Source organism: Ambystoma mexicanum, chromosome 8 (genome assembly GCF_040938575.1).
Source record: "Ambystoma mexicanum isolate Mex_15411 chromosome 8, UKY_AmexF1_1, whole genome shotgun sequence".
Lineage (NCBI taxonomy): Eukaryota > Metazoa > Chordata > Amphibia > Caudata > Ambystomatidae > Ambystoma > Ambystoma mexicanum.
This window is the reverse complement of record NC_090929.1, coordinates 713368359-713512537: the sequence shown is the minus strand read 5'-3', so window position 1 is coordinate 713512537 and position 144179 is coordinate 713368359.

Genomic DNA, 144179 nt, shown 5'->3' with positions numbered 1-144179 from the left:
GTCCTGCACTGCTCAGGGAAGAAGCCAGCAGCGGGGCAAAAAGACGAATAAAATGTGCGCTCCTTAAAACCCAAACTGGTTCTCTTCCCCCTGGCTATCCGATCTACTGCAGCGATGTACAGCAAATTCGACCAGGATGAGGACCGGTGTCTGGTGTTTGGCGAGCTGGTTGTTCCCACCAAGCTCAAGGGAAGAAGATTCCTTGCATATCTCCTCTGTCGTCGAAGTTTCAGGCGATTCGGACCTGCAGCAGGGCTTCAACGGGTGTCCAGTAGTTGCAGCTCCTCGTTGGTTCTCTTGTTCCAGTGGCGACTTTGTCTTCCAGTTCCAGAGACTGGCTTTTTATGCACCAAATCCCCCATTCACACAGCCTGGCTGTCAATCACTCAGCAGGGTGGCTGTCCCGGTAGGACAGCCACCCAGCCAATCAAACAAGAGTGCGACTTGGGTCTCCAAGGAGACCCTGTGCAGGGGGCCTCAAATCCCTTCCTCACATCCTGCCCACCCAGACACTCAGGCGCCTAAGGAGGGCTTCTGTGCAGAAGCCCACCAAAGGACGGCAAGCAAAGGAACCAAACTTGGTTTGGCACGCAGAGTAAAACACTAGAAAGACCTTTACAAAAAGATATGGCGAAATAACTCGACCGGAACCAAGTTAAAATAAACGTGGATTACCGGGTTTGAGTTTGAGGATACCACCATAGCCTCTAATGGTACCGAGGCTATTTTCATAGTCCGCTGTAAAATAAAAATGGTAGATACCACTGCCATCAGCCAGATCTTAGAGAAAGGTGAACATAACAATGTTCCATGAGAATCAGACAAAAGGGGATAGCTATTAACCCATCCAGTACTCTATTGGAAGACAGGGTGTACTGTGTCTGTAAATTTAAAAAGACTAATAAAATCAATGGCAACTTTACATGTTCTGGGAGACAGTAGTAAGTCCCAGAAAGTTGAGTTTAAAGTGGGAAGTCTGAAAAGACAACCCTGTGTCACTGCACCGAAGGTGCTGTGTGATACACAGTAAAAAGGTGATGCCTATCGGTTGGGTGAGACTCCATAGCCCATGAGCAAAACATATACAACACACAACAAAACACATGTAAGAGTGGGAAAAAAGGCTCACACTCTTACCAGGTATAAGAAATTAAACCTTAGAAATCCAGCAACGCTGCTGAGGGACTCAACAAGTAAGGGAAATTAGCCATTCTGGAGAATTCTCCCTAACAAGGGGGGCAGTCCCCACTCCTTTGCAGCCAAATATTTCAGCACCTGTGTGTGATCTAACCAAAAAAAGGCCTGGTCCTCCCAGACCAAACGTATATCTAACCAACAATATCTATTTTTGTTAATGTTTTGTTTGAGGGGGGCTAACTAGCTCACTATTGGTTAGCCCCCGCTAAATAAATGCTTATAACGCCCGTTCTGTAACATATCTAATGTTAAAAATGGTTGATCATGCCGGATCTAACCAAGATTCAACAAATGGCATCCTTTTGTACTATTTTTGATTGAGGGGGGGCTGGCAATGGGTTAGCCCCCCTCTAAATAATTGCTTATAACTCCTGTTCTGTAGCGGATCTAATGTTAAAAATGGTTGATCATGCCGGATCTAACCAAGATTCAACAAATGGCATCCTTTTGTACTATTTTTGATTGAGGGGGGGCTGGCTATGGGTTAGCCCCCCTCTAAATAATTGCTTATAACTCCTGTTCTGTAGCGGATCTAATGTTAAAAATGGTTGATCTTACCGGACCTAACGAATATGTATTGAAATGAATGATTTTGTTCACAAAATGTTGTTGAGGTGGTCAGCGCCCGCTCGTTTGCAGCCAAATATTTAACTTCCTCTGTGTGATCTAACCAAAGAAATGCCTGATGAACCCGGATCTAACGTATATCTAACCAACAATATCTATTTTTGTTAATTTTTTGTTTGAGGGGGGCTAACTAGCTCACTATGGGTTAGCCCCCTCTAAATAATTGCTTATAACTCATGTTCTGTAACATATCTAATGTTGAAAAAGGTTGATCATGCCAGATCTAACCAAGATTCAACAAATGGCATCCTTTTGTACTATTTTTGATTGAGGGCGGGCGACTAGCTTACTATGGATTAGCGCCCCCTCTAAATAAATGCCTATGATTCAGGTTCTGTAGTGGATCTAATGTTGAAAATGGTTGATTGTACCGGATCTAACGAAGATCTAACAAATTACATACATTTTGGTCAATGTTTTGATGGGGGAGGCTAGCTATGGGTTAGTACCCCCTCACCCGCCCCCTACTAAAGAATTTCTTATAACTCCTGTTCTGTAGTAGATCAAACATCAAAAATGGTTGATCAAACCGGATCGAACAGAGATCTAATGAAACAGATCACTTTTTGTAAAAGATCATGAAAAGAGGGGGCTAACCCGGGTGAGGCACAAAGAACTGCAAGATGGAAAAAACAGGAAGCGGGCCTATTTTGGCCTCACACTCTGACTCTGGAACAATAAGACTTGCATGCCCTTCACTGGTAGATGTTATGCTGCGGGAATATGTTAACATTGGCTTCAGTGCGTCACACAGATTTGGTCGGTCCCCCCTGCATACCGGTAGAATGCTGCACTCCATGATTTTAGCATCAGACTGTGCTCCACGATGTGAAACTCCGACTGAGCGAAAGATAATTAAGTGGCATAAATACGTTATTTACAGGGCAAGTGCCACACTTAGACAAAACTGTGAATGCTAGCATGCTAAAGGTCATAGAACCCACTAACCAATATAAGCTCAAACTCTGCATACTTATCTCACTCAAAAAACTCACACAACCATCTCTCGCACAACAAGCCGCACGCACTTCACAACACTGCAACAACACATAAGCCAGAGCAACAGCACACGCGGACTGACACCGATCCAATACCCGCACCAAAGCTCAGCACCCGGTGTACACCGAGTTGAAGCTGCCAACAGAACACCACTCCTCTCACTATCCTACTCCCTCTACACCCTACTAACCAATCCGCCCCCCCCCCTTATCATTTACAGATCCGCCAGAGCGCCTGGGGACCAATTCCGTTGGTGACGGTGCGCGGTACAAATACCTTTAACATTTAAAAAAGTTTGCATTTGTTTCAAGATTGGCTGACCTCTCTTTAGAGCTGTGACGTTCATGTCACTGCAAAATCCGGGTGTTCATAAGCCCTCCCACCCCCCCCCATTGCCCTTAATTTCGTGAGGATGGTCCAATCCGAAAAGTACGCATTTTTTTTTTACAACATTTAAATGTTCTTCCAGTGACCCATCGATGGCTGAATAATTCATTTAAACGGAAAAGTCAAGTTAGACCAGGATCTTCAACTCGGGAGACCATCACTGCAATTTCGAAAGGTTAAGAACTAAGGGTGTTTTGATGTTTACTGCTTACGTCTCTATGGGTGGGATATGTTCCCGTTCCCCTCATACTCAGCTGGGGAGGTCGCTTAAATGCAGGGTTAAAAGTGCACCACCTGACTGCGAGCCCCCGCCTCCCGCTGGCTCTGGGACTCGAGGGCATGCACGTACGCATGTTTACTGCAGCAGATCCGTGGGCTCTCGGGGCAGCTGATCTTCAGCATGGCATTTAACCCTTCCAAAAACAAGAGTATAACTCCCACTAACTACAATCACAGCACGTCTGCCGACGAAACTTCAGCTGGGCCACTGCCAGGCATGTCAGACAAACCCATTCATCTTTGAACACCAGCTGACAGCCCGAAAAAAGTACAAAAAAAAAGCATGTACGGTATTAAGGCATAAGCAAGAGAGGCGGCCATCTTTGTATGAAGCGTTGGGAGATGGCTGTATGTATGTCAGATTGTATAGGAGTTATGAAGCCTTAACGATGTATTTTTAATGAATTTCTTTTTTGACTATCCGTATCAAGCGGATGCAAGAAATTGCTTATTTTTTGTATAGAAGAATATGAAAATTTATTGGCGCACACTAAGAATGTTATTTTGGTTTCATCTTTATAAATTAAATGAACATTCGTACGAACTGCATACCTATATTGAGAATATTGAAGGAATTAGTCCCCTTCCTACTAATCACTGGCTCGCCAAACGTACATTTCAAAGATGGCGGACTCATAATTATGCACGCAGCTGTGCACGCATGTCTTTTTTCATGTTTTTTCAACCTGTTCTGCGCACTGTAGGGGTTGCTTGCATCACCATACGATGGCCATCTGAGACAGTTGCCTAGGCCTCGGTGCCAGGGAAATAAGAGCTCGTGTATGCTTTCACTGCTTCCCAGAATGAACCGATGGTTTAACAAGTCAACACCACGTCTCTACAGCTCGCCCCCACCCTAGGAGAATTTGACCTCTACCCCTTCTCAGAAGACTTGTCACTGTAAAATAAATCTTAATTGTGACATGCGTTCGTTGTTTACATCACAACATTTCAAAGTAGCAACGATGCCCGTTTTAGAATTGAATGAGGAATCAGGCATACGTAACTTTCCAAAGCAATGCTATGTTCCTTAATGTTTAGCAGGCTATTGTCATCTAGTAATTTGCAATAAAACTGATGCAAATATTTGTTATGACATTTCAACAAATCATAACTGTAATAAAGCAAACTTTCCACATAAGGTGCCTCTAAAAGTGTCATAAAATCACATTCATTTCATATTAAAAATCAATTCTAATGCATTGCATTTTAAACCGTCCAACTAGGAAATGACATTAAATAATATATTCAGAGGTAAGCATTGCTCATCACAATAGCCTAGGCGTGGATCCAAATGGAGCTTTCCTGAACAGAAAGGTGAGCGCAAGGATCCCCAAACACACCTCCCTACAAGCACCAGTGATTAACGCTGGAATGGTCCACCAGCAAGAAGTGAAGGACAATACGAAAGAGAGCAAGAGGAGATTGCTTCAAGACAGTCCCTTTGGCATAGGAGACGAGATGTTCATCTACAATTGACATTTTAGACCCCCGCTCTGTCTCTCTCTTTGAAACTAGACCCTGGACTCTTCATGGCAAGAGAAGGCTGCATGATCACTCCAGAAAGAGGAATTAGTGGAGTGACAGCTACTACAGAACTACAGCTGGTTCGGCTAGATTCTTTATGAAAAGACAGACTGTAATATGAATCAGGTGCAGACATTAAGTACAAGGAGCAGAGAAGACGAAGACTACATTGAATTTCTTCAACCAGCACTGAAAGATCAGGCAGTAGCTCTGAAACCCAAAGAAGGTATTTATTTATTTATTTATGTTTATATAGCGTGCAAACAGCCCAAGGGCATCGAGGCGCGGTTACATCGCCCAACGAAGAAGCAGTAACAGTGCAGCTCTCCCCAAACCCTCTGAGGTATGCAAACGAAGTAGTAAAAAGGTACCCTTTTAGAGAAAACAGAAGGCTCCCGGAGAAATGAAAGGACTACTTGATGTCTGAATGGTTATTTAGTGTGATACAAAACTCATTATTGTTTAAGAGGGATGTGATAACGGAGGACTCCCAAGCAGGAGATTTTGGCCGTCACTGTGTAACATGAATCCGGATATAAATAAAGATGGCCTGCCTGCAAGGACGTGGCAGTTATAACCCCAAGCCCAGTGTGTCTGCCTGTTTGTTGGTCTGCACCCCTTTTCCAGATACCATTCCAGGGGCCGCCCTTGAGTCTCATTGCCCTTTGGACCACACTGAATACAACATGGACCAGGAAATTCAACATGCATGCCAATGATTTTTTAAGGCATAGGGGCATATCACTTTTTTCATTTTGTGTTATATTGTACTTATTGAAGAGCAGTGTGTCAATGAAAACATTTTACACGCAAAAACGGCATGTTGTATTGGTTCAACTGCTTCTTCATAAAGCCAACATACTCCTACCCTTTCAGTATGACAGAATAGGATCTCATAAAACAAAAATATTGCAGCTATTTTTAGCCTGTGAAGAGTGGCGTCTGGTGACCTCGAGTCACAGGTGTAAAATCGCTGGAATCCATCATGAATTTAATCTAAAAATAAAATGGCGTCTTGCTAAGGTTGTACAGACCATTTGTTCCTATTTAAATATCATGAAAGCAGAAGTCACTTTACTTAAATAATATTTACGTACAACAGGGACATTCTTGCTCACGTTTATGTCCCACAGAATCAGAACTTTGTAATGGTTTAAAACTACCCTTGCAGTGTTGGCTACTTGTAGTTAATGGCATATATTCTAAGATGGCATTTGTGTTATTCAAGCTCACATCGAAGCTCACTCTCTCATATGGAGGGTGTCACCAGCCATTAATTCTCTTCAATGTCATAATATGCGAAATGCCTCCCACAAATGTCTATGTAATCACTCTAAGCAAGAATGTGTAGAGTAATTACTGGTAATCTTCATTACTGATAGTCCTACTCTTCCTTGTCACAGAACTTACTACATGTGCACACACGTATTTGGGGCTTATGCACACCACTACATGTATGGACAAAAAGCAAAAGCACCAATAGCCTCCCCCAAAAGCACATAAAACACATTCAGTCACCCAGGATTGGAAAACCTTCACTTAGCTTCACAGTCAGAAGGACGCCCATCAGCAACGCCTCCAACGACAACAGTGTAATCACTGCCATTACTCAGCACATGTGCATCTCTGCACAACCAGCAACTGTGACCAGGTCACACTGAACGTATACCAACAAATGGCTGATAATGTGCAGAAGAAAACAGTGTGTGTATAACACACAACATGCTGAATTGCTCACTGGGAGCACAACAATACACAATAACATAGCCAGAAAGGTTGTCAAGGAAAAACTAATAGTCATTGTACATTATAGCATTACGAAACAGACCCCACATAGAAACGGCAGGCAAAAACGTAACCAATAAAAGACGCATCGTGACATATCCACTGACCAGGCGTGGAGTTCAGACGGTGCACCCTCACGTTGTCATGGAGACACAGAGAGGATCTAGACTTGATACTGGCATGAGAGCACCAAAGCACATGTCAACGGCCCTGTCTGAGTGATAATAAACACGAGCATATAGCAAAAATAAAATAAGATACTAAATATATCCACCCATGAATAAATAGATTATGGCCCTCCTTGTGATAAGGAAGTCTAAGAATTGGCCCTGAGAAACTGCAGTCTGTGTCCCAGCCTCTAGAAGGTCCAGGGTGTCTCTACTCCATGTTCACAAAGGAGTTTGAGCAGGTTTAATACAACATGTGAGCGCACAGTACCTCCAACCAGTCATGGATGAAATTTTAGGGGGGAAAAGGATGTTTGTCCCCACCAACTTTCGTGGCACATCATTTTGTTCCCCTCATTTGGCAGGGGCCACTGTGGAGATGTCGCGAGATCTCGGGAGCGCGGTCCGTCCGAGCGCTGCTCCTGACAAGGAGACTTCTGAATACCAGTCCGCAAAGGGCTATGGAGCCTGGCTTCCAGGAGCGTAAATCCAATGCCATAGGGGCCTCACGGGTGCCCTGGAAGCCTACTGCATGCCATCCATGTGCACACCCTGCCTCCAGTGAAGTAACTGGGAGGCCCTTGACAGCAACTGTGAGCACTGCTCCTGCCCTATACATGGATAACAAATATCCACCTGTTGTATTCTTTCAATAAATACAGTTAGAACCTCTCCAGGCGTCCTGTCGTCCTTCAAGGCCACCACAGCCACTTTCCTTTAGATGTCATGCCCCCCAACATTTTCAGCAAAGTTACTCCGCTGCAACCAGTTGCTCCTGCGCTGTTCCTATGGCAGTGAACCAGAGTCTCAACGACAGGTTTACAACACACAAGGGGGTCATTTTGTACTAAATGCTAATTGCAAGGAGAGAACAAACAATGTTAGCATTTACGTGCTGTCGGGGCCTCCCCATGAAATGTTCTTCATTTGCAAAACAAAGTTTAAAATCAAGGTGCAGTAACAGGGGATATAGCCTTTAACTATCGTTTTTGAATGCCATTTTGTGAAAAGTGTTAACGTTGCCTGCCATTTATTCACTGCATTCAGCATTTACTATGGATCCTTGATTCTATGACAAGACTGGAGGCGAGCATTATGCTTCAACTTCTTTAATTTACCACTCTTCAGCAGTTTCAACAAAACTCAAAAACCATAACAAAACACTGAAAACTTGTCTGAAACAGACTTTTCTTCCTTTGAACTACAATCCCCATAGTCTCTGTAGTCCATCTCACTCCATGCTCAGCTATGACCACATCCTGTCCCTGAGCTCCTCCTCTTCTTTTACTGCTCTTCAAGCAGATAAGTACTATTCTGGTTATCTCCCTATTTTGATATAAAAGTTAGGGTTTTAATTAGTATAATATGAGATTAAGGCTGTAAAAGCTATGCCTATTGAGGATGTATTAAGAATGCAGTGAGGAATAGGACGTTTAATATGCAGCTCGATTATATGTTAGACAGATGATAATACAGCGCGGCGGTGCGTAGAGTTTTTTCTAGGTTATAGCCCGACCGTGCGGGCTGACTTCGCCTCGACTCGCAGGCCCCGTGCCGTATGCCCGGCACATCAGGGGTGGCAGCGAGCGAAGGCGAGCATATAGCGGGTCGCAGGACCGTGTTTAAGCTGAGTTCGGAGCCCCCCCCGCGGGAATTACAGCGGCGGAGATCCGACCGCGACGGGCGACCCCCTCCCTTGGGAGGGAGGAGCCAGCCGCGTATAAGCCGCACACCCCCTCCTTTGCGGAGGCGGAGCCGAGGCGCGCTCGCTTCCGTGGCGACCCCCTCCCTTGGGAAGGAGGAGCCAGCCGCGTATAAGCCTCGCACCCCCTCCTTTGCGGAGGCGGAGCCGAGGCGCGCTCGCTTCCGTGTTATCGCATTAAGTACGAGCGACACGGAGCAGTGCGGTCAAAGGAGCCGGGCCCGGCGGTGAATTTTATATTGTCAAGCAAATAAAATGAACGGCCCATTCAGAGGGCGCGATACTGCAGGAAAGCATTCCTAACACACACACACGATAAGATCGCGTTCGTATCTTATTTGCACGATCGTGCGAGAGCCCTTAGGAGGCTCAGGAGGACGTGTGAGAGCACGTAATAAGTTCCCCTGACAAGGGGATTAGGAGAAGAAAGCCACCACAGGCAACTTGACTATCTACCCTCCGTCCAGCACAGCCACAAAAAAAAAAAAAAAAAAAAAAAAAAAAAAAAAAAAAAAAGGAATTATATATTTTGCTGATTAAAGAAAGGGTCACAAGAATAAGACCCAGAGCACATAGAGTGAAAGGGCGTGCAGTGACACCCTTGCAGGTACAACAGGCACACAGCACCCACGCATAATGTCAGAATTAGAGAGCAGACCGCAGATCTGACTGCCAGCTTCAAGCAGGTGCTAGGAAATTCACTCATAGATGCAGTGGCACAAGGGGTGTATCCCCTGCAGGGTAGGCTGGAGCCCCTCGAAGCAATTTTGCACCAGCCCATAGACAGTGTCGGACGGATGGGATGCACGCCCACGGAACCCTCAGAGGAGGGGTCATTGGGGAGTACTAAGGCCCGTAAGAGGAAAGCCCCTCTTGACCCCCAGGGCCCTTCGGATGGGGCAAAAGAAAAGGCCCCGGAGGTCGTCGATGCCTTGGCAAAGCTTCATGAAGCTTATTTGCGGCGTCAGACGGTGCCAGACCTCACGACCCCCACTCCAGGGGACGAAGAATATGGAGAAGAGGACCCAGGCTCAGGAGAAGAGCTGGAAGAAGGTTTAATCCCCTCGCAAGAGGAGGAGGAGGAGGTAGTGATCAGACCTAGCGGAGCGGAGAGAATCCGCAAATAAAAGCACCTCGAAGAGGTGGAGGAGGACATGTTTGACCTGAGTAGCATTCGGAATTCGAGGTCCTCGGACTGGCAGCCCTCGCCTAGAGAGACACAATATATGACCAGGAGGCTGCGAAAGGCACGGGACAAAGAGGTCCGCCAAAGGCTCCGAGCAGAGTGGCCGAGACCAGATCTACCGGGGAAGGTGGCAGAGACGCCAGAATTGGACCCCAAAGGCTGATGTCCGTCTCAAAGACGACCAAGTCCCCCGGAAAGGTATCGATAGGTCTTGGAGGAGAGGTCAGGAGAAGGTTCTAGACCGGGCAGGACCCCTCGCTAAGATAAGGGACCTGGCTGAGAGGGCCAAGGACACTGAGGAGGAAGTAGACCCCGACGCCCTAGCGGGCTGAGCGCAGAGAGCAGTATGCTTCCAGGGGAACGCCAACTGCGCTTTGTAGGCACCTACGCGTCTCTGGAGAAGGCGCAAGCCCCTATAAGGAAGATTTTCCCCAATAGGAGTTTTTTGGGAGGGGCCGGTCGCCACAAGGTCGGTCGACTAGTCGTAAATAAGGAGGAAGAAGGCCCCAGAATACCAGGGCCCAGGACTGGGGAAATAGACAAAGGTTCACTCAAGGTGAGAGTTGCATATTACCCTCCTGTGGGAGGGAGAACAAGCATGTTCTGGAAAAGTTGGCGCAAGCTTTCCAGCGAGGCCTGGATTTTGCAAGCGCGCAGGCCACACCAGCAGCGTCTAGAGCGCGCAGAGCAGAGCCGGCTAGACCAGGAGTTACATCAATTAGTAATGAAGGGCGCCATAGAGTAATGTGCGAGAGAGCCCGTTTTTTATAAGTAACATGTTTCTGATGCACAGAAAGGGGTGGATTGTATACCGACATTTCAAGATGGAGGGCATACATCAGCTCCGAGAGAGAGATTGGTTGACCAGGTTAGATCGGAACGAGGCGTGCCTGACAATTCCGATAGCGGAGGAGTTCAGAACGTTCCTAGCTTTTCGCTGGAGAAGACAGCTCTGGCAGTTCAAGACTATGCCCTTCGGCCTAGCTTCGGCTCCATGGGCCCTTATCTAAGTATTGAATACAGTCAGCGGCGGCCATCAGAGAGAAAGTATAAGACGGATCAGTTATCTAGACGATCTACCGCTACTAGCCGAGGATCGAGAGACCCTCAAGTACCAGACAGAGTGGGTAATAGACCTGTTATCGTCTCTAGGGTTCCTAGTGAACAAGGTATAGTAGGAAACCGATCCGGCACAGGAGTTAGACCTTCTAGGATTCATTCTGGATACCAGGAAAGCGACCCTGGAACGGCCAGCTCGGAAGATGCGCGACATCAAGAGGGAACTCAGAGGATGTCTGCAGAAGGAGCTAGTATCCCTCCAGTCCCTAGCAAGAATAGTAGAGCTGCTTGCAGCTTCTAGTCAGGCCATCTTTCCAGACTCACTTCATTATCGAGCACTGCAGCGATTAAAGATACGGCATCTGCAGCAGGGTCTGCACTATCATCAGACAGTGCCGTTGGATCACGAATCCATGACAGAGCTGGAAGGGTGGTTACAAAATATGGATGACTGGAATGGGCGTGCCATTTTCGGAGACAGACCGGATCTAGCTATAGAATCCGAGGCCAGCCGGGTAGGCTGAGGCGCAAGGTGCGGAAACCTACAGACGAGGGGGAAATGGAGCGAGGAGGAACTTCGCTTACACATAAACGGTCTAGAGCTCCTTGCAGGGTCCCTTTGCGATAAGGGCATTCACGAAGGAGAAGATGAGATCTTGTGTCCTCCTGAAGAAGGGCAACATATCGGCAGTGCGTTACACAAATAACCTGGGAGGTACCAAATGCAGGATGTTGGCCGAACTAGCGAAGGACTTTTGGCACTTATGTCTACAGTCAGAGACGTCCGTCACGGCGGAATATCTGCCCCGATCAGTGAACGTCATAGCGGACTGGAACTCTCGGTACCTCGCGGACTCCAGCGATGGGAAGCTGGATCCAGCAATCTTTCAGAGGATAATAGAGAGAGGGGGTCCAGTGCACATAGACCTATCCGCGCCCCGGTTGAACAACCAGACAGCAGAGTATTTCAGCTGGAGGCTGGTTCCGGGAGCTCGAGAGACAGACGCGTTCCTTCAAGACTGGAACGGAGGTCAACATTGCGCGTTCCTGCCATTAATGTTGCGGAGCAGAGTTCTAGCGAAGTGTCGGAGGGAGACAGCGGAGTTGCTATTTGTAGCATCATGCTGGAAGTCTCAAGTATGGTTCCTGACCCGCATGGAACTGGTAGTAGATTACCCGAGACTTCTTCCGGAAGGAGAACAACTGCTCACGGACCCAGCTGGGTCGTATCAACCTCTGAGAGTGAGGGGGACTCTCCCGCTCATCACGTGCAGAATATCAGGAGACGCTGGGCGCTGCCAGGCATTTCGGCGCAAGCTGCGCAGCTCATTGCAGATTCCTGGGCTTCGTCCATGAGAAGGACCTACCACGTGGCTTGGGCCAAGTGGATTAGCTGGTGCAAAAAGAGAGGTCTTCATCCCATTGCGGCCCTGTAGTGAGGATTTTGAATTTCTTAGCTCAGCCACTACAAGGTGGTGAAGCGTTTCGTACCATAGGAGTGTACAGGTCAGTCATATCCGCGGGGCATCTCCCTATTGAGGGAACGCCAGCAGGGGAACACCCAGCGGTAGTACGGCTTATTAGAGGAGCCAGATTTAGAGTGCCTCCGGAACCTCGATACAAGACGGCCTGGGATGTCCTAACAGTTCACAATCTAGTGGAGAGTTGGCCCGGGAACGGATATCTATCTATGAAGAGATTATCAGGGAAGTTAGCGATGCGGTTATGGCTAGTTTCTTGTAAACGAGTATCGGACGTAAGGGCCCTGGAGATTGACAGGAAGTCATTTGGCCGGAAGGTGCGACTTTTACAATCGTGGGACGAACTAAGACGGGGACATCTTCATTTCACTACCCATATTTCCCAGCTAGGCCTAAATGGTGTGTAGCAAGCTGCGTAAAAGAATACGAGAGCAGAACAGAGGAGTTCAGAGCAGCGAATACGAAGCAATTGCTGATTGCGCGCAGGAAGCCATTCAAAGGGGTGTACTCAGCTACTATAGCCAGATGAGTTAAGGAAGTGATGCAGGCGGCAGGAATGGATGTAGAGAAGTATGGAGCGCACTCTGTGAGAGGAGTAAGGGCGTCCAAAGTCTATAAGACAGGTGTATCCCTCTGAGATATTATGCTGGCAGCAGACTGGTTGAATGATCGAACTTTTAAAGAATTTTATTTCAAGACGACCGAGAGTTTAGCGGTCACGGTGTTGGGAAGCTTTGAACAAGCATAATGCTCGCCTCCAGTCTTGTCATAGAATAAAGATTACCCCTGCTATCTGCGCAGGGAGTATTAATTCTATTAAAGACTAGGAGGCGAGCATTAAATTCCCACCCAATTCATGTATTGTATAAAATGTGATCGTAAAGGATAATGTTATGATATTATCAGTAATACATGGACACCACCCTGATTTTCTGCTTTTTGTTTATTTATAGGAGAGGAGCAGAAGAACAATTGAAGTAGGAGACTAGCAGAGTTAGTCGCCTGAGTGGAGGAAGTTCGACATTCGTTTGGAATGGTTCAAGTTGTTGACAGTTGCCGGACATGTGTGGAGTTCTAAATGGACTTTCAGAGCGAGTAAAAGAGAGGAGGAGCTCAGGGACAGGATGTGGTCATAGCTGAGCATGGAGTGAGATGGACTACAGAGACTATGGGGATTGTAGTTCAAAGGAAGAAAAGTCTGTTTCAGACAAGTTTTCAGTGTTTTGTTATGGTTTTTGAGTTTTGTTGAAACTGCTGAAGAGTGGTAAATTAAAGAAGTTGAAGCATAATGCTCGCCTCCTAGTCTTTAATAGAATTAATACTCCCTGCGCAGATAGCAGGGGTAATCTTTATTCTTTTAGTAGGAGCTCAAAAAAGCGTGAAAATCTAATGCTGGCGTAAAACCAAGAGGGATTTTAGGGTGGAGGAGGAATGCACAGCAGACATATTCATTCTGGGCCCCTACTCTACCTGTGAATGTTGTCACAATCTCCTGTAGTGTAAAAAAGTAAGGTGTGACTGTCTTATGTCTTGCTTTTACATCGTAACCCCTCAACCAACACAGAGTCATTCGCAGGGCAAAATACCTGTTCGCTCAGGCCAAGGAACTGACCACAGCTCCTGGAACACCTAACCCAACAATCCTTTATGCAATGATGCTGCCCTGCAGATGGTCGACCCACCACACTGCGTTTTGGCCACCTTTCCAGGAAGACTTTTTTTGTTTCCATGAATGTAGAAGAAAGCACTGTGCCCTGGTGAAACGGGAGTCTTTCTACAGTGTCTAGCAATCATGCATGATGCTACCTCACCGTTCATGCCCATGTATACAGACCGCCAACAGACAGCCCAGCTAGTTACACACTCAAATAGGTCCCATGGGCCACAGTGAAGGATCTGCTGCATGTGTTGTGCCCCGCAAGGATCCACATAACTTGAGGAACAATTAAATTAGGCTCACTTCCAATGACACTTAACTGCAACACCTTTTACCAGGCTTCACAGGACCGGGCACTGCTTCACAGAGGAAGCAGGGAGCTTCTCTACCTAACTCGGAAGATGATTTTACAATAAAGCCTGCCCCTGTAGATATTATGTTATTGTGATTCATATTGTGCTCTGTAAAATAGAAGAGACTCCAGGACTCAGCGCCATCAAAGATGTGTGTATGTTTAACTATATCACATATTCACACTTCTTGAACAAAAGCCCATAAACGATAACATGTTTCGGCTCATCTGGGCCTTAATGGCTTGTAATAAATCCATAGGACTGTTGTCCCTGTAGTAATAACTGGGTATAATCCCCAACAGAAAGTCTGATTCCTACGGACTGAAAAATAACACAGACGACACGTGTTATTTTTCAGTCCGTAGGAATCAGACTTTCTATTGGGGATTATACCCAGTTATTACTACAGGGACAACAGTCCTATGGATTTATTACAAGCCATTAAGGCCCAGATTTGAAAAAGGCTCAGCAGAGCCGAAACATGTTATCGTTTATGGGCTTTTGTTCAAGAAGTATGAATATGTGATATAATTAAACATACACACATCTTTGATGGCGCTGAGTCCTGGAGTCTCTTCTATTTTACATTGTTCATGGTGACGGTTAGGCTTTATTACCGTCCGGATCCAGTGACCTGCGACATCCTTAATCTTATCCTATGCTTGAAGACACAGCATTATGGCCAATCCAGTACTAATATTGATGTAAGGGATTGTGAGGTGTCGCCCTACAGAGCAACTTTTTCCAAAGCCATTCTCTTCAGTTTCATATTGTGCTCCCCTGCCATTTTCATGGTCTCCAGGCACTCTGGTGGATCTGGAAAAGAAGGTGGCGGGTGAAGTTAGAAGGGCGAGAGAGGAAAATGCAAGATAGCTTAACTGCTGTGTTGATGCAAGCAGACCGGAAGCTCCTTCAGCTCTGCATCAGAGTCAGTTTCTAGGTGTTCTATGTCAAGCCTTGGGGTGTGGTATGTATGTTTGTAGTAGAGGTGCAGTTTTCTGATGTTCGGTGGGTGTCTGTTGTGAGGGGTGTTCAGTTGGCACGTGTGCGGCTTTGTTGGCATGCTTATTATTTATTGGAATGTAGGATTTCAGTGGATTAGTGCAGGAAGCAGTCAGAGACCTTGATGGTTAGACAAACCCAAAACCACATACAGCAAATCATAAAATGGCATAGCAAACCATGCAAAAAAGGCAGGGACGCCATCACAATGCATTATAAGTCATAGGCACATCTGAAAAAATCCTTACAACCTGGTGTCCTCTCCACGTTCCTATTAGTAGCTTCTTGCAGACAGGCCCCATTTCACTTTCTCACATTTCCACTGTCAGACCATATCTGTCAGTCTCTCTTTCTTTCTTTCGTTCTCCCTCTCTCTCTCTCTCTCTACCTCTCTCTCTATCTCTCTATCTCTCTCTCTCACACACACACTCACTCACTCACTCCCTCTGTCTGTCTCGCTCAAATAGATACATTTTACCCAGTTTGCCACACGGCTCTGGGAATTGGAAGATGTGGCAATAGGACAGTCTGAAGACTACACTTATTGCAATAAGCTAGTTGGTAAGGGTTATGGAAGGCAAGAACCTTCTGTTCAGAGAAACAGCTGCTTGAGCTATGAAGACCCCAGGCACACCTTTCAACTTCAATAGTATTTAGGTTGGCAGGCTGAACGCCATCTACAACCTCTCTGCAACTTGCTCAGGTGCTATGCTCAGTGACCTGAGTTAACGACTGTGGAGTGCCACAAGGATCCTCACTATCTCCACTATATTTCAACATCTATCAGACTCCCGTCACCCCCGCACTTCAAAAAATACAACATTAGATGTTACAACTACGCAGATGACACTCAAATCATCTACAAAATCAAAGACACTGATGCCGACCATTCAACCCTAATCGACTGTCTAAAAGTAGTCTTCAACTGGATGGATGCCAACAACCTGAAAATCAACCCAGGAAAGACAGAAATCATGATGGTATCCAAAGACCAAGAGAACGAAACCACCATCCCATGGCCTACGGAAATGGGAAATGCACCAACACCATCAAAGGTAGTAAAAAATCTGGGAGTCCTAATGGACAACACCCTAACCCTAGAACCACAAATAAATGCAACAGTGAAGAAATGCTTATTCCTCCTCCACACGGCAAGAATAATTCTACCTTTCCTCTCCTTCACGCACAATACACTCACTATCGTCGCCCTAATCATGTCAAAAATCGACTATGCAAACAGCCTCTACCTCGGAATACCAGAATACCTCCTGAAGAAACTGCAACGGATCCAAAATGCAGCAGCAAGACTACTCTTCAAACTATCCAGAAGAGACTACATCACTCCAGCCCTAAAAACACTACACTGGCTCCCAGTAAAACATCGCATCACCTTCAAAACAATGCGCATAACGCACAGGGCAATCAGCAGACAAGGAGCAGAATTCCTACAAAAGAAAATAACAGTCTACAAACCAACAAGACCCCTCCGATCAAGCAACGAAATCCACCTGGAACTCAAACCATACCTTAAGGAAAAACTTGGAGGCACCTCCTTCTACCACTTAGCTGCAAAAACCTGGAACAACATCCCAAAAGAAATAAGAAACACCGAAGATCACCTAAAATTCAGTAAATCACTAAAAACCTGGCTCTTCAACACCACAGAATAAAACTGAAAACCGAAACAGGAAAAAGGATGACTAAACTGGAAAGGACACGGACAACCCCGAACCGACAAGGAAGCTCCCACGGCACCTGGACGGGTGACACTGGATAGACTGGAACACAGGCGACACGCACAGAGACTGAGTCAACTACCCCGGCCAATCCCACCAACACTTTCGCCCGACCCTTAGTTACCGCCAGGTACCACAGTGTTGTGGAATTGTCGAGATATTGACAATCACAACACTACCTGAGATGTTGACATTGTCAGGCGCACTGGCCACAGGAGTATGAAGGGAGGACAGGGGGCCTATGAGAGAGCATGATAGAGGTTGGGGCCAGAGGAGTAAGGAACCTTGTATGCCAGATGGACCCAGATCAGGACAGAGGCGCATCAGGGGAGACTACACAAGCCGAGTGCCTCAATTCAGGATAGAGATGCAAACTAACCAACCCCACTAACAATTTCCCCTTCTGCATACACCTCTCAAACTCCAAACCAAACACAGCCAAAACCTACAGCACAACAAACCGCACAAACTTCACTACATTCCAACAACAAAACAAAAATACACATAGACTCGCACAACAGTACACAACGACTACCGGCTGCAAACACCCCAGGCCCAGCCAACGGACCCACCGGGCTTAGGCCGCCAACAGCACATCATTGCTCTCTTGCACTTTTCCTGCTTCCTCCCACTAACTCAACCTCCCCTCCTCTTTCAGAGCTGCCAGAGCGCCAGGGGACCACTTCGGTGGTGATAGTGCATGGTACAAATGTCCTTTAACATTAACATTAACCTGCTGGGACTTTTGTCTGTCAGGGCAAAGCCGTCTGGGCATAGATCTGCATTTGTCAGGTGTTCGTCAGGCGATTCGGGTAGGAGCCAAGTCCATGGTCATTCCTTCCAGGGGTCTACTCAATTGTCTCCCTCAAGTCTCAAACTTCTCTCACACAGTGCACTCAGCCACGGCCAAAATGGAATCCCGCCCACCTGTTACCCAGACCTAATTTGGCAGCAATTCCATAGATTCTCTCCAGAATCAGAGTGAAGGGCCTCATTAAAATTCTGGAGAATTAACAAGTGGGTACTGTGCCAAATTTGAGTGCCATTACTGCCAGATTACCCCCCAGAACTGGAGGTAAATCCCCCAGATACCAAGCTGGTGCTAGTCCCCATTATGGAGTCAGCGTTGGAGAAAGGGGGCGATGCCCTTCATAACCATATCACGCAAAATGCCTAGCTTATATGCCCAAACGAGTGGGAGGGAGGGAAGTTAACGATGCCTCAGAGATTCATATCACAGAGAAAGCAGGGACATACTACTTCTGAGCACTGTACTTCTGTGGAGATGATAGGTGGGAGACATGAAACACATGAGTAGGGTTATGCAGGGAGCACAGACTGGTTGGGCACTTTCACTTTTGAGGAAGTGCACCATGTGCTATCCAGACAAAGGACCTCATTTGGCAGTAACCCTTAAAAGTGTTGTTAACAGAATTAGCGCCAACAATACCACTTGCCCGGATCACGAGCTGGAACAAATACAGCAACTTTAATATCATCCGACGCTATTACAGCCGGTGCTATTCCAGCCAGTGCAATCACAGCCGGTGCTATTACAGCCAGCCACACAAGGTGCAACCACAGCTGCAACACAAGTCCATGTCCGGCGCTATTAGCGCCGAAAACCAATGCTAATAGCGCCGAAAAAACAGAGCAGTTACCTCCACCTTCCAGCTAGAGGCAAATGGACACAGGAGGCAGTAATCAAGGCACAGGTGCACCCAATGCACTCCAAATGGCTACATGAGGCAAACCCCTACCCTAAACACTATTTCCCACACCATGTTGCCATTAGCCACTGTGAGTGTGTGTAGCCATTCTGTGAAGTGTTGGGGCAGGTGATGGATGTCCTCCTGCATCTTGTGCAACACCTCATCACACTGCCCACCACCCTAGCCCAGGTGAATGCCATGAATGCACAGTTATATGCCATAACAAACATGCCAAATGTGATCAAAGACCTGCAATGCACCCATGTGGTGTTGGTGGCGCCCCTGGCCCACGAAGCAGTGTACAGAAACCGCAAACACTACCACTCTCTCAATGTGCAGGTGATCTGTGACCCCGACCACATCATCAACCACTGCTGTGCCCGCTGCCCAGGTTCCACCCAAGATTCCATGGTGCTATGGAACAGCACACTCCCAGGATACATGGAGAGGCATCATGGACAACATACATGGATTGTGGGTGAATACAACTGGCTGCATGCATGCTCTGCAGAGCCACTGACCAAATGGGGGTGGGTTGTGGATGTGAACACCGGCACAAAGTATTGCATGACAAATGTCTGCAAGAGTTTGACGTGTGCGCCTCCCATATCAGCATCACAGTACAGCCCAGGGAGCATGCACATGTTTCACCCAACATGAGGGATGAGCCCATGTACACACATAGTAGGATTTGTAAACACCAACATGCCTATAGGTACTAGAATTCAACATCAAAAAACAACTAATAAAAAAGTGCCATATAGAACCTTGCAACAGAAACCCTGCCAGTACCACTGACTTGCACCCATGTACACCAACCCCCAATGGCGATCCACTGCACCCATGAGCGTACAGATTGCTGCTAGCCAACCCAGCATGCCCCATGCACCAGAGCAATACACCCACACAGGACTACTACCATGTCGGCATCACATGTCACTGACAGACACAGCACGTAACACCAGCTTGTAGGGGAGAGGGTGCATGTGAATTGAAAACCATGAATTACACAAGTCACACAGTATGCATGGACATGGGACAGACACAGTCCATGGATTTATGCTGCATATACCTCAGGATGATGTCCATTCCATGATACTCCATAGGTCCACACTACCATGTTACACAGTGGCTAATGGCCGTGTCTCTCCCCATGCAGGTGACTCTGGATATCCACAGCTGCCTTGGTTTATGACCCCTATGCGGGATCCCCAAACACTGCAAGAGGCAGCGCACAACCACTCACACAGCGGGACCCGCATATGCATTGAGCGCACCTTTGACCTGCTGAAGGCACGTTCATGCTGCAGTGATCACACTAGGGGGGTGGAGGGTCACTGATGTACGCGCCAGGAAAGTTTGGCCAAATTGTCCTACTGCATACAGCAAAATGTACCGCTACCCCCTCATGTGGACATGCCACCCACAGAGGATGAGGATGCCGATCTTGATGCAGTGCTGTAGTACGAATCACAGAGATGATGTCAGAGATGGCAGAATTGCACACCAGGCCATCATGTACAATTTTTTCTAAGACATGAACATGGCACAATACATTCACATCTGAGCGGGAACCACTATTGTACATAAACACGGCTTTGGCACAATCAACAATATCCCTGCATTGATGCAGTTCAGCACCTTTATTACTACCAACTCCCCAGCACACTATCCCCCCTCCCACCAGCAACTCCCCAGCACACTATCCCCCATCCCCACTCCCACCACCAACTGTCCAACAAACTATCCCCCTCCCTGTCGAACCACCAACTCCCCAGCACACTATTCCCCTCCCCCCTCCCACCACTAACTCCCAGCACACTATCCCCCTCCCACCACCAACTACCCAGCATGGCCAACTAGGGCACAATATGCCACAGTGTTATTTCCGTGGCCTCTTTCCACTCATGCCAGACATTGGTGATCTGGTGCCCGATTGGTGCTGGGACTGGCGCCACGGTGTGCCCTGCTGCGAGCCCTCTGTGGGTGTTGTTGAACTGAAGGGTATTGAACCTGGCCCATGGATGTGCTGCAGTGTGACCTGTGTGCTATGACGTATGTCCTCTGCAAGGGCCGAGACCCCTTCACTCAGCTCCCTGCCTATAAACAGTCAGGTCAGCACTACTGGCTGCTGCCTCTTCCCGGTTTCTTCCCATGGCTCTCACAATCCTGCGGGTGGTCCCTTGCAGACAATGGCGGATTGCCTGGAGGTGCTCCGAATGGGTGTGCCCAATGGCCTCCATTTACCTTTGTCGCCTCTCCATCTCATCCAGCCTCTGGAGGATGGTTTTGCTCGGTGGTGTGTGCTGGATGGGAGTGGGACTGTGCAGTGGCTCTCTGGGAGAAGTCCGGTGTGCCATAAGATGGCATGTCGACATCCTACTCCGGTGTTGTGGCTCGCCAGCAGCGGTGAGGGCTCTCAGGGGTTTATGCCCCTTCTCCGTTCTGTGACACTGGGCTGATGTCTCCCTGGGACTGAACTGTGGCACTGCCAGCAGGTGGGGCATCGGTGTGCAACACTGCAGCTGTGGGAGTGGGTGCAGTCAGCCTGGAGGGGCTCCTGGTGGCCTGTGGCATTGCTGTCGGGCCTGGGGTGGTACTTGCGGGCTTGGCCTTACTGAGCGGTGGTGTTTCATGGAGGTCCATGTGCCTAGCCGTAGCCTGTGTGCGCCTCTGTGGGGTGGTGGTGGCTGTCCTTGAGGGCCTGGAGGCACAACTTCCAGGTGGGTCTGACCCCTCGTCCTCCTCCAATGCCTCTGGTGAAGCGTGAGTGCCTATAGGGGACATAGGAAATTCCATCAGGTATAGGTCATCCATGTGCTTTGGCATGCAAGACACATTTTCCATGGAACAGAGTGGGACCCCACACATTTTGACTGATGGGCATGGTTGGTCTGGGGACATTGCATGTGTGCACAGCATTGTGGGGATGATTTCAGCAATGTGAGTGTGACACATGGCCAGGTGGACTATTGCATATGTGTGGGGATGGCTGGGTGTCCATGCTGGGGCTGATGACGTGTGCCATGCATGCATGTGGTCATTCATGGCCCTTCATCCCCCCCATACTCCCCGGGTGGCACAAACCTTGTGGGTATGGGTGTGGTGGCTTTGTCTATGGCACTGCCATGGCTCTATGGGGTGCTGCTGTGCAGTCAGCAGTGCTGTGCTGTGGGGTACTGTGATTGGCTAGCTGCCCCATGTCAGTGTAGGTGGGCATATACTTCCATGTGGGTCGTCTGCCAAACCAACATGGGGCAGGCCAACTGGGCTGCAATATGTTGGTGTGACTGCGGCACAGTGTTGTGGTTACATACCCCCACATTCCCTCTGGCACAGGGTGCACCAGCAGGGGTGTGGTGTGTATGGCACTTGGATTGGCCACTTGCCACACCTTCACATTGCTGTGACACTCGGGTGCCCTTGTTGCCTTGCCGCATGGCTGCTCTGCAGCGGGGGCTCATGTGACACCCCATCACTTCACCCTGATAGGCTGGCCCAGCTGCTGGGTCTGCTGACATGTGTCCCTGTCCACTTGCGGAGAACCATCTCTTGTTCCGTAAGCACCTCAAGACCTTCCTCTTTGCTTCTGCCTTCACCCCCCCCTCCCCTGCTGATCTGTTTCTCTCTTGGCACCATACACCTGGCCACCCTCTGTCCTCCGGGCCCAGGTACCTGCTCACTCTGCAACCCTCCCGCACTGCCTCTGGGCCACCCCTTGTACTAGGCTGACATTTGTAAATGGACTTGTTCTGGTGGGGAAGTTGACTCACCTCCTGCCTCCTGGCTGCTGGCACCCGCCTCCGCACCTCCGACTCCCTCAATGGCCTCCATGTCCAGGACGGTGCTGCACTTCTCCTCCAAGGCAGTCAGGGCAAGTGGTTCCACAGTCCCACCTCCAGTTGGCCAGGACTGCTGGCGGAGTTGGGACAGAAGCCCTCGCACCCTGAGATCATTTCAGCGCTTCCTGCAGTCCTCACCATCACGGGGAACTCAGGGCACCACTATCACCTTCCGGCTGATGGTGTGCCAGATGGCTGCTCTGCGCTTGCCCGGTGTCTTCCTCTTCCTGATGCCGTACAAATCGTCACTGTGTGCCACAACCTCATCGGTCAGGGCCACCGATTGCATAACTCTCAACCTTTTGTGTCACCCAATTTTGTTTTTGGCGGGTGAGAACCAATTGAACAGAATGGGCATGCTGGAGGTTTGGCGGTGAGTCAACTGTTTACACTAAACCTCATCTTACGGAGACGATTTTCGACCACTTTGCCTCAGGTCCTCTCCCGAGACATTTCAGAAGACTTGCAGGTCCGGATGGCTGCAGGAAGTGGAGATATTTAATGGATTGTGTTTTTCAAATGGCTGCCATGATGCTTCCTGTTCCTGCGATGATGCAATTTCCGCCGGCACTAATAGGGCCAGGGTCGCAGGTGGTAGCGCTATTAGTGCCGTTTTTCTGGTGGTATACCTTATTTCAGTGCAATTTCTGCTGGGCACCAATACCGTTACTGCCAGAGTTGGGGGCGCGTGCACTCCAGGTTGTGATGCAGCACTGATAACATCGCATGACCCAGCGGTAACGCTATATGTGCCCAGCGGTAATTGCACCAATTTACTGCCGGAATCGTGATGAGGACCAAAGCCGTTATAAAGCACCAAGACTGGATGAGGTCCCAAAGAACATCTCTCTAAGCCAGCTGGAAATGTGCACCCCAGTCTTGGTACAATTCTTTAATGCTCTCATTACTAGGAACACTCTGCCTTTGAACTGGTGTACTGGAATCATAGTACTGATATTTAAGAATGCAACCTGGCAGATCCATGTGCTTAACGCCCGGTCCCCTTATTAGACGGCTTGTCAAAACTATTTGCAGGAATCTTCCAAAAAAGTTTTGAGGAATGGGTTTGGGATAATGATGCACTGTCGGACACTCAACTTGCCTTTAGGCTGGGAACTGGCAAGATTTTCCAGGGTCAGAATCTTTATCTGATCCTGGCCAAGTACTTTAAGATTCTGGGTGTCCCTGTCTACGTGGCTTTCATGAATCTTAGCTATGCCTTGGAGCAAGTGTACAGGAACTGCCTCTGGAGAACGTTGAGCGAAATGGGAGTGCCAGGTCCCTTCCTGCGAGCAATTGTGGGTCTTCACAGTAATTCCAGGGTGCGAGTACGTTAGGGCATGGGACGTGAGCTTAGCGAATAAATAAAGGTGGGAAAAAGATTCTGCAGGGGTGCCTTTTGGCTCTTGTGCTATTTAATGTATACACCAACTCACTGTATGAGTTTCTTTTGGTCAACTTAAAGGCTGACGTCCCACGGTGTGATGGCAGGAGACTACCAGTCCTTAGTTACACAGACGATGCATTCTAATGGCAACTACACCAAAATCCTTACAATTGCTGGTTGACGGGTACACAGCATATATGACTGAAAGGGGGCTTAGAGTCAGCTCAAGAAAGTGTCAAATAATGTGAATTTCTGGGAAAATGAAGCCTGCCGCATGGATCTGTCTGTGTGTAAACAATGTGACTACCTCGGTCTAAGATTCAATGACAAATTGACTTGGGAGGATCACTTATTGAAATTAGGCACTAAGATCAGACAGATCTCAGGGGAGATCTTCAGATTTGCTAAAAACATCAGGCATTACTCAACTGAACATATCCTTACTATATACAGAGGCAAAGCAGTGGTGGCGGGGACATACAGCTGTGGAATATGGGGTTACACTCACCCAACTTCACCACAGTTAGCGGAAAATGTATTCTTAAGAAAGCTACTTTCTGTCCCTCAAACTATCTCTGTCTACGCATCACGTCTGGATTCTAGGGTTGACGCACTTAACGGACATGGTCCAAACCAGACCTATTTTATTCTAGTACAGCCTTTGGTCGGACAGGGGGAGAATTTAACAAAGGTTTTGGTCAACAACTTACTGCCATTAAGCTGTTGGAGCAGAACTGACTGGCTTAACTGTGTTAAGCTATTTCTACACAGGTTGGGCCTGGGATCCTGTTTTTCTGACCACGAATTGCAAACCAGGATTATGATATGATATTTTATTTATATCACGCTCGTACACAAGTGTTTCAGAGCGCGACAAGGCAAGGCAGGGGAACAGGGGAGAACAAAACAACATTCTTACTAGGCCCAGTGACATTGAGAATGCGCAACTGCATGGGAAAGGGAAAGGGGAAACATGCATGGAAAGGGGGGAAGTGGACAGGGCAGAGCAGAGGAGAAACAGATCAATAATAAATACATTAAATAAATAAAAAATAAAGGCAATAAACAGTGGTAGTGCAGCCAGCAAGTGGCAAGTGCTGTGTTTAAGGCAGCAGACAGGGTATGTCTGATAAGTGCAGAAGAAATGAAAGGGGATGGGGGAATTTATAAGTACTGATACAGACCCCAGTGCAAGGAGTGGCCCGGAGGCAGTACAGGAGGGTGGCAGAGTGGGACGGTACCTGGGCCTGGAGGACAGAGGGTGGCCAGGTCACGGTGCCAAGAGAGAAACATATCAGCAAGGGAGAGGGGGGCGAAGGCAGAAGCAAAGAGGTAGGTCTTGTGGTGCTTCCGGAACCAGAGATGGATCTCCTCAAGTTTCAGAGTGGCAGGGAGGCTGTTCCAAATGGAGGCCCCAGCCGAAGAAAGAGATCTAACCCCAGATAGTTTCTTTGAAAAGAATCTTGAAGCTCAGGATTTAATAGTTTCTGGCGGGCACAAGGTGATGAGATGCTGGCCAGCACCCAGGTTAGGGCATACCTTCCATTTAGGCCCATGAGGGGACACCCAGGGTATCATTCTTTTGTGACAAACTTATATCACAAGATCTTACTCAATAGAGTGCGGATGCATGTTTTGCCACTGGCTGTGCGCACTAGTAAATAGAAGGATGTGGCCAATTAGTACTCTATGTGTGGTGCTATAGAGAAGCTGGCACATTTCATTCTGTTCAGCCCCATCCTTGCAGACATTAGAATGAACTGGCTGGCAAACATCCTCAGGGAAAAGTGGGCTGAGATACTATAGACCTGCTTTCATCTTCCTACTCTTGTGCTCGGAGGTGAGAACTGCCTATGCCCTGGGGTCTGATCTTAGCAGAGCATGGTTACAAAGAATGAAGACAACCAGTGTTACTGAAGAGCGATCACACTAGGTCCAACATAGGGGGGGTGGGCACGGGGCCTCAGTGGGATGTCCGACTGGTCTTCCAGCGATATCTGATTTATTGTTCCAGATCGAACACTTTAACACGCCATGGAATCTTTAAACTTTCTGCACTTGGTGCGATGCCTGAATAGTCCTCCTAATGCTGCCTGAGGTTTTGGAATGGATCAAATATCTTAATATGCCGAGGAATTTTAAAACCTTTGTACCTTTTATTATTACTTGAAACATGCATAGCGCTGCATCACTGATAAATGTGAAATTTCATGGTGGCGTTTAAATGTTGCTTGATGTACTGCACTAGTTTGACCTTTGATATGCTGTGGAACCGTAAAAAGTGTCTTTGTACTTTTTAAGACTGTTGGGAATTGTATATGTGTAAACCATTTCTGGTGGTGTCCACTGACATGAAGAATTGAATTAAGTACTGCTGGTGGTAATTCCGCTGGTGGTAAATTTTTCATTTTTGGAAGTAAAATGGAGAAAATACTTCTGGTATACCGTCGTTTCATCGACAGTCATTTTTACGACTGCCTTTTTTTTTACGATTACAGAATTACGAAAACGGTCATTGAAATTCTTGGGGGGTGGGAAAGGGCAGATAAGAGGTTTGGGGGTCAGGAATAGTAAAAAATATGTGGGGGAGGAGGGTGTGGGTGTGGAACCCCCCCAAAGAAAATGGTTGATGACCTTTTTCATAATTGTGTACTCGGAAAAAAGGCAGTCGTAAAAATAACTGTCAATGAAAGAACATAGAACCGTTTTTCCTACATTCTTCATTCTAATTAAATCACAGCTCCCTGAACGGAAGTCCAATACATCTTGATGATTATTAGCTCAACAAGTCTTCCTGTAGGGTGAAGATTTTCAGGGGCGCGGGGGGATGGGCGATGAGTCATCTGCAGGCTGGGCTCCCAGTTCCAGTAGCTTGTCACCAAGTCTAATGAGCTAGGTACTCCAAGAACACTTCCAGAGACCCAGTCAGAAAAGGAAAGACACCTTGGGCCGCATTACGAATATAGCAGTGAGGTAAAAAGGGGGAAGTAATGGAATTACCACCACTTTTACTGCACCACAATCGTTAGGGAGATTTTCCAAAAGTTATTCCAAACTCTTTGTTGCTAGATGTAGCAGAGCAGTCTTGCAGTTAGTCCCAACTGGTAACCCCAAAATGATATTACACAGAAATACTGGACAATATATACTCTTTATTACAGTATAGATATATAAACAGTAAAAGGGATTTAGTATAGACGACCTATACCTGGCCTGGCTGCAAACCCCATACATTGTAATGTTAAGGGACAGGGCTAAAAGTGATCCCTATACACCAGTGATTTATTCAAGATCCACATTGCCATTAAGGGAACTAACACAGCATTCCCCACAAACTCTATTACACAGTAAAGCAGTAAACGCACAGGCAAATCCTATACAGAAACAGAGTGCCTAGTGGGATTGAAAACAATACACAATTTAAGAAATGCCCATAAGGTTACCAACAATTAGATAATGACTATGTCTATAATACCAGACCAAACAGGTCTCAATATGCTCCCAGAACTAGGTGGAAACAGAATAATCAAAGGTAGAAACAGTAGACCAATACATTTACATGAACAGGAGTTCAGTACAGTTATTTATTACTTTAAAGTCCCTAATAAATGACAGGTAGTAGCTAAGACGCCAGTATTTGGTGTTAGGCTCCAGGGTGCAAGGAGGACCCACAAAAAACCTCCACGTTCAGATAAGCACCCTTTATAGTAACATTGGGAGGAGTTAAAAAGTTTGTACAAGTATTCCCCACAGGCAATAAAGGGACAAAGTCCGTAGGCAGGCCGCACTTACCGGTTAAATACAGTTAACTACAAGCTCTACCCCACTGGTTCCGCCAAAGGAGCAACTGTTAAGACGGATTTCTGAACTCTGTCCTGGTAGCGCAGAAGTTCAGAAGGCCAACCCAATTACTTGGAACAGGGTAACCTCTGGACGAGCCAGACCAATCAAGGTAGCGATCGCGGCGGTCAAGACTAGGTCTCAAGAGGGGTGAGGGTGACTGAAAGCCCGCAATGAGCACACAAAGCAAGAGCGCTTACAAACTACTCCAAACAGTTGTTATATCAAAAATATATACACATTTATTTTAAGGCCTTTAAAATAATGACCGTAGCGAGAAAATCACAATATCACAATATTAAGCCAACACATACCATATCAACACAATATATATACAAATACGACAGTCGCAAGCGTTATATGCACGAAATGTGTAGTCCACCTGAAAGGGAAGGAAAACAGGCAGTGCGATAATGCTTTAGACTCAGTTCGCCTTCATGAGGCACCTAACTAGATGGAAGTCCGAGCCCTGCGAAGAGTGGAGCCTTGTGCTCAAAGTACCTGCACGCGCTGGTGCCAAAGGGCAAAAGGAGAAGCTCTTCGGAGGAAGTCAGGCAGTTCAGGTTAGTGCACAACAGAAGAAGAACGGGTTCCGCGACTCAAGCGCAGCCTCCACAGTGAGCAGAAGCAGAGCGCGAGTACGGACAAAAGGGTGCTGTTTCTACACAGCGGGGAAAAGCAATGGGCTACTGCAGGAGGGCGACCAGATCCTAGCTATACTACTCACCGGTCCCCGATGCAAGCAGACCCAGGCTTCTCCACGTTAGTTTCAGCAGCTGGCAGGTTCAGAAGAGCCGGGAATGCCTCGTCGTCGTGTAGAGAAAAAAGACGTCCCAATCGAAGAAACCTGCACAGTTTTGTCACCACAGCCGGGCAACGGAGCGGCCGTGTGTATCTGAGCCAAATGTACACTACTCACTTCAGACTTGGGAACGCCAAGTGTACGAAGCGTGTGAGAGTGACAAGGACTCGAAATACTACACAACCTGGCGGCGGTTACAGAGCAAGACTCCCGTGTAAGCTGGTCAGTCAACTGGATGGCCCAGAGACGCTTCCGAAGGCTTACTGGCAGGAGATGGTGTAGATGCCGAGAATAGCTGTTCCCGCTATTCCAAGGGTCGAAGTACCAGTACAGGCCTTCTGGTTCGATCAAAGGTGAAAAGGGTTTCACAAGGCGACAGCAGTGCAGAGGAGAAGTCCTTCAGCGGGTCACCAGCGATTCCTTGGTCCAGCCTCGTGGTTGCAGGATACTTGGCTCCTGTATTCCTTCGTTCGTGAGAACTCAGGAGATCGACATGGTAGTGGTGTTTCCAGCCCCCTCTTATCCACGGTTCCCTTCGCGCCAAAACGGAGGGGAGCCAATGGGAGATCCGCTCATCAACACACACACCATTCATGGACCAATCACGGACCACGGTGGTCCCAGGCATTCACACCACCCTAGACTCTCTGGCACCCAGGATGTGTATTGGGACCAGACATCCCAGCCCACACCCTGGAGGCACACAAAAGATATGTAGAAGCCCGCGAAAGCATCTGTGTTTCGCGGGAAAGTACATGCCCAAATAAGGAAGGCCCCGGGTCGCCCGACCTGGGGAAGGTGAAGGGAGCAAGACGGTCAGTGGACAGGACAAAGGAGCCTCGTGGTCTGGCCATTTTGGGAGCCAGGCCACCATTTCGGGTTCAGCGCGAAAAACGCGCTTAGAACGCCAAAAGGAGCTCAAAATACACAAAACGATCGCTGCCACCATTCCAGTCCCTGAATGACTTGCACCGATCAAATACAATCCTAATCGAGTATCTAGGGCCTGTAGAAGGCTAGAGACCCAAGAGAGCTGTAACTTAGCTTACAGTGCTCTCTTGTGTCATGTTGCACGAAAGCCGCAACATGATAAAAGAAACTACGGGAAACAACGTTCCCCGGTACTGACTGTCTTAAGGGCATGTCAGTTTCCCCGTAAGAAAGGAGCGAAAGCCCAGAGGAGTGCGGCAGAAGGCTGCACTTCTCTGGCAAAGTCAAGAACAAGGTGAAAAACAACAGCAAAAAGTTTAGGGGTTGCCACATGGAAGGAAAATTACCTACAATTACGAAATCTTTCCTAACAGCAACCAACCACAGAAACCACCAGAGGTGACCCGCCTCAAAGAGCCCAAGCTTCATCTTTGAGACTCAACCAGCCAGATAAGACTAGATGCCAGGCAGGATTTGGACCAATGGAAGGCCATGGAAAAACGTGGTAGAGCGTGGACTGTAAAACGCAACTTCTCCCAGACCCCGAGGACCCCTGAAGGTGATTCCTAGGAATAAATATTCAAACCTCAGCACCTGGAGACAAGTTATGATGGATCCAGTCACTGAGGATTAAGCTCAGAAACGCCGGAAGAAACTGGTAAGTACAGGGATTCTTTTGCACAGCTGAGGCATAGATCAGGTACCTAGACATGGGAACTCTTTGTCAGCGAGAACCCAGATAGATGAAAAGAAGAGCCTATGAACCAAAAGGATGACCAACCAAGCAGAAGCAGCAGAACCTATGGAAAAGGTAACAAGGAAATGAAGAACCACACCTGAGGGGCAAGAAGAGGCAGCCAGCCAACAAATAATGGTCCAATTTTGGGGTCGACAGATGAACAATAGAGGCAACCCAAGACAGACCAAGACAGAGCTGGGGCAGAATAGTAGTGCCCCACCATGCATCCAGGCCATGTGAGACTTGTGGCTGTTTTTCCTGGAGGATTGACAGGGATGCACACAGCAATGACACAGAAATGGTCCCAAGCTGGGACAGCCAGCCCAGCCAGCAAGGAGGACTGGGAGCAGTACGATAAAAAAAAAGCCCAGCTAAGGCTTTCAGCAGCATTACAATGAAACCAGGCCAGCAGGGTTCCACCCTACATGTCGAAACCAGGTTCTCAGAGGCATCAGCCTATCTTCACAGCAGTCCTCCAGCGTATTAGCATAATTTACCTAAAAACATTTGACCTAAAAAATGTCATCAATTTCTTTTAACCTTTTATTCGGTCATATTTAATTGAATTTATATATGGGGGTCGGTAGGGGTATAGGTTAGGTTGAGGGGAAGTGGGGCGGGCTTGTGGGGAGTCTCCCCCGTGCATTTTAGACCAAAAAAAGGTCAAATGAATTTGATCAAATGTGATTATGTCAAATGTTTTAGGTCAAATAGATCCAACCCGTTCTCCTGCAATTCAGGTCATAATGTACTGAGGAATTGTGGTTAAAACAGGCAAAGGGATGGCTAAAAATATATTAGTAAAGCCAACATTCAATTACAGCTCTTACCAGCCTTTTCCCCAGCACAATTGTAGAGTGATAGATTCACAGTGGGACCAAAAATGGGTGCTCTAAAAGCAACCTACCTGATAACCATATGGGCTAATGCATACCTGTCAACCTTTTCAAATGAAAAAGTGCAGGTTGTTTGGAAAGACTCCCCTTAGGTGCAATTTTCCCTCCATTTGTGAACCCCCCCCAAACCTTTTGCTTTTGTTTGGCTTACCATACCTGACTTTTTCTCATGGAGCACAGCCTTCATCTGCACTCCTCTGGGCTTTCGCTCATTTGCTATGGGGAAACTGACGCATCCTTCAGACTTTCAGTACTGGGAAACAATGTTTCCCTTACTCTTCAACTATGTTGCCATTTCTTGGTAACTTTGTATCTATGTGGCAAATGCCTTCCAGTACCGCGCATAGGGGTCCTTTTGGTTTATGACCCTAGCCACACTGTAAGGATTTTTTGGTGTTTGTACAAGTGTGTGTTGGGGTTAGTCAGCGCTCATCAGCATTCATACACACGACAGATGCACAGAGCCATGGTTTCTGTCCACCTTCTTTATTCTCCTTCACAACGTAACTGCCTTTCCCTTCCCCTGTCCCTCCCCTTCCGCCCTCTTCCCGCCTTGGTGTGTGTGTGTGTGTATTTTCTTAAAGGGGCTGCGTCCCTTTTAACCACATACAACACCTCCCCTGTGCTTAACATGAAAGCCAGGTTACATCTGTTTGATGAGTCTTGCTGGTCTCCTCACTGTTCGGTGAGGTCTGCCTGGAGATTCCCTGCTTTCACCAATTGCTTCAACTCAGGGTTCTACTTCGTCTCCCTTGCTTGGGTTTTCGATCGCTGTCTCCTGGGTCTCTGGCTCTTCAAGATATAGGGCCTCATTATGACCCAGGCGGTCCGGAAATAACGGTGGCGGTAAACCCGCCGCCACCGTTGTTTCCGGACCACTTGAGTCCGACCCCTGCAGGCGGGAGGTGATGTTCCTGCCAGGTCTGACCTGGCGGGTTTAACACCGCCCGCCTGCAGGCGGACGAGGAAACACCGGCAGCATTACGAGATGCTGCCGGTGTTTCCATGATCCCCATTCCCATCGAGTCCCATAGGACTCAATGGGAATGGGGATTAACACCATTCTGCCTCCGTGATTCCCGGAAAACCGGGGTTGTAATGCCCCGGTAATTCCGGGAATCACGGAGACGGAATGGTAATACGAGTCCGGCAGTAACCAGGCGGTTTTACCGCCGCGGTTACCGCCGGACTCGTAATGAGGCCCATAGTCTTTTAAAGAATGAGGAGTTTCTGGTGATGTCCCCTGGTTCTCCCGTCGCTGTGATCATGGGTCCTTTGATGGCTGTGATGATCCGGGGTTCTGGGCTGTAGCGCGTGTCTGTTTTCTTACGCTGAGTTTGCCGGACTAGGACAGTCTGTCCTACCTCTATTTGGGGTTCTTTTGCTCTCCTCTTTCTGTTGGCCCACTCTTTAGCCTTCCTCTTCTTCTCGGCGTCTCGTTCTCTGATGGCCGTGTCTTCTTCTGGTGTGTAGTCTTCCCACCGGGGAATGCGTGTTCGGGGTTGGTATCTCACCACGAGCTCTGCTGGCGGCTTTCCCGTCGCGTCGTGCTGAGTATTCCTGTAGCTTCTGAGCATACTGCAGATAGCTTGTGTGTGGGGTATCTGCTCCACTACAGCTTTCTGTCTGGTTAATTTGATGGTGGCTATGAACCGCTCTACCATCCCATTGGCTTGGGGCCAGAGCGGTGTGACCCTCTGGTGTTGGAACCCTAGGTGGCCTGCAAACCTAGGAAACTCGCGTCCTTGGAACAGGGATCCATTATCTGTCTTGACAATGTTGGGGATGCCCCACTCACTGAATAGTTCATCTACTATGGGTGCTGTTTCGTTGAATGATGTTGATGGTATTTGTTTGACAAATGGGAATCTTGAGTATTCGTCGATGATTACCAACAGGTATCCACCTTCTTCTAGGGGTCCATAGAAGTCCATCACGACTTTTTACCAGGGCCTTGCTGGAAGTGTGGCTGGTTGGAGGGGGTTCAGGGTTGACCCCTTTGCTGCTAGTTGGCATGGTCTGCAGTGCATCAGCATGTCTTCAACCACTGCGTCCATGTATGGAAACCAGACGTGATCCCTGAGGGATCTTTTTTGTGTTGTCAATCCCCCTGTGGGCCTCATGGGCTAGTATTACTAGGGTCTTCCTTAGGTCTCTCGGAGCTACTAGTCTGTTTCCTCGGAGTAGTATGCCTTGGTCTGTGGCTATCAGTTCTCTGTGTATTTTGGCTAGTCGGTCGAGATCTTTCTTGTCTGCTCTTTTTTGGCTCTCTCTCCATTTGTTGGAGCGGGTGAGGGAAACGGCGGCTGTGATCGTTGGGTCGGCCTTGCTTCTTTCCTCAAATACTGCTGTTGAGATCATCGGTGGCATAGCATTTGAGGACAGATAGGAAAAGTATTCTTTGGCCTCATTGGCCAGAGCGTTGTCTTTGTTTAACATGGGGTGTCTAGACAGGTAGTCCGCTGGATTGGGTTCGCCCCCGGGTTTGTGGATGATCACGTAATCATATTCTTGCAATCTTTTTCCCCAGCGTTCTATTCGGGGCAGCATTTTGGTTTTGGGATTGCCGAATATCGAGAGGAGTGCCTGATGGTCCGTCACAAGGGTGAATTTCCAGCGAATGACAAAGTGGTGATATTTTTCGCAGGCTCATACTGCAGCAAGGCTTTCCTTCTCGGCTTGCGAATAAGCCCTTTCTGTGTGTGATAGTGCGTGGCTGGCATATGCTACCACCGCATGATGAGCCTTGTCTTTGGCGTCAGTCTGGGCGAGGATGGCTCCGAGTCCCACTGGACTAGCATCCACCGTAATGATGGTGTGCCACTCTGGATGAAAGTATGCCAGCTTGCAGTTGTTGGTGAGACTCTCCTTTATGATTGTGAAAGCAGCTTGGCAGGTTGTGTCCCAGACAAAAGGTTGGTCCTTTTTCAGGAGCGTGCGGAGTGGGTCGGTGATCGTGGCATAGTTCGGGAGGTAGCGCGCACAGTATCCTGCCATTCCTAAGAAGGAGCGTAGTTCCGCCGTTGTTGTGGGTGCTTTGAGGTTGGTAATGGCCTTTATCTAGTCTGGGTCAGCTGTTATTCCTTTGTTTGAGAATATGTGCCCGAAGAATCTGAGGCTGGTCTTGTTGATGTCACATTTGAGTTTGTTTAGTGTTAATCCCGCTTCCTGGAGGTTCTTGCAAACGGCTATTAGGGCTTTGTCGTGCTGTTCTTGGTCCTTCCCAAAGATCAGGATATCATCACTGTAGTTTAGCCCATTAGTTTCAGACGATATCAGGCATCTGATTGTCTCTTGAAAGATCTCTGCAGTGGATGATATACCAAAATTTAGTCGCTTGTATCTAAACAGCCCGTCATGCGTCGCAAAGGTGGTGATGGGTCTTGAGTCTGGGTCCAGGACGAGCTGGTGGTAGCCCTGATTGAGGTATAGTTTTGAAAAGTGTCTCGCCTGATTCAACCTGATAAGCATGTCTTCCAGGCTTGGGCCTGGGTGTCTCTCCCTTTGGATGGCGGTGTTTGGGATGCGCATGTCGACGCATATGCGCAGGCGTCCGTTGTCTTTGGGCACTATCACTATAGGGGATACCCATGGCGTTGGTCGTTCTGCCTTCTCTATGATGTCATTGAGGAGGAGGAGCTGGATCTCCTTTGACACTTTTCCTGGAGGTGGAATCCCACTTTACGGGGATGCTGTGGCACTGGTGTGACGTTGGGGTTGATGTGTAGTTTGATGGCCGAGTTTTTGAGCATTCCTACTCCCTCAAATAGTTTGGGGAACTGCTCTTTGAGGTCTCCTTTCGTCAGGGTTCGGCATGTTATTGCCATGATGGTTTCTTGTGTTGAGGGGTGTCCCTTTATTACTTCCAACTGGTCATATTGGAGGTCAATCAGTGCCAGGGCACTGGCCGTTCGGTAGTTGAGGAGGCAGCGATCTATGGAAGGGCTCTTCATGACATGGATCGTGGATGTCACCGTGAGGTCGCGATGTGTCAGGTCACATTGAAATTGCCCCTTGGAGGTCATGGGCAGGGCCCCTCCCCATTGGAAGATGTGTGTTCTGGATTCTCGTAAAGGGTATAGAGGGGCGATGACAAGGTACAGGTCTTCATTCATGACGTTTACCGTTGCTCCAGTGTCCACAACAAATTTGTTCCTGGTGTTCCCCATTTGTATTGTTACTCTGGGGGCTGAGGTGTCTTCAACGTCGACGCTGAGGAGTCGGGCGTATTCCCTATCGTATCCCTCTTGCAGGTATTGAGTTTGTTCGCTTTCCCCTAGCTGATATCTTGGTGGGAAGTTGGTATAGGGGTCCATGTCTTGTTCATGAGGTGGCAGGGGGTCCCTCATGTATGTCGCACCATGTTCCGGTATTTGCATTGAGTCTCGTTGGCGGGTGTCGTACGGTTCATGATCTTTCCTGTCTGTTTCAATCTGCAGCCCTTCTAGTGCCCTCACAGTGTTCGGGCGTTGGTAGGAGTTAATGGGGTGTGTTGCATTTCTCTCGATGGGGCGTTGTTGTTCCATGTGCATCTCCGTTGTGCGGCTGGCTGTTCGTTGGCGAATTGAGTTCCCTTCAGGGAGTTGTTCCTTGCACATCACTTGAAAGTGGTTCTCCATTCCGCATCTTAGGTAGCGCTGGCCGATGGCAGGGCACGGTCCCATGTGTGGGTACTCAAACCCGCAGCGGTAGCATTGACGGTCACTCTGAGTCCGTTGAGCGGAGTATCTGGGAGTTGGTCTGTTTTGCGACATTGGGTATCGGGTGTAAGGGCTTACAGCTGCGATGATGTCACCCTTTTTTAGATTTGCAATAGCTGCGTATACTCTGGCCAAGTCCAATACTTCTTTTAGGGAAAGGGGCTTTTTCAGGAGGTGTTTCCTAAACATCGAAGATATGCACCCTTCTATTATGCGTAGTCTTATCGCTTCGTCATCGTTAAAGTTGGCAAAGTCGCATTTAGTTACCTTTCTTTGAAGGTGGATGACAAATTCTCTTATGGATTCATGAGTGAGTTGACCACATTGATTGAAAGTGTAGCGCTCATAGTCACGATTGGGTGATATGACAAGTTTCTCGTTGATGGCTTGCAGGAGCTTTGAGTAAGTGGTGTGGTCCTGTGGAGGGATCGTTCGTATGATGTTTTTTATTTCTCTCCCAACGACGTTGGCAAAAATGCTTAGTATATTGGGGGGTTCTTGTGTGCCAATGGCACCTACGAAGTCCTCAAATTCTTCTACACACTCTTCCCATCGCTGACCCTGGTCGTGATGTGGGTTCAGTGCGAAATGGTTCAGGCCTTCTCATTAAGCTGGCGTGGGAGGAGGGTGCTCCTGGTAGTGGCGGCTGGGCATTCGCGTCTGCTGCGTCCGGAGCTGACATGATGGCACTGTCTTTGGTGTCACATGGGCACTGGACTTAGTTTTCCTTCAGTGACAGTGGCTAAATGGGGCGAGGTGGTGGGTTTCGTTCTTTGGAGCAAGGGACACTGCTTTCTCCCGTGTGCTTTTGGCGCCTGTGTATGGCGTGGGTGTGGGCACTGTGGAGTCACTTATTTCATGCACTAGGTGCTTGTGTCTCTCACACGTTATTTCCTTCCTGTTGGTTGGTCAGAGTAGGGACAACGGTATTCCACTGCTTGACCGTTATACCTTTGGGTTTTTTTGAGTGGCACTTAATGGGAGGTGCAGGGGTTTAAGCTACTGGGCTCCGAGTTTTGTTGGCGCCGTGGGTCTTAGCCTTTTCTCTTTGTTTATTTTTTTTTTCCAATTTCACTAGTGGGAGATGCAGGTTTTTATGCTGCTGGGCCCCGTGCTTGATGGCGCCGCAGTTATGGCGTGAGAAGCGCGGGGAATACCTAATCCTGTATTTGTTTTCCTTTCCGCCCCCGTCAGAACTCCTTACTTGGTGGCGGGTGCATTCGTAGCGGTCTGTTCTTCTTTCCTTCCCGCAGGCGGGCGGGATGTAGCAGTCGGGCCTGCTGCGCAGTCGGAGTGTTGCAGCAGCGGTCCCCTGCGCACCGATAGAAGCGGCGCTGCAGCTGCCGGTCGCTATTGGGCACACAGGCCCGTGAGGTTGGGCGCTCGAGCCCGCACTGCTCTACGGGCACGCAGGCCCTTTCCACTTGCAGGGCACATGGGCCCACCTGGACAGTTGGGCGCACAGGCTCCCGGAATTCGTTGGGCACGCAGGCCCTTTCCACCTGCAGGGCACACAGGCCCTCCTGGACAGCTGGGCACACGGGCCCTCGAAAGACATTGGGCACGCAGGCCCTTTTCACCTGCAGGGCACACAGGCCTGCCTGGACAGCTGGGCACACGGGCCCTCGAAATACGTTGGGCATGCAGGCCCTTTCCACCTGCAGGGCACACAGGCCCACCTGGTCTGCTGGGCACGCGGGCCCCCGTAATACGTTGGGCACACAGGCCCTCCCTCCTCACTGGGTCTGCGAGGTCGCTCACACTACCAGGCGCACGGGCCTTCCTGATCTGCTGGGCTCACAGGCCCTCCACTGCCGCCGTCACACGAGGGTTTGTGTCTGCTTCATCGCCAGTTGTTGGGGTTAGTCAACGCTCATCAGCATTCATACACATGACAGATGCACAGAACCATGGTTTCTGTCAACCTTCTTTATTCTCCTTCACAACGTAACTGCCTTTCCCTTCCCCTGTCCCTCCCCTTCCGCCCTCTTGCCGCCTTGGTGTGTGTGTATTTTCTTAAAGGGGCTGCGTCCCTTTTAACCACATACAACAGTGTGCCTAGGATGAACGGGTGGCAGGAGTTTACTTTTCAAGTATTTTTACTTCGTTTTTATAGACCATACCGCGTTACTTGTGTTTGGCCCAAGACTGAGGCCAGTGCCGAAAATGGCCGTGCTGTGAAGTCTTTTGTTCTGTCCTTTGACCATTCTGTGTCTTTACCTTCACCCAGGTCGAGAGACCCGGGTATTCCTTATTTGGACAGTTAAGGAAACATCACAGCAGGAATGAAGGGAAATTGGGGGATGCATACAAAAGGCCATCTGTCCAATCCAAAGTTTCCAATGCCAATAAATTCTGAAACATGGAGCAACAATGCTGAAGAAAGAAGTTGCTGAATGAGGTGGAAGGGCCAGCTAAGGCAGACTAAATCACCAACAGATCTGTTAAAAAAAACCTTTGAATATGGGCATAATAATGAGTTACCCAGGCCACAGCGGGTGGTAACAACCTGCAGATCGAGTTAATAGGCCATAGCAAAGCAAAGGCCTTTAACGAGGGCCCCAGGATGTTACAACGCGGTGCAGGCCAGGTTACTCGACTTTATGGCTAATAGCCATAAAGGGGTTCTGATGGCCATTTATTTCTTTGAAAAAACGTGTTGCTACCTGATATGTCAAAGAAATAGTAACCTAACATGGCAGCCATGGAAATGTAAACGCGGCTCCAATCGAAGCCCCTCTTCCATTTCCATGTGGGTCATTGGACTTGAAAGGAGTGGCACCACAGTGCTGCGGTGCCCCTACCACTTCAGGTAAGTGGAAGGGGGGAAGTGAGGTGTTGTAGGATTTGGTGAGGCAGGCGCCAGCAACTCTGAGGTTGCTCGGAACGGGGGCTTATACCATATGGTTCAGCCCATGTTCCAAGCAACCTCATTGGCTGTGGCGCCCGCTAATGAGAGATATAACATAGTAAGATGGAAAGACAGGGCTCAGCAGATGCCCCTAGACATTGCCCACTCCTTACAATGGACTGCTGATAATGATAGCAACATGCTGCCAACAAATATGTGAAGTAGACCAACTTCCCTAACCCTGTTCCTCACTCAGCACTTCACATACACTACTGAAATGGTATGGTCAGTTTTGAAGAGCACCAAAGAGTTATGTATCATTTAAAGAAAAGACCATATACATTTGCTCCTCACTCCAGAATGCTTGTGACCATAGTCATATTTTAAGCTGGTGGTGGTTTCAATGGAAATCTCTTCTTTACAATGAATGAGATTAGCCACCACAGGACCTCCTGAGTGGTGGACCAGGGAACAGGAAACATCATGTTGCAGACCTCGTTTGATAACCCCATAGGCTCTGCAGAGGAGACAGCAGAGGTCGGAATGGTAGCCTTTCTGAGAACACCACAAAAACATAGAATGCCCACAGGCCCATTGGTGGACCAGGCCATCCTGATGTTGGACAAGACTGAGCAGTAGGATACTTCTTTTTAAGCAGTCCTACCGCCTACAGATTTGGCTGACAAATCCTACTGCTTTTTACAGTGGCAGGTAATTTATGTTACTCTAAGGCAATTCATCTGTTTGTGTGGGGGCCGGGTAAGTGATACATTTGAGCGATGGGCTCAGATCAATCCACTGACGTAACAACTACATGACTGCCCTGCACTCTTGCCGGGACAGACCTTAGGTGAACCACCAGTGAAGGCAATTGGAAAAGCGTGCCACCATCACACATCATCTGCCTATCTGACTGAAGAGGGTATCAGTCTCCATGTTGTTCAGTGTTCAACCTGCACTGCAGGAATACATATGTACTGCCTGGGCTACTGCTACAGAGCAGTGGCAAACGTTGCCTACCAGCTCTGTGTGATTATTTCCAGTGCAGTTATGTAATTGAATTTGGTGTTAACTTAACATTCACAATGAAACATTTTAAACCTTTCAGCAACTTTCCGTGTTGTGTTGTTTGATGGGTTGTACATTTTAGAATGACCAATGTTCCCAACAATGTAAGTTTTGTAATTGTCTGTGATGTCATTGTTATATTAAGTATTATTTTTGAAACTTTAAAAATCCTACATCTTTTTGGTCACAGAATGTTGGAAAGTATGCACACTCTTCCCGAACTAGCATGACTGCCACATGAGTGGAGAATCTCGCTCGAATGAAGATCAGATCTCAGGAAGGGGAAGACAAGCTTTCTTCTGGTTGACCAAGAAGCCACATTTTCATATTGAAGATAGTGCTGTGTGTTGTGCTGCCAGTGATTAAGAAGGATTTTGGGTCAACCAAACATTGTGAAAGGGATAAAGAGATGGCTTATGCTGATGTACAATTGCCCAATCAGTGCAAGCGTCTTCCTGAAGATGATGGCTTATGTTCTCAGATCAAAGGAATGACTGATGAACTAGAAGTAGAGATCTCTTACTGAAAATGGAGAGAAACTCCTGATTGGTAATCCTGACAGGTATTTTCCAGTAGGTGTTCAAGAGTTCCATGGATGGCAGGAAGACACGCTTGGAGAGAAGGGGACAACATATTTACACCATCTCTAGCTTGAAGTGAAACAATTGAACAAATCTGTTTACCCATGCAGGTCCAAAATCAAATGCAGCCCCCTGAGGCTTTTGTGAGCGCAAAGATGATTAAGGTACAGCTCAAACCCCTCCGGTCAACTCAAAGTGGAATTACTGTAACTTTTCCAATAATACCTGATACCCTGAGCAGGGATATCTTTGCAAGGCCACAGGTTTATCTCTCTCCCAGTTGGGGGAGGATATGAGATCAATTCTTTCAGGCAACCCAACCTAGGACCTAGAGATGGTGAATGCATTTTGACCAAGTGCTTGCAAAAAAAGGCAAGACAGCCTCTGATTGGCAGTAGTATCTCCTGAGTCATGAAAGTCAGGAACATGAAGTCTTTGGATGGGGGAATCCATCTTTCCAAGTTCTGAAATGAGGGCTTAGATCTGGGTTTCAAACATCCTCTGGATCCTAAAATGGAGACCCTGTTTGATGTAGACATAAGGTGAAAGGTCCTCAGGTGGTGAAAAAGGCTTTCACTTCTCCCGGTTGACAACTTTATGCTTACCTTCCATAAAGACTGTGTGAACCTTTTCCTCAATTTGTTCCCAAACAGCTTTTCTTTTTGCCTTGGGAGGAATATTAAGGGCCAGATTGATTTGAGCTGATTCAGTTTTCATATCATGAGTGATAATTTGTCATCTATTAGAAGTTGTTGCTCCAATTTACAGCACTCTGTCAAAAGCAACATCCGTTCAGATTTTGACTAGTTAATGCACAACCTCTAGGATGGAGGAGCTATCTATGATTTCTTGGATAATTTTGCAGACATCCCGAATCAGCATGGATGCTAGCTACTAAAGGTAGATGTGTCCATGTACGATTTTACGAGAGCTACATCAACTTCCTTACATTCATTGTGTGCGACTGACGCCTCCATGCAGACATAGATGGTCTCTCATTTAGATTGGGCAAGATTCAATAGTACAATGTCCTTTCATCGCAGGATGTTTTTTCGCGGTGTTTTTTTTATCACATATTCTTTAACAAAAAAACCCATTTAATTTTTTAGGGGGGGGGGTTAGAAAATTATATATATGGGGTGTGGTTGTTTGGGAATGCATAAAAAATTTAAGAGAATGGGGGGAGGGTTGGGAGGGAACCCCCCAGAAATAATTGTAAAAATGGTTTATTTCATTTTAAAAATCGCAGTAAAAAACCCTGCAAAAGAAATCCTGCGATGAAATGACATGGAACTGATTCAATCAACTATATGTATGGGCAGGGATCCTTCTCCTGCTGCAGGGGGATACACTTTATCAGTGGTCAAATTGTGCGAAAAGAATTAGTGGGACTATGTTCCATGCTGGCCTGCCACCGCTCCCCACAAACCCCATCACCGCGCCCTCTCGCACGTACAATCCCAACTCCCAAAAGCACACATGCTGTTTAAGGGAATGTTCAGTGCAGTGCACTGAAGCGCAAGTTTCAACTTCTTCCTACACTTTTATTTTAAACCTAAACTATTCCGAAACAGTTTATTTTTAAAATAAAAGTATAGGAACAGTACAACTTTTTCAAAACTTATAGTAGCACGGCTCCCAACCGCTTCAACCACTGTATTTTATACATTAATATAGGCCTGTATATTTTTCCTAGAGTGCACATTCTCTCCTTTCTTTGTTTTTCACCAAGAAATAAGAGGTCATCCAATCCTCGAAGACTGCTGAAATTGTCTTGTTCTTTATTGTGAAGTAGGGTCAGGTTCAGATTTTATAGGAAATTCCATTTTATTAGAAACCTGAGGCAAAACCTTCTCAGTGACTCCTTGTCCAAATGTTTGCCTCATGCTTACACTGTGCATCCTCATTGGAAGTGGATTCAAGCTCCTGGGAGGAAGAGGATGTAGAATTCCCTTTTTCTTGCACTTTTCTTTTCCTCTTGGATCCATAAAGCTCCTTTCACTCTACTTCTGACCTTGTTCTCAAGAAATGAGGTGGAGGAGTGCTTGCTTACATTTCACTCTGGAATGGACCCCAGGTGGAGATGCTTCAGAGACAGCCTCAGAAGAGTGTTTTCTCATACCTCTTCTTCTCTTTGAACATTTCCTTGGAACACTGCTTATGTCGCTGGTGCACTGTATTCCTTCGGCAGTGAAATAAAGTAACAACGCCCATAGCGCTGCCACTGCTTTAAGGTGATCGCACCTGGCATGGAATCATCACCACTGCACATGCGTACATTGTTCAGTGTGTGCTTCTGCCTCGCTCCAGTTCACAAAGTGTAGACTCTGTGAGAACAGCAAGACAGAGGAGCCAGACCACATCACTGTGTGACCCCTGCCTGTAACTCCTGATGGGTTATCTTGTACCATTCACATGGCAGATCTGCTCGACCCCAGGACCTAGAACACTAAGTGAACTACCTCAGATCCTCCCTCGTAGAGTTCCAAAGATATCGTAATGACAGCAGCAGGCAAATCGCATATCTACATACCCCCCTACTTGAGCACAGCAGGTAAAGGAGTGGAGGCCCATCTGCTGATGCTCCCTTAAATGTCCAGTAGATCCTAGCCCAGCACAATCCTATTTATTTATTTATTTGAACATTTATAAAGTGCACGTAACCCAGATGCATCTATGAACTGGAATTTAGGAAATTGGTTACAAAGGTGTGCTTCGTCATATACAAATGCAGTATGTCATGTATTCACATCATATAGAAATACATATCAGGCACGAATTACATAGTATAACGAGGCTCTAATGAGTCAAAATTAACAGTTATGGCGCACCATGAATTTGTATCAGGCATAGCATATGATACTTAGGATTACAGGCTCTGGTACCTTATTGGATTTTCCTAGTTACCTTCTTTATGAGAATTGACATTAGGTTTGGAATAGACTATCTGGGCTGGGGCCAGTGTCTATTGCTGGGAATTTAATCTGAAGAGCCGCGTTTTTAGGCTTTTTCGGAATGACCACAGGAAAGTATCATTTCTCAGTGATAGGGGCAGAGAGTTCCACAGTTTAGCCGCTACCACAAGGAAGCTAGAACCACCTGCTTTCTGTCTCCTGAATCTCAGTGTAACGATGAGGCTAGAATGGGAGGCCTGTGTGTGGGTGGGAGAAAGGATTTTAAATTTGATCCTGTCTTGGACCGGAAGACAGTGAATGTGTCGTCTGGTTGACGATATATGTTCATTTTTAGGTATATTCAAGGCAGATCTAATAGTGTTATTTTGTACTGTTTGGAGTTTTCTGATGTATCTAGTATTGGATCCAGCAAAGAGAGAATTACAGTAATCTATCCTAGAAAGGATCAGTGCTCTTGCCTAGGCAATGCTATTATCTGCCGAAAGGAAGGGTCTACTGGCTATATTAGTTTTGGTTACCAGTCAAATGGTCGAAAACATTTGGTCGACAGACAATTTGGTCGACACCATTTGGTCGAATGCCAAATGGTCGAATTTTTTTATTTATTTTTTTTTACCCATTTTTTGGTTTTTTTTGGGGGGGTCCCCCCCAACCCCCTTTTTTTTTCTTTTTTATTTTTTTTCCCCACACGAAAACCCACAAAACACATATATATAAAAAAAAAAAAAATTCGACCATTTGGCATTCGACCAAATTCAGTCGACCAATTGTCTGTCGACCAAATCACTGTCGACCATTTGACTGGACACCATTAGTTTTGACGTATAGGCAGCAGATGAGACAATGGCATTGACCTGTCGTGTTAAGGTGAGTGAAGAGTCAATGTAGACGCTAAGAGTTTTTATTTTGTTGGCAATGTTGATGGTATTGCCATCAATGTTAAAAGATTTGCATTGTTGTGATAGGTTGTTTAACTTAGATTTGCTCCCAATTAAAATTAACTTGGTCATGTCATCATTAAGGCATAACTCATTTTGGGCCATCCAAGCCTGGATAGCGAGGTAGATTTTGTTAAGATTATTAGAATCAGTGTCATAACATCCTGTGATGTGTACGAGTATTTGGGTGTCCTCCACATAATTTGTATACGTGACACCCATTTTGTATAACTTGTCAAATAGAAGCTTTGTGAAGGCATTATATAAAGTAGGCGACACACAGGAACCTTGCAGTATGCCACATATTGGGAGTGGGGCTGGGGGGGCTGCAGATGAGACGGAAAAGACGCTCATGGTAGGATTGGAAAGAAAGGATTCAATCCATTTGATTGCTTCAGGGGAGAAAAGAACAGCTGTTTCTAGATGGTGGCACAACAGTCTATGGTTAACCAAATCAAAAACTGCGGATAGGTCTAGCAGGAGGAGGATACACAAGTCTCCTCTGTCCTTAAATTGGTCCATTTTGTCTTTTTAAGTCCAAAAAAGCCATTTCCGTTCCATGGCCGGGTTTGAAACCAGATTGTCTCAGGTCTAGGAGATTGCTAGATTCCAGGAATATTTGGATCTGTAAATAGGATACACGTAAAGGATTTTTAGTAAGATTGGTACTGTAGTGATAGGCTGGAAGTTGGTGGCAATGTTAGGGTCCAATGTGTGTTTTTTTTACCAACGATAGTACACACGCTTCTTTTAGGTCATCAGGTACTGAACTGTTGATGAGTGTGGTGATGAAGTGTGCCAACTCGTTGGCACATTCTTTGATAAGGGTGGAGGGACAGGTGACACCTTTACATCTGGATGGTTTTAATCCTTTGATAATTTTGATTGCTTCAAGTGTATACACGGGAGTGAACGCAAATTTAAGGGCAACTTGTGGTTCTATAGTTGGGGTGATGGTTAGAGGGGAGGAGTCAAGGTTGAGTTTTGTTTTCTTAATTTCAATTTTGTTTAGCAAAAGAGTGAATTTTTGCACGAGGGCATTGTGCACATTGGTGCACAATTGCTGATCTTTGATGGAATGGTCTGCAGTGAGGGCTGGTGATTCCAACTCACGGAGAATGGCAAATAATTCTCTGGAGCTTGATTGGCCATTCTGGACTCTCTGGTTGTAGGAGTCACTTAGCTTTAATGATTGCTTCCTTATAGTCATTGGCTAGTACCTGAAAAAGGGCCTTTGTCAAAGGCTGCTAACATGGTTTTATTGTAATGGGTGACTAGTAATAACGGAGCAGCGTCGGGTTAGGTAGTATTTGTTATTGGCGACAAGAAGGGTAGCATGTTGTCACTATTAATGTCTTTTGAACTTCTAGACAGTAGAGTAGATGTGAGAAGGGTATGTTTGATGGGTTTAGTCATTATAGTAGTGGAGAGGATAATGGTGTTATGGGCCGACCAAGGAGAGGACAGCTTGGTGCCTACTATAACTTCCCCAAGGATGGTTTCATTAACAAAAGGGGACAAGCCCTGCAGGCCACATAGAGCTCCTGTCCAGAGGACAGGAAACAAATATAGGAAGTTGCTTTGTAATTGGAGGTGTTTAGTAGTGGGGAGTGTAAAGAAAATAAATAAGTATATTGAAATATTTGTTTAGTTCCTATCTCAGTGACCTAGTGCTGCACAAGTAAGCACTGGGACGAAGAAGAAGGCGACATGAAGGTAATCTTGATCTCCCTTGGTCCCCTTCTCTACAATGGCAGCAATCTCAAATAACAAATAACATCCTGCATTACTCTCCTTATAAAACGCATTGCTGGGGAGATTGTGCGCTGTGTTGTGTTTCTTTTGTATTCCGTTGGGACAGACAGACACACACGCACACCCTGAATGTGTGTGTTCAGCAAAGTTCCCATTGTGGTTGACTTGAAAGGCTGACATGCTATGGTTAGAGTCAAAGTGTGCATACCCGCCAATTTTCCTAGAATTATGTGTGCTAGAAAGGCTTGCATTGGCAGGAACAACAGCACCCTTGCGTTTGCAGAAGTATCATGTGCTAATGAGAATAATTAGGGTGAATAAACCCGCGAGTCACCACAGACTTTATCGTGGAGTTCAAGCTGATTTGAAACCGCCAGAATTATCGGGTTCTGGAACTCACGCTGCAAGTTCACGTGCAGAGTTCATACTACGCGAGAGTTCAATGCTCGCATGGGAAGCCTCAAGCCTCCAGAAAAGGTTCAAAACCTAAATCAGAGCTGAACGTCTGGAAGAAAAGTTTGTTATTCTTTAAACAAAACAACGCTCGACCCATGACTTCATAACCTGCTCCTTTGTAGGCTATTAGAGGAGGTACACTGTTCATGTACATAGTAGGGGCCTTATTAAAAGCATGAGGTATTTTAACTTCGGTTTGGAAATTGCCTGGGGCTATATGGTCTATTTACCTCCTGACTGTAGTCTAGAAGAGACTGGGTAGCTTGCCACCACCAGCCACGAGCTGCTATGTGTGGCTCCCCAGGCCAATTGGTGCCATACCTACCTGAAATTAAATCTGTGTGTCTGGGAATGTGTATAAAGGAGCACTAGGATACATGCAGAAGACATTTAAAGCATGTAATGGACAAATGGTGGAAGTGTGTATCTCATGTGGAAGTCGGATTTGTGGCTTGCTTTGCACTAGTTTCTTGTTCCTCTGAGGCAACTCCTGTTTTCTGGGTAATGTGGCACCAAGCAGCTGCTTTTAGGTCCTGCTCACCAAAATCCTTTTTTTAAATCCATGTAAGCTACCACTTGATTTGAAATACCACCTAATCTCTTTTTCATGCTCATGCCGACAGAAAGAGGGGAGCTGCAGTGCGGTGCTCAGAATCTGAATTAGAGTAAAGCCCCCAGTATATATTCAGATTAGGTAAATCAGCACCAGCCTGGTGTGAGCATCTGAGCATGCACCCCGATGCTTACCCTTGTTAATCAAGGTAACAAGGGGCACTATTTAGGGGCGTTAAAGACACATTGGGCCTCAAACCAAGTTTGGCAATAGCCTTGCCGGTAAAACTTGCAATTTTTCCTGGCACCCGCGAATGGGCAATTAGTGGGTCATTACGGCCCAGCTGGACCCGGTAATTGCTCATTCGCGGCCGCCAGAAAGAATTAATTTAATCCCAATTCCCATTGAGCCTGAAAGTGCTCAGTGGGAATGGGGAGGTCGGATGCACCGGCACCATTGACAATGGTGCCGGTGCATCCGACATGCTCTGCTCGCAGATGCCGTTCCGCCCGCTAGGTCACACCAGGTGGGAGAAAAGGCACCCGCGAGCAGAGCAGTGAGCTCTGGCTCAAGGACATCGTAATAACTGTACTCCCTCTAGTGTTTCAGGACAAAGGGGGGATCATTGTGGCAACATGGCACTGACATCCACGAGGAAGCATGAGGTAGGATTGATTCATGTTGTCAAGGAGTTCCCCCCTTCTCACCTGAGTTTGATCTTTGCTGGATTTCCTGATCGATGCCTTCTTGCGTACTGCTCGAGTCTTGAATAAGGCTGTACGAGTCTCTTCTGACTCCAGCGTGCGTGCGTTCAAGTACCGGGAAGCAAGAGTTCAGGAATCCAGGAAATAACAGGGTGCGCAACTAGCACACGAGTCCAGGAATCAAGAAGGGAAGGGAAGGGGCTAGAATTGGGTTGGAATGGTAGAAGCAAGGGAAAGTACCGCGAGCTATGGATCACACGTCTGATCGCTACTTCGCAATAGCATTGAGACGCGTGGGCCCGCGGGGGCGTGGCATATTTATGGAACGTACTACGTGCGCTGTGAGGGCTGGTGCGAGGCGTGTCACGTGATACGGCCATGTTGGGAGAAACAATGAATGCAAACCCCGCCGTGACAAGGACCAGGAAGTCCAGAAGGGGCGCGTTCTGTGGGTCATGACAGCATGCCTCCTCCGAAAGGCTCTTCCACCAGGTTTGTCCGGGTGTATAAGGTGGAATCTTCTGAGAAGTCGAGGAGTCTTGAGATTAGAAAGTGGTTCCCAGATTCTTTCACTAGGAGGATATCCTTTCCACTCAACCAGGTATTGAAGCTGACCCCGTTTATACCTGGAGTCATATATTTGAGATACTTCATATTCCAATTGGTTGTCGACTAGTAGAAAAGGAGGTCGGTAGGATTTCCGGGAGGATTGGTGGTAGGGTTTTAGTAAGGATGTGTGAAATACTGGGTGAATTTTCTTCCAAGAGTCTAGTAGACTAATTCGGTATGAAACCGGGTTGATTATTTCCTTGATGGGAAATGGATCATAGTACCGAGGGGCCAACTTGTTTGGCCGTAGATGCCGGGGTAGTAATTTCGAGGACAACCAGACTTGATCACCAACTGCATAAGAAGGACCTGGTCTCCTTTTTAAATCTGCATACCTCTTAGTCTGTGTTCTGGCCTTCTCTAAATTTTCTTTGGCCTCTTGGTGTATGTTGATGAGGGTATCAATCCAGGAGTCGACAGTAGGTACTGGTGTTGGATGAGGGAGAACAGAGAGTAGAACTGATGGATGGAACCCTTGGCTACAATAAAAGAGGCTGGTCTTTATTGCTGAATGTTCAGAATTGTTGTAGGCAAATTCAGCCACGGGTATTAGAAGCGACCAGTCATCCTGAACCTTGGTGGGCGAAGCATCGAAGATACTGTTCCAGGGTCTGATTAGCACGTTCTGTGGCCCAGTTGGTCTGGGGATGAAAACCAGATGAGAGGGCGCGTTGGATTCCTAAAATGCGACAGAGATGTTTCCAGAATTGAGAGACGTACTGAGGTCCTCGATCAGATATGATCTTGGAAGGGAGTCCATGTAAACGAAATATGTGTTCCAGGAAGATTCCAGCAAGTTCGGACGAGGATGGTAACTTACACAGAGGTGAACAAATCTATGGTAACCATGATGGTTGTGTACCCTCGGGAAGGTGGTAATTCCACAATGAAGTCTGTTGCAATGAATTCCCATGGCCTTGTTGGCAGCGATGGTTGCATTAGAAGACCCACCGGTCTCTTGTTATCATGTTTGTTTTGACTGCAGACAGCACAAGTTTTGATGTACTGCTGTACGTCGGTCTTCATTCCAGGCCACCAAAACTGTCTTTGTATAAGACGGAGAGTGTTGGTTATACCACGATGTCCGGAGTAAAGGGTATCATGACAGAGGTTTATCATTCTTTGTTGTAATTTCTGTGTAGGGATGACCAGTGCATTGTCCTTGAATAAGTATCCTTCCTTAAGTCTTAGTTTCCATGGATTCTTCCTAGAAATATCCTTCTAGAGGTCAGAGGATTGGGTTTGTACTCAAATTTCTTCCACAAGGTTGACTGCTTGAGCTACAAAGATTGTGTGGGGAAACATCTTAGGATAGGCCTTGTCTTCAGTAGATACATAGTCAGGACGTCGGGATAATGCGTCAGCAATCGTGTTTTGTGATCCGGGAACATGAGTGATTTGGAATTGGTATTGGGCAAAGAATTAGGCCCAACGCGCGACAACTGTTCCTGCACTCCAATGATTGTAGAATTTGAAGATTCTGATGGTCTGTGCGGACCTGAACTGGATATCTAGCACCCAGAAGTAGATGTCGCCATTCAGTGAAGGCCTGGCGGATGGCTAACAGTTCCTTTTCCAGGACGGAATAGTGTGTCTCACTGAATACGTGAGAGGTAGGCAATGGGGTGTTCCAGTTTATCCTCAAGTTCCTGTTTCAAGACCGCTCCTATGGCGTAGTTAGAGGCATCCGTTTCCACTAGAAATGGGCGAGTTATGTCTGGTTGAGTCAGGATGGGGGCTTGCGTGAATTCTGTCTTCAATCGTTGGAATGCCTTGTCTTGCAGTGTAGACCAGATAAAAGGGGTGTCTTTCTTGAAGAGAGAAACAATCGGCTGGATGATCTCGGAAAAGGAAGAAATGAACTTCTGGTAGAAGTTGGCAAGCCCCAGGAAGGATTGAACTTGTTTCACGCAGGTGGGAGCAGGCCATGCCAGTATGGCCTTTACCTTTGAAGGGTCCATACCAATTCCTTCTGGGCTAAGGATGAATCCCAGGTAGTGAACAGAAGTAACGTGAAACAAGCATTTTTCAGGTTTAGCTAAAAGTTTGTGTTCACGGAGTCATTGCAGTACTGCCTTTACATGCTCTTCATGTTTTAGAGGATCCTTGGAAAAGATCAATATGTCATCTAGATAGACAATGACAAAAAGGAATAACATGCCAGAAAACACCCTGTCCATAAATCGTTGAAAAACCGCGGGGGCATTAGCTAGTCCAAAAGGCATGACTAAATATTCATAGTGACCAAAGGGTGTTCTAAAGGCTGTTTTCCATTTGTCTCCTTCCCGGACACGGATCAAATGATAGGCACCCCGGAGATCCAACTTTGTGAAGATTACGGCGCCTCTCACAGCTTCCAGGATATCCGAGATTAGGGGTAGTGGCTACCAATCTTTGAGGGTGCATTGATTTAAGCCACGATAATCGAGGCAAGGTCTGAGTTCCTTAGTGTCCTTCTTGGGAACAAAGAACAATGAAGCACCCGCTGGAGATTTTGAAGGTCTTATGGTGCCGTTTTCAAGGTTGGTATCCAGGTATTCTCTGAGGGCCTTTTTCTCAGGTTTGGAAAGAATGAACATTCTTCCAAAAGGAATCACGGCAGAGGGATCTGTATCTATGGCATAGTCTTCAGGTCTGTGAGGGGGTAAGGCCTGGACTATGCAGTTGAAAATACATCAGCATATCTCTGATAGGCCTCTGGGACTTGTATGATATTAGAAACCATGAGTGGTGTTTTCAAGTCTCTTGGTGGTTCTTTAAGGGGTGTCGAGGAGGAATCCAGGATTAGACAGTGGGACATACAGAATTCAAAGCCTAGAAATAGTGATCCTGCTGTCCAATTGATATACGGATTGTGCTTCTGTAACCAGGGCAGACCCAATACCATGGGCTAATGGGCTGACTTAATGATGTCGAATGTAATCCGCTCTTGGTGATGGTTTATGGAAAGTTGGATCTCTTTTGTCTGCAGGCTTATGGGTCCTGAAGAGAGGGGTCTTCCGTCGATTGCTTCCACCGGCTGCATGGTGCTTCGTGTCTCGTACAGAATATGATGACTAACAGCCCAGTCTTGATCAATGAAAATTCCCATAGCTCCACAGTCCACCAAGGCCAGAATGGGATAGGTCTTACTCTTGGAGGGCGATAGGAAGGCTTGTAGAATCACCAAATTGTTTTGTCCAGGAGAGTTCAAGGATGGAATTGATGTGGAGCAAACGTCTCTCTCCCGAAGCTCTGCTCCATCTAGGATCGGGAGCTGGCATTTCCCGAACGCCGAGGGGGGGCCAGAGGACACTCCCTAACCAGGTGTTTGTCTGAGGCACAATACATGCACAACCCCGTATGAATCCTTCTCATTCTTTCTTGCGGAGATATAGGTCCACGGAAAGCTCCTATCTGCATGGGTTCTGGTTCAGAGATTGAGCCTGGGTTAGTGTCCGCCTTGGTGGTACTCTCAAGGGACGGCTTTGGAGGATTAACTTTGGATTTCTTCCTCTCTGCTTTTCTTTCCTGGATACGAAAATCTATTTGCATGGCAAGGTCCATTAGTGTCTGAATGAGCTTGGGCGAGCCACTCTGGCCAACTCATCCTTAATCTCCTCATTCAGTCCTCTCCTGAAAAGGGTAAAACTCGCCTCTGGGGACCAATCAGCTTCCTTGACTAACTGCTTGAATCGGGTAACATAGGTGAGCATATCCTGGGATCCTTGCTGAAAGTCCAACGGGCGTTCCTGGGCACTGTAGACCTGTTCTGGACGGTGAAACATGTTCTTAAGGGCCTGTATGAAGCCATCATAGTCATCTAGAAGAACGTTGCCAGAATTAACGAGGGGCGTAGCCCAGGTTAAGGCGTTTCCTGTAAAGTGGGAAATTATGAAGCCCACTTTAGCCGTGGGAGTTGAAAAGTAGTAGGGCTTAAAAGTAAAGTGAACCAAACATGAATCCAGGAATCCTTGAAGGATTTTTGGTGAACCATCATATTTGTCCACTATACCACCCAGCAATACACTTTCTTTGGTGACAGAATCACGGGACAGAACTAGTTGTTTGAGAGCAGCGTTTTCTGCCTTCAGATTCTGCACCTCGGTTGATAGCTCTTGCATACCACGCATCAGGTCCTGGACGGCCGCTTTCATGTCCATATCGAGTTCGGTCGTGTGGCGTCTCAAACTGTCAAGGAGTTCCCCCCTTCTCACCTGAGTTCGATCTTTGCTGGATTTCTTGATTGATGCCTTCTTGCGTACTGCTCGAGTCTTGAATAAGGCTGCACGAGTCTCTTCCGACTCCAGCGTGTGTGCGTTCAAGTACCGGGAAGCAAGGGTCCAGGAATCCAGGAAATACCAGGGTAAGCAACTAGCACACAAGTCCAGGAATCAAGAAGGGAAGGAAAGGGGCTAGAATTGGGTTGGAATGGTAGAAGCAAGGGAAAGTACCGCGAGCTACGGATCACACGTCTGATCACTACTTCGCAATAGCATTGAGACGCGCGGGCCTGCGGGGCGTGGCATATTTATGGAACGTACTACGTGCGCCGTGAGGGCTGGTGCAAGGCGTGTCAAGTGATACGGCCATGTTGGGAGAAACAATGAATGCAAACCCTGCCGTGACAAGGACCAGGAAGTCCAGAAGGGGCGCGTTCTGTGGGTCATGACACATGTACATAGTGCATTGCCACAGCTCAGCAATCCCAGTGCTTGGACGTGTCTGGGAGAGCACTGGACAGGATCTCCACCCTAATTTCCTGGGGATAATGTGGACCAGTGGACCTCCGGTTAATTGATGATGACTCTGTGGATGATCCTAGAGAGGGAGCTACTGTCCTAAAGAATTGTTTTTGGGATTCAATGTTTAACTCTGAATCTATTAAAAAGCCAAATTCTACAGACGGGGATCCCTTACATCACGCAGGATTGCAGAAACCCTTCTAAGACATAAAAGCAGAGGCTCTGTCGATTGACCCACAATATCACTATACTTCTCCTGATTTGGAGGTGACATCACAATAGGGGTAGATAGGGACTGACATTTCTGCCCTAACTGCTACTGGTACAATCAATAAAATATTCCACATGGCTGAGGAAGCTAAATTCATCAGGCATCCCCTTGACCCTGAGGAAGTTAATTGATGGCAACTGAGAGGTCTTTGGTTATTTTGGCAGGTAACTATGTCTATCCCTCAAGAATGAAAAAAGGAGTTCTCCTCAAAATCAGCCTCAAATAAGGTAGCCTTGCAGATTCTAAGGCTCCTGATCTTGCAGGGAAGTGCTTTTTCTGTGACAAGTTTGTTAAAGACCTGGAAATTATGTGAATACTTTTCCTTCCTTGACTGCACTCAGTTGTCTCTCTAAGAAAATGTTTCTCTCTTTAGGTTTCTACAACAGCTGTCAGAGATAGAGGCCAAACCACTAGCTGATCTTCCTCTAAAGCAAGCGTCTCAGGATAGCATAGACCTAGAAAGACCCCCCTGCCCCCGGGTATAAGGGTCCACATCCCCTTTATATCTCCTGAGGGACCGAAACATCGGGCCAGAGGCTTAGGGGCAATGGAGGAAGAGCTGAATTTCTCAAGATAAGTTCCCCTCTCATGGTTTCTACATCCTTTCTTCTGGATGTAGAAATTGGTATTGATTACAAAAGTGGTCTTGTATTTTTCAGGATCAGTGAGTACTTCGGGGATTTATACCGGCGTTTATAAAGACCACTGCATAACTAGTAGCCAGGAGAAGGATTTAGATTTCCAATTAAACCAAATTCTGATTATTCAAGAGGTGTAGGAGTTATTTTGAAAAAACACAATAGAGGGAGTCCCTCCTCACCATCCGGGATTTATTAGCTTTATTTTTAGTTTGGGCTATTAGGTGGTGCTTACGCCACCTATAAGCCAAAACTATTGCATTGGAGTACAGATGGGGAGAAATGGCCTATGATGTCACAAAGCTTGGAGGAAGTGTTTGGTTATTTGCCCACCCATTAAATGCCCATGGCCATGCTAATCCCTGTGTCCTTTCCCACTGAGTTCTTGGACCTCCCCACCAAATACACAGTCTCATGGGAACTCTTTAAGATGGCTTTAATCAAGCCTTACCATCAAACATTGTACTTAAAGTTCCTTCCAGTGTTTTTTCAAAGTCGGTTCTGAGAGATAATTACTTCATTGGAGCTGTTAATGAGCTACTGGTGTAATTAAAATGTCTTAATCAGGTCTGCCTTCAGCCACTTGTTTTATATGCACTATGCGTGTCCTTCACTGACATCCTGTTAAAAACAAGCATTGGCAAAGCCACCCATTTTGGCTTGTGTATAAGTATTAGGCATTTGCCAAGAAATGCTATTAGATGCCCAGGTACTCACACCATTTTGCATGTGCTTCCATCAATGGCCAGTTAATACCACCATGGCAGTGGCTGGCAAGTGCCTTTCCCATGGTTACTCAAAAGCCCAAACTGTTGATATTGCCAATGCCTATTTGGTGAGGAAGAACGACAAGATGGTTCCATCCGGTGACCATCCACAGGGAACTGAACAAGGACACCCTCCATAGCCATTTTAAGATAGAGAGAACTGCAATGCTGTGAGACATAGTGAAGCCAGGCGACTGTCAGTGAGGTCAGATCTGAAGGATGCTTACCTTGTGATTCCTATGATTCATATCTTTGAATCCTAAAGGCACTTCCTGCAGTGTGTTTGGAACAAATCACTTACCAGCTCACTTATCAATACATCTAGATGACACAGTCAACATAGCCCAATACAGGTAGGAGGTGCACATACACTTCGAATGGACTGGCCCTCATTACAAGTTTGGCGGTAATTTGGTGTCAATACCACTGAATTGCTGCCAAATGGTAATACTGTTAACACCACTTGGTCCCTTGGGTTTACGACGGGTTTACAAGTGGTGGTAGGTCATGTAAAACACCATATTATGGGGATTTCTGGTGGCATTTCCTCTGGCGGAATTACTGGGTGGTAATTCCACCGATTTTTGGAGGTAAAGTGGAGGATTTCCCTCCAGGAAGTAAATCCTTCAGTTTACTTTAAAAAAAATTGGCATAATTACCACCCTGTAATTCCGCCTGAGGTAGTTAGCGGTGGGGGGAAAAATGGCGGTAATGAAATTACCTCCACTTTTTTCCTGCACCGTCAAACTCGTAATGAGGCCCAATGTCACTTTTTCAGTTTCTGGGGTTCCTGATAAAGTCACTGAAGGGAAATCTGACTGGATCCCGTCGCATGCAGTTTTTGTGGTTTGCGATCAACTGCAAAACGTCGTCCCTCATTCTGCCACAGTTAAAAATGTTTTTGGTCAAGAAGGTATGCATCACAGTGATTTTTCTGGGGCATCTTTCCAGGGTCATGGGCCCCCGTCAGCTTCTATCCAAGCAATATTTCCAGGTCACCTTCATTAAAGATAGGATTGTGGTTGGCTCAAGGTGTGGACACAGCCTGCGCTAGGCTCCTCTGTTGTCCAAGACCAGTAAATTGTTTTGGCGTTGCAAGATCACAGGAGTAGTTGGGGTTTAGCCAGTACCCCACGTTGTTGAGTATATAAAGAAAATTGGCGATACAGATTCGCTTTTATTAGTGATAGTGTTGCATCATTTCTCATATTACATTTGATAAGCGTCATATACACCTAAGGACACATGTGCGCCTTGTTAGTCAGCCGACACGTGTTTCGACCCAAAGGGTCCTTATCAAGGCTATTGTCCATTTTCTTGAGCCCCCTGTGGGGTCCTGGTCCTGATACGAGTGCTGTCTGGTAGACAGGCGTGGCTCCTGTTGGGCCCTATGTGCTCTATATAACCCTCGGTCCGTTCCGGCACCTTCATTAAAGGGCTTTGCAAAGATTACAAATGAAGCCCATTAAAAAATTATGATGATGCTTAAACTTGGTTTTTCTTGCCATAGAAGCAAGAGAAGAGTTACTTCCTTTGTAGAAAAAGGCCGGGAATGGCAGTTCCATTTTCGTTTCTTCCCCAGGTCTACAATTGAAATCGAATGTAAATCTTGTGAGTTGAGGCGCCAGGTGATTAACTGTTTTAACTGGTGTTATATGGTCCCCTTAGGAATCTTTAATGCACGCAAACAATTTAAAGACACATATCGGGTTCAAAGCAATCTGCTGTTTTGCAAAATAATTCTTCCACTGCACAGTTCATCCTCTCATGGATAATTTGACATCTATTGAGTACATCAAACCGATTGGGGACACTCATTCCTGATCCCTCATGTGTCGGGCTAAGAACCTTTGGGCGTTTTGCCTTCTTTTACACCTAAAGATTCGCACACAATAATTGGCAGGTGCTCAGAACTTGGTTGCAGGCTGATGTTCCTATCACTGGATGGACACAAGCAAGTGCACTTTCACATGTCAATTTCATGAGAACTATAAAAGAGGAGGGCCCCTTTCAGAAAGACCTGTCCACCACTATACTATGACGGGTCTTCTCTTCATTGGACAGACACGAGTGACTGGCACTTGTGCAAGTACATTTTCTTGAAACGCACAGGGAGCAAAAACCTCAGCTATCAACTACACAACACTCTGGGAATCATATTCAAACAGCAAGTCAACTCCCTGAAAGCAAATGTACCCCTGCAATAGCCCACCCCAAAATTGCTATCAACTTTCTTATGGAACAAAAAAAACATAACCCCAAGCCAGTTTTGAGTAAAGTTGATTACTCTAGAGCTCTGTTGCCAAGACGCCTAAATAAGCAGATGATGATGCTACAAAATAGAGCAGCAAGAATGGTCGTTGGGCAGAAAAAACACAACCAAATCCCTCTTGCAGTAAAAAACACTTACATGTCTAGCAAGTGTGAAAGAAATCATTGTAAACCCCCTCTGCAGTACTGACAGGAGCCATTGGAGAAGGGGCCCTGTCTACATTCAGGCACTTCTTACCCACTACAAATCCACCAGAATCCTCCGGTCTTCCTCAGCAATAAAATGCAACGACACCAGCTTGAGGAAGGAAGTAGCCACCAAGAGATCACTCACCACTGAAACACTTGTGTATGAGCGCAATATAAATGAAATATCATATCATATCACCCAGGGCGCTATTTATTGGAATGGTACTATTGCAGACCTAAAGCAGCCTAGAACTACCCTGGCGTTAAGAAAGCGGTCAAGATACACTTCCTGGGAGAGCCCTGGGAAGTAAACTAGGGTCTAGAACAGGAGTCTGTAACATTTGGCTCTCCCGATGTTTAGGACTACAACTCCCATCGCCCTTGCTAGCTTAGTGAATGGTGAGGGATCATGGGAGTCGTAGTCCAAAACATCTGGAGATGCAGGTTGCAGACCTCTGGTCTACATTGTACAATGAAAGACAGCACTGCTATGCTGTAGCACTTAAGTGCACCCAGGATAGGCTCCTTGAATGGAATCCTATGACCCTTTTTGTAATTTACTGGTGCTCCTTTCCCATGTCACATTACTGTTGCCCCTTTATTGCAGACCTAAAGCAGCCTAGAACTACCCTGGCGTTAAGAAAGCGGTCAAGATACACTTCCTGGGAGAGCCCTGGGAAGTAAACTAGGGTCTAGAACAGGAGTCTGCAACATTTGGCTCTCCCGATGTTTAGGACTACAACTCCCATCGCCCTTGCTAGCTTAGTGAATGGTGAGGGATCATGGGAGTCGTAGTCCAAAACATCTGGAGATGCAGGTTGCAGACCTCTGGTCTACATTGTACAATGAAAGACAGCACTGCTATGCTGTAGCACTTAAGTGCACCCAGGATAGGCTCCCTGAATGGAATCCTATGACCCTTTTTGTAATTTACTGGTGCTCCTTTCCCATGTCACATTACTGTTGCCCCTTTATGTTTTCTATGTTCTTACATATTTTATTATTTTTTTATTTATTGTGATATAGCCGTGCTAGTGACTTTTCAAATTCAATAGAGAGAAAAAGAATTACAAAAACATTTCACAGTAATATTTATACACATCAAATGTTGAATGCATTAAAATTTGACATACACAACTAACAATAAAATACTAATAAATAAAAAACATGAAAAAAGGACGACCCGATAATAGGCAAGAGATACATTTGTTTCTCAAATTCCTATCTGTTAGAAAACGTGAGGTTTTCAAAGCCTCCACATCCTGTACTGTAAGACGAGTTTCATGTCCAGCAATTAGCCTCTTCCAAAATTAATCTGCACACAACCACGCAGGATTGTCGACAAATCTGCACAAGTTTGCACATCTTATTACATAGGTGTTCCTACAATCTATCAGAATGTGTTTAACTAACTTAACGACGCGTTCGTTACATAAATTACAACTTTTGTTACCTGGACCAGACTTGTCCCTGATGGCCAGAATTTCCCTTGTATTAATTATGTTCAACCGTACCCTTAGGAAAGCCATCCTACTTACTCTATAAGGAAAACGGATCAAATACTTAGGAAGAAAACCACAGTGTTTGTCATATTGAGACCAACATTTTTATATTACTAGGCCTCACATTTGGTCAATTGTTTCGATCCAGTCCAAATGTAATAGTGCCTATTTAACACCTGCCAGATAAGTAATAAGATCTTCAATAGTACAACCACAATGTAGTAATTTCGTGATAGCTAGCTTTTTGATTTGAACTAGAACAGGACATATTCCTTTCATCAGTTCTAGATGTATCTCCTCATCGAGAGATCGCACCTGTGGACACATGATCAATCTATACAAAAACATTATTTTCCAATCCATATAAACTTTCAAAGAATACGTCTTAGTTCATATATCAGACTCACGATCGGTAAATTTGCTGGGAGATTCAAGGCACTCTTCCATATCTTGCCCTCGATCCAAGCACAGTTCACTGCCTGTGAGGATTGAGATGTTTCTAAAACATATGAAATAGAGGTAATGATCTTCAATTTATAATATCTTATTAAGGGAACTATTGAAAACTTACAATAAGAATTTGAGATTACTTTTAGCTGAGCCAGTAGTGACACTGATTTCAAGTCAAGGTCCAGTTCCAGATGTTTTAAAGGGACAAACCTTTAGTAGGTTAATTCCTTTACACGCGGTACCAGGGGACCAGATAGATACCCATTACATTCAGGAACAGTCTTCAAAGGTAATTTAAACACAATTGTTTTCGGTTTATGCAGGTTTACCAAGAGTTCATTCATTTTGGCATATTTATCAAAAGCATCCAACAATCCTTGCAGTCCGACTGGTGAGTTATCGAGTAACACAATGTCATAAGCAAACGCAATCCAATTTATAGATTAGACACCAATCTTAGGACTCACCAGCGAATGAGGCTTCAAGCCTTGGGCCAAATCAGCCAGGAATAAATTTAATATAGTGGGAGCGACAATACAGCCTTGTCTGACTCCCCTTTCAGACCTTATTGCTTTCGTTAAGTCACCCTTATTATTCAATCTCACTTTCAGACTCGAATCATCATGCATACTTACTAGAATATTCAGCAATGATTTCTGCATTCCTCACTGTTCCAGTTTCGTCCACAGGTGGTCTCTATTGATGGTGTCAAAAGCCTCAGACAGATCTAATCATGCCCTATAAAGAGAGGGGCACGTTTTTTTCCAAGACACATTAGACACGACAGACAGTACCAGGCCGTTCAGGGAAGTCGAAAGGCTCTTCCTAAAGCTTGTCTGCAGTTTAAAAAGAATCTGCTCTCTGTCTGCCCAGTAAACCAGCTGTTTTTTAATCTAATACATTGCGTGTTTAGGTTGCCTGCTATTATTATTTCAACTGGATCATATTCAGTTTTAATCTTAGTTAACAGATCTGATAATGATGGCAGGAAACCGAGTAAGCTACAAGAAATAGGGTTCCAATAGACATTTATGAGCACCAAAGACCCGAGGGAACACGGGCCTTTCAATGTGAACCCAACTGCCATTATCCCCTCTGTCTCAAGTGATATAACTTCCAATTTAGCTAATATAGAGGATCTAAGGGCAATTAACAAGCCATCCACCGGACGACCACTTGTTCCCTTAGTAGCCAGTTGTTGTACAATTAGAAAGCCATCAAGATGTAGACGATTGGTTAATCAAGCCTCCTGAAACAGTATTAAGTCATGTCTTCCAAAAAAATCCTGCATGTCCCCTGTAGAGAAAGAAGCAAAGCCCCATGTATTCCAGTCCAACACCCTCAAAATGCCCCCTACGAAAGCTCATATTGACATATCCTGAGCTTCTCAATCACCTGGCTAATTATATCAGGAAGCATAGTCCATATCTGTCATGATGCCTACCCCTGGAGACCCAGACCAAGTCCAGCAACCCCGGAAGCAGGCATCAGGTTACCCCAAGCAAGCCCAACAACCCCCGCTAGGGGCTATTTGGGTGCAGTCCTGGTGCCTATGGTGCCAGGCTCAGATGGAGAGTCAGTCCTGGTGCAATAGGCACCAGGCTCATAGATCAAAACTTAACTGATGCAGACCATGCTGCAAACTTACCTGATGCAGACCATGTTGCAAGAGCTCCAAGCCAAACGAGGCTTGGAAGGGACGATTTTACCTAGGGACTACTATTTTTTTACTCAGGTGGGGCTGGGGAGGAATACTTACCTGGGACTACTTTGGAGGCTATTTAAACCACGCCCGAAGAGCAGCACACGCTTTGCGTTATTCTGCATCCAGCAGCGTAACGCTCACCGTGCCTGCAAGTCTGCATCCAGTCTTCTGCCATGCCCGCCTCGAGTTTGGAGCTCCTAGAAAAAGGGAGCTAAGAAGGAGAAAAGGTTAGAACAAGAGCAATACCGTTGATCCTTACCTGAATTCCCGATCCATCGTGTCTACGAGCTGAAAAAAGAAGTTATTTTATGCGCGTCGCCTCGCCTGCTGCAGCGCTGCGCTGAACTCACCGGCCTTCACAGCATCTTCACATTTCACTGCATCCTCCTGCATGTTACCGCCGCACTCCAGCACCTAAGGAGAAGACAAGAACAGCAAGGTGAGCCAAGGGAATACACAGAGAAATACCCCCATAGACTTACCTGATTTTACCACCGGGGGTATTATTCTTCTTCACGGGTTGGCGCAGCTTCCACTGCATCCTAGCTGAACCCCAGCCCCTAAGGGGAAAGAAAAGGACAGCAAGGTGAAACAAGAAACTAACAAGGGGAACCCTCCTCACCACAAAAGACTTACCTGATTTTACCGCCGGAGGCATTATTCCCCGAGACTTCATACTTTCTCTCAGCGCCTGAATAAGGGAGAAAGCAACAGGTTACATATGGACATTATTTTATCGAACTGTGTTGGATAATACAAATCCTTACCAGAACATTACCGGTTGCCACGAGGAACTCTTCAATAGGGTCAAGCTGCAACCTGCAAGGAATCGGACAAGAGTGAAAGTCAGGCAGTTGAACTCTTACGAACTACATACTTACGGCGTCTTGCCGGGAATATCGTAGTCAATATTGTCCTGGAACTCACCAATTCCTTTGAGCCAATGAAGCAACTGGTTATCTACGCGCCCCTGCGTTCAATGCAGGATGGAGAGCTCATCTTTTCAAATCATCAGGTGAGACTATAAGAGGGAACATCCAAGGTGATCAGTGGGGAGAACAGCGGGGTGGGGGGATTTACGCTCAACTCCACGGGTGGTTAATTCCCTTTCTCCACTTGCAGAAGAATATTCCTACGGGCCAAGCAAACGAAGCTAGGTGGGCCAGTCCAGTCCGTCATCTCGGCCCTACGCGTCACATTGAGGAAGATCGCAGCAGTCCAGTCCAGATCGACGCCTCTGTGGGAGCCAGGTGAGCGTAACAGAACGCAAAGCCTACCCACAAATTCCCACCCGGGCGTCATGGATACCTCAGAGACTGACCAATTGGCCCAATTACTAGGGGAACTGAGGGCTGAAGTGCATTCCTCCCGTCAAGAAACCAATGCTCTTAGGAGAGAACTGATTTTGTCAAAGGAGCGAACTGATGATCTTGCTAGGCAACTATTGCAAAGCCAGGCTGGACAAGCACCCCTACCTGGTTCCGGGGGAAATCCAGCTCCTGTGTTATCGAGTAAACCTGTGCAAATAAACCTACCAGGAAATATTCCATTAGCCCCACCCGAACGCTTTGCTGGAGATCCCAAAAGGTTCGCTGTGTTTATGAACCAATGCCGCTTGCACTTTTTATGCAGACCTGGAGCCTTCCCAAACGATTAAGCCAAGGTAGCCTTTGTATTGTCAAATCTCAGCGGCAGTGCAGTTGATTGGTCAATTTCACTAGTTACTCAGGATGACCCAATTCTTCGGGATTTTCAGGGCTTTCAAACTAGCATGGAAAGACTATTTGCCCGGCACTCCCAAGGACAGGCCCTGGATAACGAACTTTTGTCCCTATGACAGGGTAACCAGGACCTTCTATAATACATCACAACCTTTAATAGGTTAATAGTGGAAACTGGATGGCCTGAGGTAAAACGAATCACGTTATTTCATCGAAGAACTCAATGAGCCTTATGAGCCAAAAGCCTTATCAGCCAAAGCAGCCTGCTATAACACTTCTGTCTTGTGGGATTCCTGTAGATGAAGCACTTACATTGTCAGTAGTTCCTGCTTGATTCACCTCTGGCAGAATTCTATTGAGTGCAGAAAGTTTTGCCTCAGAAACCGTAGGAGGATTTACCCATTTTTTTTTACTGGTTCTTAGCCCTGACATTTTTTAACTTTGTAAAAAATTGGTTCAAGCTTTCCCATATCAGCCTTTTCCTCAGTTTGTGTTCCCGAGGTTGTTTTAATTAACTTTGATAGATTTGTTACAGCACAAGCTCTGCCTAGGGACTTTGTTCACCATCTCTTTTAACATCATTTTGCTGTAGGGTTGAGCCATTTTGATTGTGTCATTAGGGGTAATCAATTGTGTTTGGGAGCTCGTAGAAACTTGACCCAAAGAAATGACTGATGGTGCAGGTTGCAATGACCCCTTCCCAGCTGACAATTTCCTTTTCATGTCGCGCTGTTTTCAATCCACAGAGGACAAAGATATAGCTCGAACGAAGTTTGATTTAACAGAGTTTTTGATGCGTATTGCCTTACGATTGTTCGATTTGTATAGTTGAGGACATGTGGGGCCTCCCTTGCCCTTCCCATTCTTTCTGGTCTTCTTCCTCTGTCTGGCCTTCCGACCCCGCCATTCGGTGCCAGGCAACGCTGAAACATCGTTATTGTCAGTCTGTCTCAACTCAATGTGGGCCATGTCAGATGCATCACTTATTTTGACATCATTCGAGATCTGAGGCAATCTCATAAACTCTTCCAAAACGGATTCCGAAAGAGGAGTGTCATCCATATCCAGGTCATGTTGAGCACTTTGGCCAGCCTCCACTTGTTTCAACTCAGAAATCGGCCTTGATATTGAGGGTTCTTTAACATTTGATCATTCCGTGTATACAAGACCTCAACAATAGATTTTACCTTAAGATTATCCTTTCTGAGATCCCCAGTAGTGATGTATTGCCACATTGAGGCCATCTAATAGTGTTGTATTCATGGCTTTTTGTAAGTCGATCAACGATGATTCTGTGGGTGGAACATCTTTAGATAATTCCAAAAGAATGCCTGAGTGTGTCTGAAGCTCGTTTTTCAACAATTCAAAGACATTCAGTAGAGAGGTTAACACGAAATTCAATGCAGGGAGAGTTGCTACCATAGCGGGTTTGTTGGGAGAACTACAAACATTCTGTGAATGTAAGTTACCAGGAGAAATGTTTGCGGCTGCATTTTATCGGGGGATCATGGTTTATTAGGAGGCATATTGGAGTGATGTTTAGGACTCCTTAAAGGTTCCACTGCTGATCCATGAATTGAGTCATCAAGACAAAGTGCTCCTCTTCCAGCCAACACCTCTCCTTGTACCAACAAACTTGAGTTGGGCACTGGCTCAAAACGATCCACATCACTGAAACTCCAGCATTTCTTAGGCAGAAAACAATAATTTATTTTCTTCTGAATATTCGTTGTGGTAACCGTGTACTCCAAGCCCTTAAACATAGATTATTTATTAAATCATCTGAGGGGTTATGAGGAGTCTGAGGCGAAGGATTGATGGATAAATTCAGGGATAGCTTAATTTCATTGCTTTACAAATTTGATTGTGACTTTCCTCGGATAAGCAGGTATTATTACCTCCCTACAAGTTAGGAAGTTCACTTTCGTTGTCGAGAGTACTCTCCATCTCTGGAGCTCTGAGGTCATCCATAAAGGCACTGCTATGTAAATAATACATTTAGACAAAGGAATAAGAAATACCAAAGACCACCTAAAATTTTGAAAATAACTAAAAACCTGGCTCATCAACACCTCGGGACCAGACGGAAACAACTGAAACAATCAAACAGGAAATACAATGGAACAGGCTGACAGAATCCATTACAGCACAGACAACACCTAGAACTGACTAAGGGAAACTCCAACAAGAACAACAGAGACAATGCTAGGTGGAACCGACCATGAGTGACAACCCTATCAGGACAGAGCAATAGCAAATTAGCCTAACACAAACACCAACCTTACCCACTCAGATAAGGCATTGGGTACGGGTGTAGGGCAAAGTAGATTGATCCGAGAGGAACAGTTTGCACCAACCACAAACTGGGATTTAGGGGCAGGCCAAAAAAAAAAGAAATGAAGATAGAAATGCAGAGACTAACTAACTTAACATAATGACAGAGAGATGAGAGACATCCTTATCATGCTGAAACTAGATCACTGAAAGGAAGACAATCTTGTCTAAATCCCGAAAGATACATAATAGGAGTGTGCATTTCTCGGGACAACAATGCTACTAACCAACCCTACAAAAACCTATAAAAAACCTCACCTCTCTTCAAACACCTCTCAAACCCTAACTAAACACAACCACACCTCTTAAACCGCAGCAACCGGCACACACCTCACAACACCGCAACAACAAACACAGCACACAGACCCTCACACAACAGCACATGATGCACTCGGACCGTATACCACACCTAAAAGCTCAGCGAACAGTGTTAACCGAACTGAAGCTGCCAACAGTAAATCATAGCTCCCTTGCTCCTCTCCAAACGTTGTCCTACTAACATGCCCTAACCCACCCCCCTTTTCTTTCAGATCCACCAGAGCACGAGGGGACCACTCCAGGGGGTGCACTCCAGGGGGTGATAGTGCACGGTACGAATATACTTTAACGGGGCATCTAAGGTCGTTTGAAGGACGCAGCTGAAAAAAGCCTCCTCTCGAGGCTAACACCCCAAGTCTACAACCACTGATAGTTATCACTTTGTCTACAAAGACCTACCAGAGTAGATTAATGGTGGCACAGAACACTGCCAATGACTAAGGATCCCCTCAAGTAGCAAATACACAGAGAGAATAATTTAGATGGAGTATGGTATTAAATGTCCAATTCCCTTGTTCTACTTCAATGATAATTCTACACGTTACTCACCCGGGCTATCAGACCCCTGCCTGCTTTTTTTTACTGCTCAGGGAGTGGGTCCCACTAACCGTCACTGTGAGTCATGATAGAACCGTGGAGTTGAAAGTCCAGTTCTCAGATACAGCAGAATTAGCAGAAAAGCAACAGAAAACACAGTAAATAGCACTCTCGCAGCACTCCGCTGCGCTTCGCTGTAGGTAGTGTTTTTGAACTAGAGGTCTGCCTCGAGGTCCACCTCCTCAATGATAGAGCCAAGAGAAAGATTCACATTGCTGCCAAACAAACACGATACAGCCCCAAGAAACACTCTTGCAGCACTTTGCTGCGATTCACTGTAGGTTGTGTTTTTTAACTCGAGATTCGCCTCGAGGTCCGCCTCCTCAATGATAAAGCAAAGAAAAAAACTCATATTATGTGATGATATTGCCCCCTCATGTCATCCAATTCCTAACCTTTTATGTAATATGTATGTAACTTCCCGCAAAATCACTGGATTCATGAGCAGCGCACCTCTGTAAAAATCACAATAAATAAATACATACTGTGATCACATATATAAGATGCATGGTTGCCTGATGGTGCAATGTGTGAGTAATGTGGAGATTAATCGCAGACTCCTGGCCTGCTTCAGGGTACAATGTTGAGAAGAGAGAGAGAAAAGCATAGTGATTGGAGCTTACAGGGTACACCATGTGGAAAAAGATTATCAAACTGAAAGACTAACATTCCTTTTAAACGTGTATACATGCAAATAAATGTAAGTCTTGGCCATCTAACTTAGCGCTGACAATGTAAGTCTGAGTGACTATAGATCTCTAACAAAGACCGAAGTGGAGGTACATGTTTGTGCATAGTTCATTGTTACAATAAGATTGATAGATTGATTGTTTATTTATTATGCGCTTATACACAAGTATTTCAAAGCGCAACCATGCATGGGAGGGGAAGACATAAGGAAGACAACACAAAAGATCTTACTAGGTGTGGTACATTCAGATTATGCAGTTGCACAGAAAAGGATGGGGGTGGGGGGAGAAATAGGGAGCAAGTGTGCCCTGTCCCGTCAGAACATGGTTTAAGTGCAGAGAGATACCACTTTCATGGGTTGTAACTGAACTGCAGTAGTGCTGCGGCAAGTGCATTGCCCAGAGGCAAGTGCAGGAGACTGGCGCAGAAGGCTTGTCACCTGTGAGTCTCTGAAGGAACACTGGGCAACCAGTCAGCAAAACAAGGCAGAAGTAGAGGAAGAGAGCAAAAAGAGGTGGTTAACAGGGGAGAGGGAGGGAGAAGGAGGACGCAAAGAGGAATGTCTTGAGGAGTTTCCGGAACTTAGGAGATACTCAAGATGGAGAGAGGCAGGGAAGCGATTCCAGAGGGAATCACCTGCAGTGGAACCTTGGGCATTTGCGGGTCACCCAAACATCTGGAGCAGTGACCAGTGAATTCCGCCCAGTACTAACATAGACTAATCAATGCCTTCAAAGGGTCCCGGGGCACATTATAGGTGCTATCCCTTGTCCTAGGCTGGGCCTGGGTGAGCATATTTGGTGATAACTCATACCACCCCAATTTGAGGTGGTTACAGGGCTCCCAAACGTACAACAATTTTCTGAAATTGTATCTGGAAAAGTGTGAAGTACATCAGAACTCTGAGAGGGAGAGTAGACTGCTGCTATCCCACTATGGGACCTATAGCATCCCCCACTGCATCACTGAGGTATGATAGGCCACTCCGCTGGGGAGCAGGGCATGTTAAACATTTTTCTATATGCAACACTCTTGCACTGTAAATAGAAAACTCGATGTTCTGTTCATTAGGGTACTCTGTGGGGAGTAAAGCCATGAGCTGCTCTGGAGAGGGATGGGGGCAGTGGTGATTTGGGGATGGTTTTAGCCTCGTTTGTCCTCTCGTAAAGGAACTGTGGCCATTTGCGGGTCAACCAAACATCGGTAGAAGTTACCAGTAACATAGACTCATCAATGCCTTCAGAAGGGTCTGGGGTCGTCTAAGCCCACGGGTCGGGAAGAGCGAGTCTTGCTTGCTTTGAAAGGCAGTAGATTAGAAAAGTAAAGCATCTTACGAGCAGGGGTTATATAGGAGGTATACAAACACCAATACAAGTACTTAAAACGCCGTAATCCGATCTGAGACACCCCAAATATGCCTGAATGTCGCGTGCATGGTTGCAAATCAGCATAATGTTGATTTTCACATTAAACCTCACTGAAACTGCAACATTTACAACTAATCCAGAAAACGTTAAATTGACCACGATTCTTCCTGAAACGGCTAACTTACAGCGAATGAGTCTGAAATGGATGTACAAATGAGGACGCATTTCTGGACTTCCGGTATAACCCACCAGGCGGATTGTTGCTGAGGGATTACTAATGGGTGGGGTTTACATTGCTCAGAACATATGCTGTTTGTTACACCCACTTTCCTAGTACCCTGTAAAGAACATTGGCTACACTGCTGACAATGAGGATACAGGCATTCTGGGTACTGTTAGAGACGCATGCCCAGAAATTCTCTATGACATGCCGTTGCTCCCCTCACTGTTCCCTCCTGTCCTTCCCAGCCCTCCCTCACCCGCCTCCTCTTACTTTGGTACTGTCGCCCACTACCCCTGCAGCCTTCATCTATGTGAAGTACCCTAAACCGCATACTTGGCCCCACGCTACTACTAAGCCATCAGCACCCCAATGATACAGGTAAAATAGGCGCAGTCTGACAGATATACCTCCTTTGCCTCTTTGCGTTGCCCAGGCCAAGAGCAGGCAATATCTTCAGGGACCGGAGGTGTGAGCTGATAACGGTAGCAACGCAAATAGCTTTAGAACAATGGCTATAAAATAAAATAATGTCCCATCAAGGTCTTATAATGATAATATTCTTGGTTTATAGTTAATATTTCGAATTCAATTATTTGGAATGCAAAAATGTTGAAAAAATTAAGTCGAAAAAATTATTTCAAATGTTTCATTTTTTTTTTTAATGGGGGGGTTCCCCCCCAAACTCCTGTTTTTTTTTTTACACTTTATTTTACTTACCAAAACCCCCAAAAAAGTATTAAATAAAACAATTATACATTAAAAAAAAAAAATTCGACAAAATGTTTTTGACATTTTTGCATTCGAAAAAATGAGTTCGACATACTGACTGGACACCAATATTCTTTTAATCAAACAATAACGGTCAAACAAACTAAGTAGAAAACACTAGGATAAACCCACCCCTGTAAAAGAAACACGTAGAATGCAGACTTTTGTTAAAGGGCACTCTAGGATGCTAATCAGGGGTGTTCAGGCAATCATGTGGGTGTTCAAAGATGTGTTCTTGGAGAAAAAGGTAGAGACTGGGGGCCTAAAAATCACTAAGGTCCCTAAAAGTGGACCAGGAGGATCGGACCTCTTCATGGTACCTTTAACTCTTGTCTTTCAAGCCAGCGCCTAGATGGCTCAAAGTGCGACAAGTGGTTCAAAGGTTTGTAATTTGCGAAAAATCAACCATGGGTCCCATATCAGCTCAAAGTACGTCAAGAGTGGTCAAGCTGGCTCGTAGGCATCTTGACGTGGTAGAACAGGATTACAGCTGCTTCTGGGTGGCCCAATCTAGGGACTTCCAGAGTCCTTCAGTTCTACACTTCGACTCCAGGAAGTTGGCTGTCACCTACAGAAGTTCCTTTACCTCCAGTGAACAGGTCCTGATTCCAGAGCAGCCGACAGGGGGGCCTGGATCCACAGCAGTTCACTGCATTTGTTCCCGGGGGATCGTTAGGGGACAGAGCTCACCACTGCCTTGGATGTCTTCTGTCTTCAACTCTATGGCAGAGGACACGAGCAAATTGTACTCCCAGCAGATCCAGTGAATCCTTCTGCTGGTCCTGATTGTCCGAAGATGAATCAAAGAAGGAGGGGGTGCCCCTTGCTTAAAAAGGGAAAATGTCACAGGGACAGGTCCCAAGGAACCCTGCTGTAAGGGATACAATCCAGGCTGTTTTACCAAGTGCCATCAGAGTGACTTGCCAGCAGGAAATGGGGGACGGTAACCGGTGGAGAGTTCTGACAGAAACAGATAGGGTGGAACACATTTCCCAGCCTACTTCTCCCTTGTGGCTACTCTAGCTCCACCCCTTACCCATGCCTGCTAACTTCAAAGAGAATACAGTGGTCAGAGTTCCTGTGCTCTGAGAGGAAAGACTTGCCCTTCCCACTGGAGGATCAGAAGGCCCACATGGCAGTTGTGGAAACAGTCAGATCAGACACTATGGGGGTCATTACGAGGTTGGAGGTAAGGGAAAAACGATGCCGGTAAAGGATTACTGGCATCGCTTACCGCTCTGGTCCATTACGACCAGCCAATCCGCTATCAGTGGCACAGTTATTTGCGGTGCCTCGAATAGTGGCATTGGCGCGGGCACGCGACCCTACATGCCGGCAATAGCGGCATGGCATAAGCAGGAGCTGAACACAAGTCAGGCGGACATGCAAATAACAGCCTACTGAAGGCCGAAAAGTACCTTACCGGCATGGAGGAAATACCAGCATCGCGAAGCACCCGTAAACGGCCATGTGCAGTGTTCCCAACTGCAACAGGTGCACACAATCATCACAGGTGGAGGCAATGTAGACTGGGCCAGCACAAAAGGAGCACACCCCACCCCTACCCACACCCAGTCACACACCAAAATGATCCCAATACTAGTAGCAATACTGGGGCTGGAGGACATGATTGCAGGAGGAGGAGGGTGAGGCAGGCCCAGCATGCACCACCAGTGCAGGCAGTTGTACCACACAGGCAGCCCCCAATCCCTCGAATCAGAGCCAGTCCATTCAGCCAAAGCCCTAAGCAGATCCACACCCTGTACCGTCTGGACCGGGACACCATCACCACCATTGTGGACATGATACATAACGACATTGTGAGCCTCATAGACATCCGTACCGCCAACCCTCCTCTAATGAAGGTGGTGCCTGTGCTCCACTTCCTGGCCACAGGCACCTGCCAGCACACAGTAGGGCAGATGCATGGCATATCACAACCATTATTCTCACAGACGCTGAACCAAGTGCTCGATGCCCTCCTGAAGCTCACAGGCAACCACATATTCCTTCCATGGACTTCCCAGGAGATCTCCAACACCAAAGTTGGCTTTCATTCACTGGCAGGCTTCCCAGTTTGCATCGTTGCCATCAACTGCACCCATGTTGAATTGGTGGTCCCACATGCCATGGAGGTAGTGTACCGCAACCGTAAGTTATACCACTCCATCAACGTGCAAATGGTATGTGACTCAAACAAGATCATCACACATTGTTGTGCCCGATTTCCCGGATCAACCCATGATTCAATGGTCATGCGGAACTACACGATACCACGCTACATGGAGCGACACGCAGGGCAATGATCCTGGCTACTCGGTGAGTTGCATGTCAAGCTCATGGCAGTGTGATGTGGGGAGATCATTGGGGGGAGAGATGCATACTTCACCTGGCTGAGATGGGAGGAGATACATACTCCACCTGGCTGAGATGGGGGGGAGATGCATACTTCACCTGGCTGAGATTAGCTGAGAGGATGGACCATGCTCATACCCCAAAGCAGGCCAGACTGGACCTGACACCTAAATGCAAGACGTAAGCTGCACTACTATGAAAATGAGGCAGTGCTGCAACCATTCCATAGCCATCAACATGTACACTGCACATAATCCGACCGTAGCCCCTGAAACACAATGCAGCGACATGCAGTTAGTATTGCCAATGCAAATGACCGAATAACATCACCACAATGGACATGTGTCCATTAGTGCGTACAAAGGAGTCACATGAGGCCAAAATACAGAATCTCACTCCTACACCACCACAGAGGTCCAGCATACCAGCATGGCTATATCAGGCGTGGAAAGTCAGATCATTAAGAGTCTGGCTTCAACGGTGACAGGAAAAAAGCATACAATCAACTACACATCACCTAGATCATGGGAATAACCGGTGTGGGCAACCACAGTGCATGAGCACTCATAAGGAATAGGACACCCCTGCGCCCACTAGATGATGCCACGCACACCTGTCGATCATATGAATTCACACATTGCAGTTACTTTGAGTAGCTATATTTGTGCATGGATATGTGGATGCAAACAGGAAATTAATGCATGCTATTGTGTCATTGATACGGGTCACATTTGGTGTAATCACTTACACATAACCATTGTTGTACATATGCAGGTGATGCTGGCTATCCCTTGAAGAGGTGGCTCCTCACCCCTGTTCGGAACCCGCAGAACAGGCACGAAGAGGACTACAATCGTGCACATACACGTACCCGTGTGGTGATCAAGCAGACATTTGGGATTTTGAAGGCACAGTTTCGCTGCCTCAGCAGGTCTGGTGGGGCACTCCTGTACAGCCATGAGAAGGTTGGCAAGATCATCATGGCATGTGTCATGCTACACAATATGTGCATCAGACGGAATGTGCCTCTGCCCCCTGACGTTGAACTGCAACCACCTTATGAGGGGGATGTGGATGGAGGAGATGGGGCTGCACATCAGGGAGGTAGCGATGCACAGGAGGGACGTGCCGTGCGCCAGACTTTGATTAACCAATGTTTCTAACACACATGGATGCAGAATGTGCCATGGAGGCGGGACTCAGGGCACTGGTAGTGTCGGGGACATGGACACTGTACACTGTTCACCAATAAAGCACACGTACACAATAATCAATGTCCGGTCATGTGAATTCTCATATCACAACAGGTGTATTGACCAAATAGAACATTGATTGTGCACAAGCCCTCCACCCTACACACCCCCTTCCCCCTCCCCCCTCAACTGCCCCACACACCCTCTCCCCCTCAACTTCCCCACACACCCTCTCCCCCCTCCCCCTTAACTTCTCCACACATGGTGTGCACTTGCATGCACCATCAGTCTTCAAGAGTTTGGAATGGCAGGCTGCACCTACACCCCTTGTCCACTGCCAGAATCTGGTGGACCCCTGTCTGACCTGCGCAAGTTCCGGAACAGGACCTACGCATAGGGCTGGTCTGTGTGGAGCTGGCATTTGAGGAGGTGCCTGGTTGTTCGACCACCTATGCGGGACGCAGGGCCTCCAAGGCTTCCACCATGCGGGTGAGGACCTGCCACACAGCCGCCAATTTGTTGCATATGTTTGTAGAAGTTGACTCAATGGCAGCTTTGAGGGACGCTGCACATTCCCTGAAATCCTCCCTTGCCTGGCCACTTTCAATGATGTGCTGGGTCACCAGCCCTGTCAGCTCCTCCTGGCGCTGTTGGATTACCGTGATCCCCTCTTGCCTGTCCCGGACACTGGTGGATGTGGAAGCTGCATGCGACATGGTTTGTGCTTCATGCGTTCTCCCCGTGGGGCTGAAGCTCCATGGCCATGACTCCACAGCAGACAGCTCATGGCTGCTGGAATTGTGTATGCTGGGTGGTGAAAGGTGGGGTGACTGCAGGGGGCCTGTAGTGGTAGGTGTTCCCGGTGACGGACTATGTGCTTCATCATCTGACACGGCTGCCGTGCCAACTGCCTATCCAATAGTACTGCTGGCAGTGGATACAGAGCCTTCATCCACTGGCTCCTGTGTGGTGGTGGCTGGTGTGGGTGCTGTGGTGGTGGGCCTATTGCACATTGGTGCTGTAGGTTCGTGGGTTGTGTTGGGCTTGTGAGGTAGTCCTGGTTTCACTCTTCCCCTTGATGTAGAGGGCCTGTGTGCTCCCTCCATGCCCCTGGACTTCTTGACTGGTGTCGCAGGCTGCTCCGTGGGGTCCTGATCATCGCTGTCAGATTGTGTGCCTGTGGGGGACAAAGAGAGGGAGTGCATTAGTGAGGGGTCTGCGTGCATCAGGCATGCATTGGGGTAGCTGCAGTTCTATGGAATGGCAGGTATTTGCCATTGGAGTAGTGACATACGGGTTGCTTGCCTTATGGGTGGGTCCTGCAGGGATGCGTCTGGGCTGACACATGTATGGGTTGCATCATGCATGTGGACGAGATGGTGCTGTGCACTGCCTGTAGGCAGAGTTGCGTACATGTGTCTGGTGGCCACTGCTTTGCATCATTTCACTGTCAGTTTGGGGGGACATCTTCATGGTTTGCATTACAGTGGTTTATTTGGGACACCTACCTGCATCAGCCAATGACGGGGCTCCGCGCTCCATATCCCCCACTCCCTCGATTGCCTCCATTCCGATGCCAGCGAGTCATCTTTATGGTTGAGCCATCTCCGCCACCTATTGCCATTCCCTGGCTGCGGTTTGCTGCGATGATGCAGGTCATCCCAGCGCTTCCGGACATCTTTCACCATGCGTGGGGTGGTGCCAACCGCACTCACTTTATGCGCCACCAGATCTCTTTTTTGCACAACAGTGCAGGTTGACGCATGTCATTTGAAAACACAACATCCCCATTTTCTGCCAAGGTGTCCGCGAGCATGTTGAGCTCTTCTTCGGAGAAGCGCTCTTTGCGCAGGTGCGCAGCTCCTTTTTTCTAATATGCTGCTGGTTTATTTTGGGACAGGTGTGGTGGTGATGTGGATCCTGGGTGCAGAGGATAGCAATGGATTGTGATTTTCAAGATGTCCACCGTGCTCTTTCCCGTTCCTGTGCGGTGACGCTACTTCCGGTTCCGCCATTAGCGGTGACCACTGATACGCTTCCCTCAACGCGCTAAGGGCGATTTTTCGGTCTTTAGCGGCATGGCGGTAAGGTCATTACCGGCATGGCGCAAAGCTTGTGCACCCAAAGTCGCAATGGCCCTTTAATAGCGGACTCTTTGCTACACGGAAACGGTATTTGCTCCATGCCGGTAAGGTCAGTTACTTACCTCCAAACTCGTAATGACCCAGTATGTCAATACTGTCATAGCCGGGCGCTTCTCACAGAGCGGACACTAGTGTGATATCAGATTTCTGTGGATTTCTGATTGTGGGTCCTAGTGGTCACCATGTCACAACTGGGCATTACTTATTCTTATAGTTTTACATACCACTGAGCTACCTAGGTTACACAATTAATATAATTTAGATCAGAGATACAGCAGTTAAAGAGACAACTTTGCCTGTGGAACTTTGGGATCCAGCAGCTGTCAGACATGCACATGGGTTTTTTGAACCTTCCATGTGCCACTGCGGGGCTGCTGCAGAAGGGGCCAGCAGGCTGTCTCAGCAAAGGTACATGTGTGCACTACACCTTTGGCATGGAGCATTTATTAAATGGATTAGCAGACCTCTTTTTCAGAAACCGAATTACCTGCATCATATTATTTAATAAAATCAAAAATACTCAGGCTATTCCACCCTCACCAGATATCATTATGTCAGAGGCATGGTCTCTCGCAGCTTTCCAGCCTATCGCTTCAAGACTCTGGCACCATTACCCTTCGTGCTATCTTACGTTGTGCCACATCACCGTAGCACTTTGGCACAATGTGTCCTGTTTCTATCTCATATATCAAAATCATCTTTCTGTTCAGAATCTCTTCACCACGACAAGTGCTAAAGGCGATAGCATTCTCATGGGCAGGAAATGCCAGGGATTTTGTACCCTCTGCCCCCATAATGGTCCCAGTGAACAGGCACTTTCGAGCAGTTAATCCCCAATGTTGCCTTGCCCCTGAGACCACCCTAGGGATATTTGTATGATTCATTGTCTGTGTCCCAATGTTTGGGGCTCAAGGTGCTTTGTGGACAATTCATCCAGAAAGCACCATGAATGCAAATGCAGAGGGTGACAGTTTTCGTCAAAGCAAGTAGTTTTTCAGGATAAATGGCCTCTAACTTTGTAGCCCTAGATCACATTGGTGGCTAAGCGCACTTTCATCCTCATCAAAATCTTCTGAAACATTTTCCCTTTCCTGGTATTGGAAAGAAATAGGCAGTTATTGTGACTAATATTCTCTCTAGATGTACCACGCAAACAATCTGTACTCAGGGGCCTTGAACATCGAATAACGAGACTGGTGATAGTCCAGAATGCAGTTGTAATATTATTGCTCAGAGTGAGGCTTAAATATGTTGTCGTATTGGCTTCTGGTAGGATTCAGGCCTGCCTTTGAAGTGGTAGGGGTCAGGGGGACTGAGAAGCAAAAGAGGACCTGGAAATAATAAAAGTGCCCCCATATTACACATTTTCAGAAAGCCCAATCCTTTTCCTATGAGAACATTTGGAAATAAAGTAGGTTACCACACACAAGAGGCCCATGGTGCAGTGGCCTGCCAGGAAATCTCCAGAGTTCCCTATAGGCCAGTCCACCCATGCTTTGAAGTGCCCTTTTTTTACTTTCAAAGCCATCCATGGATCAGGACCATTACTGCTAGATAACAAAATAAAGAAGCTTTACCCGACTAGGACCACGTAGGCCTTCTTCTCACACCACCCTTGTAAGGCCACCGTATTGCAAAAGACACATAGGGTGAGGTGCTTTATCGGCGCATTCGCCCAGAATTTGGAGCTCACTGCCCTCTCACACAAGAGACCTTACTGACCTGCCAGCATCAAAAACAACTCTTCACCTAGTAAGGAAGGCCTACATTACATGGAGGAAACTTGTTTTGGAAGGACCGATTCTGTCTTGTGTAGCCACTGGGTTGGTTTCCCTATCTGACCATGTGGTACCATGGTAGCCAAATTGTGAACATACAGAAGGGTTAATATATATATATATATATATGTCTACTAATTCCTAGATCATAGTGTATATGGCATAGAGCAGCTGTTGTTTTGCCTACATAGGGAATAAACTGTTAGATACAAATTTACCGTTTGTCCAATTTATTATTTGAATCATTGCATAGTTTAGAACTGCTTTTGTTGCACTGCCTGGGACGTCTTTCCATGGTAGTGAGCAATGACCTGGATATATGTCTATATTATATTGAGGTCAACATCTGCATGATGCAGCTTGGATCATACACTGCCTTGCAATGATTTAATCGAAGGAATTAAAATATACCTAGGTGCACCGAATCTCTATAGCCACTGCACCCAACACCTAATATACCCATCATAATAAACATGTGATGTTCTTATTTCATTTGTAGATTATTTACTTTAAATATAGGTTTATCCTTTATACAAATCGTCACATATTCAGAGCATTTTGGTTTGGACATTGCCTTATGATATTTAATTTGAGCAATAAATATTATCCTAGCATAGGACATTAAACTGGACACCTCATATTATTATGCTAGGACAATGTTGTGGCTCTTATAAACTCAAGGACGAAGACAACACACCACCTTGATTCTCAAGTTTCTAATCTTTAAAACTATTAAAAACAGGTCAGAACTAGGAAGTGACTTCTGCACAATTTTAAGGATAGACCTAAGTTGTACATCAAGCAGGATATTAGGGCCATAGCTTTCCCAGTCTGCATCTTAGATCTAACTAGCATCCAATACGTCCTGGTAGTGGAAACCAGATAATTAAGATAAATAAGGAACATACTTGTCACATTCCGTCCGTACTAGAATTATGTGTCCATATTGGTGGGATAATGAGCTACAGCCCGCACAGCTTTTCCAGATCACTTTGACACCACAGGTTGCATCAATACACAACATTCACCATTACACCTAGAATGCAAAGTAACACAGAAATGACACCCTACACCTAAGGCATGGTATAAAACTCCTACTTCTTATTCCTATCCATAACGCTCTCCTTCCTCTCGTTTCTAACAATATTGACCTTCTTCCACGTCGCATTCTTCCCCGCTTTCTGACTTTTGGCTTGGCATTCTCAGAACTAGCATTCAGAAATGTATCTGTTGTAGCATAAATCGACACTACAGGTATTATAAGCCGAAATATATGATAAGAATGCCAGAGCATGCACTCGCGCCCATCACGCACCCAAAACGACGGATTCTCTGTCTTATAATACTACAAAACTGCTTTGGAATCCTTATGCGTATTGTGATGAATCCAATGGAGTCATCACAGATTCCCCAGCGATGACCTCCTCCCCTGTGGCCAGGGGATGGCAACCGCTACCTGATCCTGACCCTGGGGGTGGTATTATGAGGGAGCATCACATGGGAGGAGACGACTACCACGGAGATGTCATGACTTCATTGGAGAAGTCACATTGGTTCCCCCTTTCCCATGAGCAAGACCATTTGATACCCATTTTCTTAATGGCCGATTGCCATGTTAGTCAAGTTTCCACCTTCCACCCAAAAACCCACAACTCACACATAACATCTTTTGATCATGAAGTACCTTTTTGTGAAATCCTTAAAGAGAAACACCAAGTAGTTAAAAGCCCAAAGGAAGTTATGGCTTTCAACTCCCATAACCACTCAGGTACTGGGACGAGGAAGAGGACAACTGACTTTATGCAAGATGACAAGAGTGGTTTTCCCACACATGTCATGAGTGGGACATTTAAAAATGAAAACCGTATTTAAGTGCATAGAAGGGGAAGTGCAGCACGTGGCACAGAGAGGAACGCTGTTATCCCGGAGAAGAGAGGTAGATGCCGGGTGCGGCGAGGAAGGCTGTGGAGAAGCCATGAGCAGTGCAGAAGCTCTTGAGGCCAGGCCACTCAACTAAACAGCAGTCGTCACTCCGGGCCGCGAGGGAAAGCTCAGGTGGCCGGGGAGCAGCGCTGGATACAGGAGACGCGTCTTCATACCCTGAACTGGAAGGCAGGGGAGGAGGCCACAATGAAAAGGTGGGTGCACCATCTGAGACCCTGGGAAAGACCGGTGAGTCCACCCAAAGCCACTGGGGACCTCGGGTCATTCCGACAACAGAGCCAACGAGTGATTGAATGGTACCAGAGTGCTAATGCAGAAAATATACAAAGGCAAAGTTTGTTTAAATGCCAGATTCAACACCCAATAAGAAGAATGTTTGATGCAGAAAATACGCAAAGATAACGTTTGTTTGAATACAACCACGGTAAAGGTAAGATGCATTAAGAAGAATGTTTGAATCCTGACAAGACAAAGATTAAAAGTGCTTTTAATCAAGTACAGATGGATGAAATGCCAAAGTAAAGAAGAATATTGAGCAAGTTTATTTCAATAAAGTATCACCACAAATAGATATACCAACCACTACAGGGTATATGCTATTGTGGCAAATTAAGGAACTGTGATATATATCAGAAGTCCCAGCAGGCGAGTATACCAGGCAATTGAAGTTATCTAAAGATTCCTGGCAGGAGAGTACACCAGGTTATCTGAGAATCCTGGCAGGCGAATGCACCAGGCAGCTGAAGATTGTGCACATATTCCTGGCATGGGAGTATACCAGATAATTGTCCAAGATACAACAACATTTACAAAAAGGCTACTACATAACCTTTTGCTTGACCAGAACTGTTTTAGTTAAACAAGAACTTTGTGAGCCCATTAAAGACACCAATGAACTGCTGGCTAAAGAGACATATTGCCATCCTGTTTAAGAATCCAGGGGAACGGGACCATCTCCTGGATCCAAAGATCTTTACCGTGGAGAACATTTTTCATTTGAGTCATTCTGATACTTTTTGTTTTGATTTCTTTTTCTAATATCAAGTTAAAGACATTACCTTGCAACTTTTGTTTTTTGTTGATAAGTGTGAGGGTCAGGATTGGTTGTTTTGGACATAAGGACGGTTTTTCAGTTACTGACATCCTGACAAAGACAGGGAAGTTCCTCTTTAGAAATAGGGCTAGAGAGGTGTTTTTCCACCTATTTTTGTTTAATAAAAATGTCTTGATGTAAGAACATAAAACCCTTGTGTCCGTCTCTCATTTCTGACCCCTCACAGTACATTAACTCAACATATACTGTGACGAATCGCAAAATGTCATCACTTCTCCCCATGGGGGAGCCCTTTCCCCTGAGGCTAGGGAGGTGCAGCCATTTCCCAATAGTCCCCCTAGGGATGGTTAAATGTGGGAGGACCTCATGGGGGAGGGACTCCCTTTCTGGAGACACGGACGATCATCTAGGGTACAGCAATGTCACTCCCCAACATTCCCTAGTGCCCTTCCTCCGTTCTGAGCCATTTAATTCAGAGTAAACCCATGTATTTGTGTTGTACATGGGACTATAGCCAGAACAGAACAACTGAGACAAGGAAGAACACAGGAAAAATGAAGGATAATCAACTCTTAATTACTGCTACAAGGTGGCTCACAGAGCAGAAAAGGACAACACCCACACACCACACCCCCTACCACATCAAGATGATACCAATAGTGGTAGCAGTACATGAAGCAGGAGGCCCTGCTTGCAAGGGCACAACTACAATAACAACACCAACAACACCAGGCCCCACCACAGAGGAGACACAGGAGGAGAGGGAGGGTGAGACAGGCCCAGCATGCAGCAGCAGTGCAGCCACCGTCACCACCCCAGCAGCCCCCATTCCCACGCATCAGGTCTGGTCCCTCAAGCTAACCCCTGAGCAGATCCACACCCTGTACCAGCTTGACGGTGACACCATCACCCCCATAGTTGGCCTGAGAAATGACGAGATAGTGAGCATCATAGAAATGCACAGTGTGCCTGTACCCCACCTCCATGCCACAGGCACCTACCAGCACACAGTGGGGGCCAAGCATGGCATATCACAACCGTTCATTTCACGGACACAGAACCAAGTGCTGGATCACCTCCTCAAGCACACAAGGGACTACAAATCCCTAACATGGACTACCCAGGAGATATGTTAAATGATAAATGTTAAAGGTATTTGTACTGCGCACCGTCACCAACGGAATAGGTCCCCAGGCGCTCTGGCGGATCTGTAAATGATAAGGTGGGGGTGGGTTAGTAAGGTGAAGAGGGAGTAGGATAGTGAGAGGAGTGGTGTTCTGTTGGCAGCTTCAACTCGGTATACACCAGATGCTGAGCTTTGGTGCGGGTATCGGGCCTGTGATAGGCCTCGTGTGCTGTTGGTCCGGCTTATGTGTTGCTGCAGTGTTGTGAAGTGCGTGCGGCTTGTTGTGCGAGAGATGGTTGTGTGAGTTTGAGTGAGATAAGTATGCAGAGTTTGAGCTTATATTGATTAGTGGGTTACCTGACCTTTGGCATGCTAGCATTTGCAGTTCTGTGGCACCAGTCGACCCCCACAACTCTATCCGGATGCGGCGGATTCCTTTTTGGATTCCTTTTCTGTAAAAACGATAACAACAACAATAGAATGGCTATCGCATCTAATTACTGAGAAGGTGCTGCCTTAAAATGAATACTTTTGTAATTCTCCCCTCTCACCTGTTTTTATTGTGTGTGGAGCTCTCCATCCTGGTTTCTACAGGGGCGCGTTTGATATGGAATACAATGGAATCTTGGAATGCTGAGGGCTCAATAGTGGTTTGCCTTGAAAATGCCTATGCTTTTCCAGAAAATGTCTTTGGGTAAAGTATCTTGGGGAAAACGCTGTATTCTTACATATCCTGTAGTTATTCCTAACGTTGGAGAGATCGCTCTTACTAATAATTCACTTTTCATTTGCAGGTTCTGAGAATCTGGAAAAGTTTATGGCTGCGGATGACTACGAAGTTACTTAGGATGAGGAAACGTTAAACAACGTAAGCTCAACAATACGGAATAACTGCAGTCTTCAGGAAGATTGCAGAAACAACTGTGCTGTGAGAAACTTGCAGTGCTTAAGGTACTTATTTTCCTTTTTTGTCCGCAGATTTTCTGAAAGCCGAGGAAAATCTTTTCGGAAGGTGCAGAAGAAACTTCTGACTGAAGATGATGCGGCTTCGGATGAAAACTGCTGTCGGATGATGCTGCGGCTGTGAGAGAAACTTCTGACAGGAGCTGCTGGGGTAATAAACAACCACTGTTGACTGAAGATACTGCTTCGAGGAAAACTACGGTTCAGTAAGTATTTTCTATAAACTACGAGATTCTGTTGTCTTTTTCTGTAAAGTTAATGTATTATATTTCTCTCCTTTGACAGGTTCTGTGAGGAGAAAGTGTCGGAAGCGTTACCCGCTATCAGCGGAGAAGACGCAAAGTGAGCGATTCAGTGGAGGCGGGGCTTAAGTAGCTCCCTCTGCAATATCAATGGAACGCGCTGTAAAATATGAATGGATCTTGTGGCAGCCATGTTTGGAGTATAAGGCCAATGTTAACACTATGAAAGTCTATGGAGACAGATGCTGGGAGTGGTGTAAATGCCATGTATGCCAGGCTAACACCCACTTTTGACCCACTGAGGTAATGTTCCTGGATGCCTGAATGTAAACTGTGCTCATTGGCTGAGATCATGACATTTGGATCCGGCACGTCCTCGCTGCCTGCAACCATCCATACAGCTGCTTTAGGTTTTTTCCCCTCCTTTGGGTTATTCCTGTTTCTGGGCAGTCTCCCCGGTGTCAGCCTGCGGGGACCTTTTGGCACCAGCAGGTTGGCGTCAGAGGAGGCTCGCCCCTTTCTGCACGAGACCCGCACTGCAAAGAATAAAGCCAAGTCACCAGCCCAAAAGAAGCCATCTTCCAAGTCTCCTCAGGTGAGCCCTAGCTCTTTGTCTGAATAGCCTGACACAGACAATCACCCCACCAAACGAGCTCCAGGGCCCTGGCTTCGGAGGTAACCTCCCGCCTTTGGAGCCAATGCTCTGCCAGCCGTCCACCAACTGGTAAATTGGGGAATTGTTAGGAAGAATTCTCATAAATGTGCTAATTCCCTTCACCTTAGAGACCCCCAGCAACTTTGCTGGATTTTGAGGACTTGATTATTTTACCTGGAGAGAGTGTGAGCCTTTTCTTCCCCACTCTCTCATGTATTTTGATGATATGTGTTTTACTCTTGTGTTCTTTGATTATGGAGTTTTAAGATAACTCCATAGGAATCATCTTTTCAGATGTGTTGCACAGCACCCTCAGTGCAGTGACACAGGGAAGCTTTTTAGGCTGTCCCATGGTTTAAATACCTTCTCTGGCATAAACTACTGTTTCCCAGAGAATGTAAAGTTAAATTGACTTTACTAGTCTTTTTAAATTCCTAGACCCATCACACACTATCTTACAATATCCCCCCCATGTCTAGAAACTCATTTAGCAGTCAAATGCCACCCTTTCCGATCGGAAATGGCTGGTGGCAGTTGTTTTACTATGAACTACCATGATTTTTCCCGACCGCGAACACCAGTAGCTAAAAATCGTGGGAGCCATGTTTTTCAAGATGGCACCTAAGCCCCCTTTGTTCAAACAGGGCCCGGTCCTCTTTTTTGGCAATTTCTATTTGGAAAGGTCCTTCTAGAGTTTGTCTCTGTGGGCCAAACTAGGTTTGGTCCTTTTGTTTCTATGCCTGTGGTGTTATTCAGGACTGAAAACCGTCTCTGGCGTATGAGTGTCTGAGGTGGGCAGGAAGTGAGGGAGGTGCCCGAAACTCCCTGTGCTTAGTCTCCTAGGTGACCCAAATGCACTCTGGCGTGATTGGCTGGCTGACTGTCCGCCAAGGACAGCCACCCTGCTGGGTGAGTGGCAGCTAGGCTGGAACGAATGGGAGAAAACTGTTCAAAAAGGTGAGTCTCTTGGCTTGGAAGGCAGAGTCGACCACTGGAACAAAAGAACCGAAGATGAGCTGGAAGAGGACAGCTGCTGCAAATGGTTTGCCCGGTGGAGCCCTGCTGCAGGTCCGAATTGCCAAGTTCATTTCGACAGAGAAGCCCCTTAAGGATGACTTCTTCCCTTGAGTTGGTAGGACCAATCAACTCATAAACCACCTGGATACCATTCTCTGAGCTGGTTAGGATTAACCAGGGAGAAGGACACCAGCTTGTGTACTTGAAGAACAGCAAACGGAATCGATGATTTGCCCGTTTGCTAGCTTTGTGATCCGTCACTGTGCAGTAGTCCTCCGACGTCCTCCCTCTTGTCCCCATGACTGAGGCTCAAGAACAGCGAGATCTGCAGGAACTGCCAGGAACAGAAGTCTTCAGCTGCATCTTTTTCTTAAATATAAGGTACTGTGAAAACCTGACCGAGAGAACTTACCTCTCACCGCAAAAGTTTGTGGAACTTTGGCAACTTGCAGGCCTAGTCAGCTTGTGACCCGACATACAAACCTTTCTTCCGTGAACTACTAAGAACCGTGGCAAAGACTTTTCCGTTTTAAATACCAGGACCGTTTTTACTTATACAAGACACTAGCCCATTCACTTTGGCCTACCTATTGCATTGAATCAACTCCTCTGGTGAACTCAAATTATTTGCACTGTTTTAAAGTAACTGTAATATTCGTTTTATTAACTTATGCCTTTTTGCTCCTAATTCAATGCTATTTTGCTCCTACTTCAAGGGAGCTCAACTGATTAGTAATCAGTATTGTAAATGTTAAAGGTATTTGTACTGCGCACCGTTACCAACAGAGTTGGTCCCCAGGCGCTCTGGCAGATCTGCAAATGGGAAGGGGGGATGGGTTAGTAGGATAAAGCGGGAGTAGGATAGTGAGAGGAGTGGTGTTCTGTTGGCAGCTTCAACTCGGTATACACCGGGTGCTGAGCTTCAGTGCGAGCATCGGATCGATGTCAGTCCTCGTGTGCTGTTGGTGTTGCTTATGTGTTGTTGCGGTGTTGTGAAGTGCGTGCGGGTTGTTGTGCGAGAGATGGTTGTGTGAGATTTTAATGTGAGATAAGTCTGCAGAAATGCTGAGTTTTTTGTTAGTCGGTTGTATGAAGTTTAACAGAGGTTCAGAAATCTGTCAGAGAGTGTCACTCGCCAATCCTCCCAGTCTCATCAGGGTGGGTAAAGGGGTTACACCTGGCAGGGTTTGGTTTGTGTGAGGCGCTCCCTGTGAGGTTCTAATGCGCTCTGTGAGTGTTCTGATTTCTCCTCGCCATTCTATTCTAGCGAGCTCTGTAGCTGTTATAATGCTGATGGATTGATTAATGTGGGTTGGGTATCTATTCTCCTCCTTGGGTGCTGGGGCTGGTGTAGTGGACTCTTCTAACAAAATGTCTATCTAGAGGCATCTGCCGGTTTGGATATGGTACGTCCAGGAGGTGAGTGGATGGGTCATTTAAGGGCTTTCGTCTGTGTCCGAGTATGTGGTCAGTCTCTGGAGACCTCCTTTGTTGCTATTTCCCATGATATCTTATGGTCTGTCGTGTGGTCAGTTCTTTGGGTTCAGCGTTTGTCAATTTTGAGAGTGGCCGAGGTTGGTGTTATTTTCATCGTTGTTTTAATGGCGTGGGTATTCTAGTGCGTCGCTGTTGTGCTTACGCTGTGAAGAGCCATGATTTGAGGAGTTTCCTGAATGCTAGGTGGTTTGTTGTGTTCCGTATATTCTTAGGTAGGTAATTCCAGGTTTTCGGTGCCTGGTGAGAGAAAGAGGATCCTCCGAGTTTTCTTCTGTTATAGGGTTTTGGTTCCAGCCGGATGTCGGTGGTTGATCTCAGTGTTCTTGTCGGTTGATGTAGCCATAGTTTATTGCTTAGGAATTCTGCGCCCTGTTTGTATATTGCTCTGTGCGTGATGCACATGGACTTGAACTTTATTTGCTGTTTTAATGGTAGCCAGTGTAGTATGTTTAGCGCGGGTGTGATGTGTTCTCTTCTCGGTAGCTTGAGGAGGAATCTGGCTGCTGCATTTTGTATGCGTTGTAGTGTTTTTTAGAAGTCGCTCGGGCCCAGGTATAAGCTATTGGCGTGGTCTACCCTGGACAAGATCAGAGCGATGATGGTAAGTGTTTTGTTGGCGGATAGGAACGGTAGGATCCTTTTCGCTGCTCGCAGGAGGAAGAAACATTTCTTGAGTAGAGAGTTTACTTGTGGCTGTAGAGTGAGGTTGTTATCCATCAGTACTCCTAGGTTTTTTACAGTTGATGAGAGTTCTGGTGTGGTGCCGAGCTCTTTTGGCCAGGGGATGTAGTTGATGTCTCCTCCCTCTTTTGAAACAATCATTATCTCTGTTTTGCCTGAGTTGATTTTGAGATGTTGAGGTTCATCCAGTTGAATATATCACGAAGGCAATTCTCTAGTGTAGTGTTTTCTGCTCGGGTGTCTTGTATGTTGAAGATTATTTGAGTATCATTGGCGTAGTTGTAGCATGTGAGGCAGTGTTTTTTGATGAGTCTGATTAATAAGTACATGTAGATGTTGAATAAAAGCAGGGAGAAGGATGGTCCTTGTGGTACTCCGCACGTGGAGTCTCTAGGTATGGATTTTAAAGGTTTCATCCATACGGTTTCGGTTCTGTTTGTTAGGAAGGATTTGATCCATAGTAGGGCGGTGTCTGTTATCCCAAGTCCTTCTAATCTCTTTATGAGGATGTTGTGGTTGACAGTGTCGAAAGCTGCAGACAGATCAAGGAGAATCAGTGCGGTGCTGTTGTTTGAGTCTGCGTTAGTTTTTAGCTCTTCCCATATTGAGAGGAGAGCTGATTCTGTTCCTCTCATTGGTCTGAAACCAACTTGTGCCTGGTCTAGTAGGCAGTGCTCTTCTATGAATTCTTGGGTTACTTTGTAGATGTACGTTTCTAGCAGTTTTGCTATGTAGAGTATGTCGGAGATGGGTCTGTAGTTGGATAAGTCCTCTACGTTTTCACTGTTGTATCTTTGAGTAGCGGCTTGATATAAGCTGATTTGAAGGCCTGTGGTACTTTACCTGTTGAGATTGAGAGGTTGAGGAGATTCCTGTGGTATTCCATGGGGGTTCCTTGTTTGAGAATTGTTTTGTATATGTCCGGGGGGCAAGGGTCTTCAGGAGTGCCTGATTTGTTGCTTTGGTTTACCAGTTTGACGAAAGCCTCAACTGATATTTCTGGGAAGCTTCGTAGCTTGTTTGGATGTTCTTTGTCGGTGGGGTTTGAGCTGTGGTCGCTTGGTCTGTTTTGTATGATGTGTTGGATGGAGGTTATTTTGTTTTTGAAGTGGTCTCCTAGGTCATCGCAAAGTTTAATCGATGGGATTGGCGTGTTGCAGCCCAGTGTTTTTTTTTATTTCGTTTATGATTTTGAAGAGTTCTTTTTGGGCGTTTGGTGCTCTGAAGATTCAGTTGTCGTAATGTTTCCTCTTCGCTTTTTGTATTTCCTTTTTATATGAGCGGATCTGTTGCAGGAATTTCAATTTGTTTGCAATCCATTCAGATTCTAGTTTTTGTTTTTTTCTTTTCATGGCGTTGAGTAGTGGGGTGAACCATTTTGCTGTTTTCTTACGTGATGGGGTGAAGGGCTTTTCTTTGGCGATGTCGTCTAGAGTTGTTGCGATCCAGGTATGGATAGGGCAACTTTTTTGTCTAAGTCTGCTTCGTCCATGGTTGATGCTCGTGATTTGCTGAGTTCTAGAAGCTCGGTTAGGTTGGAGATTTTTATGGTTCTCCAATTTCTTTTCATCATGATCAGTGGTTTTTCTTGTTGCATTTTTGTTGGAGCGGCCGTTGTGATTATGAATGGAATGATGAGGTTGTCACTGATAGCCATAGTATTAAGGATTTGCATTTATCGATGTTTAGGGGCTCTTCCATTTTGATGGCCAGTTGTTCCTTGTGGATGATCGCTACTCCCCCCCCCTCTTTTGGATGTCCTGTTTGCTTGGATGCATTTGAAGTCTTCAGGCAGGCAGTTGTTGAGGGTGATCTTGTAGTTGTCGTCTAGCCATGTTTTGGTTACAAATAGGATATCTATGCCTCTTTCTGATAGGAGGTCGTATATTTCAGTTTAATGTTTGGACATTGACCTTGCATTTATTAAGTTACAGTGGAGTCTCTGGTTGTGATTGGTTTGAGGTTATTTGTTGTTCAAGTTTGTGGTTGTCTGGTCGTGATGTTTCCGCATTGATGTTGGTAGGATGAAGAACGGCTAGGGCTGCTTCTTCATTGAAGCGGTCCAATAGGTTGATAACAGGGCTGATCAGTCGTGGTGTTTCTGCTGTGATGCTGCTCGGATGAAGATCAGCGATGGCTTCTTCATTGAGTCCGATTTTTGGGTGGGAGGTAGTATTGTAGGTTGTCGGGGCTTCGCCGTATTGTGCGAGATGTATTGTAAATCGATGGTGCCCCTCTGTTCTTGTGATGTACGGGGTAATGAGGTTGGAACCCTCCCATTCTCTTGTTGAGTGCTCCCATCTTTTTTCCGGGTGTTTCGGGAAAATCTTTGCATGTCTCGAGGTTTCCGTGGTGAGGTGTCGGTGTTCCGTGGTGTGTTTCGAGGTGTGGTGTGAGGTACAAGGATTTTTCTCTTACAGATTTTGTTTCGGTTATGGCTGCGTTAGGCGTGTTTCCTTCCAATGGGGCTGCTTCTTCTGGGTTCTGTCGGTGTTGTGTGTTCGCGTCTCTTGTTGCACGATCTTGTTCTCTTTCTCGGCGTCCTTTTCTGGGTCGGGCCATTTTTCAGTTTAAGGTGCAGGCGTAGTAGGGTAGTTGGTCCTCTATGCTGTGTTGTGCAGGCGCAGTGATCTTGGTTTTTCCTTCTCTGGATACGCTGGGGTGCTCTCTGGCTCAGCCTGTCATTTCTGTCAGTGGGTTGGGTGTGTTTCCTAAGGGTGCACTGTCGGGGAGGGTTAGGGTGTTAAACGGTCTGTTAAAGCTTGGTAGTGATGGGTTTCCGGGATTAATAGAGTACTGAACTAAGCACAGTTAGATTAGGGGCCCTGTATATTGGAGAAAGGCTTATGCTTAGGGATGCGACTGTCATGATTCCTGGGCCCCCTCGGATTCAGAGAAGCACCTGGACCGAGAAACTGGCTATGTGGCGCAGGCATAGGCTTTTGTAGGCCTTTGGCCCCTTCCAAGATGGCCCCCTGGCTGAACCCAACAGTGGTATTCAACATGGCCCCTAGAGGGCTACCATGTTGATTTCCATGATGGTCTAGTGGTTCTGGGAGGGCCCAGGGCTATATAAACCCCGCCCTGGGCCACACCCAGTGCTTAGCGTTTTCTTCGGCTGCCAGCTTGACGCTTGCCTGTCACAGTCCTGCTTTATTCTGCACGACGATTAAGATTCCGGATTTCTATCAGCACTACGTGTCAAGGCATCTCTCAGAACAGCTGAGTCTTCACTACGCGAGTCAAATCCTTACCTGAATCCAGATCGCGGGACTCTTCTGACTTCTTTTGCAACTCGCCTGCTGTTTTCATCTACACGATGGAGTTCTGCATCCCGCTCCGCAGCGCTTGCTGTATTCCACCTGTGCGACGGAGTTCTGCATCCCTCTCACCTGAAAAGAAACAAAGACAAAAAGACATACGGTAAGTGGCGGTCGTGTCATTAACCCACCCGACACCCTCGTGACACTTACCCGAACCAGTGGCAGCGCCGTCTTCATCTACGCCTCTCTTTCCCATCGGGGTGCAGAACTAAGCAGCGCTGAGGCAAGGAACAAGAACTTTACTTGGAACTAAGAACAATAATGCTACAGGCGGTGAATAAGGGGGTCGCAGCAGGTCTGGGCGCCCATTTCACCAGTGGAGCAACTGTAATTGCCACGCCCCAGTGAAGGAACTGGAGGGGAGAGTACCGGGGAGCTACAGAGCTCAGTGATAGTAACTGAGCTGGACTGTTACCAGCCCTGTGAGGAAACCGGGCTGCAAAGAAACTAAGACACTTGGTGCAATACGCCTCGGAGGCACAATATAAAGGTAATCATTGATCCTGATTCCTGTACCTCCAGATCACTCCTGCCCCTCTGACCGCTGGGTGAGTTCACCTGCAGCGAGCAGAGCAGAGGGAGCGTTTTGGGCATCAACTGAAGGCATTCACAGACCGGACCAGAGTTTTCTGACAGACCGGACCAGGCACTCCTGCAGGGCCCCAGAGGTAAGCGTTACAGAACGCTAAGCCCACTTTCCTGCTCTGCCCGAGTGCCATGGCTTCAGAGATTGACCAGTTGGCCCTCCTACTGGGTAAACTGAGAGCCGAGGTGCATGCTGCATGCTCAGACAAATGCTATCCGGAAGGAGTTGGTAGTGAACCGTGACAGAACCGAAGAACTGGCAAGTACTCAAGCAGGACAAACCCCATTGCCAGGTGCACCGGATGGGGCAGCTGCAACAACCCCTCAGATACAGGTAACCACTCCTGTTACCATCCCTTTGGCCCCGCCACAAAGATTCATGGGTGACCCACAGAAGTACGGAGTCTTCATGTCTCAGTGTCGGCTCCATTTCTTATGACGACCAAGTGCGTTCCCGATGGACCAAACCAAAGTCGCCTTTATCCTATCCTACCTTGGGGGGCATGCCGCTAGTTGGTCGGTTCCGATGGTTGATCGAGATGACCCTATTCTGCATAACCTTGTACAGTTCCAGCAAGAGATGGAGAAGCTCTTCTCCTGTCGTACCCGGGGACATGCCTTGGATGCTGAATTGTTAGGTCTTTCGACAGGGTTCTCAGGATTCTTCTGGCGTATATTACCACGTTTAATCGCCTGGTGGCTGAGACCAACTGGCCAGAAGACAAGAGGACCACTCTGTTCTATCAAAATGAGTTGAAGGATGTTCTTGCACAGGTCGTGAATCCACCCGATCGTTGTGCTGAGTATATAGACCTGGTAGTCCAGCTTGACCACCGCCTGCAGGAGAGGAGATCCGACCGAGCCCGTTTTGACAATCGGCCTTCATACGTCCATCCCCGGGAGCCTCCTCGGGTCGCTGACAACGCACCAGAACCAATGCAGTTGGGGAGTATTCGGGGGCCACTGACCAAGGAGGAAAGGGAACGATGCAGGAAGCAACAACTATGTCTGTATTGTGGCAAAGCGGGACATTTCTTAAAAGACTGCCCGAATAAGGTAGCACGAAGGCCTTTGGGAGCTATGGAGAATACAGCAGCAGCCAAAGCAGAGTCGCAGGAGCTGTCGGAAAACTACCAAGCTCGGCAAGAGTAGAGACCGGCTTGTCGGGACAGAAAGAGGCGTCAGCGGTTTCGCATTTAACAACACCAGTCATCCTACTATGCCCTGAACAGTCACATCGGATGCACGCCTTGGAAGCGTATATCGATTGCGGAGCAGTAGATAACTACATGGACATCAACTTGGCTCAACGGATAGGGGTGCCTACCAAAAAAAGGGAAAAGGCAGATACCGTATTGTCCGTAGATGGAACTCAGTTGACTTCGGGGCCGGTGACCCTCTGTACTGGTACTGTTATGCTATGCAATGACGGTCATCCATCAGGAGAAGATAGTGTGCGACCTTATTAACGCTCCTCAGTTCCAGTTAATTCCGTGAATGCCTTGGCTCGTATACCACAACCCAGCCATAGATTGGCGAAAGCATACAGTGAGGTTCTCACCCGAATGTGCTCAAACCTGTTACTCAACTTTAGTTACACCTCACAAGGAACTTCTATCAATATACGACACAAAAGTTGCCTCCCATGCATTGGCAGGCATGCCAAATTGCATAGGTGCCCTTGACTGCACCCACGTGGAGTAGGCAGACCTGCATGGCATGGAGGTGGCGTATCGCAACCACAAGCAATACCACTCCACCAACGTGCAGACAGTATGCAACACAAGCAAGATCATCACACATGGGTGGGCCCGACATCCAGGACCAACTCATGACTCAATGGCCCAGCTGAACCCCACGCAACCCTGCCACATGGGGCGACAAGCAGGACAACGTGCCTGGCTGCTTGGTGAGTTGTCTGACTGTGTCATGCCAGTGCATCAGTGTCATGAGGTGGGTGCCTGCATAAGCAAACCGGGATGAAATGTTGACGCCAGTGCACGATGTGCACCCCACCAGACATGTGCCACAGAGCCAGTGTAACGGCACATGAGTACAGATACCCACATTGATGTAGTAAGGCACACACCTAACACTACATGACCAACATGTGACAAGGCCATAACGCACAACACATGCACCACTCATTGGCGGCCCTCACACACGTAAGGGCATATAGGAAGACATACAGCATATGCACTATGTGGCTGCCTCCAGCATATCACCACACCGGAGAGTCATCCCTGGGAGTGGATTGAACTGAAGCCAGCAGGGATACCACACCGCATCACCGGTTCGGCACACCCATAGGAGTGGTGGAAGTCACCATAGTACGGATCAGTGCAGTATGATGAATATGCCACTGACTACACCCAACACACTCAACTAAGGAATCACACAGTACACAGCACTTCATGGACCTAACCTCAAGACTGCTGCATGCATAAACGATGCTTGTACCACAAGATGTGCGTGCCATAGTTCATAGACCATGTCGAAGACGCTCCCCCTACATCATTCCATTGCACAGGACACATATCGGGGCCATAATTGGGGTAAATGCATCCATGGACATGTGCGTATGACCATTGACGACCTGCTGCCATGTAAGACAAGTTCAGTTCTCCACCATGACAGTCCAAACACTTACCTTCATTGCCTACACATGCAGGAGATGGTGGCTGTCCCTTGACACCATGGTAAAGGACCCCTGTCAGGAACCCACAGAACAGGCCCGAGGAGGCCTACAATACGGCCCATACCCGTGCATGTGTGGAGATGAATCAGGCACTTGGCTTGTAGAAGGCACATATGAGTTGCCTAAACTGGTCGGGTGGGGCACCCATCTACTGCAATGCGTCAGTGTCCAAGACCCCCATGTCATGTGTAATGCTGAACAAAATGTGCATCCCTTGGAACGTGGCCCTGTCCCCTGACATGGGACTGCTAACACCAGATGAAGATGGAGTGTAGGAGGAGGAGGAAGGGGCAGGACAGCATCATGGTGCCGGTGCACAGGAGGGACATGTCGTGTGGCAAACATTGATTGGACATCAAAACCTAAACACAAGTCAGCAGAGGGTGGCAATACATGGGCACATGGGGCACTGGGTGTGGGGATACTTGTACACCATGCACTGTCAGATATCATATACACATGCTCAATGATGAATGTCCACACAGGTTTAACTTTGCGACATAAACGGTGTATTGAAAATGTAACTGCATATGTGTAACCATACCCTCCACCACCCATTCCCCCACCCTCCAACGCCCCAACACACCCTCACCCACAACCCCTCTCCCCCCAACTCCCCAACACACCCTCAGCCACCACCCCCCTTCCCCCAACTCCCCAACAGTAGTCCCATGGTGTCCATCAAGGCCACATGTGGCAGCTATGCTAACTACTCCATGCTCCCGGGGCCCGGGGGAGGCATGTCCCGGCGGCGCTGTGAACGTAGAGAACATCGCAGTGGGCTTGCCGGGGTTGAGCGACTGGATGAGGGGGTGTCCTCTTGCTGAGCCGGCTGAGTGGGACGCGCAGCCTCAAGGGCATCTGCAATGTGTCGGAGGACTTCGCAAAGGCGGTTTGTACTGTCCGTCACCACCTGACGCATTGCCCTTAGTTCGTCAATTCACTCCACCCTGCTCTGCCGGTTGTCTTCCATCAGCTCGGTGATGAGGGCAGTGAGCTGTGCTGCACGCCGTGCATCATTTGATGGGGTATCATCTCTGCAGGGGATTGGGCTTACAAGCCCTGACAGGGCTTCGACTGGGGGACTGGGCACAGGATTGGCGTCTTCCTGTGCTTCACCATGTGCACATTGGCCAGGTGTGTCAGGCTCCCCTGAGTCGCTGCACGACACCTGGGGGTAATTTCTGGGCTCTAGAGTGTGGACGATGGGGTATGAGTCCTCCTCTGATGCTCCACAGATGCACAAGAGGCTGTCCAGGGTTTCAAGGGGGGCCGCGGCTGCCACCTCCCCAGCAATGCTGGACTCCTCTGACCTTGGGGTGGTCAATGTACCTTGCGCCGATGCAGGGAGGGATGGGGGTGGTGCACCCTCCATGGGCCTTTGAGGAGCCGGGGTGGGTGTGTCCTTCCGGGCTGGTATACGGCGGACCCTGCCTTTAACCCTGGAGGTGGTGGGACAGCTAGTCTCGGGCTCCTCGGTCTCATGGTCACTGCCTGTGGGGGTAGAAGAGAGGGAAGGCATGAGTGATTGTTTGAGACGCTAATTACATTAATGGCTATATTCACATTTCAGTCATTTGGGGTTTGTGGTCTTTTGGGTATGAAACAGCACTACTTTATAATCATGTGTATGATATGTACGTAGGTGTAACGCTCACCTGATTCCCGTAGAGGCGCCATGCTCTCCATCTGCCTCCGGGCAGGGTGCTGTAACCAGTTTCTTCACTGTATAAGGGGAGCAGGCCTCTTGACTTCAGAGGACTGCTGTCCGTCGTTTACTGCACGAACGGTAAGTTTCGAGTAATTCTAATGTCTTTAAAGTCTTTAGTAATGATGTTTCTTGTTTTGCAGGGTTCCGGCGATGGCGGATGACGGGCTGAAGTGAGTTGAAGATGGAGCCCGTGTGATGAATAGAAGCGCCTGGAAGCACGTAAGTAAGTGCTTGTTGCCTGCTTCACGATGCGCTCTAACTGTCTTTTTATTTTGCAGGTACAAGTTCGGAGTGGCTGCAGGGTGCCGGAATACCCACTGGGTTAGATGTGGAAAGGAGTAATGGCACGTGAGTATTAAAGTTCCCCAATGTCTTTAAACGCACCTTGTTTTGTCTTTCAGATGCGGGATGCAGCGCCGAAGGCCTCCGGAGCGTGCGAAGAGTTGGTAAGCTTTTGTATTTCAGATGCCGGAATGCAGTGTGAAGACCTCCGGAGCGCACAAAGAGTAGGTAAGCCTTTGTCTTTCAGATACCGGAATGCAGCGCAAGGCGTTGGTGACAGCCGATGGACCAGATAAGTGAAGAGCTGTCACTGAAGACCGTAATGCTAACCTGTTCTTTCTTGTCTTTATAGGTGTTGCTGAAGACTGGATTCAGGATGGTAAGCCTTTTTCCTTAGGCCCAGGATCAGATGCAGAAGACACGATGAGCGTTCTGCTGCAGAGGATGCAGAATAACGCAAAGCAAGATTCATCCATCGGGTGTGGTTTAAATAGCCTCCTGTAGTGCTTAGTAGTCTCCTTCCACAGCCACGCCTAGGTAAGAAAAGAGTTCCTGCTTTCCAGAAGAGTTCCAGTGTTCTGAATCTAGGGAGTGGCTCCTGCCCCACCCAACAGGAAAAGTAGTTCCAAACAGAAGAGGATCAGAGGCTCAACTGGCAGGCAAGTAAGCAGCATGGTCTGCTGCAGGTAAGTCCACCCAAGCATTATGAACCCATGATGAGCTTCCAGCGCTGGGACTGGGCATATTTATGAGCCTGGTGCCACTGGCGCCAGGACTGGGTCCAAAAGGTCCCAATTGGGACTGGTTGGCACTCGGAACCTGGGTTATGGATCTGCTTCCAAGGGAGTTGGGAAAACCCTGACCTTTTGGAAGCAGAGATCATGACAGTACCCCCCCTCAAGGCCCCTCCCAAACCGGGCTTCTCCGGGGGTTTTGGCTTGTCAGGAAATGTTCGGTGAAATCTTTTGATTAGGCGAGGAGCGTGGGCATATTCAGCAGGTTCCCAGGATCTCTCTTGGGGGCCGTAGCCTTTCCAGTCAATTAGGTAAAATAGTTTAGATTTGGAGATCTTGGAGTCCAGAATGCTTTTGACTTCAAACTCGAGTTCTCCATCAACTAGGATAGGTTTTGGAGATTTAGTTAGTCGGGTTTGAGGTTGCACGGGTTTTAATAGAGAGACGTGGAAGACCGGATGTATCTTCATGTGTGGGGGCAAGTCCAACTTGACCGCTACTGGGTTTACTATGGTAGTGATGGAATAGGGACCAAGGTATCTTGGGTTGAATGTGCGTGGCCCTTTTAGAGGTAGATATTTGGTGGATAACCAGACTTGATCCCCTACTTGATATTGAGGGGCTTCCTTCCGATGTTGATCTGCTCCTTTCTTGTATTGTTCTTTAGCCCTTTGAAGGTGAGAAACAGCTTCCTTAAAGGCTTGGGTGATTGTAGAATGCAGGTAGTCTACTGCTGGTGTTTCAAGATCTTGGAGGGGATCCAACTCCGAGGTTCGAGGGTGACTGCCGTACAAAAGAAAAAACGGGGTTTTTCCAGTTCCCGAATGGACAGAGTTATTGTAGGCATATTCGGCTATCCAAAGGATGTCTTTCCAAGTTTTTTCAGTTTGTTGCAGCATGCAGCGTAAATACTGTTCCAGAGTTTGATTGGTCCTCTCGGTTTGTCCGTCGGTCTGAGGGTGGTGACTGGTCGATAGTCTCACATCAATTTGAGCCGACCGACAGCAACTTCGCCAAAAATGAGAAATAAATTGACTACCTCGATCCGAAATTAGAACCGAAGGAAAACCGTGCAGTCGGACGATGTTTTCGAGAAATTCTCGGGCCAGAGTTGCTGCTGTTGGCAAGCCTTTGAGCGGAATGAAATGCGCCATCTTGGAGAATAAGTCCACGATTACTAGAATCGTATTGTATCCGGAGCATGGAGGTAGATCGGTGATGAAGTCCATAGAAAGCGTATGCCAAGGGCGAGGTGGGATGTCAATAGGGCGTAAGAGGCCTGCTGGTCTTTCCTTTTGACTCTTGTTTTGGGCGCATACTCCACAGGACATTATAAAGTCTCTGATATCTTTTTTCCAAGACAGCCACCAGAAGTAGCGCTTGATCTTTTCTGAGGTCTTGGCCATACCGGGATGTCCTTCCATTAAAGAATCGTGATAACAAGAGATTACTTTTTTCTGTAAATCTGTGCTGAGTAGGTATAATCGTTCTTGGAAATACAATAAGTTGTCCTTTACTGCAAAGTCCTTTCCCTGCAGATGCCAATTCTGTATGTCTGCTGGAGTTACAAGTTGCCTGGCTTTATCCTTAACTTCCTCTATGGATTCTGTGGTGATTACACCCAGAATTCTTTGTTCGGGAATGATTGGTACAGGTTTAGGGTTGATCAAGTGTTCTTCCACTCCCATCCGAGAAAGGGCATCAGCTTTACCGTTCTTTGTACCAGGTCGATAGGTAATTATGAAGTCAAACTCAGCAAAGAATAATGCCCAACGGAGTTGTCTAGAGGATTGGGCTTTTGCGGTTTTCAAATATTGCAGGTTTCGGTGATCCGTAATCACAGTAACGGTGTGTCGGGCCCCCAGCAGATAATGCCGCCAAGCCTTAAAGGCAGACTTGATAGCCAGAAGTTCCTTGTCAGTAATCGTGTAATTGATTTCAGGAGGCGAGAATTTGCGGGACCAAAATGCCACGGGATGCAACTGATTGGTTACCGGGTCCTTTTGTGATAGAACTGCCCCCATGGCAAGGCTTGAAGCATCAGTTTCCACGATGTAGGGGAGTTCGGGGCGAGGGTGTTTTAAGATTGGTGCAGAGATAAATTTAGTCTTCAAATCCTGGAAAGCTTGTTCCGCCTCGGTAGACCATTCAAAACGTTTGTTTTTCTTTAACAAGGCAGTGATGGGCTGGACTATTCGAGAGAATTCGGGAATAAACCTGCGGTAAAAGTTAGCGAAGCCTAAAATGCTTTGCACACCTTTTACGGAGGATGGTGATGGCCATTTGAGAACTGCATCGACCTTCTTTGAATCCATACGCACTCCGCCAGGTGATAATATGAATCCCAAGAATTCAAATTCAGTCACGTTGAAAACACATTTTTCCAACTTAGCGAAAAGTTTGTGTTGACGCAATCTTTGGAGGACCATTTTCACGTGTTTCCGATGTTCAGATTCCGATGAAGAATAAACGAGGATGTCGTCAATGTAAACAACATCACACACATCTATGAGCTCTCTGAGGACATCGTTCATAAAATATTGAAAGGCGGCCGGGGCATTGCAAAGTCCGAAGGGCATGACCTGATATTCAAATAGCCCATACTTGGTGCGGAAGGCCGTCTTCCATTCATCGCCCTCTTTTACTCGTACCAAGTGGTAAGCTCCTCTTAGATCCAGCTTTGTATATATGCATGCTTTTCTGACTTGGTCCAGGAGTTCAGGGATCAAAGGTAACGGATATCTATTCTTAACGGTGATCTGGTTCAGGGAGCGATAATCTATACAAGTTCTAAGGTCTCCTTCCTTTTTTGGAACGAAGAACAAAGCTGAAGAAGCAGGGGACTGGAAGGACGAATAAACCCATTTACCAGGTATTGATCTAGGTATTGTCGAAGGTCAAGGTTCTCAGGCTCGGTGAGGGCATAAATTCTACTACAAGGAGGAGTATATCCAGGTATCAGGTCTATCTGGCAGTCATAAGACCTATGAGGAGGTAGAGAGTTAGCCTGATCCTTCCGGAAAACATCTTGGTATTCTAGGTATTCGAGAGGTAACTGGGGAGTCTCTGAAGAAATTGCTGCCAGTGCAACACCAGGTGGAGGGTGACAAGTAGAGACACATTCTGGAAACTGGACCGTTCTTGCTCGCCAATCGATCAGAGGATTGTGTTTCTCTAACCAAGGTATTCCTAGAATAATCTGAAACTGAGGGGCCTTGATCACATCGAACACGATCTTCTCATGGTGTCCATCTTGACTTACTAGCGTCACCTCTTGAGTGGTATGCGTTACTGGCCCGGAGGCTATCTCCGTACCATCCACCGTAGTAATGACGTCCTTTACAGCCTTGGGGCAAAGAGTTAGATTCATCCTCAAAACCATTTCATGATCCACATAATTGCTGATGGCACCGCTGTCGACGTAAGCTTCAATTGCATGTAATCGATCCGGATTATCAGGGCTAATGAGGACCAAAGGTATCACGAAATGCGAGGTCACGGAACTGGTTTTCACGCTCGGCAAGAGGACCTCTATTCTTGTCGGGCAAGGTCGTTTCCCTGCTCAGAGTTTGTAACTTTGGCAACTGCAGCTCCTACTGCCTTCTTGGCAGGTTTCACCGGACAGTCTCGAAGAAAGTGCCCTGAGTTTCCGCAATAGAGGCATAATTGCAACTGTTTTCTCCTTTCCCGCTCCTTTTGTGTTAGAGGACCTTTCAGACCCCCTATTTGCATGGGTTCCCCGGAGTCTACTCCTTTGGAAGGAGTTGGCGGTTTGGAAAATACTCGAGCATCAAACTTGGAACGATCGGCCTTCCTGTTCTGCAGTCTGTGATCTATTTGAACGACTAAGTCTATATAGTCCGAACAATCTTGTGGGGGATTCACTACTTGGGCTAACACATCTTTGAGCTCTCCACGTAGACCTCTATAAAACAGCGTAATCCTTTTGTCCTCAGGTCATTGAGTTTCCACTATCAGTCTGTTGAAAGATGCAATATAAGCCAAAAGGTCTTGATTACCTTGTCGCAACGAAAGAAGCTCATTGTCCAAGGCCTGCCCCTGTGAATGTCTTGCGAACAGTTTTTCCATACTGAGCTGAAAAGCTTGAAAATCATGGAGGACCGGATCATCTTGATTTACTAGAGGGATCGACCAGTCTGCCGCATTGCCACTAAGGTACGAAAGCACGAAAGCTACTTTAGCTTGATCAGTTGGAAAGTCTGCTGGCCGGCATAAGAAATGCAACCGGCACTGATTGATAAATACTGCAAACCTCTTTCGGTCACCAGAAAATCGTTCGGGCGGAGCCAGAGGTACATTCCCAGGTAGGTTGATCTGCACTGGATTCATAGAGGATGTAGAAGGAAGATTTCCCCCAGATGCGGGTAACGGGGTCTGTCCGGCTTGTGACTGTAGCAATTGTCTAGCGAGATCATCTGTTCGCTCCTTGGAAATAATCAGTTCCCTTCTTAGAGCGTTCGTTTCCTGATGGGCTGCATGCACTTCTGCCCTTAGTTCCCCAAGTAACTGGGCTAGCTGGTCGGTATCCGAGGTTTCCATAGCGCCTGGACGGGAGTTTTGTGGTAGGCTTTGCGTTCTGTAACGCTCACCTGATTCCCGTAGAGGCGCCGGTCTTGACTGGGCGTATACCGTATCTTCAAAGGTGATGTGTAACACACGGCTGGCTCTTTGGGCTGGACCTCTGTGCACTGTATGTCTGACTCGAAGGGTAAGATGTCTGCAGATAGAAAATATGGGATTAAGGAACTGGGTTATTGAATGTCTCTCTCTTCTTCCCTTTCTCTTCTCCTGTAGAACCCCAAAGGTTAACGCTTTCACCTTAGGTAAGTGAACGCCGTGCTCTCCATCTGCCTCGGGGCAGGGTGCTGTAACCAGTTTCTTCACTGTAAAGGGGAGCAGGCCTCTTGACTTCAGAGGACTGCTGTCCGTCGTTTACTGCACGAACGGTAAGTTTCGAGTAATTCTAATGTCTTTAAAGTCTTTAGTAATGATGTTTCTTGTTTTGCAGGGTTCCGGCGATGGCGGATGATGGGCTGAAGTGAGTTGAAGATGGAGCCCGTGTGATGAATAGAAGCGCCTGGAAGCACGTAAGTAAGCGCTTGTTGCCTGCTTCACGATGCGCTCTAACTGTCTTTTTATTTTGCAGTGCAGGTACAAGTTCGGAGTGGCTGCAGGGTGCCGGAATGCCCACTGGGTTAGATGTGGAAAGGAGTAATGGCACGTGAGTATTAAAGTTCCCCAATGTCTTTAAACGCACCTTGTTTTGTCTTTCAGATGCGGGATGCAGCGCCGAAGGCCTCCGGAGCGTGCGAAGAGTTGGTAAGCTTTTGTCTTTCAGATGCCGGAATGCAGTGTGAAGACCTCCGGAGCGCACGAAGAGTAGGTAAGCCTTTGTCTTTCAGATGCCGGAATGCAGCGCGAGGCGTTGGTGACAGCCGATGGACCAGGTAAGTGAAGAGCTGTCACTGAAGACCGTAATGCTAACCTGTTCTTTCTTGTCTTTATAGGTGTTGCTGAAGACTGGATTCAGGATGGTAAGCCTTTTTCCTTAGGCCCAGGATCAGATGCAGAAGACACGATGAGCGTTCTGCTGCAGAGGATGCAGAATAACGCAAAGCAAGATTCATCCATCGGGTGTGGTTTAAATAGCCTCCTGTAGTGCTTAGGTGTCTCCTTCCACAGCCACGCCTAGGTAAGAAAAGAGTTCCTGCTTTCCAGAAGAGTTCCAGTGTTCTGAATCTAGGGAGTGGCTCCTGCCCCACCCAACAGGAAAAGTAGTTCCAAACAGAAGAGGATCAGAGGCTCAACTGGCAGGCAAGTAAGCAGCATGGTCTGCTGCAGGTAAGTCCACCCAAGCATTACGAGCCCGGCGCTTCCAGCGCTGGGACTGGGCATATTTATGAGCCTGGTGCCACTGGCGCCAGGACTGGGTCCAAAAGGTCCCAATTGGGACTGGTTGGCACTCGGAACCTGGGTTATGGATCTGCTTCCAAGGGAGTTGGGAAAACCCTGACCTTTTGGAAGCAGAGATCATGACAGTAGGTGTCGGAGTCACTCATCCTGGCCTGGTACTGTGCAGTCTGACTCGCACACTGGCCACCCAGCTGCAGAGTGTGCATCTTGGGATGTGCCAGTTTGTGCACTTGGGCCTAGCTTGGGTGGCAGTTGGTTCAGCATGATTTGAATGGGGGGGTGGGCACCATGACAAGGTGCCTTGGACGGCCCTTGGGAGTGTATATATCATGTAATTGGCATTGGCAGTGTTGACTTTGGACACTCACCTCCATCAGCGGACGACGGTGCCCCACACTCCATTTTGCCGAAGCCCTCTATGGATTCCGTTCCAATCAGTCCAGCACATGTCTCCTCCCATGCCATCAGTTTCATGGGGGAACTTGGGCCCCCTCCGGTCTGCAGTGCCTGACTGCGGTTGGTGGAGAAGATGCTCCGCACCCTCAACCGCAGGTCATCCCACCGCTTGCGGCAGTCCTTTGGGTGCGGGGGGTGGTGCCAACTCTTCTTACCCTCTGGGCGACTAGTGCCCAGATGTTCTTTTTCCGGAGCACCCGCTCTCAGCGCATGTCCCTGCTGAACACGATGTCAGCGTGCTCCTCAAGTGTGTCTACCATGACCTGCAACTCATCTGGGCTAAATCGCTGCTTGCAGAGCCGGTCTGCCGTCTTCTTTGGGGCTTTTGGCATTCCTGCAGGGTGAGATGGCCTTTTCCAGTGTTCAGAAAGCTCCCAAGGGTGCTGCCTGATGAGGATGGCAATGGATTGTGTTTTTAAAGATGGCCAACCCGCTCCTTCCCGTTCCTGTGCGATGACGATATTTCCGGTTCTGTTATTTAACGGTAGCCGTAATTTACGGGCAACGTTATTTATGGACATCGCTGATTCCATGGCGGTATTGTTAAATACGGCACGCATCATGCCGGTATGGGGTTTTACGGGCCCTTTTGCAGCATGCCACTAGGTGCTTTACCAGCATGGTGCAAAGCTTGTGCCCGCGATGTCGTAATGCGCCGCAAATAGCAGTGTGTGACCAAATCGGTCTCGTTCTTTGCTCCATGCCGGTAAAGCCCGGTACTTACCTCCAAGCTCAGAATGACCCCCTATGTTTTATTTATACATTTTTTAAAGTGCTTACACAGCCCGCGGGCATCGAGGCGCTGTTAAAGGAATTGTTTGTTTTCTCAGTTGCAATTGTTTTTTTTTTTTGTCTTAAGTTGCGTATTTATAATGAGGTTTCTAAGCGCGGACCCGGGGATCGAACCTGTGTTGCTTCGTGTCGTCTTGCTTCCAAGACACGCAAGTTGCCGCTGAGCTATCCTCCCGGGACATGTTGGCATCTCTGTCATACCTGTAGTGACTGGCGCAAGGGATTTAATCAATGCCTTCCATTTCATTTCATGTTGTATTATTTTGAAAGTTTCCATAAAAAATTACAAAAAGCGAGAACCAAATTGAAAACGTTAACCACCACCGTTCCAACCATACTGTGGGCCTCATTACGACCCTGGCGGTAAGTTACCGCCAGGGCCGTGACTTTACCGCCATGGCGCTAACTACGTTAACGCCATGGCGGTAAGGGGATTTACCGCCCCATTCCGACCTTGGCGGGGCGGTAAATCCCCAATCCCCATTTACCCTTCCCCATTCCCATTTTTGCCCCATAGGGCATAATGGGAGTGGGGAAGGCGTTAATTACGCCACCGTAAATTACGGTGGCGTAATTAACACCAAGTTCCCTTACCGCCATGGTTTTTTACACCCGCTAAAAGCAGGTGTAAAAACCGCCATGGCGGAAAGGGAACTCGTAATTGGCGGAAAGGGGTTGGCGCAGCTAACGCTGCCGCAAACCCCTTTCCGCCAGGGTCGTAATGAGGCCCAGTGTCTCTCTCTGGCGGCCCGGGTGAAACCCTGGTAAAAAATGATGTTTAAAAATTGAGGGACAGAAGCAAAGCAAGAGGCTCTTGATTTGCATCTGTCCCTCAATTTCTAAAAATAGTTTTGGTTTGGGTATACGTCTGCATCTGTGCACCCGGGTGCAAGGATGTAGAGGTACACCCAACCCAAAGAGATTTTTAGAAATGGAGGCACAGATGCAAAGCAAGTCTGTCCCTCAATTTCTAAAAATCGTTTTGGGTTGGGTGTATTTGTACACAATTTTTAGAAATGGAGGCACAGATGCAAAGCAAGTCTGTCCATCAATTTCTAAAAATCTTTTTGGGTTGGATGTATTTGTACATCTGTGCACCCCTCTTGGCAACAGGGCTTCTATAATTGTAATACTATGTTTTTGTTGAGGCAATGCTAGTTCATCTTAGTGGGGCTGCTATGCTTTTGATGGGACAACATCAGCACTTCTCAGTTGAGCTGCTACACTCTTATTGACAAGGCCCCAGCACTTCTCATCAGATTTATTTATTTTCATTTGAATTGCTTATTTATAATGCACGTAATACCCAGAGGTTTCTAAGCGCGGACCAAGGGATCGAACCTGTGTTGCGCGGACCGAGGGATCGAACCTGTGTTGCGCCATGTCGTCTTGCTTCCAAGGCGAACATGTTGCCCCTGAGCTGTCCTCCCGAGACTCTGAAGATATGAAGTACATTTAATGATACAGAACCAGAACTATTGAGCAAGTCTGATATTATCATCATCATCATCACAATAACTCAACACTTTTGTGGTTATACAAGAGCTAATATATTTAAAGGGATGGAATTACTCAGAATGTAGCAGCACTATTAAATAACCTGAAGTGCTTAAGCATAGTTATTGTAAATGAGCTCTCTCAGACACAAGTTATCACCCCTGCACACACAATGAATGAATATGGTATGGATCTATAGATCGAGAAAACTGGAGTGAGAATTCAGAGTGTTTTAACAGAAATATAATTGTCTTCCCAGATGGGAGACTGTCTCCATTAATATACATGGGGTCACTGAGATGACCAAGAGTGAAACTGTACGTTCAGTTGTGAGATTACCAGCAACGGGGATACTATGCTCCAAGGAGTGAGGTGCCCACTCAATATATCACACTGTTTAATGGTGTGAGACCCATCCTGAATACCTCCCCAAAGAGCTTTGGCCAGAGTTTATCGCTGAAGAAGTGAGCATGTGATCCGGGGTCTGCAGCCCACACGCATGGGATTCCCATGCACCCACTTGCGAGGTTTGCACCAAATAAGTGAGATTGTGCTCTAAGGTAGGAGGCACACGCACAGTCTTTGCTCTGAGGTTTGACACACTCACAGAATTGGATGGCATTTCGTTCTCCCAGCCTAGTTGTGTTGCTCTGCCTTTTGAGGGCTACTACAACTTGGATGATTATAGAGGGGTGGAGTAGGGGCAGTGTTGGCCTAGTGGAATGCAACTGGGAGGTTTAAACCTCCTTTTTACTTGACTTTAGTATATGTAGTACATGCTAGCCAATGTTTCCCCTGTTCAGCGCCTCCCTCCCCCCAAGTTGGCGACTACGTGCAAATGCGGTCATATAACCGCTGGTGATGTCACTTCCTATATTTGGGCACCCCCTGGAAAATTCAGAAATCGGCTCCCCTGCCAGTAAGTGTTATTCACAGAATGGGTGACTGAGACATTCATTATCTCAAGATTGTCCCAAAGGTTGCCAATCCCTGTCTTTCTTAGTTTGAGCCTAAAACAGTACTGGTTTAATCCTGATGGCATAGTTATCTCCCGTCCATGCATTCCAGTGCATTTTAATGAATGATTTAATGGATGTAATGTAATGTAAGTGGTCTTGTATAAAGTTCCATGTGATTTCATCACCTGCTTTTACATCGCCAGGCTTTTAAACGTGCACATTCCATCGAATGTGCTTGTTTCTTTTTTTTTTTTTGGGGGGGGGTCCCCCTCGAACCCCACACACACCCTGATTTTTTACTATTGCCCACCTGCCCAACCCTTGTTTGCCCATTCCCACCACCCTAAAAAATTCGATAAGCACATACGATGTAATGTGCACGTTTAAAAGCCTGGCGATGTAACAGCAGGCGATTAAACAACGTCGTACCCTGGTATAATACCCACCTGCCTCTATTGGTGGCCTCACTGTGCTGGCTCTGTAAGAAAGGGGGACAGTAGATGTGAAACCTGAGGAGCTGATGTGTTCAGGTCAGAAGTACCTGATGTCTGAGTGCCAATCTGCTTTCTGTGTGTTTGGCAGAGAATATTTGGAGCATTTCATCCAGACGGAAGATCCTATCATCTGATAGTCTACAGCACTTTGAGTCCAGTTAGCTACTAATGTGGGAGAGTGCAATTAGACTAAAGAGAAGAGCTTTGTCATGGCTCTGTTAGTGTTGATGTGCTAACTGCTAGGCCTGTGGTGGCCGCCTTTTAGGGGGCTTTGCGTGAGTGTAGAGTAAGGTGTAGGAGATCTTAGAGGGGAGTTAGTTAGTCAGGGGAAGGGGGAATTGCCCTAATATGGCAACCTCACACTCCCAGCACTAGCCTCTTGCATACAGGTCTCTCTCTCTCTCTCTCTCTCTCTCTCTCTCTCTCTCTTTCTTTCTTTCTCTCTCTCTCTCTCTCTCCTTGCATTGCATGTGCAACAAAACAACCATCTGCAAGCTGATGAGGGGATGTGGCAGGACCTTCAAAGAACAAGATCCAAGAACTCTTCAGCCGGTCTGGGATGGAGGCCTTCTGATCCCGGGATCTGGACTAATTGGTCCCACCAGTCCAAGGGTCAAAGCAGCAGGGTCTTACATGCTTATAGCATGTGCAGCAGGGTTTCACCAGGAATCGGCACTTGATTGATGTCATAAATTGATTTATTAATGAGCCTAATTAAATTGCATTGCATAGAGAATCGTTACGTAGAAAATATCTGTTCATGTATTTTTTAGAATAATAAAATTGCTAATTTATTAATCGAATTATGGAAGGTGTGATGACTTGTACGTTCCAAAGATATTTGCAAATATTTGTGATAAATATGTTTAGAACACAGCCCTATTTAAGTTCCACCGTACATTATCAAATATTTAAGTGCTGAGAAACCTTACGCAGAAAGATCTGGAGAGCTTCTGGTAGGAGCAGGTAACGATTTAGAACAGTAAATAACCGTTTGGGACCTGATCAGCTGGCCAATGGGCCTACTTCCCCCTTTTGAATTGTATGTGAAATAAAGCATGCAGATATGATGGTTGAGAATCCTGGGCCATGCTAAGTGGGAGGAAGACATGTGATATGCAGAGGATTTGGGCTAGCCACCAAGAGCAGCAACTCTCACATTTATTAAACCATGTAAACAGTCACTGCCATCAGAGTCCCAAATTACAAAAGGGGGTCTGCCGTATCAGGCAGAATGTTCATCCAACCCTCTAGCAATTCAGGTAAGAATCCATTAATCTTGGGAACGTGCTGGGAGTCCCCGATATAGGCACAATCACTCGTGGGCCGGCCCCAGGAATACATGCCAAACACTAAGGTTCATCTACACTGTATGTATACAGGGGCTGTCGAAACCAGTCTAGCCCCGTATAAACCATTCTACAGGGCACAGGCCTTGCACAATTACCATTGTAGGCCTGCCTTATGATCACAGCAGATAAAGAATGACCAGAAATAAAAGGCCGAAGGTAGGACTTAAAATGGCATTTATACCTCAATGGCTATCATATGGCTTATGGTGCAGTCAAAGGTCCACCATGCAGCCAGTCTTTGTTGGATATAGTTTAAGTGCACAGCTGTCGGAAAAAGATGCCCTAATATTGGGTCTGCCCAATATTCTTGATAAATTGTTTGCACAAAAGGGTCAGGCAGTTTGTGCCAACTCTTATACTTCAAAAAATCACTTACCTTTATAAGGGTGATATAAGCTCTTTAATTCAGTTGTATGTTGTATTATTGACTGACTGATTTTTGTTATTCCATGCACGCGGATCAGGAGCTCCTGTTTCAAAGCTTCATGATTGTGAAGGGACAGGATGGTGTTGCATGGAGCTTCAAAAGAAGAAGGCATGAGGGCTAAGTGACTAGTATAAAGACCACAGTGGTGACAGGGACCATGACATGTCCACTGCTTGCCAAGTCGAGTGAAGAAAAACGTCGTACTGCAAGGAAAACCAAAGCAGCTGTGAATAACAGTTACTGGTATTACCCAAATCGTTACTGTTATCCAACTCAAGGAGGACCTTTAGGATACAGCCTTATTTATGACTTCCTAGGTGTGACCTATACTATCTTTGTGTTAGTTCTAAGAGGTTGTGGGTGTTCTTCCCCCCAGACACTAAAGCCCCTCTATCTTCCTACCGCTATTCTCCTCTCTCCATCTCAACCTGTCTTCTCTTTTCTCTCTTCCTGCATCTTCCACGTCTGTCACTACAATCTCTCTCTCTCTCTCTCTACAACCTACCTCCACCCTCCGATGGTACTCCTTCTGACTCTCTCCCATGATCCTCTCTCCACTCCACTCTACTTCTAATCTCCCTTCTCCATTTCACTATTACTCTCAACTCCACTACAACTCTACACTCTACTAGTACTACTCTCCTCTATTCACTCTACTAACACTTTACCCCACCTTCTAGTCAGTCACCCTCCTTTCACTCTCTCAGTCACCTTCTACTTACCCTCTATTCTTTCACTAACACTCTCACTCATCCACCTTTATGTGTACACTCAAAACACAGTACCACTTTCTTTCACCAACCAATACCTCATCTTGTCTGAAAATTGCATTGGGGGGTCCACTGGCTCAGGGGACATCCAGCTTCTGGTTGCTCTGAACTGAGGGCCTTCAGGCTTGAAACGAGGTGCTCTCTTTTCTGGTAGACATTGAAACACCCAGTGACTTAATCTATTGGACTATTCCAGGGTCTTCATAGACCCCAAGGAGATTAATACTCTGTACTTCATGCAACCTTTGCAGTATGGGTCCCTATGTCCAGACACTAAAGTCTTCTTATCCAACACAAGCCTCTCCCAAAAAAGAAGACAGATGTGTGCCACAGTAGATGATTGGCAAGTGGGGGGGGTGTACCCCAAGTTTGAACAATGTGTACTGTTGTCAGCCATTCTTCTGGAGGAGTGCCCTCCTCGCCAACCTTTTCAGCTGATCCTTATGACTTTGTCGCCATACATAACCAGTGAGCTCTTCTGCCTCTGATGTTTCAGTGTCAGGGTTTCACTGTTGGTAAATCCTACTGGCCCAGATGGCTTAGTGCCAGTGAGCCGCCTGGGTGGTAGCAAATATTATTTTGAATCCTTGGTGGATTTGCTAGTCCCGCCAGCCTCCAGATTATGGCTTCTGGTTAGCCAGGTAATGCCTGTAATCTGGCTGGGATCAGGCCTATTTCACAGCATATGAGGGTACTTGTTTCCTTTGTCCTGTTCCTCTGGTGTATGGCTGCCTCCACCATTGTTCATAAAAAGGCTTCCAGCAAGCTTGGGTCTATTATTTCTCTTGGAAAGAGTGCCAACCCAAAAGAAGAGGTCTACATGAGGCAAGGGGAAGTCAGTGGTGCTACAGGTACAAATCAGTCAGAGATAAGACAGAGGAGAGGAATGTTAGTGATCTGTGGACCTAGGCCCAAAGAATGACAGCTGCAAAACCCAAGCAGAAATAAAGGTAGATCCCAGCATGCCAGAAGCCCTTTAGGTAGGCTCCTGTTGGTGATTGTCATGGGTACCCTCATCCACGACAACACCCTCCACAGCCATTTGTCTTCCTCCTGATCCTTCTTCTCTCCACCTTCCTGTTCTCTTTTGCTCCGTCCCTTCTCCAATGACTTTGTTGCCTTTCCCTCTCATCCTTCCTCCACTTTTCTTAATCATTCCCTCCACTAGCACCACCATATTTTCTCTCTCTGTCTCTCTCCCTCTCTCTCGCTCTCTCTTGCTATTTCCATTCTGGCCGGGTTATGAGGTGAGGTCCATTTGCGACACTCCCAGTGTCATCATTAATGCCTGATTGATTCCTTGCAGCCCACAGTCTAAATGGGATTTTGGGCATCTTGGGTTAAGGCGGCCTGTGAATGGCAGCCCCCTGACTCTGACCTGGTACCTCCCGAATGTCGTTGGCTCCTGTCTCACCAGAGTGTGTACAGACCGTGATACTCTTCTGCTCATAGACTGAGGTTAGACTTTGTTGAGGATATGCATGCAGTCACACGGCAGCTCGCGAACCGGCCATGCACCTTGTTTCTCTGGATGAAGCTCACGGTAGTGATTGCAATTTTCATACGTGAGCTATGAATCCACAGGTCCCTCAATACTTTAAAAGTTCTATTCACCCTGTATGCACTAGTGTATATTATTAGCCTTGGGCATCTGGGAGAGGCCTCCCTTGGGGGATCCTCCATATACCATCTCCATGCTTAGCAACACAGAGCACATGGCCTCCCTGGGAGCCGAGGTTCCTCCGAACCTAATCTCCATTTTCCTCAATGCGGCTCTGACACAGCATGCAGAGGTGTGTACAGACATACATGTGGGCATGAGCAGGTACTTGTGTGCAGAGATGTGCACGTGTGCTAACACACTTGAAAGCAAAGTTATGTACGTGCATGGAGGTGAGTGTGTGTAAATGTGTGAGCAGAAGGAGGTACAGAGGAGTGTGTTGATGAGCAAAGCAATATGCTTGGAGATGTGTCAATGCATACATACATACTACCTTGAATGCATACACACCTTTGTGAATGTGTGACACTTACACACACACGCACCTGTGAATGTTCACATTCCAACACATGCAAACACCCATGTCTGTGCATGCTTGATCTCACATTTGTGCACCTACACTACACAGTAGAGAATGCAACTGAAAATGAAACTTATATATGGGGCTCTTGCTCTATGGCAGGCAGTGTGTCTGTATGTGTGTGTGCAGGTATGCAAACACATTCAAAGCTGTTGTGAGAAACCTGGCGGTATACTCCCAAGCAGACTTCAGCAATCCCTTATTCAGGTGGCCAAGGAAGGGCTGACATGCTCAGATCCCAACTCTGGGGGCGAAAGAGCAAGAAGATCCCCCACCTGGATGGGGGATCCCTGGCTGGTGCTTGGAGAAATACCCCAGGTGAGACGTGGTATTATACCGGGGAAGAAGGAGAGGAGGACGAGATCCCTGAAGCCTTTGTAGGTCATACTACATCTGCCTCCCTTCCTCCCATTAAATCTCTCCTACCAAAATCCCATAACACCTCCGTGTATAACAAATGCTCTAGGATTACAAACCCAGCTGCACCCAGAAATGATCTTTCCCAGAACCCTGTTTTCCAAGTTTCTACCCAAATAAGCCCAATCGGTCTTCTACACGTCCCTCTACTTATTCTTTTCCAAAGACCCACTCTACTTTAACAAAACAGTACAATTCCCACAATCCCCCCTATTTATTTCACAATAATAATCCCTGTCATTCCCGTCTGTCTCACAAATCATATCAATCTCACCCTTCCAGTTTATCAAACCCCCTAGTACAAAGGTTGTAATCCTATATACCACGTTTTCCCCATCCTACCCCGTAAGACAATCAGACACACTTACCCCTCCCCTTTCCGACACAAAAACTGCCTTACCCCACGGAAGACAATGGACTAATAAAACTGTTTACCTGACATGTCACAACCCAAGGGTCAGGGAAAGTCAAGCAATTGCCCAGAACCCATACACCTGACAGCCCTTTCCTTTCTCCACAGGGATAAAGGGTACAGCACAAGAGCACAATACGAGCAAGGCAGACCGCAGGTCGAGAGAGCTAACTCAGCACAGCAGTTCAAGAGGAGAAGACGTCACGAACCAAGAGGGTGACAAGGGGAGAAGCGACCTTGCCCTTTCCAACCAATGTCTGTGAATCCTCCGCAGAAGGAATCGTAACACCATGAACAATAGCCAGCGTGTGTTGCAGCAGATGTCAACGGTACACCGGATCCTCCTCTGCTGATAACCAAGCCGGGGAGAGACACCTGTCTCTGTGGTACCAACCTTGACTCCAGAAAGAAGAAAAGCCAAGAAGTTCATCACAGCCGGTGAGTCGGGGAGAGAGCCTAGGTTGCTAAGGATAGTTTAAGGATTCATGTTCCTGGTGTACATTTATGTGTCAATCCTAAGGATTTCATTCATTCTGTATTACACAGCAAACATGAACACCCTTTAATTTGAAGGGATTATATCACCTTCTTTCATTTGATTTTTGTTTTTCCTTCTTGCAGTGGCATACTCCTCAAAATAACTGCATTAGTTTTTCTGTGACACTGAGTTTATGTCTTTGGTAAATTAACTGTTTCAGTGAAATAGGATGCTGGAAATCATTTTGAGAGGAACTGGAGTCGATGGGGTATGTCAAGAAAGTAGTGGTTAGTGTTGTTAGACATTACTGGGATTGTGGTGGTGGTGTGTAAGGGGATTCAATTCAACACTACAGCTAAGTCAACGCCTAGTCTATAATACTGAATGAAAACCCTTATTGATATATCTTTAGGTCCAGTTCATGCGTTCTGGATGACTACCCCTATATAACACCCCTCTCTTGGAATCCCCCTGACCCCACTGAGCCAAGAAGTAGTTCTGTTTTGCAAGTTTAAAAGGTTTATTTGATAATTTAAAATATATATATATCACACTTTATAATAAATTAATAATTGAATAGCACACTTAATCTGATATGATAAAGATCAACAACGGAGAATCTGGCACTAGCACACTTCTTATAATCACTAATGAGTTGACATAAAATGGATAAGGTAGCACACTGGTAAATAGGAACAAAAGTATAATGTGGTAGAGGATGCTTTATAAGGTTCAAGGAAATGCAAGGTTGAATGAATGAAATGCAGTATAGAAAACAACTTGATATGATTTCAGCAAAACAATGTAATCACTTTTCTCTGGCAATCCCCTCCCCCCTTTTATGCAATGCAAGGAAATGGAAGGAAAACACACAGTTCTCAGAAATGCAATCAAATGTGATTCAGTTCACCCCAGCAAGCTTAGACTACAGAAGTTTGAAAACACAGGCCCAAATTGCTTTGATATGTGCTGGCAATGAATTGAAAAGTATGCTAAAATACTTTTAATGCCCTTTCAGAGGTTCAGGGTGATTGGTATCTAGTTAATATTAGTCCAGGCTCACACTAGCAATGAGGCAGGGATAGTTAGCAGGTTAAACGAATTTCTGGCAAATGGAAGGCAAGCAGCAGCAGTTTTACACGTGAAGAAATTTGCAAATCGCGGTAAAATTCGCGGATGCGCCGAGCGCTATTACAGAGGAACCACAAGGACTATCTCTATCGTTTTGGGGTCCTAGGAAAGCCTAGGATCTCAGCTTCAAAATGAAAGTTACTGCAAGACTCTAGCACAAACGGTTGCGGAGATATGAGCGATTAAATAAAGGTCGTTTTTCAGATTTGAAATTTTAAAGTTCAAAAAGACAAGTGCAACTTGCAACTAGAAAATGACAAGTGACAGCTTTACAAATGACAGGTGACAGTTAGGAGACAGTTCTACTTAGGTTAAGCTAGATTGAATTATATTATTTTAACTAGGAGATTGGTTCTGCACAGTTTTCTAGGTACTCACACTATATTCTTGAGTGAAATGGGCCTCATCACGGATCTGGTCAGGGTTTTAAATTCGCCTCTGGTCTCTGCACTTCACAGTGATCTGGGTCAGCTCTCTCTGGTTCTCTGGTCTGGGTCTCTAGTTCTGGATAGATTGAAGTCTCTAGTTTGGCTCTCTGGAGGTTTGATGGAGGTAAAGTATGGATTTTTCCGGCAGAGCTTCCAGCGGCAGATGGAGTTTAAAAGTCCCTATCTGTCCTGTCTGTCTGCTTTTATGTGTTTAGAATGTGGGTGTGTTCTAGCATCACTGACCCTACCTCTCTCTCAGCTTCTAATTGGTCAAACTTCCATTTATCATTTGATTGGGGAATGAACTGTGAGTCAGAGGGATGTCATTTTATGGCTTGCAGATAGGACACTCCTCTGTCAGATTGCACACATTCTATATTTGATAATAAAAGACATATTTTACAGTTACACAGTTGCTTGAAATTACATATACATGGTGTGGCTGAATTTAGCCATGTCTCTGTCCAAATCTGCTGTTTCTAAGAGCTTGCATTCAGAAATGGCACATATTTCACTTTTTAACTGGTTTTGCAATTTCTGACATTGACCCAACTTTACATACATGTGCGCAGGGAGTACGGACATTAACTGATGAAGTTTCAGATTTTTAACATGCATACATTTAGAGTAATATCCACTTTTCCGCTAAAACCCCCCTGAACACGCCACCGGGTCGAAAAACCTCTTAAACTGTGGGCAGAAAAATCACAAGAATTATGGTATCATTTATAAAATTTTCACATGTCCGCTCTATGAGTTATTCATCTTTTTAAAGTTATGTTCTGGCTCCAAAGGGGTGTGGTTTACCCTCAGCACAAGGTTGAATTTCTGGTTTTTCCAGTTCTGCCAAGCCAGCTTGCTCTCACAGGCAGTGCCCCTCCCCTTTCCTCAGGAGGAAGCCACTTTTTACGACCATTTACGACTCCTGCCAATAAAACCTTTGCCTGAGCCAGGACAGGGCTTTGTTCACTTTCCTGCAGAGCACAGGTAATTCAATTATCAGATAGATGGCATATCCTTAGTGTGAGCAGCAAAAGGGCAGCTAGGCCTGGGAACACAGCTGTGACTCAAGTTTCACTCCTGATGGGGGTAGTTGCCAGGCAGAATTCAGTTCCTTAAGCCAGGTTTCAGATAAAATGTCACTTTTTGTTCCCCAGTTTCTGCCTTCAAATAAAACTAAACATTTTCACATATGCAGCTAGAAGGCTGATTCTAAGTGCAAAACTATGGCATTTCAACAGTTACAAAGGCATGTGACACCAAACATAGGTCACTCATTTGATCTAAACATTTTCGATTTTAGTGTCTTTAAATCCAGTGCAACTTAAACTGCTGACTCCATAGCTCAGCCAGTTTTGTTATAAGCATTGTTCTGGGCTCTTCATTTCCCAGATTTTGTAGGCACACAACACTCCATTCTACCAAATGTCTGCTGGTGTCCAGTGAGTTTTTAGATGTGTTGCAATGTTTAAAATAGACAGTTTGAGCCTGCCTTCAGAGAAACACAGGGTGGTTTTAAACTGCCGGCTTTTGGATAGTGGTGAGTACTGGTACTGCACCCATTTTTGGGATTTAAGAAAATGAATTCCCAACAATTCTAGGTTGCATTTGGCAATCAGCATTGCCATTCCCAATGGTTTCAGACTACTGTGCGGGTAGTCCAATGGTGGTTTTAAAGCGCTTTGAAGCTAACCGGCGCTACTGTTTTACCTTTGGCAACCCATTTCCCTCATGGCAACCCGGCCTTTCATTCTCGCACTGGTGGGTGGCAAGTGAGGCAACCATTTTGGTGTGCGCACAAACTGCGCAGCTTTCCTGGATTTCGGCGCACATGTGGGTTTTCCGCCATCTTGAATTTTCTAAGCCCACAGCACCAAATGTTGTGGCATGATAGCTTAAACGTGGGTCAGGACACCCAACAAGCCCCCCCCACGCGACTGAACTTTGAATTTGAGTCGATGGGGAGTCGCGTGCCCAAGGGTTTTGACCCACGCACCGGTCTGTCCGCATAATCTTCTTCCTCTTCTGTAGATGGCATAGTTCAGCATCTTCTTCTCCATCCGGTACTGATCGATCAGTTCTCCTCGCCGGTCCTGATGGGAATATTGGGCGGTCCACTGGGCCCCTTGGATCTTCGTTCCCGGTCTCCGGATCGCCCTCCTTGGCCCGTCTTCAGGTTTTCTTTCTCCTAGGACGACAAAGGAAGAGCGGCAATACCTACTCATAGACGTTTTTCCACCACTGTTGAGATAGTGGGGCAGCATATGCATTTCATCATAACGAAACATTACATTCTTATTTTGAAAAAAAAACAGTATAACTAAGAGACAGTTTCATGCAAATCACAATATTTTAGAGACTAGATGTGGTATGTTTTATGGTTGGAACTGAATTAGTCTGAGACAGTACCCGCTAGGATTCCAGAGGATTCCTCCAGTTGTTGCAGAGTGTGCCTGGGATGGCAACATTTCAACTGGTTTATGTGGACCCACTTGTCTTCCCCCTCGGCCAAAGGACCTTTGGGGATGTGGATTTTGTAGGCCACCGGGGAGATCTTGTCGATGATCTCAAAGGGTCCTTTCCATGTAGGCAAAAATTTGCGCTGCTTGGCCTGGTTCCTTTGGAAGTTGTATAGATAGACCCGGTCTCCCACCTGATATTCCTTCCTGGAAGTTTTCAGGTCATAGTGGGTCTTCATGCTATCAGCTGATCTTTCTAGATTCCGCTGATCATAAGCAAAAGCATGTTGAAGGTGTTTCCTTAAATTCTCTACATACTCATGAGTAGTGGAGGCATTTATCAGTGTCTGCTCTTGGGTCCTGTAGAGCAAATGCTGAGGAAGCACCATCTTGCGCCCAGTCATTAACTCAAATGGTGACATTTTGGTTGCAGATGAAGGGGTAGATCTGATGGCCATTAGGACCAGAGGTAATCGGATATCCCAACTTGGCCCAGAATCTGCCACAAACTTCTTTAATATGCTCACAATTGTCCGGTTATATCTCTCTACTGCCCCAGAAGAAGCTGGTCTATAAGCAATATGCAGCTTTCTCTTGACCCCCAGTATCTCCCACATCTTTGTCATTACTTCACTGGTGAAGTGGCTACCTCTGTCTGACTCAATCCTTTGAGGTAGACCAAAACGGGAAAAGATGTGGTTAATCATCAAGGCAGCTGCAGTTTCTGCCTTGCAGTTTGGGGCTGGGAGACATTCCACCCACTTGGTAAACAAGCATGTCACAGTCAACATGTACTTATTCCCCCTAGCCGAGCGAATCACAGGGCCTACAAAGTCGATTTGTAAATCTGACCATGGCAGTGTCATCCCCCGCTTTTGTAAAGGTGCCCGGTGTGTGAGGGATGTCGGCTGAAATTGTGCACACACAAGACAACCCTTCAAATATTGGTTGAGGTCCTGGCCCATGTGTGGCCAGTATGCAACCTCTCTTAAGATTTCCAGTGTTGTGTGAAACCCCCTATGACCGGCGGTGGCCGCATCATGGGCGTGACTTAACATCAGGCTTCGGAATGAGGTAGGAACCACCCACTGATCGTGGCCAGCTTTGGATTTCCTTACCAGCAAACCGTCTTGGATTCGGAACATTTTTGGACATTTCATCAACACTCTTAGGTCCTCTTTCCCAATGTAATCGGTATCCGTCAGGGGAAAGTTCTCAGGGTCCTCAAGGTGCTGGTAAAATTTACCAATAATTGGATCCCCCTTCTGAGCGGTAATCAAATCAGCATCAGGGGTCTCCTTACTCCATTGTACAATTGAAAGGTCGTTGTGAGCATTTGTCTGGGACCTAGTGATGGCAGTGACCTGGATTTCCCCCAACAGGGACTCAATCTCAATTAGATCCCCTTGGAAGGCCCCGGTTTTGGCCAGCTGATCAGCTAAGTCATTTCCAGTTTTGTCTGGTCCCTCTACTTTGGAATGACCCTTGATCTTTTTCCAGTAGATGGTCATCTCATTCGAGGTGACCAGATCATCAATGTTTTGGATCAACTTCCCATGTTTCAAGGGTTTGTTGTTAGCACATAACATGCCTCTGGTTTTCCAATTAACCAGGTGCTCCACGAACCCGTTCCGTACATAATCCGAATCTGTGATTATGACCAGTTCGTGGAGTTGATGCTGGACAGCAGTGAGGATGGACTGATGCACAGCCATCAATTCTGCTACCTGACTACTTCGGGGACCAATTTTGTATCCAGCGGAGGGTTCTGGGGACTCATTCACCCATGCATTCCCTACGCCGGCCACCAGTTCTTTCTCCCCGTCGTTGTCAACATGGTAAGAGCATCCATCCACATACACAGTGGGCATTCCCTCACACTTGTCTTCTTCAAAGACTTTGTGTGGGGAATTAAGATATGCCTCCGTGTTGTCCTTTATTTTTAGACTTTCGTCCTCGAGACAGTTTTCTCTGGCACAATCATGCAAGTCAGCCAGACCTTGCGCGAGGGGACTCTTCTTGTTTTGGCCATATCTGACCTCCACAGGAAAGCCTTGCATTGACAGAATCCAGGAAGTAATTCGGGAATTACTCACATTTCCGGCCCGGATTCTGTCACTTTGGAGATATTGCAGAGGCTGGTGTGGAGTCTCCACTATGATGTGTTCCCCCTGGATAAACGGGCGGTAATTCTTCAATGCCCACACCGTTGCCAGGAGTGCCTTCTCACAATCGTTGAATTTTTCCTCCACATAGGAGATTACTTTATTGACCTTGTCATGCTTTTGGTATAATACTGCCATCAAGCACGTATTAGAGAACCCCGTCTCCAGGAAGAACTCCTTGTTTCTGACCGGGTAAGCTAGGCAAGGCGCTTGTGAGAGGCTTCTTTTGAGTTGTTTTACTGCCTCGGCTTGTTCTGGACCCCATTCCCACTTGACCCCCCCCTTCAGGAGATGAATCAGGGGTTTGGTGATCTCTGCGTAGCCCTCAATGAACTTTCTGCTGTAATTAGTCAGTCCAAGGAGGCTCCTTAGTTCCCGCAGCGTTGTGGGGTCTTTCAGTTTCTGAAGTGCTTCCACTTTCTTTTCCTGGGGACAAAGACCCTGAGGAGTAATCTCATGCCCCAAGAAGTTAACACGGGTTTTACACCACTGTGCTTTCTGAAAGGAAAGTTTTGCTCCGGCGGCCCTCAACTGTGTCAGAACATAACGGATCTCCGCTATGTGTTCCTCAACAGTTGAGCTTTTGATGAGGACATCATCTACATAAGCCAGGTTACCCCTTGCACCCAAGTCGGGCATGGCCTTGTGTAGAAAAATGTTGAATTCATTGCCGGAGTTGAGGTATCCGAAGGGAGTCCGGGTCCATGTGTACTGCTGGCCCCCAAAGGTAAAAGCCAGTTTGTATTGGTCCTCCCTGCTGACAGGCACGGTCCAGTATCCATTGGTCAGGTCTATTGCAGTGAATACCTGTGACCCCTGAATCTGGGCCAGCCCTTGGTCAATGTAGGGCAGAGGCCATCGGGAAGTATGGACCCGTTTGTTGAGCTCCCTAAGGTCGGCGCAGAGTCTCCACTGGCCGTTTGGCTTCAATATTCCCAGCACCGGATTATTGAAGGTGCTGAGGACTGGACGGATTATTCCCCGGGACTCAAGGTTCTTAATTATTTCAGTAAGGGACTCCATTGATGCGAGAGGCAAGCGATATTGCTTCACAAACACAGGAGTCATGCCAGGGTCCGTGGGGATTGTTGTTGTGTGGATGTCAGTGCGACCACAGTCATATGAGTCTACCGCAAAGAGATCTTGGAAATCCAAGAAAACTTGTTTCAACTTTTGCTTTTGTTCCAGAGTCCCACAGGCATCAGCTAGGTTGACTCTCTCTTCCACCATCTGCCTGAAGCCTGGAAAGACTTCTGGTTTGGCTATCTCCGCGGCCTCCTCCAGCTGGGTGGAGAAGTCCCTGGTCAGAGTGCTGATTTGGACCGGAGGCTTCAGGTGGGAAAGGCAGCCCTCATGTACCTGGAAAATCACCTCATCCCTCCTGAAGTCACACGTCACATCTTCCTTACCATAGGGGCAGGAAGTGTACACCAGGAAGTTCCCCCCATGCCGGGTAAAAATCCTGTCTGGTGTTGTATTGTCATCACTGTCACTGTCAAAGCAGTCCTTGGGGATTGGTCCTAACAGTTAATTTAATAAGTCGATGGAAAAATGTCGGTCATCAACCGCCATTCCAATAATGGTGCCTGCGGCTAGAGTAATACTCTTTAAGTCGCTGTTATCCACCTCTATTGGAATGGTGTCATGTTCTATGTTGACTAATGGTGTTGGGTTTACCCCCAACCCTTGCTGTTGGAGAGAAGCATTTAGATGTATGTAAGCATCAGGGTTTTTCAACTCTTGTCCCCTTTTAACTTTCACTTCCAGGGAGAATTGTCGGGTCCTTTCTGGGATGGTGACTTCCTCTTTAACCTGAATTTCAACTGCATAAGGTAGCAATTGAGCTGACCTAAATGCTTTTTCTGGATCATCAAAGCCCATGGGATTATCCGCTAATCGGGACCAAGCTTTGAAGTTTATTAGGTCCAAACTAATGGCAAAGCGATTGAGAATGTCACTGCCTAAGTAAAAGGCGGCAGTGACGTCTCGCACGACCCAACAATTATGGACTATGCTCTTGTTGCCAATGGAGATTTTGAGCATACACCTGCTTGGCAGGAGATGTTTTGAATTGGGTGCTTCCAGGTCCATTTCCCATTTGTCTATCAGTTTGAAGGTGGGAATGGCTGGATCTTTTGGAAGTTGGCGAAACATGGCTTCGCTGATGAAGCTCTTACCGTTGTTCACACACACTCGAGCGAGAACAGAGTCCTTCCCATCATTTAACTGAACAGGGATGAACAACTGCTCTCCAATTTGCTGAATATCAGCCAGGCTGTGAGCTGATTTCACATCTTTCTGGACTATAGGAGTGGGAGTTTCAGATTGTGGATTGGTATAGAATTTCAAAGTGTTTCCTTCCAGCGTGGAATACCACTTTAGACTGGAAGGAAGGTTGATTTTCAGAAACAGAGAGGACCCCCCATCACTAGTCTGTTGTCCTACTGCTATTACTGTCACGTCTGGAATCTGGTTGTTCTGGAAGTGAAATTCTACTTGGTCAGATTTTTGTTCAACCATGTGGCATGTGCCGTTTAAACTAACATGGTTGACACTCTGTTTTAATTTTATTGGTCGGCTAGTCTGGGTCCAGAGGACCTTGTTTACACAATCTATTAGGGGTGACAACCTTCTCAGGAGGTCATTCCCTAGTAAACAAGGGGTGCCCTCTGGGGTCACAACTATGACCGGGTGTTTCAACTTATGTCGCCCAATTTTTATGTCCAAATCTGCCGTCCCCTCGATGGGAATTTCCTTCCCGTCAAAGTTCTGCAGTTGTCCAGGAAGAGAGGTGAGAGGAATTTGGTCATTCTCTCCCCTTCCTGCATTCAGTTCATCAAAGGCCCTTCTGGACAGAAGGGTAGCTTGAGATCCAGTGTCCACCAGTGCCAAAATTGTACCCTGTCCCTGTACTTGTACCGGGGCATAGTATCTTCCCTCCTTCTCCTCAAGGGGGCACAGATAATGTACATTTTTGGACAACTGGTGGGCTAATTTTCTGGTTTTGGACATCGCTAGCGAAGAGATTTGGGCAGAATTCTGTGGAGAGCCTTGGGAATCTGAAAGAAAAAGTTGGCAACTGGAGATCAGAGCCATTGTGGGTTCCCCTGGTTCCAGTTCTGGGCCGCCCCCCCCTTTTTGGAGGCAGTCCCCAGTATGGGTTTGAACCCGGGGATTTTCTTGCTGTTGGTTCTGGGATGAGATGGTGGGCGGCGGTAGCTCAGTCTCCACATCTCCCCAGTCTGGATTTGCATTCCTAGGGACCCATTTTTCTTTGGGAGGAGTTCCCCCCTCTCTGAAGGAGAAGATCCTTTTCTCAGGATCCTCTGAGGATCCCTCTCCCTCAAATTGGAAGATCTGTACCTCCTCCTCAAACTGAGTCTGTTTGGGTCTTTTGTTTCTCCTACCCCCCCTCTGCTCCTTAGGAGGCAGACTTTCAGGGGCAAGAGATTTTGTTTCCGGTTCCTGGGTTTCCAGGGGCTGTTTACAAGTGAGGAAGGAAGCTTCCTCCAAGGCTTTACACCCCCCTTCCCTTTGTGCCTCCTCCCTGGGAACCGGTGAGTTATCGGGGTGCTGCCCCCGTCATTGTTCTGGAGCACCAGGTCCAGAGTTGGGTGCGTTCTGCGCCGGCACGCCCATCTGAGGGTTCTGCTGAGCCCTCAGTATGTGACCCAGATCCCGCGCCATGTTTTGAACCTGGCGCTCTAACTGGGAAACCCGCTCAGGCTGATACGGGGCCCTGTTTTCTCCCCTGGGCTGATCCCGGGAAGGGTAGCTGTCCCTTCTTTGGTAGTACCCCTGGTTGGGAAGATTTGGGTACCCCTCCACCCTTGGCCTCCCCTCTCCCGGATTCAGTGGTCTGGGCTCAGGGAATTGGGGAAAGAAGGATGGATGATTTTGGGGTTGGAAGTCGGGTGGATATCTGGGGAAAAAGTTCTGCCCAGGGTTTGGTAAATTTCTGCCCTCCGGTGGGAAGTTAGGAGGGAAGTTCCCTGGGTTAGGTGCTTGGCTGGATCCCCCCCCTTGGGCTGGAGGAGTCCACACATAACCCAGGATGGGTCGATTTCCCTTGTAACGGGGACTTACATAATCAGGAGAGCGAGGGACCCCATTTGTGGGGCTGCCTCCTTGGCTCCCTGTCTGTGACTGGCCCGAGGACCTTCTGGGCCTAGCATCATTAGGTGCAGGTAGGTTTTTAGGCCCCCCCATCTCCAAATCTAAAACGGGGGTGACCTTTACCTCTGCCACCTTGGCAGCAGCAGGGGTGGTGTTGGCTTTGGGGTTTTTCTGGGCATTACTTTTGCTATCTACCGGTTTCTGCACCTCATAGATCCGGGTAGCCTGTTCAATGACCCAGTCTAAAGATCTTTTCTCGTGAAAATCCCTCACGAGCTGGGTCATGATATATTTGGGCAAGGCATGGAAAAACGTATTAATAAATTCCCTGCTATCCGTGCGCACCCTTCTTGTGGTCTGTGCAAAAGCCCGCTTTAACTCCTGCACAAATTCTTGTGGGGCCTGATCCTCCCCACATTGCAAATTGTAGGCTGCCTTGCGAGCCTCTTGAGGATTTCTGTGAACAGAAAAATGTTTCAAGATGGCCGCCTTATAGGTGGACCATCTTAAATGATTTTGGTCCTCCAGCCCCGCAAAGAAACTGGAGTATTCCGGGGAGAAGGTCCACTTTACATATTGAATACAGCTTTGGCTGTCCTTCAAATGGAAAGTCTCCATCATTTGTTCAAACAACTCTAAGTGCTCCCAAACAGAATACTTAGCGTTCTTATGGTAAGGCGTGATGACGCTCCTGATCGCCTTAATCTGCTTTAAGGGGTCCTTTAGCAAGGCCCTTTTTGCCTTATTGGCCTTTTTGGTTCGGGTAACCCTTGTCCATTCTTCCTCGGACTCAGAGGCACTGCTCCCAGAGGTTCCCGTCTGTTCTTCCAGGTTTTCCCGGATTCTGCGAGCCTGGGAATGGCTGGCAGAATGTGGGGACCTGGTCTCCTGTGTCCTGCGCAGTTCAGAGGAGTCTTCAGATTCCTCCTTGCTGCCAGGATTTGATGGGTACCCCCTCCACTGACCTAACTGGGCAGAGGTTTTCAGGATGCCCTTAATGGGCCTACTCTCCTGGGGTTCCCCATTGAACTGTACTGTACTTGGGTGCCCATACCCGGATGCCCACCCCTCCATTCCTGAGTGGTACTGGCCTATGAGCCCCATACTCTTAGCTGGATAGTAATCTGCCATCCCTGCGGCCCTGTGCTCATGTGCGCCAGGGGACATGGGGGTGGTAGAGTCCAGGGACTGGGGGAGATGAAGGCCCCTGGTGTTAGGGCTCCTGCGGTTATGGTCAGGAGTCTCTCTTTCCCAGCGGACCTCATCTCTATCCGCCCCTGCTCCCTGTTGCAATGCAAGAGCCTGCATTTGTGCTTTCAGTTCCTCTGTTAAGGCCTTACTCGACTCTATCAGTTTCTCCTGCATCGCTACCTGTTGCTGGAGCCTATCATTGTGTTGGCAGAGAGCTTCATTCTCTCTCTGTGCTTCCTGATTGGTCCTGGAGAACTGGGCCAGTCTTTGCTGCAGGAGGGTTACCTCCTGAGCTGTGTCCCTATTGGCCTGCTCCTTTCTTGCTAGAGCATCCTCCACCCTCCTGGTGTGCTCTAGCAAGTTCTGGTGTTCTTTTTGGAGGTCACCCAGTCCCTGGTGGGTCAGGTGATTTTCTTCCATTTTTCTTTTTAAATGGCAGACTTCCTGGCCTAAGGTATCCCTTTCCTGACTGAGAGCCTGCATCTGTGCTGCCAGGTCGTCCCTCTGCCTTTGGAAGGCACCAGCATTCTGGCGCTCCTGATCAAACTCTGCCTGGGTATCCAGGTCTTTCAGAATTAGTTTGTTGCTCTCTGCCTTCACTCTATCTAGGTGGCCTTGCAGGGTGACTACCTGTTCAGCACATACCCTGTTGAAGTCCAGTTGTTGCTCCAGCTTTTTCTGGTTTTGCAGTAGGGAGTCCAAACCTTCCTGGTATTCCTTCTGCAAGGCCAGAAATCTGGTATCCTGTTCTACCTTTTCCTGTTGCAGCACATCCATATCCTTCTTTATTTTAGTGATGTACAGTTTGCTGTCATTTTCTGACTCCTGGCTCCTCTGCAGCCTCTGCTCAGAAGAGACCAGGTCAGATTGGACCTTCTCTAACACCATCTGTTGCCTATTTGCCAGATTTTGGCTTTCAGCACATCTATCCTGCATGTCTCCCATATATAGGTACAGGTATGCTGCTATCCTGGCAATCTTATTGTGTTCCTCTTTGGCTTTAGGAGCCATATATAGTTCACTCAGGGCCACATGTAAGGGACCCTGATCTCTATATATATCTGACCCTGTTTCAGTGACCTGTTGTGTGATGGCCTGCAACCACACATCCTGGCCCTGTTCGGTCCATTCACCTCTCACAAATAGCTTATGTAAGAGGTGCTCTCTGGCTATTTTCATGTCTACTAAGGTCGTCATTCTAGAGATTGGTCTCTGTCTTGACTTACAGAAGTTTGTATTTTATTTTTGCAGCACAGAACTTTTCTTGGAGTGTCCCTTTTGAGGAATGCTTCACAGCGTAATGCAGCGTGGTGATCCGACCGGATGTATGTATCCCGTCAGTTAGCACACTGTATTAAGCTGCACAAGTGGTAAATCTAACCCAACGTCTCGGCTCGAGCCCCCAATTTGTAAGGGGATTCAATTCAACACTACAGCTAAGTCAACGCCTAGTCTATAATACTGAATGAAAACCCTTATTGATATATCTTTAGGTCCAGTTCATGCGTTCTGGATGACTACCCCTATATAACACCCCTCTCTTGGAATCCCCCTGACCCCACTGAGCCAAGAAGTAGTTCTGTTTTGCAAGTTTAAAAGGTTTATTTGATAATTTAAAATATATATATATCACACTTTATAATAAATTAATAATTGAATAGCACACTTAATCTGATATGATAAAGATCAACAACGGAGAATCTGGCACTAGCACACTTCTTATAATCACTAATGAGTTGACATAAAATGGATAAGGTAGCACACTGGTAAATAGGAACAAAAGTATAATGTGGTAGAGGATGCTTTATAAGGTTCAAGGAAATGCAAGGTTGAATGAATGAAATGCAGTATAGAAAACAACTTGATATGATTTCAGCAAAACAATGTAATCACTTTTCTCTGGCAATCCCCTCCCCCCTTTTATGCAATGCAAGGAAATGGAAGGAAAACACACAGTTCTCAGAAATGCAATCAAATGTGATTCAGTTCACCCCAGCAAGCTTAGACTACAGAAGTTTGAAAACACAGGCCCAAATTGCTTTGATATGTGCTGGCAATGAATTGAAAAGTATGCTAAAATACTTTTAATGCCCTTTCAGAGGTTCAGGGTGATTGGTATCTAGTTAATATTAGTCCAGGCTCACACTAGCAATGAGGCAGGGATAGTTAGCAGGTTAAACGAATTTCTGGCAAATGGAAGGCAAGCAGCAGCAGTTTTACACGTGAAGAAATTTGCAAATCGCGGTAAAATTCGCGGATGCGCCGAGCGCTATTACAGAGGAACCACAAGGACTATCTCTATCGTTTTGGGGTCCTAGGAAAGCCTAGGATCTCAGCTTCAAAATGAAAGTTACTGCAAGACTCTAGCACAAACGGTTGCGGAGATATGAGCGATTAAATAAAGGTCGTTTTTCAGATTTGAAATTTTAAAGTTCAAAAAGACAAGTGCAACTTGCAACTAGAAAATGACAAGTGACAGCTTTACAAATGACAGGTGACAGTTAGGAGACAGTTCTACTTAGGTTAAGCTAGATTGAATTATATTATTTTAACTAGGAGATTGGTTCTGCACAGTTTTCTAGGTACTCACACTATATTCTTGAGTGAAATGGGCCTCATCACGGATCTGGTCAGGGTTTTAAATTCGCCTCTGGTCTCTGCACTTCACAGTGATCTGGGTCAGCTCTCTCTGGTTCTCTGGTCTGGGTCTCTAGTTCTGGATAGATTGAAGTCTCTAGTTTGGCTCTCTGGAGGTTTGATGGAGGTAAAGTATGGATTTTTCCGGCAGAGCTTCCAGCGGCAGATGGATTTTAAAAGTCCCTATCTGTCCTGTCTGTCTGCTTTTATGTGTTTAGAATGTGGGTGTGTTCTAGCATCACTGACCCTACCTCTCTCTCAGCTTCTAATTGGTCAAACTTCCATTTATCATTTGATTGGGGAATGAACTGTGAGTCAGAGGGATGTCATTTTATGGCTTGCAGATAGGACACTCCTCTGTCAGATTGCACACATTCTATATTTGATAATAAAAGACATATTTTACAGTTACACAGTTGCTTGAAATTACATATACATGGTGTGGCTGAATTTAGCCATGTCTCTGTCCAAATCTGCTGTTTCTAAGAGCTTGCATTCAGAAATGGCACATATTTCACTTTTTAACTGGTTTTGCAATTTCTGACATTGACCCAACTTTACATACATGTGCGCAGGGAGTACGGACATTAACTGATGAAGTTTCAGATTTGTAACATGCATACATTTAGAGTAATATCCACTTTTCCGCTAAAACCCCCCTGAACACGCCACCGGGTCGAAAAACCTCTTAAACTGTGGGCAGAATAATCACAAGAATTATGGTATCATTTATAAAATGTTCACATGTCCGCTCTATGAGTTATTCATCTTTTTAAAGTTATGTTCTGGCTCCAAAGGGGTGTGGTTTACCCTCAGCACAAGGTTGAATTTCTGGTTTTTCCAGTTCTGCCAAGCCAGCTTGCTCTCACAGGCAGTGCCCCTCCCCTTTCCTCAGGAGGAAGCCACTTTTTACGACCATTTACGACTCCTGCCAATAAAACCTTTGCCTGAGCCAGGACAGGGCTTTGTTCACTTTCCTGCAGAGCACAGGTAATTCAATTATCAGATAGATGGCATATCCTTAGTGTGAGCAGCAAAAGGGCAGCTAGGCCTGGGAACACAGCTGTGACTCAAGTTTCACTCCTGATGGGGGTAGTTGCCAGGCAGAATTCAGTTCCTTAAGCCAGGTTTCAGATAAAATGTCACTTTTTGTTCCCCAGTTTCTGCCTTCAAATAAAACTAAACATTTTCACATATGCAGCTAGAAGGCTGATTCTAAGTGCAAAACTATGGCATTTCAACAGTTACAAAGGCATGTGACACCAAACATAGGTCACTCATTTGATCTAAACATTTTCGATTTTAGTGTCTTTAAATCCAGTGCAACTTAAACTGCTGACTCCATAGCTCAGCCAGTTTTGTTATAAGCATTGTTCTGGGCTCTTCATTTCCCAGATTTTGTAGGCACACAACACTCCATTCTACCAAATGTCTGCTGGTGTCCAGTGAGTTTTTAGATGTGTTGCAATGTTTAAAATAGACAGTTTGAGCCTGCCTTCAGAGAAACACAGGGTGGTTTTAAACTGCCGGCTTTTGGATAGTGGTGAGTACTGGTACTGCACCCATTTTTGGGATTTAAGAAAATGAATTCCCAACAATTCTAGGTTGCATTTGGCAATCAGCATTGCCATTCCCAATGGTTTCAGACTACTGTGCGGGTAGTCCAATGGTGGTTTTAAAGCGCTTTGAAGCTAACCGGCGCTACTGTTTTTCCTTTGGCAACCCATTTCCCTCATGGCAACCCGGCCTTTCATTCTCGCACTGGTGGGTGGCAAGTGAGGCAACCATTTTGGTGTGCGCACAAACTGCGCAGCTTTCCTGGATTTCGGCGCACATGTGGGTTTTCCGCCATCTTGAATTTTCTAAGCCCACAGCACCAAATGTTGTGGCATGATAGCTTAAACGTGGGTCAGGACACCCAACAGGTGCCTCATTACAAGTTTGCCGGTCTGGAAGCAAGAGTGCTGGTAAGCTCACTGGCACCCTTGTTTCTGGACCGGCAAACTACGAGTTTGCCTGCCAGAGCTGCTGCGCCCGACAGGTCTGACCCTGCTGGGTGCAGCGGCCATGGTAGGCAGACTCTTCACAGTTAGTGCGAGCCTTTGCTTCGCCAAACTAACTGTTGGCGTGCCAGAGACTGAAGCAAGAAGTAATTGGCAAGTAAATGGTCTCGGGAGTAGAGGAGACTCCCAAAACACGTGGCCATACCGGAGACACCTGATCAGGAGAAGGGTGTGGGTGGATCCCGAGCGAGTCAGAAGCAGCAGAAGTTGTAGTGGAAGTCGGTAAAGCAGTGAGACCCACAGAGAGAGTTTTTCAGAAGCCGGTGAGTGAAGCAGGGCATTCTTAAACAATTTGTAAGCCTAACAGAGAACAGTAACCAGCTCCTTAGCCACTAGCATAAGACTTTAAATGAGTAGAAGTTGATAGTTGTATTGAAAATCCTACGAACAATGACATTGTAACACACGCGTATAAAATTAAAAGCTTCTTACTCACATAAGAAGCTAACGCTACTAAAACCTAATGTTCTACTATTCGAAGACTATTACTGTTCAAAAAATGGTCGTGTTTCCCTAATGAAGGAGCGAGAACGCTGATACGACCATTTCCGAAACAATTAACTGTGACAATACAAGAGTTAAAATATTTATTGTGGGAAAACTACATTAAAGAATGGTCGTGTGTGCCTTATTGTGATTCCCCAAGGAGGCCTGAACTCTATCCTTTTCTTCTACAGGAGGAATGCAATTACATATCCACCTTAACTTTAAAGCCTGAAAACTACATCAAAGTGTGGTTGTGTGTGCCTAATTGTAGTTTTTACAGAAAGACTGAAGCTTACACTTTGTATAAAAGTGACTTACCTGGCATTAACAATTAAAAAAGAGAACAAGCATTGCCTAAACCAAGAGGTACCCAATACTTATTGTATAGCTGAACCTTTCTCAGAGTTTAGAGCAATCCAGGTGCACTGTGAAGATAATAGCAATCAAAAGGCCTAGGATACAAGCGTGCAAATATTATCTGAAGTTAAGAGAGTAGCACAGAGGCTTCTGGGTAATTGTCTGGGCTGATAGCTGGGAGAAAGGCAAAGGTAAAGTTGGAGAAAGGGAACTGGCTGCTTGTAAAATCTATTTTCAAGCAGACTCAACCTGTAATGTACAAGACTGTGGAGGCCAGAGAGAGGTGAGTCTTGAAGGAAACCTCAGGTTGTCATTGTGGCAGTTAGACAAGAGAGGCTAAGAGGCTGCCCTTTTGCAGAAAACTATTCAAAGGAAGAGTGCCTTGCCTACCTGAGAAGGTTGAACTACTTTATGAATCTATGTAAGTATGTGTAAAAGTAACTGAAGATGTGGCAGTAGTCCAAAGTATTGAAACTAAAGAGGTATATCTGGTTGTCAGTAGATGTTACATTGCAGTTGTCGAAACTAAGGAGAAATACTGTGGGACCAAGGTGACTGTTCTGATGGTGAAGCAAGTAGAAGTATACTTGTGGAAGTGGAAGCAGCAGTATTGAAAGTCATCCTGCCAGATATACCCTTTTGAATGTCAAAACTATAATTCAAGAAGTCCTAACTGTTAACCAAGAACTGTATAACATTAACAGTGTGGATATTGCATTTTCTTTTGAACTTTGGCAAATCTTCCTGTGGGGTGACAAAGCATCATGGCCAGGATTACCATTGTGGCTATTTTTCTAGAAGTGGCAAGTGGTAACTTCACCCGATAGAGGAGATGTGTTGCCAGTGGAACTTTTGTTGATTCACTTTTGCTTTGACTTTAAAACCATCAAGAGATGAGTTAAGACATTTTCTGTCTATGGTTGAATATTTTTGATGAAGCGGTTTTACTTTCTGGGGATGGGAAATCACCCAGGACTTTAGAAGGTAATTTAGCAAATGTGAATATTGTTCATGTCATGTTAAATTGCCATACCTTTTCTTTATGTGTTTGTTGTTTGGTGTGAGGGCCAGTTATCCTGTGTAAGTGTATTCCCTTAGCTTTTAGATTAGGCAGGGAATTGCTCAGCAGAGTAGGGAAGTGAGGCATTTTGATATATTTTCTTTAACAATAAAATGGCAAATTTGTAAAGATCTTCAAATAGTTGTCTGCCTCGCATTACTGACCCCCTCACAAAGGCGAACTGGAGACTTTGGCTGGAAAATCGCATGTCGCTGCCTGCCAGTTGTGACTTTCGCTGGAACTCATATTCATCCCTTCTGTGCATTGTCTTGAAGAGGTATGCACTGTGACAGTCTGCATTCTTCAATGTTCTGGAATTGCATCTTCCAGTTGAACGTGGCCGGATGAAGCACTCAAAACTGCAACTCCTGTGCGCTCCTCACCCGAACAAAGGATGGAAGATCATGTCCCCAGGGGCCTCCAGATAATCCTGGGTGTAACTGTTCCTATCCCCCTGTCCTCTATATAGTAACATTGGGTGCAAGCCCCTTTGTCCCCTAACTTCCTCTGTGCTTACTTTTTGTTGTCGAACGTGGGTTAAGTATTCTATCCCTGGGCTAGCCTTGGGTCTGGATTGAGTGTAGAATTTACCTGTTTTTAAAAAGATACTTACCTAACTTTGAAAACTGTTTTATATATCACCACATGCCCATTGCATCCTTTGCGAGTATGGGCCTCATAACGAGCCAGATGGTAACCCGCCAGTGCTACCGGCAGGTTGCCGTCAGACTTGTAGCATTTTCCGGTGCCTGATATCCCAGTGCCACCGGGACATTACAAGTCCCGGCGGATCGGGAAGTCAGACGCCAGAAAATGTTGGTCCCCATTCCCATGAGTCCCAGTGGACTCCATGGGAGTAATGAGCTGGAGGCACCAGCACTGTTTCTAACAGTGCCGATGCTTCCATGACAAGTCTGCCTACCGGGACCATTGCGCCCGGCAGGTCAGACCTGCCAGGCGCAACAGCCCCTGCAGGCAGACTTGTAGTGTGTTGCTACCGGCACCCTTTGTTTCTGGACCGCCACAATTGTAATGAGGCCCAATATCTTCCCTGGAGAAACCTCTACTGGAACCTGTGACATTTGGACACTAGACGCAAATCACAGGTGAGAGTGGGCACAGCTGGATTAATTCTGTTAGTACAGTTGGTTGTGATTATCGTTGTTGGATGTCAAAACTTGGGGTGCATACCCTATATTAGTACCCGGTGACAGTCAAGCAGAATGCAACAAGCATTCTGATTGGCTCTCGCCGGGTCCTTACCCGGCCGAGAATCCTTTGATTCTCGGCCGGGATTCCAGCCACCTTGTCCTCGGTGGGGGGCGTGGCAGCCCCTCAGCCAATGAGGAGGCTCGAAGCAGGACCATCCCTGCACCGAGCCTCCCCACGGCTGAGAGGCTGCCTTCACCCCCGCCGGGGACTCGGGTAAACTTTTTCTTTTTTTGTTTCTTCCCTTGTATAGTGGCAAAACTGTGGACCTTTGCTAAAAAAGCCAGCACTGAGGGCTGCACACCTTTGGCCTACCGCTGGAATGACATTTAGCTAAAGTGTTCCTGAAATGTACATGAAATACTTTCTATTCATAAGAAAAACAAAGAAAAATGGTGGAGTCAGAGAGCAGCTCTATATTTGCATAAAAACACTGGCACAGGCCACCTTAAAGTGGCCTGTGTCAGTGTGCTAATAATGTCAATGCATTTCGGATTTATGGTCCTTTGTCAGGGCAATTATCTGCAAGGGAGACCACAGGGACCCCCAAAAAGTAAATGTTACATGTAGCAACAGAATGGGAAACCACCCAATAACACACAGTCACAAATGGTGTGGTAGTGCCACAAGCACAGTGGGGTCAGAAAATTGATGTGGGCAGAAAAACACAGTGGCCCTCATTACGAGTCTGGCGGTAGCCGTGTTGGTAAAACCGGCAGGCTGCCGCCGGACTCGTGGGGATTTACCAGCTCTGGACTTGCCAGAATTACCGGGGCATTACAGCCCTGGTGATCTGGTAATTCCGGAGCTGGCATTCTGTTAATCCCCATTTCCGCTGAGTCACGTAGGAATCCAGGGGAATAAGTGGAAACACTGGCACCGTGTGGAAATGGTGCCGGTGTTGCCGTGTCCATCTGCGGCCGGTGGTGTTACGCCCGCCAGGTCTGACCTGGAGGGTATAACACCACACAGCTACAAAACTCATAGTTAGCCTGTCTGGAAAAATCCGTACCGGCCCAATGTAATGAGGCCCAGTGTGAGTAAAATTGACACATTTCAGTGCCCAAGTGTTATGTTATTACAAGTTGTTCACATCATGCCAAACCATTATGAAAATCAGTCCAACCGTCCTGTAGTGCAGTGAGCCACAAGATGCGTGTGTACCAGAAAGGACAGTATGAGCGAATAAACATCACATTTGAGTGCCCAGGTGCCATATTGTATAAAATAGTTCATGTAAGTCGTTATGTACATGGGAGCAACAGTACAACAGCACAGCATATGTTATATTACACTGGATGCACGTAAGGAGAAAAAGAAGAGAAAAGAGAAGTAATATGTTAGACTAATATGTCACTATGAAGAGGTTGAACAAACGTTCGGAATCAGGAATCACAAGCAATATAGCAGAAGCAATGAAATCAATCAATGAGACGCAGGAGCCGAGTCAGTGCTTCTGAACTCCTTTATTAACTACAGAAAACTGGCGCCCGAGGCGGTAACCCTGCCTGTTCCCCCCAACGTAGGGCACAGCCCACTACCAGTATGCAACGATAGAAATGGGACTTGATTCCCAACAAACAATGTCATTGACATAGAAAGAGGGGACGCAACAACATTTGAGTGCCCAGGTGCCATATTGTATAAAATAGTTCATGTAAGTTGTTATGTACATGGGAGCAACAGTACAACAGCACAGCATATGCTATTATATTACATTGGATGCACGTAAGGAGAAAAAGAAGAGAAAAGAGAAGTAATATATTAGACCAATATGTCACTATGAAGAGGTTGAACATTAGCTAGACCTCTGAGTATTTTGGAGACGATGGAAGCACAGGTTGGTACTTAGTCATAGAATAGGGATCAGCTGTTAGATTCTTAGGGAAGTGTGGTGTGGGCTGAGGAGTTTACAAATCCTGGAAAATGACTTCTTTGCGTGTTTTTGGTAGGATTCATGATCTGGCTCTCCAATGATGGACAGGATGGAATGTGCTGTCAATGTTTTTATTTATTTGTATTTATATATTTATAAAGCGCCAAAAGCCTGTGGGCATCGGGGCGCTGGAACATAAACACAATAGACGATCCAAAAAACCCAGTGCAAAATTCGTGGGTGGGCAGAACCGCGGGGACCATGGCGAGAGAGATCAGAGTGAGTTATCTGAACAGGTAAGTTTTAAGATTTTTCTGAAATGTCTTCAGGTTGCTGACTTCCAACAGATATGTAGGAAGGGCGTTCCATGCCTTGGCTGCTTTGACGGCGAAGGATTTTCCCAGGCCCTTCTCCCGTTTGTATCTGGCACATCTGATTTGATTTTTTTCCGCAGCTCTGCCAGGCTCATAAAGTGAGATTCGTTTTTTAGATAACATGGAGCAGTGCCAAATATGCACTTATGTGACAGCGACGACGGTGTCTTGGAGATAATTCTGTCACATACAGCCAGCCAGTGTTAATTCTTTCTGTGCTGTGTGACGTGTTCAAATTTCCGAAGTCTATTACGATGCGAACTGCATTATTTTGTGTTATCTGGCATTTGTATATGTTGATTTCCGATGCCACAGCTAACAAAATTGCAAAAGTCCATTCTTGATAGTATGGTGGCCCGGGCAATTGTGGCCGCATTCTTCTGTGACACATAGGGTAGGATGTTGTTTAGAATATGAAGGGAATAGCTGCAACCTTTTATGATTTAGTTCACATGTGCATCAGATGCAAGTGATGCTTCCAAGTGAATCCGAAGGGTTTTAACTTTCTCCTTGACCAGTATGTCATAGGTTCCGATTTGGAATTTGGAATAGTCCTCATTAAGTTTGCTTCAAGGGGCTTGTGAGCCAAAAATCAGAAGCTCTGTTTTTTCCCTATTTATGCAGAGCCAATGGTTCGCCATCCAGTTTTCAATAAAATGGTAAATAGCAGGAAGAGAATCTGCATCCTTTGCGTAGTCACCAGAGATTTCAAGAACCAATTGCGTGTCGTCAGTATAGTTTGAGAAAAACACGCCCATGTTGTCCAGTAAATCGCAGAGAGCTATGATGTAGAGATTAAAGAGGAGCGAAGGGCCCCCGCACCAGATGGGAGATTTGGGTGAGTTTGCTTCTCCCCAATGAATGTGAGCTTCTCTGTCCGTAAGGAAGGAGAGAAACCATTCGAGAGCTTGGGTTGAACATTTCCAGAGTTGACCGAGAGTTTCCTTGAGAATACCATAGTCTACCAAATCGAAGGCAGCAGATGAATCCAAAAGGGCCAGTATGCCCGATTTGCCCTCGTCAGTTAACTGTAGTATGTGGGACTGAAAATCTAATAGTGTGGCACGGTACTATAATTGGGTCTGATGCGTGATTGTTTCCCGTGTAAGATGTTTTGGGGTTCAATATATGGCTGATATTGTTTGTATGCTGCTTTATCAAGGATTTTCAATAGGCTATTGCAATTTGTAATGGGTCTGAGGTTTTTAGGCTCCTTAGGGTCTAGGTTAGGCTTCTTTTGAATTTGAGTGAGTTCGACGGTCTTAATGCCAGTGGGCACTTTGCTGTCCCGAAAAGATGAGTTGGTGAGTCTGGTTAAAATGGGGGCAAAGAGTTCTCTGTGAGAAAGAATTATTTTGAAGGGGACAATATTGTCAGAGCAGGCTGTGGGTTTCATATTTTCTATTGTGGTTTGGGAATTCATCTATATTGCAACTGCGGGGTATTCAGTTGTGTTGGCCTGATCTAGTTTGGAATTTTTTATGTGGTTAATGAGTGTGATCCGGTTTGCTCGGAGGGCAGCTAAGGATAAGGATTCTCCTTTTAGGAAACCCATGATGAATAGAACGGTCAGAAAACTGTTGGTGAGGCTAGAAAAGCCAAAGGAATTAAAAAGGAGACATTTTTACCTGCAAAGTGCGAAATAGGTGTGAGGCCGATAACGCCAATGATGGCGAAGACTGGCTTGGCCCAGAAGCACCGGTGCTGAAGCGCCTGACGTTTCCCTAAGAGCAGAGCCGGGGGTTATGGGAAATGTAGTCCCATGTGGGCTTCTCTGATGTAAAGCAGAGATCATTCTCCCAAAACAATTTACTCTCGCACAGTTGCACAGCACACACACTGTTGTTATGGAAAACAATGATACGCAATGGCAGCGATTCCAATGGATTGCGTAGGAATGCTGCCGTGAATGATAGAGAATTAAGCAAATAGGTTGCAGAATATGTACAGAAATGTCATGTAAGAATGGTTAGAGACTTGTAGGATAACATGGTAATTTCTTTGTACAATTAATAGCACCACTAAATGTTAAGATAAGAAAAACAAAACACAAGGTAAACTCTTCCTCAAGAAATGACTATGTGAAGAAATGGGCGCAAACTGTTCTCTTTACCATGCTTTGAATGGCATGAGTAATAATGGTAAGAAGTTGGCAAGTAAACGACCACCAAAATGCATGGAGTGGTTCACTGCACTGGCGCATACTATATTGTATGATTTCTACTAATGCACATTCTTCATTTTTTAAATGTATTTATTTATTGAGTATTTATTAAGGGGCGGTCTACAGCCCCTTAATAAATACTCAATAAATAAATTGCAAATGGTCTTTCAAGGCACCATGAGGCAAAAAATGGGGGGAGGTAGGGGAGAAAAACAACAATAACGGTCCTACTAGTCCTTGTGTCATTCGGATCGTGCAAGTGCAGTAACAAGAAGTGCAGGTGGGGCGGAGTTACTAAGGTGGGGAGTCCCGGTCGTGCGGAAGGGATAATGCTAGGGTGGGAAGGCAAGTGTGGGCAGAGAGGTGGCATACAGGTTCATGGGAGGGGTGGAGAAGAAATGCCCCTGGGGCTAGGCAAGGGGAGGTCAGGTGGGCAAGTGCCAGGGGATGCAGGGAGTACAAGGAGTGAGGTCCACATGCTAAGTGCGAGGAAACGGGTGGACCAGACTATGTAGGGATGCACACCCCGCCAGGCTAGTCAGGGGAAGGGGGACCAGAAGGGCAAGGGCAGGTGTGGGGTGGGGTCAGGGAAAACCAGGTACTGGGGTAGACTGGGCAAGGAGGGCCTGGTGCCCTGCAAGACTCTGAAGGGACCAGGCAGCCAGTCAATGTGCCAGTGGGCGACATTAGCAGGGGACTGAGTGTTTTTCTGTCTGCTGCGCAAACGGCATTCTCAATTTATAACATGGCATGTGTACCATTGCCCTTCCGAAGCACGCTGATACTGGAAGTTGATATGGGTGATTACTGGTTGCTTCTGATAGGGCGCTTTAAATGGGTCATGTTTATGAGGATATGTCCTTATTGTAGCTATGTACCTTGTTTAGATAATGAGATTGTGAGGGATGAGGGCCTCCTACTGTTGATGATGAGGCCCATCCCCACATGTATACCATACTGCCCCAAGGAACTCTATGCCTGTATGGGACCAGTGTACATATTGGGATTAGTGATTGGTTAAAAAAAGTGATAGTAAACAGGGACGATGGGTTTTGTGTAACTAAGTACACTCTTAAAATGCCATACTATTGTGAGGGGCTCTGCTTGTCTCTGGAGTATTGCTAACCTTGGATGAAGGGGGAATAACAATCATCAACTCCCAAACGTTCTACTATTTATTTATTTATTGAAGAACAGTGTGCCATTTAGAACAGAAATGACTTACAAAGTAAACACTATCTTCACTTACATTGGAATGGCCTGTCTGCATTAAACACTGGTGAAGGTGAAAGATGGATGTCTGCGTTCAGTGGTTTATTTTTTAACCCTGGGCCCAGGGTCCAAGGATTACTATGCGCTCGATTCCAGGAGCTGCATCCACGGATGCGGACGTCATCCTCTAGTATGTGAGGCTGTATGTGTGGAATACTTGTGCACATTGATTGAGCTGACGTGTATAGCGCTAAAATGTGCTTCAGTGGGACTTAGAAACATATCAGATAATCCATCCCTCTCATGAGCTGATTCCCTCTGGTGGCTCCACCCTTGTCGCAACAGCCACCATGCACTTTTTTAACGGTGGACGCCATGATTGTACCATTACGTATTGGGTTCTTGTATTTTGTTTTATTTTATTTATTTATTGTGCATATGTAAGGCACCTATACTTCAAGTAAATTGTAGTTCAAAGCGCCCACAGGGCAACAGGGAGGGAACATGGGAATGAAAAGCAAATATAACAATGAAAGATAGAGGCGGACCTACTAGGCCTTGTGAGCATTCAGAACGTGCACATGGAGACCAATGGCTTATACATTTGTCTTCAGTAGGCCCCATAGAACTCAAATCCCTTTAAAGCAATGTTCCGTAAATGCCCTAATCTTGAAGATACTTGGCTACTCTTTGTAGTGCAACATGACGCAGCCTTAACATGTAACATGTTCGGGGACATCATTTAGGGGTCGCACCTGCGACCCCTGAGGTCTCCCTTTCTACCCCAAAAAATATGTTTTTTTTTTTTATTATTGAGGTTCCTGGGCTGTAGCCAGCAGCATGTGGGTCTTTGTTTCTGGAGTGGCTGGTTTTCTGATAGCTATAGCCAGTAAGATAGCTCAGTGGGTTGAGCGTTTGCTGCTGCAATGTGTGTGATCTGCAGGTTCGACTCCCGGGCAAGGTCAACTCAGCCTTTCATCCTGCTGAGGTTCATAAATGAGTGCCAACACAGGTTGGGTGATATTGTATGTATATCTGCTCTATATGAAGCGCTTCAACACATCATTATAGCCTTGGATTCACAGTAATTTGGTAATATGGGCCTATACGCACTGATATTAATGATACATATGGTGATCCATTCTTGTATGAAATGTATATCACTTTACAGTGAAATTGTAACCATATCTTTCGTAGAATACTTAGAACAGGTTATTTGGCCGTGCTCGTTCTTGGTAGAGGGGCTCCTGGACTCTTTTTGTATACTTAGAAACAATGCTATGTGATGCCACTTTCTGTTTTGTCAAGGGATGAAAGCTCGTGTTCCATCGCTTCCTGTGATGTCACTTTGGGGTGGGGTCAAATGATATCACTTCCTATGATGTCATCAGAAGTCATGGGATGGCACTTCCGCTACCCCAGGCATTTTGGTGAAATTACGTCCCTGAACATGTTTGATTGAGAACACAAGAAGTGGGGCCAGGGTGCACCGCGCTCCATTTGAGAATATTATGTGAGTAGTGCAGGGACCTGGGTGTGAGTCATTCAGGTTGCGGCTGTTGAAGAAACTACACCAGAAAAAAAACGTCTGCCATCACATTACCGTTGGATGGATCTTTCCTCCAGATAACTGGCAGCAGCAATTATCATTACCATCAGGGATAATCTGAGTGCTGCGCCTGATTACAGTAATACAATGTTTATGGTACAGATGCCAATATATTAAAATACTGCCTGTGGTACGTCAGTGAACTGTAGCAGGATCATACCACTACTGTACAGTTTATATAATGCAGAGAAAGGAAATTATTGACTGCCTACTTCAAATAACCCCAATTGTGTAACTTGGCGGGTGGTAAAACAGACTTTATTTGCAGAGATTTTACTGTTTTTAGTGCACGTTTACACAATGTGTTTCAAGGCACAAAAAATCAAGGGAGGTGCGAACAAGGATGACAAAACAAAAACGGTCTTACTAGGCTTTGTGACATTCGGAAGGGTTAGGCGAGTGCCAGGGGAGGCCAGGTAGACAGAGCCCAGGGAGTGCAAGGGCTGAAGGTCCATGTGCTAAATGCGAGGAACAGGGCTGGAAGTTTGAGGGGTGCACGTCCAGCAAGGGTAATGCAGGGGAGGGTAGCCCAGAAGGGCAAGTGCAGGTTGGGACGGGAGGGGTTAGAGGAGACCAAGTGCAGGGGTAGACTGGTAGGGGAGGGCATGGTGCCTTGTAAGAATCTGAAGGAACCAGGCATCCAGTCAAGTGGCAGAGGAGGAACATTAGCAGGAGAGGGGGGAGAGGGAAGTAGGAAAAGAAAAGGAGGGTATTAAGAAGCTTCCGGAATTTAAAGCGATCCGGCTCAAGTCTGAGAGAGGCCGGGAGGCATTTCCAGAGGGAGGCACCTGTGGAGGAGAGGGATCTACCCCCCACTCTTTGCTTGGAGAAGCGTCTAATCTGCACAGAGTTGGAGCTACAAGACCGAAGGGCTCGAGCAGGGAGTTATTTAGAGAGAGAGAGTTGGATGCAGGGGGGTGCCAGGCCCCAGAAAGCCTTGTGGATGATCCAGAGGGTTTTGAACTTGATCCTTGCAGCAACCAGGAGCCAATGGAGTGATTTTAGGGATGGAGAGATGCAGTCCCTGGGCTTGAGGACAAGGATAAGTCTTGCAGTCCTCTTCTGGATTAGTTGAAGGGGCGAAGGGAGGAGTTAGGTAGGTTGAGGTAGAGGCTGTTACAGATGTCCAGCCTGGAGAGGTCCAGAACTCTTGAGACATTGGGCCTCATCAGGGGTTGGGCGGAGCAGTAAAAATGTGGCTGTAACGCTATTACTGCCACATTACCGCACCACCCAATACGAGTTTGGCCAGAAAGTGGGCGGGTTACCTCCAGTTTTTTGCTGGAGGTAAACACCTCCCCTTTCTGGCCATTTTCGGCAGTAGGGGAGTTTCACCTCAACTCAGGACCGGGTGCAAATTTTGACAGGATGTCTTGAGTTTTAGTAATGAAGTTGGAATCGAGATTAGAGAGCAAGTCTTCACGGGTGTTCAGGCATGCAGTTTCCATGCGTCTGGCTGCTCTGAAGTCAGACTGGTAGTTGTGGAGACAACCAACATATTCAGTGTGGTGGATAACTGGGAGATGGCCAGCGTCTCCGAGAGTTTTCCCAGGAAGGGGGTAATGGAGCTAGGGCGGTAGTTAGCTGGACAGGAAGGGTCGGAAGAAGGCTTTTTGAGGAGAGGGTGCACAAGGGAGTGCTTGAGGCGTGACACGAAGTATCCAGCGGCAAAGGATTGATTGAAGAAATCAGTCACGGCTGGAGCTCGGGAGACAATGTTGTCCTTGATAGTTCTGGAGGAGCAGGGGAGCACCTGTTTGGATGAGAGTTTCATAGAACTGATTTGTCTAGAAACCTCATCAGGTGATATGGGAGAGAAAGAGGAGAGTGGCAGGGTGGCAGGGAAGGGGCAGGGGGACCACGACAGAGAGGCCTGAGAGAGGGTATGGGAGAAGGGTGTGGTGTAGAGGAGAGAGGACAGTATGTCCTGAGTTTAAGTAATGAAGTGAGAGGCCAGAGAAGTGCAGAGGGCCAGGAAAGGCAGAGGAGAAATGGAGACTGCATTAGGATTGACAAGTTCCTTGCAGATTTTGAAAAATTCAGCCATGTTGTAAGTGGTCCCTAGAGATGCGGACATGGAGATAGGCGCTCTTCTTCGGCCAGAAGGCCTGTCTGTCAGAAACCTGGCACTTCCGCGTAGCTGCTCTGCACTTTATTTCAGAGAGGCCAGGTCGCAGTCATACAGGGGTTGCACTCTGCGGCAGGTTTCAAACAGTTTCAATGAGTCCCCCAGGTCTGTTCTTCCAACAGAAATCAATGATTTAGTCAGTATATATCATTACTGTTCAGTCAGAGGAGAAAATAAGTCTGGGGTATGACTAAACCCTTGTTTCGCACAAACGTGCTTTATCAATACTGATTACACACATTGGTAGTCTTTTGCAGATGCTTTGCTTACAATCAACTTGCATGCAGCACACGTGAACTCTTTCCCACTAGCATACCGCCCCCGTGCAGCCCCAACAGTGCAGGGTGGCCCACCATGCAATGTCCTGGCAGGACCCCAGACAAGCTTCAGAAAGAAATCCCCTCTTTCTGAAAGATTTCTCTATGAAGTCAAATCATTTCTTTCTGAAGCCTTGAGAGCAAGTGCTCCGACTTCAGAAATAAATCATTTAATTTCTTTGTGCAGTCGGAGTGCATGTGCTGGTCTTCCTATGTGTACTGCAGGGCCGGCCTTAGGGGTTGGCTGCCTGGGCAACCGTCAAGGGTGCCCTGGCATTAGCCCCCCGCCACGCCAGCTCAGGGGAGACTTTCAAGGTCTCCCCTGAGCTGGCGTGGTGGGAGAATGCGTGGTAGGCGCCCTATTGAAATAAAATGCGCCCCGCTCTCCGGAGCAGAGCACATTTAATAACAATAGAGAGCTGATGCAAAGGTGGAGGGGCACCACAATTTTGTTTTACCGCCCAGGGCGCAACAACCGCTAAGGCCGGCCCTGGTGTACTGGTAGGGTTAGCCCGGAAATGCTACTGTGTAGGTCAGAGTTACCTAAAGGGTTAACAGCTTTGCCTAGACATACTATAACTTCACCTGGTTTGGTAAGATATTTGGTGCGTGAGGACTACTTCCTGTCTGCTTGTTTTTTTCCGGCTGTAAAGGTAATCGAATTTTGTGTCAGTAGATAATTACACAAGGAAGTCTGCGTTTATTCTGTAACACAACTCCAAATGAACCTGCTCACACATCCACACCTGCAATATTTGCCCCGGTTTGAGACAGACTGTGAGTCACTACATTGTTTACAATCTAATATGTCTCGGCAGCCGGGACGTTGTGAGTGAGTATGCGGCTGACGGGTTGGGACTAGGGCGTTTATAATGAGTTACTGCCTCTCTTATGCGATTCCGGGCACGAGTGTGATTCAGGAATGTGTCATTCTCGGTGGCACTGCTACGTGATTCAGGTACAGCGGCCTGTAGGATAGGTATTTTGAATCAAGATTTTGAACGTTTACTGACAGACATCTCTTCGTTGTTCTGCAGGCTTAACAGGCCCGGAGTCCAATTGGGCATACAGTTGTTGCCTGTTGCCGATGGCAATTGCAGCAAAGCAAATAGAGACCGTGCGCCACGCGATGATTGCAAGATTGCAAGCTGACGAGTGCACGTGAGCTGCGCTATCGGCGCTGCTGTGCCCGAAGGAAGCAGAAACCAAACCCGCTGATGGAACTCTAAGGAGGAGGTGATACTAGCTACGTGTACTGCTGCCTTCCATCCCGCAGGCACAAGAGGATCAAGTGCCCTCAGCATGTCGCCCATCACATGGCCTCAATCTATTCCAGGCACAGCCTCACATAAGCACCTAAGCTCCAAAGAGTCTTCAAATATGCATTACTTGTTTTAATAGAAAGCCGGGCCATTATTTCAAGCAGAAATGGTCTACAAAGGATACAGTTACAGAAAACAGAGGCAGTCCCTAGGTATAGTACCTTTGCAGGTGCCATTTGTAGACCTGGTGATGAAGGAGTTGCATAGGGACATGGGCTGGAGGCAGGGACCAGGGGTCATAATATACATCTTCTGACATTGTGAGCATAGGGCCAGCATATACATAGGTACAATGTATTTTTGCCTAATCCTGTGAGACATCAGCAGAAGACATGGTTCCAGGTAATAATGTCCCCGCAAAAATGTCTCCTGACAAAAAAGTCGCCGTTATTTTCAGAGACATTATTACATTGTACATGCAGAGGACAATGCTGCATACATTTTTTTCTTACAAGGGGAGCAGGGGACATCTCTGCAACCCATCCCATGCATAATGTCACCATATATATTGTCGCCAATGTCTTTTTCCGGCGACATGTATGGGGACATTATTTATGGGGACATTATTACCTGATACCGAAGACAATGGTTGGTGGGGGTGTGGGGCAGTCGTGAAAGATGGGTAGGGGGATTGGTGGTGCTCCCTCGGTCAGCTGCAGGTGGAGTTTGAGCATGGTTTTAGACTGTTCCGTTGGTGGAGCGGCTTGGATGTCCGAAGGGAGGGTTTACCTATGGATTGGGGCAGGTGGAGAGATGGAGTAAAAGCAGGAGGAGCCACAGGGGTCAGTGAAACGATAAGATGCTGAGAAAAGAGGAAGACAGAGTCTGAGGGGGAGAGCATAGTAAGATGCAGTCATCAAGGGGGGTGGTGGGGTTTGGCAAGACCATGAATGAATTGAAAGGCAAGTGTCGTGATAAGCTGCTAGGCGCTTGCAGTAACCTGCATTTGCACTAACCCACTGAGCTATCTTGTGTGTTTTAGAGCCTATTCGAAGCGTGGAGGAAAATGCTGACATCAACCAGGACTCTCGAACTGGGTGAGCCTGCATGCTTGCAAGGGGTTAATTGCGAAGGCCTTTTCTGAAGACATAAAACATCTAGCATTTGCAAGAGGCTCTATGCAGCCCTTGGGAGCCAGGCACAGCTTTGCTCGTCTTCGCTCTGCGAGTCAAGTGCACTGATAAGGCAAGAATGTCTGATCTTTTCAAAACACAGTGCCCGAAGCCTGGGAGCCAACACTGGCTGTTTCCAGTCTTGTAACTTTTCAAGCAAAAAACATGTTTACTGCCGGGAAGGGAGAGCCTAGAAGCTTCTCGAAGAGCTGACACGTCATGATGATTGACGTGCAGCTCCTAATAAGAGAACTATACTTGGTCCAGGGAAGGGGGGACTCATCCTGGGCTGTTGGAAAGACGCGCGTATCAAGAAGAACAGTGCCTGGACGACCAGCTGTGCACTATCAGGGCCGAGACTCCTAACATCACATCCCCGCTCTGGTGTAGGACTGTGGGGGCTTGGCCAGTCCTGCCCTCCTCTTCTGAGGAGTGCCGGGCACCTGTAGCGGCGAGGGTCCTGGGTGTGATCAGATCGTACCTTCATCTACATTTCATTAGGAGCGTAATACCAAATAATTGCATATTCATCTGTGATTGATAATTGGCATTATATAGCTTGCGCTTTCTATTTCCACATTATTATAAATTGCTGCTTAGTTTTCATTAGCCACTGTAGATAATAAATGCAAGCATCATATATTCTGTGTGATTGGCTTTTTTCCAGACTGAGATCATCGTGCGTCTTAAACCTTATTTGTGTGGGAAGGTAATTAGGAGTGATTTACTTTGCACAAAGGGCTGGATCCCAGGGAGGTGCGGGTACTCCTTATCACTACATTTGGCGCTGTGAGCAGGGTTTACGAGCACGATGCCATTCTGGAAAAAACATGCAAAAGATGAATGCAATGGGGAAGATAGTGCACTCTGTCACATTCCAGGATGGCCGGCATCAAATGCTTGGTCGGGTGTGGCAGATATTTTGCATCGGTACTCGGCACCGAGGGCATGGGACATGCTTGAAAATGATGTTTCCCCGGCGGTAATTAGTAAGTGCTTGGAGAGTTTACCGCTTGAGAGATGCAGAAGGGAGCTAAAGGCAGCAGGAAACATAGGCTGGTTATTCCTGCAAGCGCTCAGAAAGGTGCATGAGAATGAATTGCTTAAAGATGCGCAGATTCGCAAATTAACAGATGAGATTTCCCTGCTCCAAGAGCAACAAATTATTATGAGAGAGACCCTTGAATCGTCCGTTAAACGGGCTGATCAGATGGAGGACAGGTGTGCCTCTTTAGCTGTGCGTGTAGCCACGCACAAGCGCAGACAGCGGTGGGGCAATCCGTCAAAGATAAGGATTCGCGTGCTAATTAGGAAAGACAACTGGGACCCAAATTTATGGTCGGGTGAAGTCAGTGATAGTGAAACTGAGCAAGCATATGACTGGAATGAGTCTGTTGAAATTAGACTTGCTGAATTAAATTGTTCTGATGAAGAGGAGCTGGAATGTGCTCCGAAGAAATGTGTTTATCCAGCGCGGCCGTTAATCACTAACAAGTCAAAAGGCCAAGCTGGCGGTGCAAATATTCAGAATACAAGGATTGTCCGCGATTATACACAGACAGAGCTTTTAGAGATTGCTAAGTTATTTAGACAGAAGCCAGGTGAAGCACTTCTGAGATGGTTCCTTCGCCTCTGGGACACGGGTGCCGATAGTATCTTCTTAACCCCAGAGGAACTGTTAAAGATGGGTTCACTCACTACTAATGTGATGTTGAGACAGATAGTGCGCGTTGCGCTCGGACAGCAAGGTTCTCA